At 36.0% G+C, this 144,179-nt stretch overlaps 2 protein-coding genes across 6 annotated transcripts; one reads left to right on the top strand and one right to left on the bottom strand.

Moving 5' to 3' along the window:
* Window positions 1-3,207: 3,207 nt before the first annotated feature.
* On the top strand, window positions 3,208-3,991 carry LOC109105687 (putative nuclease HARBI1). Its single transcript, XM_042723205.1, has 3 exons — window positions 3,208-3,366; window positions 3,434-3,822; window positions 3,942-3,991. The coding sequence occupies exons 1-2, from the start codon at window positions 3,246-3,248 to the stop codon at window positions 3,802-3,804; spliced, it is 492 nt and encodes a 163-aa protein (XP_042579139.1). The 5' UTR covers window positions 3,208-3,245; the 3' UTR covers window positions 3,805-3,822; window positions 3,942-3,991.
* A 47,891-nt stretch (window positions 3,992-51,882) lies between these two features.
* On the bottom strand, window positions 51,883-143,958 carry LOC109084894 (proteoglycan 4-like). 5 transcript variants are annotated; one of them, XM_042723202.1, is made up of 5 exons: window positions 143,534-143,958; window positions 116,331-120,136; window positions 112,998-113,059; window positions 100,371-100,444; window positions 51,883-53,375 (listed from the first exon to the last, which is right to left on the bottom strand). In XM_042723202.1, exons 2-3 carry the CDS (start codon window positions 119,309-119,311, stop codon window positions 113,056-113,058), a joined length of 2,985 nt encoding a protein of 994 aa, XP_042579136.1. In that variant the 5' UTR covers window positions 119,312-120,136; window positions 143,534-143,958; the 3' UTR covers window positions 51,883-53,375; window positions 100,371-100,444; window positions 112,998-113,055. The 5 variants fall into 5 exon arrangements, with proteins under 5 accessions (XP_042579136.1, XP_042579135.1, XP_042579134.1 ...); XM_042723201.1 differs by lacking the exon at window positions 112,998-113,059 and adding an exon at window positions 126,600-126,950 and having other exon boundaries at window positions 51,885-53,375; window positions 100,371-100,441; window positions 116,327-120,136; window positions 143,534-143,957; XM_042723204.1 differs by lacking the exon at window positions 51,883-53,375 and adding an exon at window positions 60,300-60,435.
* Window positions 143,959-144,179: the final 221 nt, after the last annotated feature.

Below are 144,179 nucleotides of genomic sequence, written 5' to 3'. Positions count from 1 at the left end.
CACATGTTTAATGTGGCCCTGGAGTCTCATTTGTCTTTACTTATTTCCTTTACTTCTCGAAATAATTATCCAAGACTCTATGTATTCTAAAAGAATAGTTAATTAAAAAAATTAAACCCTCATGTCTGTACAAAACTGACTTCCTTGCTTATGTAAATCACAAAAGAAGTTCAGCATCAAATGTTGTTTTACATAAAACAACTTCTTGTATATCCAAAGCAACGAATGAAAGAATCACAAGCAGCTACATTTATCTGTAAATGTATCAAATTAACTGCAAAGTTCATTGTAAAGCCAAAGATTAAAAGCAGGTCATATTTTATGCTGATTCTGTATCATTCCACTCTGTATCCTACAAGTTCAAGGCTGGAAATTTCACTTGGCAAGCAAATTTATCCACTTGTATGCTGTAATTCTTTGTGATTAAGATCATCTTATGGGAAAAACAAAAGCAGATCCTTCAGAAAACAAACAATTATCTCAGTGATTTACAGCTAAACAACATAAAGATCCAAGATTTGGGAAAATCCAAAGCTGAATGATCTAATCCACAGCATCGTCTGCCACTTGTGTTGGACAGTTGACCATAGAGTGAGCGAAGCAAACACAAACTCAGTGATTTATACAGATAAGCAACTTTCAAAACGATGTTTGCCTTTGTCCATCCAAAGCCGGTGATGAATTGTCATCACAATGAAAAGCACAAAATATTTTTCTTATGAAGGAACTTATTTAAATATTTGGTTGTCATAGTAACCTCTCAACCGTGGCCTTTTCCTGCACGATGAGGCTGGAATGAGATGCAAGATATGTTTTGTTTGGATGATAGGACTATGTTGTTCCATTCTGAATAATTCACAACAGAAATCCATCAGAAATAATTCTCAAAGATCAGAGAATACAGAGAAGGGCTCGTACTACCTTTCCAAAAACCTAAACTGCATAGCAACATCCTGGCAACTACCCTTAACAATCTAGCATTTTGTCATTGAGTTTTGCATGGTAAATGCCACTCACATGTTGTTCAGGAATATAATAGGCTATATATTTTACCATGTCATATGTTACTTTGAATGCTAGTGCCATTATATGCTATAATGAATACTGTTTTAAACTTGTAATAATACCACATATACATATACATATAGCAATTTATACTAGGCCTACTCACATTTTGGTGTATGTAACATTACTTACAAGTATTGTTACTCTCTCTGTATTTCCTTGAAAAGATTCTGATCCTGAATTAAATGTGATGCGATAAAAATATGCTTATCGCAACATAATACCAGAAAACATGCCTTTCTATTAAGTTGTCATTGCAGACTGCACGCAAAAACAAACAAATAAAGTGTGACTAGCCGTTCAGTTCAAGAACATGACAGCAAAGAGGGTTCCCTTTAGAAAATCTAAAATTTACAGCACAAACACTGTACACTAATGCAATTCACGATCAGATGACTCCTAATATGATCCATTTTTAGGTGAATCAAAAACAGTGGAGTGTAGTCTAATTCAAGAACAAATGACTCTTATGAACCGGTTCTTTTTAGGGAATCAAAAATATACAGCGCAAACACTGTAGCTAAGGCAATGCACGAAATGACTCTTCTGAGCTAGTTCTTCTAAGTGAATCATCAACACAGTCAAAATATACAGCACAGACACTGTAATCCAATTCACCGACAAATGACTCTTATGGGAATTGTAAACATATGGACAACCACAAGTAGTCTGATTCATGTACAAATGGCTCTTAGTTTAATGAATCAGTAAAAAAGACCTGGGGCCTCATTTATAAAGCGTGCGTACGCACAAAACGGGGCTGGAAACGTACGTACGCCAGTTCCCACGCAAAGGTTGTGATCTATAAAAAACAAACTTGACGGGAGAATGTGCGCACCTTTAAGCAAACTTTGAGCCGTGCGTACGCACATTCTGGAGACAAAGGGAACTTGGCGACACCGATGGTGAGGTCGTGAACTGAAGTTAGATTGTAGAAAATAAATGTGAGAACAACGATTATAAGAATGAATGACATTTAATTTTCACTCCATTTCATACGTTATATCCACATTATCATGAAGATTAAATCCAACAGTGTTATTTGTGCCGATTGTTTTAGGCTATATACATCTAGTAAAATCCAAACGTAATTCAAAATGTATTAAAAGTAAAATAAAATAATAATCAGCGCTGCCTTACAGTCACATTGTCCACAACGGGAGCACAGGAGGACATGGCGCGATACATGTGATAGCCTACAGAATAGCATGAAATACCCTTTTATTAGAGAACTGCAGAACACAGTGTAAAAAAGGAAATATTTTCCTTAATGTACATAGCCTATATCATAAAATGTCAAAGTCTGCAAATACAGTCATGAAGCACAATCGCTACTCATCATCGGTCCTAACTATTACGGTGTTCATTACAAAACCGTCAAGAAGCATGTGTTCACTATAACATTTTCGTCTTAAATTTTCGCCCACAAATTAATTAAGTGATTTTGTCAAGGTGTTAACTATCAGTCTATTTGCTAGGAAACATATAAATTCTCCGGTGACCCGGGTATGTAATGCTTCATGATGGCACTCCTGGCACTGTTGGAGGATTACGCTAATGGCAGAATAAGGAAGAGAACGAGTTTTCAGGGACCATGATGATTTCCTGGCCCATGATGATGACTGGCTAATAAGCCGATTTAGATTCCCTAGAGCTGTGCTCTTGGATCTATGTGCTGAATTGGGTCCAGTATTAGAGAGGGCAACACGCCGGAACCATGCCATCCCAGTCCAAATACAAGTCCTCACCACTCTGGGGTTCTTGGCAACCGGCTGTTTCCAGCGGGAATTGGCAGACAGGTAAATTAATAATATAAAAAAACTATAAGTAATCCTCAAATTTGTCTCTAAGACCTTTTTGTATATGAAATAATTCTATTGGAATCTATCATCTCACCCTATAGGTCTGGTATATCACAGCCGTCCCTGAGTGCCATAATATCTGTCGTTTTAAATGGTATACTTAATATGGTTAGTCGATACATCAGGTTCCCCTACACTGTGCGAGAACAGGCCGAAATTAAAACGCAATTTGCAGCAATGTCTGGTTTCCCAAATGTAATCGGCGCAATTGACTGCACTCATGTTGCTATAAGGGCACCATCTGAAAATGAATTTGCTTATGTTAATAGAAAGCAGCATGTGCATTCTATTAATGTGCAAATCATATGTGACTCCAACATGACCCTCACAAACATTGTGGCACGCTGGCCTGGTTCAACACATGATTCCTTTATCTTGACACATAGCAGTGTAGGGAACAGACTAAATGCAGGCGCAGTACGTGATGGCTGGCTTCTTGGTGAGTTTAACAATATTAAAAAGTAGAAACCGTAACAATTGTTTTTTAATATAATTATAACCTGCAGGCGACAGTGGCTACCCCCTGAGACGCTGGCTCCTCACCCCATTTTTAAACCCGCAGAGCGCAGAGGAAACTCATTATAACGAGGTCCACTCTCGTGCCCGCGCAGTTGTGGAGCGTGCCATCGGCATCCTGAAATGCAGATGGCGTGCTCTGGATGCCTCGGGTGGCAGACTTTTATACCATCCAGCAAAAGTGTGCAAGATTGTCAGGGCGTGTGGTGTTTTGCACAATATAGCACTGAGAAACGGTATTCCTCTCCCTCCTGATCTCCCTCTACCCCAGCATTACGACCCCGAGCCACAGCCCCCTGGCCGACAAGAGGGATATCAACGAGGTGCAAGAATCCGTGAGGATGTCATGCGGCGTTTGTAAAGAAAGACAAAACTCAAGGTTCACGTTTTAACTGCATCTTTTAATGATTGTGCAATTTCTTGCATCACTTCTCTCATCTGCCGTAGCTCATCTGCAACCCCGTTGACAGCGTTTATTGTCTCTCGCTGTAACTGCAGGACTGCGTCAGTGAGTACCCGACCACTTTTGGACGTGCCAGACGCAGGAAGGGGCACTGCTTTGAGCCGGACGCTGTGCATCTGCATCTGAGAACCCCTCACCCCTGAACCTCCTGTTCATTTACAGCTTCAGACTCCGGAAGGACTGGAGGACAAACAATTGGCAACATTTATCCATTTATCACCCCACACACTCAAATGTACAGCGTTAATGATTAAAAATCGCTTTAACCTTGCTCCTCTGTGGTTTCAGTCACGTCAGTGTCTCCCTCCTTTTCCGACACAATACCACACACGCTGACCTCCCCAATTATAGCCGCGATTTTGCTGTCCACTGATGTGAGATCAGCTGTACATGGGCCCCCACCAGTTGCAGCCACGCTCTGGCGGTGGGAGGACAGTTTTTCCTCTTTGCCTCCACCTTGAATGAATGAGAATCTTTATTTCACATATTTTGCATACTGTAAGCACATGTAAATAAAACTTTTTGAAAATCAATATTGCTATTTATATAGGTATATAGCCTAATAAAACACAAATGTAATATGTTGGTAAAAAAAAAATTTGTATACCTTCAGGTCGGACCATTTTTTCTTTAATTCTGCAACTGTCCGTTCTGTCCCACTGACACAATTGACGGCAGAAGCAATACTTTGCCACTCGCACTGCTTCTTTTTATTAGTGACCCCACTGCTGTGGCCACCAAATAACACATTTTTCCGAGCCTCCACCTCCCCTACAAGTGTTTCAATCTCAGTATCTGAGAAATTACGTTTTTTTCCTCTTTTCTCACCTGTCGCCATTATTAAAATTAGGCTAACAGAAATGCACGTTTTCACTTTCTTGGATTAATTAATTGGCGGGTCGCATGCCAGTTTTCCAGGTATATATGGGATTCCACTCTCATTTACATGCTGATCAGCAATCATGAGGTGATTTGCATTGACTATTTATGGTTAAAAATGGGCGTGTACAGGGCGGGATATGAGGCTGGTTCACGTACGCACATCTGCGGGTGATCTGTGATTTATAAAGGGAACATTGCTTACAGGTGTGCGTACGCACGGTTTTATAAATCGGAATATTTTTTGGCGTACGCCATTTTTGGCTTTTGGGCGCACGTAAACTTTTAGTAAAGATCCTACGCATAGTTTTATAAATGAGACCCCTGGACACGGAAGTTGTTTCATTAGTTCCAAGTAACTTGAAGAATATGGACTTTATCCAAGGGTAACCATACATGTATTATATATAGGTTACACACACTATATATACAAAACACCCCACATAATATATATTATACATAGCCTACACACCCCTCATTCGATCTAAGACATGTTCCTCCACCATCCCCTATGCAAAAAAAAAAAAAAAAAAAAAAAAAACAGTTCCAGGTTGTTGCAGTGATAGCAGCAGTGTTGTTACTAGAGCTGAAGATCTTTGCCCGGTTCGGGCTTAATTTGTATCATCTTACGCGGGCTCGGGCCGGGCTCGGGTTTGCGCTCCGGTTTGCGAGGTAAACGAGCGGTCATGTGATGTGTTCCGATTAGCGCGAGAAAGATGCGAAAATGGATGCTGAGTAGGTATAACGGAGGCTTGCCTCTGGTTATTACGTTTTGGTTACACCAGCAACTAAAGCAAAGGAACGCGCTGAAGCCATCTACAGTGGATTCAATAATTTTCCTCCACAAAAACATGTCGGATTAGCCAAATTTCTGTGAGTAAAGGTTTTTCAAATGATAACTAAATATTCATTAAGTCTAAAAATGCATAATGTGGACAGAGTATATACGCTAATGTTGGCATTATTCTTTTATTAAATGTCAGCTGATAGTGGCGAAGCAAATCCGGCGGAGCCTTTATCTTAATTTCGTTATTGCCAAATACCCATCTTAATTTAAAAATTTATCTTAATTTAATTTGTTAAAAAAGACTCGTTTTTATTGGTGCGTTGGTCTATTTATAGGCTAAATGAGCCTATGCCTATATTTAGAGTGCTGAGATGTTAAGATGTTACAGAGGACTTATTTTATTTCTTTATTCCAACTTCCAAGTGGTCTAGTCTACGTTAGTTATGAATAAATAATGTCAAAACATGTATTAATGACTCATTCTTGACAAAAGGCAAAAGAGCTGTGTGTGTGCGCACATTTGAATAATGTCGGGCTGTAAACGGGTTCGGGTTTTTAAAAAGCTGTCAATCAAAATGTACTTGTCGGGCTCGGGTCCTGTGGGGCCTAACTTTTAAGGCCCGATTACAGCTCTAGTTGTTACACTAGCATTTTAGGTAACTGAAATAAAGCTGAAATAAAATATATAAATATGAGATTAAACATTAAAAATCTGAAAATTAATTAAGGTTAACTTTAAGTATTAAAATTACTAGACCTAAAAATTAAGGAAAATAAATTGAAGCTAAATAGAAATATAAAAAATACTATTAAAAAAAAAAACTAAACTAAAAACTATAAAAAATAAAAAAATTAATGTCTACTATTATGTTACATAAATAATACTAAAATAAGGCACACATACGCACACACACACACACACACACACACACACACACACACACACACACACACACACACACACAATGTAAATGTTTCAAACGTCCACAGTGGAAATTACATGTTAGGAAAGCAATTATTTTTATCTTAGAAACAGAATTGCAATCCCCTTCCCAAGACTACATTTGCATTTGCAGATTTCCACAAGCTGAGGACATGCCTTCTTGTTCCAGATAAGCAAACACTTTTAACTGTCAAACGTTAATATGTCAGCTCAATCAAAACATGGATATAATTCATTCTTACACTTACAGGTGTATGGCTAGTCAGTCCAGAGCTCCACAGCCAGCATATACTGTATGCTTATCATCGGTGATGGTTTATATTCATACATTCATGTAGTGTCAAGGTAAGTTCATGATTGTGCCATTTTACAAAGACGGCTCAGTTGCGTGACAATGGAAACTGTTTTTAACAATCTGGTTTGTTTTTAAATCTTGTCACATGGGACATCATAATGTCAATCACAATCCCTGTGCAAAATATGGACTACAAGGAGTTATCCATGCATTCATATGCAGCTCATCTGGCCCATGTAGGCCTTGGAAGTCTGAGGCCTGGATGCTGCCATCAGATTCTGCCTCCTGGACATTTCCTACTGACAAGCTCCTACTCATGTTTGTGCTGCACAGAGACTTATGGGAAATGTTATTTTGTTGGACATACATCTCATTTTCTATAAAGCTTTTATCACTGTTCTTGTCAAAATTCACACAATGCAAAGCATCATTCCGATTTGCTGCTCAAAAAAACCTTTATGATTATTATCAATGTTGTTCAAATATGAAGTTGCTGCTGCATCATATTTTTTTAAAAACCGTGAGACATTTTATTCATGATTCTTTGATTTTTTTTTTTAAATAGTAATCTTTTGTAACATTACAAAAGTCTTTACTGTCTCTTTTGATCAGTAAAATGAATGTTTGCAAAAAGTATTATTTAATAAAAAATAAAAGTGTTTGAACATTAGAGTATTAATATAAAATGCACATATATGTAAATGTATATAAATATAAATTATATACATGTATATAATGTATATAAATATAAATACGAAAATATAAACGTTTCATCATTTCTAACAGGTTGAACAGCCTATATTAAGCTGCTGCTGTATTTCACCATGATAAACTGGGGCATTTACCAAAAAGCGGTATCTGCATCTATTAGCTGAATGGTAGTGTTGCTGTTTCTGCCTAACGGTTTAAGGGCCTTCTTTTCTGTGGGGTTAGCGAAAGCTGTTTTTGTACATTCAGCTGAGGTTTTCAAACAGATTTCTTCCACCTCATCATCTGGCGTGCTGTTGTTGTTTCAGTTGCTGTTATTAATTCCACTGCTGGGACACACTGCGGTGTTACGGTAAAGCTCAGTCCCTTAGGTAAGACTTCCTTTGGCTGGATAAATTCCCAGCCTGACAAGTTCTTTACACATTTTTCCCTGATATTCCAGGATTCCCTTTCGTCATCCTTAAGAAATGTTCATCTCTACCTTGGCTGTTTCGCTTCGGTTGACACTGACACAATAATTGTTAATCCCAACAACAGTGAAGCATTTCCTGAGCTTTCAGCATTTGGCTGGTTGGGTTCTGCAGTTCACCTCTGCTGCTAGATACTGTAACTGCACCATTATACAGGCAAAATGTTTACATCTCAAAAATCTCACTGGATTAGTGCAAGTAATGACACAATTAATGTTTGGAATTATATCGACACACTACAGCAAAAGATAGAAATAACTGACTTAAAACCACTTTTTTTAACTGGTGAAAATAGTAGTGTTTTAATAATTTCGGCCACCACTGGCATAAGTTTTGTGTCGGTAACAGATGTTTCTTATGCTCAAAAAATACAGCAAATACAGTAAAACTGTGAAATATTATCAAAATTTAAAATAACTGTTTTCTATTTTAATACAGCTTAAAATATAATTTATTTCTGGTGACACAAACTGAATTTTCAGCATCATTACTCCAGCCTTTAGAGTCACATGATCCTTCAAAATTGTATGAATATGCTCTCCAAGAAAAAAAAAATATATATATTATTATTTTCAATGATGAAAATTTAGTTGTGCTGCATATATATTCTAAATGACTTTAATGTTACTTTTTAATGTTTAGTTTAATGTCTCCTTGATAAATAAAAATATTGAAACTTTTTTTTTGTAATCTTGCTAATCCCAAATAGATTAATAAATGATAAAAATAAACTCCTGAAAATGTGTTTATGAATTATTATCTCTTTTATCGGTTAATAAAGCTGTTAAAGGTGTATGATTTATAAATGCTGAGGCAACAGAAAGGCATTTCCTTTTCCCACATGGATCCAGCTGCTATCCACATGCTCGCTTCCACATATTAAAACCACTTACAGGAATCTTCTCAGTCAGTAGCATCTACTACTCATTACAGAACATTGTGTAAAATTACACTTGTAAATTAACAAGCACTCCAACAGAGGGATCTACATCAACTTCCCCCCAATTATCATTATCATGTGTGCCTCAAAAAATCTCCTACAAAGCACACAATGGAAGGCAGACCTGATTTCCTGTGTCCCGTATTTTTAATTGTTTATTGAACACACCCCAGGGGTTAAATCTGACCCAGCTCAGGCTGTTTGATGTCAAAACAAACAGCAGAATTTGTGCTGCAAAAGTACTTGCACCGCACCTGGGTCGGATAACAGAGGAAGGGTGAGAGACATCTGGAAAAATCATTTTAATGAACAGAGAGCTCCCGCTAATCCAAAACCTGGCAGTTCGCTGCGTTTAAGCGGGTGTTTGTGCGTTTGCATGATGGCGCTTCTACTATTGACCAGTAATCGCACTGCACAAGATGCCTAGTTAATTAAAAACATGTTTGGAAATCTACATTTAGAACTTGACTCATATTTCCCATCTCCTTATTTTCATTAAGTTCCTCCCTGGCACCTTAATTGGTTAATGAGTGATGTCAGACTTTCCTTTTCAGGTTAAGGGTTTTTTTTTTCTTCTTCAATTTCCCATCGAATGCTTCCTTGAACCACATCTTTCTTTTGATGAACATAAATTTCCTACTAATTCACAGCAGACTTAAATGTGCCAGCTAGCTTAGTATTTGTGCCTGAGGCTTCCATTAAAAGGCTTTTTCAAATTAAGGTTCAAAGAGAAAAATGATTTCAACAGTTCAATGTATTTTCTCAATAAACATTTAAAGTGAGTTACTGTTTAAGCTTATGCACATAAACATTGCATGTTTACATTTGCTATAGGAGACTTTCTGTTCTTGAGATACAGATGAAAAATCTTAAATAAAACACAACATGAGCTTGAAAATGTAATGAAAAGATACACTATTGTCTAAATGTTTAGGGTCAGTTTTTCAGAAATTAATACTTTTATTCAGCCGGGATGCATTAAATTGCTCCAAAGTAACAGTGAAGTAATATATAAAGTTACAAAATATTTTCATTTCAAATAAATGTTGTTTTTATGAACTTTCTATTTATTAATGAAACCCTGAAAAAAAAAATGAAGAAGCATTACTGTTCCCACAAAAATATGAAACAGCACAAGTGTTTTCTAAATTGATAAAATGTTTCTTGAGCAGCAAATCATCAATTAGAATGATTTCTGAAGATCATGTGACACTGAAGACTGGAGTAATGATGCTGAAAATTCAGCTTTGATCACAGAAATAAAGAGCAGTTTAAACAATATTCAAATAGAAAACATTTATTTTAAACTGTAATAATATTTCACAATATTTCTTCATTTTTACTGTATTTTTGATCAAATTAATGCAGCCATGGTGAGCAAAAGAGATGTCTTTTAAATCATTAAAAATCTTGAAAATTAAAATTGACTGTGAGGCAATGATAAACATGTAATCAATGATATGAAATACAAGAAACAACATACTGACTTCTAAAGGCTTGTAAATCTTCATTTAGGAACTTGTCTATGAAATATTTATAAATAAGTGTTTTATAGGTGGATGTATGAAATTCTACACTTTTTTCAAGAGACTGGAGACTATAGGAGAACATTTTACAAGAAAATATTTCAGTCATTCTACTTTAAGATTTCATGTTTAATACAAGGTGTTACTTGCTTTTTACTTATAACTGTATGTTGAATTTACTGGCAGTTTACTACTATAGCTATACTATACTAGCAATTGTTTCTACACCATTTCTTTTTTTATTTTTTTTTTATTTTTTTTAGGATTCAGTGGAAATCCTGAAACAACTGGTCATAAAACAAATATATTTAAATGCAGGATACTGGAATAATTAAATATTTCAGAGAGCCAAGTAATAATTTTAGTTACTCCTCAGAGCTTTCTTAAAACAAATTGATTCAAATTGCATTTCCATATACTGCTGAAGTTAAATGGCCTGAACAAATGAGGTCAGGAAATGATGGAAGGTGCATTCAAGAAAATTTGAGATTTGCTCCTTATGGATATTGAATTACGCTACTTGTTTTGATTTACAAAACACTCCCTGGATTCAGTCCTCAAGAAAGTCACGGTGAAGGAGCCCCTCATTTGAAAGCCCCTAAAACTGAGGGAAAGCAGAAAGCATAAAATCATTTCGGCCTGACCAAAACAAACTCTCTGAATCCATGGCCAATAATTCATTAGTCAGTGCAAAGGTCAAAGAACAGTTACAGAAAGTCAAAGCTACTGCGGCCACACATGCGGGTCAAGAGGCAATCGTGAATGAGTGGCTATGTAGTATTGTTAGGTTGTACAGTATGTGCTCATGGCTCTATGAAGATAAATAGAGGCTATTACCACTCGCAGTTATGTCTTTAAACATCCCAGCATGAAGCTGGTAAAGGTTCAGATGTGTAAAGTACCTTAGGGAAAGTGATGACTGCTTCTTCTCGATGTCTTCCATATGGAGTCTTCTGGTAATAATAGGCTTGACATTGTCAGGGTTCGTAAGGCCACGCTGCTGTTGAACTCTGACTACAGTGTAAAAGAACATATTCCAAATGGTTATATGATCCTAATACACACAGAAATCATGGGCTAAAAACATCATTGGTAGTAGGTAGGAACTGTAGGTACTGTAGATAGATAGATAGATAGATAGATAGATAGATAGATAGATAGATAGATAGATAGATAGATAGATAGATAGATAGATAGATAGATAGATAGATAGATAGAAATACTCAGTAAGAAATACTGCTGCTGCACATACAACATATATTAATTAACCCTAAATATAACCTTATATATAACCTACTGTACATGACATTACCCTGTAGCTCATCTATCCAGGTGGAACTGGGGAAGGGGAAGGGTTTCTAAGACACGTTGTAACTGCTACAGGAAGCTCTAGCCAGATATTTGAATAGTGAGCCGCAAACTCATTGGCCATTGATGTGAAAGAAATCAGCTGAGCCATGTGGATAATGATGCAATATTATATCATTATATCAGACTGAGTTAGAACCTATCAACCTGTGCTACCTAGAATTTTGTGATAGAACTTTGTGTGTGCTTATATATATATATAGGCAAAAAAAAAAAATGTAAAGATGGTCACAAACCATGCAAAACAGTTTAGCGAGTTGTACATGATCATGAATCTATTACATTTTATTTAGAAAATGTAAAAAGGTAGTCTGGAGTGTTCTGTTACATTTCCAATAGTTTACAAGACAAGCATTTTCAGACTACACACAATCATTTACATTCACTCGTGACTGAGAATGAGTTTTAAAATCCTTCAGAATAGGCTGTTTGCTTTTAGACCTCCTAATGAAGATTGCTCATGACAAATCTTTATACCAGCGTTCCGGAGAGTGATTAGCATTTCACATTTATCAGCAACAAATGTGACTTCAGCTTCAGTCAGTGCAGCGGGAGATTCATGCTGGTCTGTGTTTAGTCTGCAGGCCGCAGCTCACGTTGGTCCATCTGATGACTAAAGCACGCTGCTGAGTGACGACATTGTGCTGGCAGTGAGGTGAAGTCAGTCGATGGTCTGGAAAGAAATGCAGCTGAAATGAAGTCAGGGATTTCCTGGGAACAACCAAAAGTCTGGAACAAGATGCACTGACAGAATTAGACTTCAGTGGGTGCGTTATTCTCACCGTGTTTCAATCACTACAGAAACATCTGCAAACAAACAATTTAAATGCAATGCGGAGGAGTTCGGAAATGACTAAGGAAAGTCTGCACTTGGTATTTTTTCCTATGTAAAATCATGTTCCAGTTTGTTTTTAAATGGATTAGATTCATTTTTTAAAGAAACACCATTTATTTGACGTGTGTGTGTGTGTGTGTGTGTGTGTGTGTGTGTGTGTGTGTGTGTGTATATATATATATATATATATATATAATAATGTGTGTGTATATATTGAATTGTAGAATTATCTATATAAGATCATATATATAAGATAACATAACTTCTCTGATAATTCTACAATTCTAGTAATTCTGATATGTTATAATATATATATATATATACACACACACACACACACACACACACACACACACACACACACATTCAATTTTCAAGTTACTTTTTTTTTTTTCAAGTGACACGTTCCCTCCACAGTCAAATCACATAGCAATATACTGCAATTAACTTACATTCTGTTTTAATTTAATTAAAGTCATTATGCCAAATACAAATGCTGGCTAAAGAAAATATTTATGACAAGCATCAAGGAAGATTTATGGTTGGATCAGGGGCTTTATGGTTGGATCTATGCTGTGAAAACACATGTTTAGTCTGTCTTTAGTCTGTTTGACAGATTTCACTCACTTCTAAAAAAAAAAAAAATGTGTTAAAATGCAAAGGAAAAAAAAAACACACACATTGCCTGAGAGCACTGGGGGAAAAGTTAATAGCAAAAAGGAGACTGTTTTGTGTTTTGGAGACCTGTGTGAATCCAGTGGGACCCGATTTGATTTGATTCTGTGGGGGGGGATTAATTTCATGAGTCAAGCGATTGGTAGTCCTTAAAGCTGAGCTGGGCAGTCAGGGCATAATATAATGAAACTGCAGGTCGACAGGAAGGTTTGGCTGGTCCATCAGCTACTATAAACCAGCACTAACCTTTGTTAACTAGCCTAAGCCTAGTTTAGTCTTTTGTGTGGATGTTATCTGGGTTTCATTAGGTGACTTGCAGCTCTGTAAATCTCACTAAACAGGATCATTTGCACAATTTTCCTCTTATACAATCACAAAAACATCCTGATGCTTCCAAATCACACCTACTGCAAACACAGAGTTTCCCATTCCCTGCACAAAGACACTTTTATTATGGTTTAATATTCAAAAATCAGTTTTCACTGTCAAAGCGCGATGTTCTTGAAAGCGCAGCAGTGCAGCTCTCACGATACTGTCAGGTGTGCTTGTCTTTTTCCGTCTAGTACTCTATATATCTATCTGACATTATTATTGTACAGCACCCAAATGTGTGAGTTCACTACTGAGGAAACTTCCTGCCAAAAGCAGACATAGGTCTTCAAGAATGCTGGTTGTTTCCACAAACGGACACTTTTATTTATTGCTCAGAAAAGCTGAGGCTATTCAAAAACATACTGTATATATCAAGAAAGCACAATAGTGCTAACGCTGTCACAACATGCATTTGCACAGCAAAAGCATATCAATATAATATATATTATATATATATAATATATATTAATAATTAATTGTTTCAATTATTAATTTAAATTATATTCAATTACACTACATCAACAGTTCATTGTATATATATATATATATATATATATATATATACATATATTCTCTCTATATATATATTAGTGCTATCAAACGATTAATCGCGATTAATCACATCTAAAATAAAAGTTTTGTTTACATAATATATGTGTGCATACTGTGTATATTTATTATGAATATATAAATACACACACATGCATGTATATATTTTGAAAACATTTACATGTATTTACATGCATATACGATATTCAAATAATTTATATTTATAAATATATTTCATATATAAATATAACATATTTCTCTTAGATATATTCATGCATGTGTGTGTATTTATATATACATAATAAATATACACAGTTCACAAACATATTCTATAAACAAAAACTTTTATTTTGAATGTGATTAGTCACGATTAATCGTTTGACAGCACTAATATATATATATATATATATATATATATATATATATATATATATATATGACATTTAAAAATGATAATAAAATTAAATGTTATTTATATTTAAATGAATAATTATTCTAATACAATAGTTACAATACTCAAGAGAAATGCAGCAGAAATGGTTCAAAATGACACAAAGATCTCTAAATATGAGAAAGGTTAATAATGATTCGCAAACACTTATGTTATATAAAACAGATCCATTTGTTGGTTGCTGCTTACAAGATAAAAAAAAAAAAAGTATTTGACAGTGCAAAAGCTAAACAAAACGAGGATTTATGAGGCGTTTGCTCATGTGATGGCAACGCAGCCCAGTACTCCGCGGCACCCAGGAGGCAGAGGCTTTTATCTTCCATGACAAATGCCTGGTCTGCACATGGGTTCATAAAGACCTGACGTCTTTCCGAGCGATGTAACATCCCTCACTCTTCTCCAACCTGAAATTATTATTGCCAGGTGTCTTAAATCCGAGTCAGCTGCTTGTAAAGCGGGCCCTGCAGGTAACAGTATCTCATTACATGATTCCAGACAAGCATGCAGCGCCTCTAGAGATCAGTCCACCTCTTAAACAGCTCACCCCGCCAGCACAGGATCTTTTTCTTTTCCATTCACGTGTGTCTCAGAGCTGCTATTCCATCATGCTGGGACTCAGCCGGACATCCGTGAATTATGGATCAGCATGCATGTGCTGTAGCTGACAAGCCATTTGAAGCACTGCAGCAAGAAATGCCCTTGACCAACACACTCATATTTATCTCCTGTCTTTATCCAGCTTTTTCCTTTTTAATCACATCCAGAGCTGTAAGCATGGACAAGAATTCTGAATTTAAACTTCAAAAGGAAAATGTCTAAATAAAACACCCAAAAGATAAAGGGTGAAGAAATGTCTGCATTTAATTTCATTAAATAAATAATAATTTTACAAAGAAAATGAAGCCTCTATTTAGTACAGTTTGGGCATTTTGACATTCATTTAATGGCAGTTAAGCACATTTACCTCATATTATCATTTTAATATAGTACATTTTTTTATTATTAAAATGAGCATAAAAAAATATACATAAAAAATCCCATTACTATAAAACATTTCTTTTTTAATTGGAATTAGTATAAATTAAATTATAATAAAAAAGATAAAGGGCCTAAATCAATATTAGTAGACCCAGAATTTTGACCTATAAAATTTATTTTTTGGCTATTGCTAAAAATATACTTGTGCTATACTTATGACTGGTTTTGTGCTCCAGGGTCACAAATGTGCTTTACAGTTTAACAAAGACAAATGCAATGGATATTTTCATTAGATTCATCCAAATGTTTCTCCTAAAAGTTGTCTAAAAGCTATCTGTGCAGTTAAAATCTGCAAACTTTTCCATTTCTAGTGGTCCATATGTCTCATTGATTGTGTCCCAAAATCATTGATTGATTTTGTGTCAAAATAATAACAAATGCCCCAAGAAATCTATTCAAGAATATTTTTTCCAATAACCAGAAACTTATCCTAATCTTGAACTTAGCCTAATCCATTTGTCAAAGCTTGCGTGTTGCATAAGAGCAGCTTCAGAATTCTGCTTGGACACAAATAATGATAATATTTAGAAAACAGAAGCACAGGAATCAGTGGTGATTACTCTGCATGAACCTTGGAATAAGCAGGATTTATTCCTGACCTCAAAAAATCCTGCGGTACACCAGTGTTTGGGTAATACATCCGAGAAATGTCTATGATATTTAGTGAGTCCTGTCATGAGCAGTAAGGGATGAACCTGGAGAGAAAAAGAAACACCTGTGATCTATAAGTGGAAAGTGAGCTCTAACATCTGCTATTACGTGATACACTGGCTCTGTTCCAGACTTACTGCACAGCCTACAGTACATAGACAGCATCTGAAGGCACTGATACACTCTTGTAGGCAGCAACATTATGCAGGCTATATAAGATATTTCATTTGGCAGCATCAAATGTATCCTTTATACAGTACATACGTCAATACCATAATGCTTTGCAACAAGCTCAGTGAAAAAAAAAAAGGTCAAATTAATTCACTACAGAATAGTTTCAATAAAATGGTTAATATTTAACTTAGTATTATGTTCCAGGTCAGTTTGATCCAATAAAATTTTTTAAGTAGTTGGAAATACTAGTTAACACATGATGTTTTTTTCAGGTTAAATTTTGTGATTATTTCTCACGTCTCAATTTGTCTCCAAAGTGTCATGGTTACAGGCAGGTGCGCAGACAACAGAAAATTTCGTCAGTTTCTCAACTACCCTCTGACGGTATTTGCATTTATGCATTTGTAGATGCTTTTATTAGAAGATTTGTGATAAAAGTGCAAATTTCTTTTAGTTCATGTATGAAGTTTTTGCTAGGAATCGAATGACACTCTCAAACCAAAAAAAATAAAATAAAATAAATAAAAAAAGAATGTACATTTAAAATTTATTTAAAAAAGAATTAAATACATTAACATTTTATGATTTTTTTAAATAGTTGTTAAACAGTTTAAAAATAATGTAACTTTACAGGTTTACTTTTTTTAATGGATATTTTAAATCATTCATTCATAGTGTAGTTTTTGGTGAATTGTATTAAATCCAATTAGGAACCATTTAATCCAGAATATAATCATAAACAGAATTTGAACATGATACATGAGACAACGTTTTGCCTTGGTAACTAATTTGAAGCACTAAAATTACTAAATGAAAATTAACAAAAATGAAAAATAAACTAAAACTGAAAAAAGTAAAAAAATAAATAAATAAATAAAAAGCTAAATACTAAAACAAATAAAACTAATATAAATGACTTATTCAAATGCCAAATCACATAACAAAATTACTAAAAATGAAACCTGCATTTAAATGAAAACTGAAAATACAAAAATAAAAGCTAATTCAAAATGTTAATACAATAGTAGTACATAAATAAAACAAAAATATCACTGGTCAGGTGTGATGCTTTGTGGGATACAACATGTCCGTGTACTGGTATCTTTGCAAATCACAATGCATACAAAAAAAGTTGCACACTGTACACATACTGCTGTATGTACTATATGTATGATTTTATACTGCACATTTCAACTGATACAAGATTGTATATAGAATGCATACAGAAAATCCAATCTTATTAAGATACTCTGCATGGTGTAGAAATAGAATGAGTTGCACTATTAAGCCTTTGTTAAGGCCTGGTCCCTGGTCTAGGGAAACCTCTCATGCATCACGAATGAAAACTGTGATCTTTTATGGAATCTCCCTGAAATAGAAAGTTAAAGCATGAGGGTCCATCACATCAGTAAGCATTTCATCACATTTGTTATTTGTTGTATTGCATGAACCTGTAGCCTGGATACTCTGTCCAGAGCGCCTGTCTCTCCACTTTCAAAAGCAGGCGTTCTGGCACGGTCAGTCGGAACAATCCGTCCTCTCAGGACGCTTATGATTCTTTCTGCTTTCCATGCAGCAACACCAGCCTTCCAAACGCTGTAAATTATTAAAACATTTGTGGTGCAACAGAGGAAGAAAAGGAACTGACAGCATGTCCGCTCTATACTAGAGTGAAAAAGATCAAGTTAAGTTTACATTTATGAGCATTACATATTACAGAATAAATGGGTAAATCTTGGACAGCATCATATAAAATATGATTTTTTTTTTTACTTAAAGTTACATAAAGACTATTTCAGTCTTTCTGCTTCAAAATTTCACATTTAATTCAATGAGTTACTTGCTGTTTCTTTGTAATTATTTGTGAAATTTACTAGCAATTTTCTGGATGAAAACATTATTGTATTGAATTGTGAAATTTACTAGCAATTTTCTGGATGAAAACATTATTGTATTGTTTTTTATTGTGTATTGTTTTGTTTAATTTGATGTTAAGGTCATTTTGTAATTGTAAGTTAGTTTTTTTTTTTTATTTTAAATTGCAATATACAATGGATGTAAAAATGATTTGGATACTTAATGTCTGAATGCCACTGCTTTAAAAAAAAGTAACTAATTGTTTTATATAGAATTGTTCTGTAGTCTACATAGTATTTCTTGCAATTACATCAGAAGTAACTCTTAAATAAATTACAGAAAGGAGTAATTCCTTACTTTTTCATGTGAAAAGTAATTCAATTACAGTAATTAATTAATTAATTAATTAGAAAAGCATTACACCTACAATTGGTCATTGAATCAGATTACAATTTAACAAAGAATATGGGATCTGTTTTCAAATGCAAGGTTATTTCTTTTCACTAACTTTTCTTTTCTTCATTTTTGTGCAATGTCTTTTGATAATGCAGTGTTTTTGTGATTTTTAGTGCATGGATGTTGTCAGATGTTCTCCTCAAGATCACACAGGTGACCCCCCCCCCCCCCCCCCATTTTATACAGTTTGCTTGACAAGTGTGTCTGTGCTGTTTCTTTGGAATAAATAACACTTGCTTTTATATTTTGTATCAAAGGAATGACATTCTGACATTTTAAATGTGCCTTACCTGTTTCGATTTCCCTATCATTTACTTTAATACAGTGCTACAGATGATGCCCTCAGATGCTGACAAAGACAAACTGAAATGGTGAAGTATAACTCAACATCTGGACTATACCACCCCCACCTGGTTACTGCAGGCATTATGTGAGTCTCTCAGCAGTGCAGACAGAGCAAACAGCAAACCCTGCAAAGGACTGACTTGGTTAAATTACACTCGTTCAGATCATGGCATCACCAAGACATTTTTGCATTATTATTTCCAGTCAATCTACATTATTAATTAAGTGTATTTTTATTATTATTATTATTATTATTATTATTATTATTATTAATAACAATAATAATAATAATAACATCCTAGAGAATGTTGCACTGTAATATTGTTGAGCATAAAGTAATTTATTAATTCTTTTTAAAAAATAAATATAATTTACTATAGAAATTGAGAAATTACTATATATAGTGACCAAAATTATTAGAACACTAGTACTTTCACCAGCTTATATATATATAGATATATATATATATATATATATATATATATATATATATATATATATATAATATATGTATATATATATATATATATGATTATATATATATATATATATATATATATATATATATATATATATATATATATATATATCCTACTAATATGAGGCATCTAACTAGAGTTGCATGCCAGAACTATATATATACCTCGTTCTGGCCTGATGTGTGTGTGTGTGTGTGTGTGTATGTATATATATATACACACAGTTCTGGCATGAAACTCTAGTGCAGTCTGACATCATCATCACATGGCACAGCTAATTGGTTCTCTCCTGTATCAGTAGCCAATGAGCTCACTGCTCAAAATTTAAATATATATGACTAGTGCTTGCTGTAGCAGTTTGCAGCATACTTCAGAAACCCTCCACCTTCCCCAGCTCCACCTGTATAGATCTGCTACGAGGTGATTCATGTATGTTATATTTGTATTTCTTACATGCTCACAGCAGCATGTTGTGGATGTATTGGCAGTAGCAAGTCTTGGAATATGTGTGTGTGTGTTTTTTGTTGTGTTTATGTGTGTGTGTGTGTGTGTGTGTGTGTGTGTGTGTGTGTGTGTGTGTGTGTGTGTGTGTGTGTGTGTCACAAATGTAGGAAAGCAAGACAGAAACGCACATCAAAATTACTAAATCTTTAAAATTAGAATGAAATGATGAAAATATAAAATACAATTTAAAATATGAACAAAAAAAAAAAATTATAGTATATCCACTAATAATACATAGCAGTGCATTCTACGTTTTTATGCAAGCAACATTTAAATCATTAATATATATATAGAAACTTGAAAGTATTTTGACCCAGAAAAATTACACACATAACTTTGCAGCTTACAAATGAAAAACTCTGGATTGAACGAATAACAAAGCGTCAGAAACCCTCAGAGCCATCTGAGTGTATTTCCCAGCTCAGAACATCTGAAATGTGCAACACAGACTGACAGAAGCACAAAACCACGAGGCAGACACTCATTCAATCACGTCCACATCTGTAAATAGAATTTAAATGGAGGCTGCAGTTTTGCCTCCTTGGGGTCTTTTTGCATGCCGAAGGGAAAGTAGCTGATTAAATCTTTATTATTATTATTATTATTTTTTTTTTTGCTTCTCCATTCCACTGTGCTGCTTTTCATATTAAAGCATTCATGCATTAATGTTTTTTATTGGTTTTAGTACAGCAGTGCTACTGCAATGCAACATATTTGCTCAGCAGTCGCCATATAATACACACTACTAGACTAAGTAGTGCAATACATGAGTAACATCCTTGAGAGCTTTAGTTATGTTAAATGTTCAGTATAAAATACAATCAGCCCATATTCAGTGAGAACACTGGTGCAAAACCTAGTGAGCTAGACAGCATTTTAAGGCATGAGAGTCCTATATTGTTTCAGAAATATTTCACAAATAGAAAAAACAACAACATGCATAATTGCAAAACCTCTGTGGAGCCTCTGATCTTAATCAAGCCTGTCTGGGTCTTACAAGCTGTATTTGACAGTCACACATGTAGCGACAAGTAATGAATGAATTGTCTTGATTTGTGGACACACATGTTGTGTTTTCTGTGTGTTTAGCTGGCATACAGTCAGTGTGGATGCTCTCTGTGTGTGCTGTCATAGGGACAGATCAATGATAACTTAGTTAAGGCTAAAAAATGTTTATTGATTTTGTCCTACATCAGCAGTTTGAAGGCACAAAAGTGATAATCACAGCATGAAGCAGTGTGAATTTATTTATAAGTGGCAAATCCACATCCACAGGACCAAACAAACACAGACGGCTGTTTCATGCAAGACAAAAATGTCCATCACATTCTTTAATATATAGTTATGTAACAATTACTTATAGTTATTTTAGAGTTGTTTGATGAAAGTTTGATTAATGAATTGGTAATTTTTTGTATTTTTTTATTTATGTCAATTTATTTTTTATTGATTTTTAATCATAATGCTTTTCCCTCTTATACGCATATGAATCAAGGTAGTGAAAAATTCTGAATTAAACTGCTGGCTTCCTTTCAGTTCATGTTCCTTTGAACTGAATTGGCCACAGCCACAAGAAGTTGAACTGGAATTTAAATTGAAATTCAACACAGGTAATGCATTCAGGAAAATTAAGTGTTCTTCCGTGTAAACTAACATCTCGGTCCATCCTTCTTTTCTGACAAACATTGCTTTTCTACAGTGTATTGAGATACAGTAATAGCCTGTCAAATTTATGTGATTTATTTTAATATATTTGAATTTAATATGCAGTAGTATTCATGAGCTGAAATTAAAACTCAAATTTTCTATTTTAACTTATTTTACGATGTTATTTATTTCTGTGATGTCAAAGCTGAATTGATTATAAATCTAAATCTAAATCTAAATTAAGTAATTGCAGCCTTGATGAGCATAAGATAATTCTTTCAAAAACATTACAATCTATGCAGTTTATATTTTTCTAAATTTAAATTAATTTTAACTCTAACTTCTTCCTCTTAATTCTTCCTAATGCTGCATTCTGCGCTACCTCAATTCAAATTCAGGAATTAAATTGGAAATTAAAATGTTCAGCTCAGTTCAAATGTTTAGTTATAAATAGTGCACAACCCTAAAAAGCTAACTTTTAAGCTAAAATAAATTAATAAAAGCATTAAAGGGTTAGTTCAGCCAAAAATGAAAATTATGTCATTAATGACTCACCCTCATGTCGTTCCAAACCCGTAAGACCTCCGTTCATCTTCGGAACACAGTTTAAGATATTTTAGATTTAGTCCGAGAGCTTTCAGTCCCTCCATTGAGAATGTATGTACGGTATACTGTCCACGTCCAGAAAGGTAATAAAAACATCTTCAAAGTAGTCCCTGTGACATCAGAGGGGTCCGTTAGAATTTATTGAAGCATCAAATATACATTTTTCTCCAAAAATAACAAAAATTATGACTTTATTCAGCAATTTCTTCTCTTCCGGGTCTGTTATGAGCGCGTTCACAACGTACGTTAGCGGCGTCACTGCAGTGTTGTGAACGCGCTCATAACAGACCCGGAAGAGAAGAAATTGCTGAATATAAAGTTATAGTTATAGTTTTTTTTTGTTTAATTGGTGTATATTGTATATTCTTTGTTTTATCTTAATGTGTTTTGTGGATGATGAGGGGGTGTTTTGTGTTTTTTTGTGAATTGGGGTTGGGTTATTAATGACATAATTTTCATTTTTGGGTGAACTAATGCTTTAAGAATATTTGTGCATCTGTATCTGCACTGACTATGAGACAAAGAAACTGAGAGAATGAAGATTCCTGGCAGTACTCACATGGGTGTGTGTGTGTTTGAGATGGACAGAGTTTGCTGAAGTCCTCTGTGATCAGGTATTTCATTAATGAGGACCCAGTCTCACCCTGAGTGCTGCTGGACGGAAGAGAGCCTGAGCGTGTGCAGATTGCTGATAGGACAGTAACTACCACCTCTGTGAGTCACTGTAGACCACAGCTGGACACCTTCCATCTTTCACAACACAACAGAGACACTCAATCACTGCGGCTCAAATGCTGTTCACAATGCAGCACTACAGTACAGCATGAGAGAGAACCAGTATGGTCTTAGAGAAATGCTTCCTAAAGTTTTGAACGGTAGTGTACAGTATATGCTTGAATCATTATCTCTCATAATGTTTTATTCTAATGTTTTTAATATTTTTATTCAAAACAAACAATAAAATTAAACAAAACTGTGGCAAAACTTTATTTTTAAATTAATCTGTGCACATTGCATACAGTACATATCTGCTTTAAAATTTTCCAAACATGATGTGGTCTGAGGGGTCTGATATTTTTTTAGACTTGGATATTCAAAAAATCTGTAGTGCTAGAAGAGCTGCTATTTAGCAGTCCTGACATTTTTTTTTTTTTTTTTTTTTTTTTTTTTTTTGATTTAAAATCAAAGAACAATATTATCATTGCAGTCAGCCATGACTGTGTTAATTAGAACAAGTCTTTAAAATGATCATTTTGACTTGAATCTGGCTTTCAAAGCCACAGCTGTAAACCACTTTTCATCTCTAAAAACCACCCAAACATACCGCTGTTTGAAGCTGCTGGGTGGGAGACATCAGCATTCACAAATCAATCCACATTCAGGGCAGAATGGAGCGAAATGCAGTAAACTAAATAAACGGCTGCCGTGGGTTCAAAAGAAACCTCCATAAAACTGCCATAACACAAACTCTCATGGCTTTTTAAAAAAATGTTATAAAAGACAACAAAATTCAGTTGTTGTATTGAAAATGTTACTAAATTTCATTTAAAATCACAAACATTTCTGTTACATTAAGTCTTTTCTATAACGCAACATAAAGCTATTCGCAATGTACGAATTTCATATCCTTTTGCAAACCAAAATTTTACAATTACAGTCAGTTTGCAACCCGTGCCTTTGCGCCACCTTGCAGTAGTTTCGAGAATAACTTTAACATGCGACTGACTTGCAGTTAATGCCGCGGCCCTGCTGAATTTACTGATGACCTTTCACAGTATTGCCAATGATAAGCAGATTACTAATTCACTGGTGCAAACATGAAAATAGTGTCAGTTTCTACACTAAACAGAATTCATTCAGCATGTGTGTAATGATTATAAGGTGTACATATCAAGGATACTTTACCATGTTTTACACACCTGCAAATATTTTACAAACAACTTTTATTATTTTTATGAAATTCATGTTAGCTTATTATTATTATTATTATTATTATTATTATTATTATTATTATTATTTTAAATGATATTGTACAAACTGAAATAGTACTAAAACACACTTCCTTAAAATACTCATTTTGTGCCTGAAAAATATTGCTTTGATTTTAATAAAATCTATCATTGAAAAGTTATATATATATAAAAAAAAAAAAAAAAAAAAAGCTTAAAAAGCACCTTGTAGCTATTTCTGTGTAGGCCTAAAGGAATCTGACTAGAGTTTCTAAGTAATTTCCCAACACTGAATAGTACTATATGTTATGTCCACATCTCTGAATGTCTTTGATTTGATTGTTACAGTTCCATTAGCATATCCGTCTTGGACCGAGACCTTCGCTTTGGATGCTACGCGCGTTTGGCTTCAGGAGTCAGAATTGTTTCCGCCTGCTTGGCATATTTCTCGTCTTTGCTGAAACATGACTTAATAATGCATTTTGCTGCTTGTGTAAAATAAATCTATAATGTTGTTGTGCTTTCGTAAGAATTGATTATGACATGCTATTCAGATATCTGAAAAGCAGAGGAAAAAACACGAGACGCATACACTTACTAAATAAAAAGCAAGGAAATGCAAGCCTTTACATATTTATCGCTGAATGCGTATTTTTCATGCATTTGTGTGCATTTTCATCTTTCAAACTTATTCAATGACCCTCCATGAAGTGGCACTAGATTAAAGTGAGAATGAGCTATAGGTGCTTGAGATGAATTCACCCGTCAGTGTGAAAACAGTTTAAACAGCCTCCATTCTGCATCACCTGTAATGAAAGTACATCTACAATACTGACATTTTGAGAGCTGATGCATTATGCAAGTTCAGGATGGGGTAGGTTGTTTTAAATAAAAGATTTTAATATTTTTCTTGATGTTATAAGATCACATAGTGTCAGATACATTTACTCATGCCGACTTCAACATTGAAAAAATCGGATAGCAACATCAAAATGTTTTGAGAAGCGTTTGTACAGTAGTTCTAATGTATAGTAGGTTTCAGGCCTCCAAATAGGTCAAGCATCTCAATGCATTTAACTATAATCTTCAGCCATCAAACCATCTAGACTGACTGATGCTCATTTCCAGGCCAATCTCAGGGGTTCAGTTCACTGCCAAGTCTCTAGTAGCAAGTGCTGAACAAACATGATCGATAATTCCGTGACTGTGCCAATAACTTTTTTCTTTTCTTTTTTCCCCCTCTGATGTATCAGGTATGTTTGACAAACTATTAACATAAAATTACCAAGCAGTAGCTAGCTAAAAACATTAAACATCTACATCGCTCTGTTAAAAATTATGATTTTGACCTTAGAGATAAGTCATAAAACAATGTCATGCAAGTACAATATTATCCATCAAATTGAATAAATTTTCATAAATTATATAAAAACACAAATCAATAATACTGTGAACTATTACAACTTAAAATAACTTTTCTATTCGAATATGTTTGAATATGTTTTTTTCTGTGCCCTGAGCTGTATTTTCAGCATCATTACTCCAGTCTTCAGTATCACATGATCCTTCAAAAATCATTCTTGTATGCAGATTTGCTGCTCAAGAAACATTTCTGATTATCAATGTTTGCTGTTTATATACTTTACTAGAAGGAATAATAATCACTTATTTTGATTATCATTTAACCATTAATTACATTCTTTTTGTTTAATTAATATACTTGCTAAAAAAAGACAATAGCATTAAGAAAATAGTTTTTGTGGTATATAAACTTAAACTGCATGAGCCATTTTAATAAAAAGAATGATTATTTTCCAGCAGGGGGCATTAGTCAGACAGGAGCCACTTCACTGACCAATACCTCAAATCCAGCTGTGTGTCCATTATAGTTCAACAACCTCCCCCAAAATGAAAATGTGTGTCATCTATTCTATCAAAAACAACAACAACAACAACTGTGGACTATAAAAAACAGATTTTTTTATAATTTTTTTTTTTTTTTTTTTTTTTTTTACATCAAATCAAAGTCAATCAGATCTGGGCCTGTCAAGTCCCCAAAAAAGGAATATATAGTAAACAGCATATATATTAGCTATAAAGGAAATTGGTATATCACAGCTGGTGCACTATTTTTCACATCCTTTGTTATTTACTGCCACAGCTCTTAAAACTCATTTACATATTGAAATCTGCTGGTGTGTCAATGACATCAAACTCCATTGGATTTCATGTGACTTGTGACCGAAAAAGATGCAAAAGTGTGAATAAGATTTTAAAGCTACAATGAAAAATGAAAACTTAAATCAGAACTGCTCATTCATATATATATATAATTATATATGAATTAATTTATAATTACATATAATTGCAATAATATTTCAAAATATTAATTTTTCTTTTAAAAGCAGCCTTGATGAGCATTTAAATAATATTTGATAATATTAATTTTTTTTTTTTAAAAGTGGAAAATTTAACTTCTGAACACAACTGTGTATGTGTGTGAGTGTGTGTGTGAGAAATGACCAGAGCTTATAAGGTCAAATGTGGAAACTAAAACCCATTTCCCCATGCATGAGCATGTATTCACACACTGAGGGAAAACTTCCCTTCGCAGAGGGCGAGAGAGACAAAGGGAGAATACAAAATGATATTTTGCAAATACTGTCCTGCTGGCAGCCACTTTATCTTTACCGTTGGAATAAATGGAAGTGGATGGGCGATTGACGTACAGCTAGAATGCAGATGAACCTGAGAGAGTGTGCGAGGAGATAGTTGTGATGCATTGAAACTTCCTCGGATTCAATAATTTCCATTCGGTTCCGCAGTGCGAAGAACACAATTCCAGAGGGGGGAGGAGAGCTGGCGCAAGTACAAAGCCAGAGCGGATAGTAGGACAAGAAGTGATCCTGTCAGTCAGAGAGGAAGGAAAGAGACGGTTTCCAAAACTGGATGAGGAGGAGGAGGAAGAATTGGAGAATGAATCTACACTTAAAATGAAATACTGGCGTACTGCATCGTGTGCATAGTTGCACGTGACCTATCTAGGTTGCACGTTTATGGATGCACAATATCAAGTAATCAGTTCTGCAATAAATACAAAAAAGGAGTTATTTTGCATTTTTAAATGTAAAAATGTTGTAACAAATCACACAGTTGTGGTCTTGCACAAACACACACATTGGTGCAGATTATGAATGGAAACACAACACTCCCTCATACACTTAAAGTCTGGTTGGCCAGATTTTAAGGCAGTTTGAAAACTGTCAGTATCTGTGACCAGATTTATTATGGTTAACTAAAACTAAAACCAATAAAATAACTAAAAGTATAAATGCAATAAAAATGAATTAAAACTGTATCGACAAAAACACAATAATAGTGCTAAAACTTTAATTGAAATTAAGATGAAACATCAGTGTTGTTACCATTCAAACTAAAACTAAAGATACTAAAAATAATTTTCACTAACTGACATAAGGCTGGAATAATATATAAGTACTAGTTATATAATTACAAAAAAAATGTAATTCTGAAACGCCTTGGCAACTAGATGTAATACGTTAACTTTAAAGTAATAAAATTACAGAAACCTAAATAAATAACTAAATAAAGCTAAACAGAATTTTTTAAAATGTAACAAAACATAACAAAATTGCTAAAAATCAATTAAAATGAAAAATAGAAACTAAAAACATCCGGTCTGAAACATTAAAACAATAATAGTATATAAATGATACCAAAACATTCTTCAGAAGATCTTCTTTTGTGTTCAACAGAAGCAAGAAGCTCATACAGGTTTGGAACAACTTGAGGGTGAGTAAATATTGACTTCATTTTTGGGTACAAAACAATATTTACAGCTACTCAATTTTTTTCTTTTTTTAGATTGTGATAGTCCATTCTGAACATAGAATACAGAAAAGTAGGATGCTGTGTTTGGTACGAAAGTTTCCATACACCTTGCACAATCTGTAAAATTTTTATTTTACCACCAAAATGAGAGGGATCATGCAAAATACATTTTATTTATTTTTATTTAGTGCTGTCTTACATATAATTGTTGTTGATGTTTATATGTTTATATGTCATATGTTTATATCAAAATATGTTTACATATATATTTGTATATTTTATAATATGTTTATTTTATATAAAAAATGTTTAAATATAGTCTACAAGACAAAATAAAATCTGAATTTATATATATAAAATAATAAATAAATAAAAAATACAATTCAATAGGAAGGAATGAAACATTGCATTAAGAACTGGAGAGTGAAACCTTTTTGAATTAAATTATACTTTGTCTTCTGGGAAACAATCAAGTATCTTCTGTAGCTTCTAAAGGATAGTACTAAATGATTTTTGTTTTTTTTTAAATTGAAACAAATTTGCACATCTTCATCATGTTCAAAAGTTTTCACCCCCAAGCTCTTAATGCATCATGTGTCTTTTTGGAGCATAAGTGAATGTTTGAACCTTTTATAATAGTTGCGTATGAGTCCCTCAGTTGTTATCATTGTGAAAAGATGGATCTTAAAATCATATGGTCACGGCTTCAAATATGCAAAAGATGCTGGAAAACCAAAGAATTTGTGGAAACTGCAGGATTCAGTTAAACTCTTCAAGACACCCGAAAACAACCATAATGACACATTGTATTAAAAATTGAGTGGACCTTTAAAACAGGGTCAATTTAAGAAATTATTAACAGCTAGTATGTTGTCTTGTGGACTATATGTAAACATCTTTTCTGTAAAATATCTTATTCAGGACAGTACTAAATAAAACCTAACATGCAGAGATTCTGTAGAGTGCATGTAAAATTTTGACCACAACCTTACATTGTCCTGCTGAGATAGAATGTGTAGTCCGAACACAAGCCTGCACTGAAGAAGGGAAGGAGTGTTTGTTTGAAGAGACGAGCTGATACCTGCAATGTGAGAGGAAGCTATGCATTTTTTTTTTCGGCTCAGAAAATGAGCGTTTTTCAATCCTCAGCGGCCTTCCTTCTGTGATCGGTTTCTCTCAGCTGCTGGGTCGGTATATATACTTGGCTTCCCTTGCCTTCTCTCCCCTCTTTTGCTCTCTCCTCACGTCAACCGGATACTTTGCAGCTTAATTGAGCCCCAGCAAATGACAAGAAGTCTGAATCGCTGAGAGCTTCGGCGGCCCCACTTGCTGTTTCATCCTTTTGAATAAAACATATTATTCCTATCACTGTCACTGTTCCAAACCTTAGTCTGTGACTGACCTGCCAACTGCTAACCTGGGCGGAAAGTTCCCCTACACCTTCCCCTCTGTCTCTCCCCATCTCTCCTTGCTTTAATCTCTCTCTCTTTCAATCACTCTCTTTCTCTCCAGGCTCCTTTTCATCCAGTACCACAGTGATTCGGTGAAAAAGCACAGCATGTTTTTGAAATTTATGAGACAAGACTAAGAGGAGGAGTACTGACAGATGAAGTCCATCTTCCGGGAACTTCAGCTCTGACCTCCGTCCCCGCGGGACACTACTGCTAAAACTCCAGCTGGGTCATTTATGTTCAGTAGCATTTGATCTCTGGAACTCTTAAAAAATTAATATGTTGTTTAAAGTAAGCATTTCTATAAAATGGGACAACAGAATTAAGAGCTGGTGCTCAAAATGGTTTGGAATAATTGTGATTATTTAATGTTTTTGAAATAAGCCTTTTCTGCTCACCAAGGCTGCAATTATTCAATTAAAAATACAGTAAAAATTGTAAAATATTCTTACAATTTAAAAGCAATTTCAAACAAATATTTCATTTGATGTAAATCTTTTTTTTTTTTATTTGTTGTTTATTTGTTTGTTGAGAAGTTGTTTTTTTATTCTTATTTGCTGCTCAAGAAACATTTTTTTTTTATTATCATCAAAATGATGTTGAAAATTCAGCTTCGCATCACAGATATAAATTACATTTAAAAATATATTACAATAGAAATCCCTGAAACTGTAATGATAGTTTACAGTACAATGTTACTGTTTTACTGTATTTTTAATAAAATAAATGCAGCCCTGGTGAGCAGAAGAGATGTCTTCCAAAAACTTTTTTGTTGTTGTTTTAAAGAACCTTAATTATTCCACACTTTTCACTATCTTTTTTTGCCATTGTGCATTCAAACAATATACACTGTATTGTTTGAATGCACAATGGCAAAAAAAAGATAGATAGATAGATAGATAGATAGATAGATAGATAGATAGATAGATAGATAGATAGATAGATAGATAGATAGATAGATTGATTTTTAAATAAATTTTTAAATCATTTTCAAAGTTTTTAAAGTTTTATTTTCATGATTATTTTTTTTTCTTTAATGTAAAGCACATTGAATTACCATTATGTACGAAATGTGCTTCATAAATAAACTTGCCTTGCCTTATATGATCAATCCAAGAATGAACTGTATTTTTAATAAAATAAATGCAGCCTTGGTGAGCAGAAGAGATGTCTTCCAAAAACTTAGATAGATAGATAGATAGATAGATAGATAGATAGATAGATAGATAGATAGATAGATAGATAGACAAGACAAGATTGTGTTAATATATGGGTAGTTATAAAAATATTAGTATATTGTGAAAAAGTTCATTATTTTCCATAATGTAATGATAAAAATTAAACTTTCATATATTTAGATTCATTGCACACCAACTGAAATATTTCAGTTCTTTTATTGTTTTAATACTGATGATTTTGGCATACAGCTTCATGAAAACCCAAAATTCCTATCTCAAAAATTAGCATATCATGAAAAGGTTCTCTATTAACCTAATCATCTGAATCAACTAATTAACCCTAAACACCTGCAAAAGATTCCTGAGGCTTTTTAAAACTCCCAGCCTGGTTCATTACTCAAAACCGATATAATGTGTAAGACTGCCGACCTGACTGCTGTCCAGAGGCCATCATTGACACCCTCAAGCGAGAGGGTAAGACACAGAAAGAAATTTCTGAACGAATAGGCTGTTCCCAGAGTGCTGTATCAAGGCACCTCAGTGGGAGTCTGTGGGAAGGAAAAGTGTGGCAAAAAATGCTGCACAACGAGAAGAGGTGACCGGACCCTGAGGAAGATTGTGGAGAAGGACCGATTCCAGACCTTGGAGGACCTGCGGAAAGCAGTGGACTGAGTCTGAAGTAGAAACATCCAGAGCCACCGTTGCACAGGCGTGTGCTTTTGAACCAGAAACAGCGGCAGAAGCGCCTGACCTGTGCTACAGAGAAGCAGCACTGGACTGTTGCTCAGTGGTCCAAAGTACTTTTTTTCGGATGAAAGCAAATTTTGCATGTCATTCGGAAATCAAGGTGCCAGAGTCTGGAGGAAGACTGGGGAGAAGGAAATGCCAAAATGCCTGAAGTCCAGTGTCAAGTACCCACAGTCAGTGATGGTCTGGGGTGCCATGTCAGTTGCTGGTGTTGGTCCCCTGTGTTTTATCAAGGGCAGGGTCAATGCAGCTAGCTATCAGGAGATTTTGGAGCACTTCATGCTTCCATCTGCTGAAAAGCTTTATGGAGATGAAGATTTCGTTTTTCAGCACGACCTGGCACCTGCTCACAGTGCCAAAACCACTGGTAAATGGTTTACTGACCATGGTATTACTGTGCTCAATTGGCCTGCCAACTCTCCTGACCTGAACCCATAGAGAATCTGTGGGATATTGTGAAGAGAAATTTGAGAGACGCAAGACCCAACACTCTGGATGAGCTTAGGCTGCTATCGAAGCATCCTGGGCCTCCATAACACCTCAGCAGTGCCACAGGCTGATTGCCTCCATGCCACGCCGCATTGAAGCAGTCATTTCTGCAAAAGGATTCCCGACCAAGTATTGAGTGCATTACTGAACATAATTATTTGAAGCTTGACTTTTTTTGTATTAAAAACACTTTTCTTTTATTGGTCGGATGAAAATATGCTAATTTTTGAGAAGGCCCTGTATATATATATATATATATATATATATATATATATATATATATATATAAGCCTAATATGATCAATCCAGATTGAATGTTTTAGACAAACAAACACACACACATATGCACACACAAAAATGCACACACACTTGTCATCAATTCTAATACTAACTGATGTTTGTACTGTTGATTTCCTCAAGGAGATCTAAAATACCTGGAGAGAGCTAGCTGTTAGCACTCTCGTTCATCTCAATGGCCGTATGTGATTTGAAATCTGACAACTTTGATCATGGGAACTCCAGAGTTCCAGAGAAATCACCATCACGGCCTGGGACAAGGTCACTTTTACAATCCTTCACACTTACTGTCCCTCGGTGGCGGAACAACCTACCACCCATCTGAATAGCAGAATCTCCTTCTGGGAACACTTGACTAACCAGCCTTTTAATAAATAAATAAATACACATATCCTCATATCCACATACCCTCCTTTAGATTTGTATTTATGTAAATTTGGTGTAATCATTCTACTTTAATTGTTGCTTCCCTTGGATGAATTACTTCTGCTTGTATTATACTCATTTGTAAGTCGCTTTGGATAAAACATCTGCTAAATTAATAAATATAAATGTAAATATACCAGCAGGGCCTAAGTAGGTCATGCTATTACAAAAGACACAAGAATGTGATACTGAGAAGAAAAAAGAAGAACAAAAATTAATTAATTCATAAAAACATAAAAATACTAATATTTACAGTTTAATATTGGTTACGATATATTAATACATGCATGTCATATTTATACATGACACTTGTGAATATGACATGTGCATGCAAGTAAACAGCTACCCTGTCCAGAGTGGTTTGTTGTGCATTTGCACTATATTTGTTGCTGTACTGTATTAATAAAATAAATAAATAAATAAAAATGCAAAGCACTATGCAATAAAATCTAATGCAACTGAGCCAAAACCAAAGTGACTTTATCTCAAATTCATTTTAGCACTTCAGTCAAGCACATACATATTCTACAGGGGAATTCACTGTGCAGCGTTTGGGTTTTGTTTACAATGTAGTCAATTGTCACCTGTCACTGATGGTTGACTTCAATCTCAAAAGGCATGAGGATAAAGAAACTGAGAGAAACCCTTATTTTCCTCTGAGGTTAATAGCGCTACATCCCATACAGCTCAAAACTACATAAAACTGGTGGTGTGACTCCAGTCAAGGGTTATTGCAACTGCCAATTTGACAAGGGACTTCAACATTTCTAAAATAAATAATTAAAAAATACATAATAATCTCTCTCTCTCTCTCTTTTTTTTAAATAAACACTAGCCAATGTAGTGTCCTTGTGATGCACATATTGAAATTCCTCCATAGATGTCAATACATTCTAGGTGAAATGTCAATTCAAAAACACAATCACATCACATTTGCGTCACTGTAACTTACAAGAGCATGTGTCTTCATGACTGAAGGATTCCTAATCAAATATTGTCTGTTTCCACAGGTGCACTGAGTAATCACATACTTCTTCTTTTCTTCTTCTTCTTCTTCTTTTGATTGTATGGCTGATTGCATACCAGAAGCTAATAATACATCTAATTTTCTACCTATTAGATTGTGTTTTTTTAACAACTACACCTACCCCAATCCTAAACCTACCCTTTACAATAATGCAAAAATTGTGTGAGAAAAATTACACTATACTGATGTGCGCACACCCAGTGGTTTTTGCTGTATGCCTTCTAGCCTTAACCATTGTGAACCTCGCATGCTTTTTCCTTCACTGGCTCCTATTTGTCTTACTAGACAACTGAAATGACAGCATTAGCTCTCTGCTGCCCCCACCAGCTCTGGAAGAACATTAAAATTAATGTGATAGTACTACTTTTTCTGCCTTGTCCAAATACTCACACTTGCAGTCTTGGCCACTTGAGAGCACATGCACACAACAGGAAGTAAGTGTGCAAGACTGTCCCAAGTCTTAAAAACACCAAAGTACAGTGCCTTTAAAGCATACTAAATCCACACTAACTCCGGAGCACTATTCCAGGCTTAGTGTATCCCATCATGCATCATGTTTTGGAATAAATCGTGAGATTTTTGCCAAGATCCCGTGAGAGGTCACAGAAACCTTTCCAATGTAAGTTAAATATTAATATAATAATTAGATATTATTACATTTAATTTGGGAGAAAAACAAAGTGATGCACGTTTTATTTTGTGCAAAGATGATTAATGGTGATATTTATTTTGTACAACATTTGCAACTGCTTTTCATCACTTAATTAGAAGCACCACAAATTAAATTGTGTCATGTTATAAAGAGACATTTTGTAATGAATAGAGATTTACTCATCTGCCATAATAATACAATATGTCTTTTGAATCTTTATTCAGGTTCTTCTCACAGCAAATATTGATATTTGTGATTAAAGGAATAATTCACACAAAAACAAAAAACTGCTGAAAATTTACTCATCCTCAGGCCATCTGTAGATTAATTTGTTTCTTCATCGGATTAGATTTGGAGAAATGTAGCATCATATCGCTTGCTCACCAATGGATCCTTGGCAGTGAATGGGTGCCGTCAGAATGAGGGTCCAAACTGATGAAAACAATAATCTTGTGATCACAATAATCCTCATCTATAAGAGTGCGATCTCCAGTAATAAATGAATAAATGAATGAATAGACATTTTAAAAATAAATAAATAAAAAGTTTTCATCTGAATCCGAGTGAAATAAGCAAATTGAAACTACTGTTTACAAGTGAAAACAGTAGTAAACAAATATTTTGGTGGATTTTGATGTTAGAGGACAACAGGGGATGCAGTTTTTCACTGGAGGAAGTGTTGGAAGTGTTATTGTGGAATATGTACAGTATTTTTTATTTTGGCCAGAAGCGATTGCTTTAAGTTAAAACACAGTGTTGTTTGTTTGTTTGTTTGTTTTTTCATATTTATTGATGGACTGGAGTCTTGTGGATTACTTGTGGATTATTGTGATGTTTTGAGCTAAAAGTAGAACACTTAGAAAATTATTTGAAATGAAATACATTTTAACTGATAAGACATTGAAAAGGTGTCTACTCCTTCAGCTCGTTTTCACTAAATTTAACTTGATGTACTAAAATAACTAAAACTGAAATAACTTAAAAATAAAAAAAACTAATATAAATGGCAAAAACACACCAATACTTTAACTTTAAATTATATTAAAATAAAAACAGAAAATATAAACACTGATCATAATATAAACATCTGATTCAAAAGATCAATAAAACTATAAGAGTATCCCAATGATTTAAAATAACACGGACACAGTAACACTGTAGTATACTATTCCGAATAGCCTCTGTTCTAATGAGTCTTTTGTTGTTGTTGTTGTTGTTGTTGTTCTGCCTTTTCATTTATTAATGAGATGTGGCCATACATCATGGTGATTAATCTCTGAAGAACGTTCCATCGCTTCAAGTGGAAAGACACGTGTGGGTGTAAAGGCACGTTTCCCGTCTCACCTCAGGAGCACAAACCTCGCTTTCATGTGAGCAGTGAAGACTTGTTCCTGCCTGCGTCCTCACTGGCCTCTTTCATCCTTTTCTTTTGATGCTGCTCTCTTTTTTTTTTTGAGTTGTTAAATGTTTTTCCTTCTGGGTGTAAGTACTGTCTTTGTTGTGCAATTTCTCCTGCGGTTTTTTTTTTTTTTCGTGACTCATTCCATGTAAAGGAGTTGTGCTGATATACCGAGAGCAAATTAAAATTGTGACATGGAAGGGTTCTTGCGTACTTATCATGGTATCTGATGACAGACCCTGAAACTGGGGTAAATTCCGCAGTGATTATAAGGAACATAGCTATAGTCAGTAGATTATACCTTAATCAGGTTAGACATCATGATTAACAACTTGATTAAATTTTTTATTCCTAAAATCTTAATTCGTAATATCCTAATTCGATTAATCGATTGGGGAAGTCATGGCCTAATGGTTAGAGAGTTTGACTCCTAACCCTAAGGTTGTGGGTTCGAGTCTCGGGCCGGCAATACCAGGACTGAGGTGCCCTTGAGCAAGGCACCAAACCCCCAACTGCTCCCCGGGCGCCACAGCATAAATGGCTGTTCACTGCTCCGGGTGTGTGTTCACGGTGTGTGTGTGTTCACTGCTGTATGTGTGCACTTTGGATGGGTTAAATGCAGAGCACGAATTCTGAGTATGGGTCACCATACTTGGGTGTATGTCACGTCACTTTTAAGAACACTGTTTTGAATATTGTCTTTTTTACAGAAATATAGCAAGATCAACAGCTTGACTGTGTTTATCACCTCAATAATAAGATACAATATTGCCAGTATCTTGTCTTTTAATAATAGCTTTCATGAACGAATCAGTTTGTTTCGTTCATAAATGATTCATTGTTGAATGAATCGTTTGAGTAATTGATTCAATGATATGCTCATAGCCCCTTTCATCGTGTTAATGTTTTTGAACAAATTAGTTGTGAATGATTCAATGACTCATTCTTTAAAAAGTCTCTTGTTTCATTCAAAAGGATTTGGTGTTGTTAAATGAATCGTTTGAGTAATCAATTCAGTGATTCACTCATAGCCCCTTTTGTTCCTGAATGGTACAGTATGTGACAAAAAAAGTGTCCGAATTCACAGTACTCATGGAAGTGTCTACAAAAAGTACCTGGATGACCTACTTCTCCCAGCCAGTTTTCAAAGTGCATATGATTCGTAAATGGCAGTAAATTGACGCTAGTAGGTCATGTGATAATGATAACATAGCAAATGTAGTACTGTATGTCCAGATTACCTTCATACTAAACACATTCATGCTATATACAGTAGATACTTATTTAGCAGTCAGAAAGTAATTATTTACTACTTAATTGAGTATGCAATTTCGGACGCAGCCATTGTTGAAACATTCCTGAATGAAACACTGTTTTTAAAGGAATCTGTAATAAATGCCTCGCTAATTTTACAGTAATTTATCATCACCTACTGGATTGACTATGCAACCTGCATAAAGAGTCATAACCGATTTAATGACCAAACACTTTAATGCAAAACATTTTGTCCTAACCAGACCTGGTCGCAACAACTGACGCTGTTAATCAGCTGAGCTCACTGATTATAAATATCGGCCTATTTAGGTCAGTGCTCTAAAACAGCCCCAACCACAGAGAATCTTCAAAATTCTGCTCTAAATAACAGTATACTGAACATCAAATATGTTCTGATTAGCTGTGACATTTTGTTTTAAGTTTTACTCAATGTGAAGTCCTGACAGGAGAGAGTGGATGGGCAAAACGAACAAAGAAAGAGAAAGAATGATGGACCGTCAGAGATAAAACTGTACCTGATAAAGTGGACAGAGTGGAAGAGTTACTGATGACTTCATTCCCAGAGAGAGGGGTAGCCAAGAGAGATTTATTGCCGTTCTCTACATCTCTTCATTTTACATGCTGTCTTTTCTGGATGGGAGTTTAGGTTTTACCGGACTGCCAGCAATGATTCATGTCGCTATTCATCATAAAGAACAGTCAAAATTATGAGTGTGTGGAGTAAGATAGCCAGGTATAGGTATCTCTGTGGGGATGTGTTCAAAAGAGGCATTCTTATGAAGTTAATCAGATGACATATATTGGCTCCAATCGACATACACAAGGCATGTAAACAATCATTAGGATTCCCGAGATGAAGGTCTCTGTTCGTCCTTTCGTCTGAATAGGTGATAATTTGCACCATGCACATTACAAGAGCTGTTTTTATAAAATGGAGAACCGCTCGTCTTCCAGCAAGTGAAGGGTGCCTTTGATCGAGTTTAAAAGAAGAGTTCCCCCAAAAATACAATTCTGTCATTATTTACTCACCCTCAGGTCATTCCAAACATATGCTGCTGTTTTTCAGGGCAACACAAAAAGAAAAATTTGGAAGATTATGAATAATCTTCAGCATTGTATAGTTTTGTATATTTTTCCCCAACTATATTCATTTTATACTTTAATCACTCATCTCTTATAAGTTTAACATACCGAGTCATATTCACTATGGAAGCCAGTTTTTGCCATGGAATTTCAAAAAGTAAGTATGACTTTATATCTCGCAAATCTGCCTTTTTTAGCGATTTTGATTTTTTATCTCACTTTTGGAATCCCTTTTTCTCACAATTCTGAAAAAAAAAAAAAAAAAAAAATCAAAATTATGATACAAACTAAGAATTCTGACTTTCTCGTAGTTTTGAATTTACATCTCACAATTCTGAATTACTGAAGTTTACATCCTACAGTTTTGGTTTTTTTTGTTTATTAAATTATTTTTATATTATTTTATTTCTGCCATGGTATAAAATATATATAATTTTGACTTATTTTTACATTTTACAATTCTCTTTTTTTCCACATAATTCAAATTTTTTTTGTGTGTGTGTTTTTATCTTGCAAATTGCAGTTATATCTAGCAATTCTAAATTCTCTGTTCATATCTCACAGTTCTGTTTATATATCACAATTCAGACTTTTTTCTCAGAATTGTGAGAAAAAAGTCTTCCATACTAACCAAAATCCAGTTTAGCCATTAAATGCTGAAATATTGCAGCACTTTTATTTGTTGCCATTGTTTTCAGCATAAACACACATCTTTTTTTAATGTAATATTTATTTATTTGTTCACAAAATACAGCAATCAGCCAAAAAATAACGTTTGAAATTATTTGTGTACATTTTAGTACATCTTTAGTGAACCATGGTGCCATTCAAGCATACAAATAAACAGTGCTTGCAGTGCTGCAATTCATTTTTGGCAATCTGTTTTTTTAACTTCATCTTTTTATTGTTCTTGTCTCTATTTTTACTCTGCGTGTGTATGTTTTAATGTTGTAGGTACGACTGCAGTGGTTAAGGGGGCTTATAGCCACGGCCTGTTCACCTTGTCAGAACTTATCAGCTTGTTTCTGCTTTGTTATTGCCAGAGGCATGAATTAATTCAACTACAAATGCAGCATGCTTTGTGTGTTCTTCTTCTCTACCCTACTTTCCTCTCTCAATCGCTCATGCACAGAATCCAGCCCGCATTTTTCCTTCTCTTTTGACTTGTCATATCTTTCTTGTTCCTCTTCTATATTTCTGTCTCTGTGTGCGGCAGTGAAGAGTACGCTACCTGAATTTCACACACATAAGCTGGTTTATTGGCATGCGGGAGCGGTAGCTGTGATATTAAAGTGGACTCATGCCCTCTCAGTGGTCTGTTTTTACAAGGCTGGGTTTAAATTGTTATTGTTTCTGCCTTGTGATTTCTTCCATAGCTTAAAATTCAGCAGGAGCTCTAGACGAGTCTAGCCATGAGAAATACCTGAACTGTGCAGATCTCAAGGTTTTCATCTGATTCAGAAAGAGAAAGAACGTTTATGCAAGAGCACCTCAAATCTTAACCTCAAGCCCTTGCCTTATTCCTCTATAATCCAAACCTCAAGTGAACTGTCGCTGAACTCTTAACCTCATACCCTACATCATGACAAACTGATTTTAGCTCACAAATTAGATTTGTGTATCTCAACCTTAATAAGGGCAGTACATACAGACATACTGACGACCAAAATATTAATAAAATAACAATGCTCATTTAATTACCTGATTTGGGTAAAATTTGGGATTTCTTAAAGGCCTTTAGATATGCATACAAAATGTTAATCAAACAATATTTAATGTAAAAGAAAAGGCCATTTTGATTTTGTAACTTTCGTAACTTTTTTGAAGTAACTAACTGAATTTAAGATTTAGGATGAATGGAAGATGTACACCTCATTTTTAATTACAGTCAGGCATCTATCAGCAGCCTTGAATCGTTTCAGTGAAAACAAATGAGAAATTGTTGTATAAAGGTTAATAATTTTGAACATTTGCACAAATTGTCCACTGAGCTATAGCATGCAATGGAACAAGTGAAAAAGATAGAATATTATGAATATGTATGAATATAATATAACATAACACATTCATGCAAATTTTACTGTTATTGATCACTTCATTTTTGCCACAAGTAAATAGTACCAATTTCTCAATGGGAATGAGGAATTTAACTGTGAACAAATAAATGCATATTTTACTGTGATTATTGATCACTTTTTGTCATAAGTGACTAGTTGCAAGTGCAAAATCCACTAAGCAATGGCTTGCAATGGAGCAAATGAAAAAGATAGAATATTATGTATATGTAATATAACATAACACATTCATGCAAATTTTACTGTTATTGATCACTTCATTTTTGCCACAAGTGAATTGCATTAATTTCCCAATGGGAATGATGAATGTTACTGTGAATCTGTGCATCTATAGCATGCAATGCAACAAATGAAATGGATAGAATATTATGAATATATCATATAACAAATGAATGCAAATTTTACAGTAATTACTGTAAAAATATTTTTTTGGTCATAAGTGACTTGGACAAACTTCTTAGTGGGAATGAACAGGGTTGCAACCATGAATACATGCATATGTGCAAGTCCTGAATCCATTAAACTATAGAATAATGCAACAAATGAAAGAGATGGGATATTATAAATATTATTATAAAATAACATTTTACTGTAATTATTGATCACTTTATTTGCGCCATAAGTGAACTGCACAAACACAGTGAGAACGAACAGGGATGTAAGTGTGAATCTGTGCAAAATTTCAAGTGCTGCATGCATTGAGCTATAACATGCATGCAACAAGTGGAAAGGATAGAATATAATGAATATATTGTATAATAAATTAATGCAAATATTACTGCAATTATAGATCACTCTTTGTCATAAATGACTTAATAGTGGGAATCCATGAATCTGTGCAAGTGCTATAGCAGACAATGCATCAAATGAAAAAGACAGCATATTATGAATATATGATATGATACATTCATGCAAATTTTATTGTGATTACTGATTTGTTTATTAAAGATTTTCATATCACATCTGAACCATGTAGAGTATATCACACAAACCTTAGCATTTTGTTTAAAAAGTCATTGAGTTGTCGTTTGGCTCACTTTATTTGGGGGCGGCAAAGGATCATTTGAATTGTGTGGGATGAATTTCAACAGATTGTAGCACATAAATCACAGCAATTCATATTTCTCTTTTACATTTTTCTCATTGTTATGCAGAACATTATGAAATCACCCCCCCCCCCCCCCCATAAAAAAAAAACACCATCTAAAAAAGTCTAGATGCGTAAGCCACAAGTTTCCAAAAAGTCGTAAGGGGAAAAAAGTCCACCTTATGAGCAAATGCGAAATAAAAACCACTGCTTTAATGTTTTAGTCACAACACAATCTTCTTCAGTGCCTATTATTTTGGTATATTATGTTGCCATAAAAAAAATAGCTTTTTAAAGCAACATTTTCTCTGTTCAAACAGAATGCTTGATTGTTTGTAAAGATACGGGGACTAACTCGCCTCTTAGTTTGGCCCCGATTGGGAAGTTTAGCCTCTTTGGTCTCTTTGATCCGTGGAACCATTGGATCCTTGGAGTGTGTTCGGGGACAGTAGCTCTTCCCCAGCTTTGGTTTTGGTACTCTGTGTGATTTCCAGGGAAGCTCAAGGCAATGTTTCTCCTTCCACAGCAGGAAACAGAAGTTGTAGCTGAAACTTGCCTCAGGGGATGGCAGATCATCCAGCAAATCCACTGCTGTATTTTGGTCCTTTCCTCTGGACTTTGTGACGAACTGGTGTCAGACTCTCTGTCTTTCCTTTTGAATGCATATTGTAGAGCACATTTTACATGCCCGCTGAGTTTCTCTTTGTGACTCACACTACAGACGAGATGGCTTTGAACTTATTCGAAATGACTAGTGCTGGATCTGGAACAAGCAAACAGACACTCAAGAGATTTTTATGACAGCAAGGCATCGGGCATGACAGCACGGCAGTTGAATCAACAGTTAGTGCGACTGATTGACAGCGAACGGCAAGAGGTACTGACAACCTGTTTCATATGACTTTACCTTTGGATTTGTCTCTCATAACCAGACTTTTGACTGTTAACGTTCACATTGCATCTTATTATGACCAAGAATACTGACATCACACTCACACTGGATGACAATGGCTTGTCACAGTGTATAAACATTGCTCCTATAGCATTGAATTTCCCTTGTTTGAAAGAAATAAAATGTTTTTTATCACAAATATCATATGTGTGAATTCACTGCTCTAAACTCTATGCGTAATATATTTAACCCTTGTGCTGTGCTGAAAATCCTTTACCTAATTTGGTATATTCCTAGTAAAAAATGCCCAAACTTTAAAAATTGCTCTTAAATCATTATGCCAAATTTTGGATTCAATCTTTTTTCCAGCTTGTTTTCCTTCAGTTATCTGGGGTTTTGTTTCTGGAACTGATTGATAGTGGGCCTCATAAGCTTTTGCAACTCAGTTTTTTAAGTGAACATTGCCAAAATGATCCACAAATAATGGTTTGTTTGTTTTTTTTACTCAAAAACTGAGGTGCATAAGCTTACATCAATGAGGACTTTGATCAATCAGTTCCAAAAAGAAATATAAAACCTGTAACTGAAAGAAAACAAGTTGGTCAAAAGACTGAATCCAATATTTTGTAATAATAAGAAATGTATAATTGTGAAAGAAAGTTGGTTGGTAGAATGACTGAATCCAATATAAACTGTGAAATGCCTACTAATTTAATTATTGTTTGTTTCAAATCATGTACACTGCTGTAAAAATGACAAGTAAGATTTTATTTATTTTCCTAGATTATGCATACAAATTTAACTTCAATTAAACAATGATATGTTTGTAAGAGGTTCATCTGGCCTCACAGAAGTGAGAAAAACCTAAAACATTTCAGTCTATAATATATTTAGCATCATTTAAACAAACAATATATGATGAGTAGAACTGAATGCATGTTGTCTAAATTCTGAGCAAGACCTCATGACATGCATTTAGAGAGCAACCCGGCCACACACACTGACTTGCTACACAAAAACACGGTAATGGTAAAAATCAATGGCAATTTTTGCTCACAAAAGAATAAAGGCAAGCAACACAGCAAGCTTCCAAAAACAACATCAACAAAAAGTGTTAAAACATGAATAAAAAAAATTAAAAATCAATGCAGTGCTGAAAACACCTGCACTGTAAACTTTAGTACAGATCAAGTTAAGCTTGGATACAAAAAAAAAAATATTTTCTGTTATTCTGCTATTCTGAAGCAATGCAAATTTTCACGATCAGTTTACAGCCCTAATAGTTTTCTGTTATTCTTAATGTCATTACCTTTCAGAGTTATTCAGTGAGATTTGCTTTTAAATCATCGCATTGCATTTATATTTTGTATCACATTTCTGCAAATCACCATTACTGAGATACATGAATGTTGCTGGTGTTTCATATTCTCATTTTAATTTTAATGAGCACTCGATGAGACAGAGCGAAGCGTACAGAAGATATCATTATTTCAAGCCTCATGTTAGTAACACTGATTAGCTCTCTATTTTTGATGATGTTTTGTCTATTGGCCCTATTAAATAAGATTTAATACCTTCTAGGGGTTATTAGACTTTTAAATGGATCCTCAAATGCTTGAGTGTGTTTTATAATGAATAATAAGCCATTATATTTTCTCATTGCTATTTATGTTTATGATACACCATTAGTCATATTCTGCACTTTGAAGTTGCACGGTAAAAGCATCACCAAATTGTTCTTTAGTCATTGTGTTAGTTAAAGGCTAAATCAAGGTGGATGACACTATGTTTGTTTGCACATCATAATTTTGTTGATGTTTTGTTTTCTGCATTTGTCATTTATTAGGTTTAAGCAAAAAAAGCAACTGATTCTTGAAAAGTGCAGACTAAACTCAATGTCAGCAGTCTTAGAATTGTACGTCCTTGGAAAAACAACTCATTTTTGTAGCTAAACACATTCACAGAGGATGCCGCAGTGACTTTGTAAAGTGCTGTGTTTACAGAGACTTTGTGTGGGGCTGAAGTTAAGTAGTTCTTTCAGCAAACAGCTTTCTGACATATGACATTTAATTCAGGAGATGTCAAATTCAATATTACACAAATGCGTTAACGAAATCTTGAGCAGGTTGTCAGGGAATTGCTATGCAGATGCTAAGGTTTTCTGGGTCTGTTGCATATTAAAATACCCCACCCTCAAATATCTGTCATATTCTGAATTCTTGATATAACTCTGGCCAATAAATCAGTAAAGCATTCTTAACATAAAATTACAACGTAGACTCATTTAAATACCTTTGAAGTGTAAATGGAGTTAAGTAAATGCCATTAATCTAATTAAAATAGTTTATTTCAATTTAACTATTGACAAGCTAACAAGGAACAATTCTCAAAATGTTCTTTCAAAGTTATGAACAAACCTTAACATTCATATAACCAAATAAAAACGTTTTTAAAACATTAAAAAAAGGACATTTTGTTTGTTCAGAGAATATCAGAAATAACTTTTTTATAACTTAATGTGTACACAAGCAAAGTATTCTAGGAACAAATCGTTGTTAGCTGGATGGCTGGCACACACTAAAATGCAAAAAGTTTTTATATTTAGCAAAAAAAAGAAAAAAAAAGAAACAACAACAAAACTTGTCAGTGTGTTGAATTTAGTATACAGCAATTGTGCAATGGTGTGCACGGGCGCCATTCTTCTACACAAAGGTGCACTGCAAAAATCTACTACATAAAACCTCTTTAAATTCTCACATTGCAGAACATTAAACACTATCAAATATTCTTCTTTTCAAAAACTTCATAAAACATCAAAAAAAAAAAAAAAAAAAAATTACTTTTTGGATCCAGTTTCATTCAAAGCATTCTGTAAACTGTCTGGTGTAAATTAATGCAGCTATGTTAATTATCGTAGTTTGATTGAAAGCAATGAAATTGTCAAAATGTTAGAGAGTCTCATTATCTCATTTTAATTAAACAAGCAGCAGACATAATTTTTTTCAGAGGTGTATAATATGCACTTGAAAATGCCTCCCTGCTAGGTTTCAAATTCGTCTTTAAAATATGCAGGATTCTTGGGCTTTTATGATGCCAGAGATCTGACTCAAGTGAATTTTAATGGAAATGCAAAAAATGGATTCCAGCTTTTATAGCATATTTTTTTAGATGTCTATGCAAAGATCTGACAGCCTGTGACAAAATATCTTAAACCGCCTGCTTTGCTCTTTATTGGTGGCCGGATCATCCATTCTGCTTGATAATCATTCCCTGGCACTGACTAAAAACAATGAGCGGTCTATACAATACTGTATATGTAAAAGACAAACACAAGCCATGATTATTCAACATCATGACACTGATTTCTGTATTTTTAAACAGGATGGATGTTTGAGAGTGTCACAAACCAAATAAAACCAAAGAATGTCAAACAATTAACCAAATACTTACTGTGCTTTGTTGTTCTGCCAAAATTATGTCACTTCCTGGAAGATTATGTCATTAAGAAAATGTTTTTTGTTAGTTAAAGTGATTTAACAAAACCAGCAAGATAAAAAAAAGCTATATTGAGGGAACAGCAAATACAATTTAATTTTTAATTAAAAATATAAATGATATATTTAGTGATAATAATAAAAATTAATAATTAAAATTATTTTAAATATGATTAAATTGTATTAATTAATATAATGTATTTTTATTTTAAAATCACTCATATGTTCAACTGATGATGATAACTCATGTATTCATAAAAATGTGAGTTTATTATTCTTACCCATTAATACATATATGATGGGGATGCTGGCTAAGCTTTTCCCACTGTTCTGAGGTCAGGATTTAAACCAATAACCGCTGGCACATTACTAAAGTTTCACACCCGTTGGCATTAATTATAGATAATAAAGTGTTATCAGATTACAGGTACAGAAAGAGTGAAGGAATCCTGTACTGCATGTATTTGTGTCAAGAGATATACAGCCAGAGGAGGAACTCTGTGAGAGGTTTCAGCTTGATACATGACAGAAGCATTTCCACTCAAAACTCCCAGCGGATCTCCCCAGCATGTAGAGTTCAGTGAAAGTGTCTTCCTCAGCCTCAGGCCGCTACTGAACTGAATTTAGCTGGAGTGGATGAGTGAAGTTGGCTGCGCTCACCTGTGTTCCACCACAGAGCTTCCCTGACAAACACAAGAGCTGCTTTTTGAAGCACAGAACTTCAAATCTTCAAAGGAGAAAAAAAGTTCAAGTGGCAACTTTAAATGCGTCTGTGCCAAGTGTTATGTGCTATTTCCAAACTGAAAGATCAAGTAAACATACCATTAATCCTCATTTAAAGGGTCATATGATGCGATTTCAATTTTTCCTTTCTCTTTGGAGTGTTAAAAGCTCTTGGTGCCTAAAGAAGATCTATGAAGTTGCAAAGATTAAAGTCTCAAATCCAAAGAGATATTCTTTATAAAAGTTAAGAGTCAACTACACCCCCCTAAAACGGCTCGTTCTAACACACCCCACATCTCTACGTCACGATGTGGGAAGATTTGCATAACGCTGCCCAGATGTTCATGCAAAGAAAGAAGGCGTACCTTTTATTCTGGTTGTAGTATTGTTGTTGCCGCCACTGCCATGTCGTATAGACGCTGTGTGTTTCACTGTGAAAGCAAAACTACTTTGTTTGGCCTTCCAAAAGAGGATGATATCCGCTTCGTCATGCCTGGAGCTGATCTGTGCTGGTCGCTGAGGAAATACATCAAATTTGCACTGTGGATCGCCGGATCGGCTTTCACTGTGGATGAAGCGGAGTCCAGCCCGGGGTCGTCACATGTGGTTACTACAAGACCAACGGATGCTCCTTCATAGAATCCGCCGGCCATGCCGTTCTCAAGCCAGCCGTCTCTGCTCATTCAAGCTGGCCGCGGCTCACTCTAGGCCTCTGGCCTCTGCTCACTCAAGGCCGAGGTGTGTGACGTGATTTCGTTGAGAAGGTGAAACTACTAGAAATCATGTTTATATCATGTTTATAATGGGTTTTAATGTTTATATCTCATCGCTCCGGCCGGACAGGGCATTACAATATGTTAAGGGGCGTAACACCCACCGTCACACCCATGAGGTATTCGGCCAATCGCAACACACTGGATAGCTGGCCAATCACAGCACACCTCGCTTTTCAGAACGATGAGTCTTGTGAAAATGAATGTGTTTCAGAAGGCGGGGCATAGAGGAGAAACAATAATGTACAGTATGTGGAAAATAATGTGTTTTTTTAACCTTAAACCGCATAAACACATTTCATTACACAAAATACACAAAATAATGTTCTTTTTAGCAGCATCATATGACCCCTTTAAGAATATATTAATATGGTGCACTTTTTCCGTGGCTCCTTTAAAATGTCATTTTATTACATTTGTTAAGTTTTGAAGTGTACCCATTTCTTTAGATTTTATGAGACAGTATTTGCCTCAATGGGTCTAATGGTAATGCAGATCTGCGCTTCCCAGCTAAAAGGTTTTTGAATGAATGAACCCAAACAGAGTGACATCATCAAACTTTAACTTTAAAGTGCCCCTATTATGGGTAATGAAAGGTTCATATTTTGGTTTTGGGAGTCCCCAGCAACAGATTGACATGCATGCAAGGTCAAAAAACACTTTCATTGTCTTAAAATATGCCTTTATTTTTTTTGCTCAATGACTCCCAAACGTTTCGTTTAACAATTCATTTTTCCAAACTCCTCCTTTGCATGACGCTAAACTGCTGTGATTGGTCTGATGACCCAGTCTGTCGTGATTAGTCTATTGCGTGCAGTGCAGGTCAATAACAGAAAGCCCATCACCATTACTGAGCCCACAGCTCGGTGGTAAACACCCAAACAGCCACGTTATATGTGTTAGCCCAATGTAGAAACATATTGATGAAGCACTGCAGTTTGTACACTAATGTATTGCTCTATTCTTTATCAGAACTACAAGTAATAATAACGACAAACATTCACTGTTCATCTATACAATACTAGACAATTGCGAGTGAACAGATATTGATGTTAGACAGAGACCTACAAGCTGCGCGGAGCGAACACAATATACACAACTAAATATACACAACTACACAACGTATTTTGCAAGCTACAGTAGGCTTCAGAGTACATGACGGCAAGTTAAATAATTACTCCACTTTCGGAATAAAAATATCCTGATAATTTACTCACCCCCACAGGCGCGCTGGAAGCTGTTTCATGCGGGGGGGGGCTGAGGGCTGGGTTGGAAAATATGTGACGTCATTATGTTGTGACTGACGACATGAAATTTCTCTACTAGTCTTCTCCCCTGGCGTGATTGTTACTGTTTTATACACAAAAATTGTACTTGATGTACTTGTACTTTGATGTTTAATAAAAATAAATAAATAAAATAATAATAATAAAAAAAAATCTCTGTACTGTTTAGGCTATGTGTTGTAGCCATTAAAGAAAACATATTTGGTTTCATATTTGTTTAAATATTATAGGCTAATGTAATTTTTTTTTATTTATTTAATCAATGTTTATTATGAAAGTGAGCATGCAGCATGAGAAAGATATGATACATCATGCGCAATAGCCTATGAGACATGGAGTGGGTAAGACATGATTTTGACCACTTTATTGAGTTTTGTTTTGTAGAAAGACTCTGTTTAAAAGATTTTCGTTTTGTATAAATTGTATCTAATTTTGATCAATATTTTATCAACCCATTGTCTGTATTTAATAAACAAGCAAAATATATTAGCAGACAATGTAATAAGGTGCCGGCACATCACTTGTATTGCACGTGAACTGGAGGGCGCAGAAACTCAGCTTGTGCCTCACAGACAGTTTTGAGAAATATAGGCTATCTATTATAGAAAGCTTAAAAATGTCTACTTTTAAACGAAAATATTCAAAACGAAAAGAAATAGGCTACTCTCTGAATATGTAGGCCTAATGGCGAGTCCGCATCGTCTTTGCAGCGACACAGAAAACACCATTTTATTAATAAACAATTAAATGTCTCCTTGCTATTTTTGACAAATTCATAATCATTTTCTTCAGCCGGTTCTTTGTGGCAAAATTATGCATGCGGTCGTGCGCTTGAGAGCGGCTAGTAAACGCCCATTATTCTGATCGGAACAAAGCATGACAAATTCTACATATTAAAAATAATTAATCATTAGTTTATATCTTATACACTATATCTTAATCCCACATTAAACACATTGTTATGTCTTTGTTTATTTTTATTTTTTTCACGTTTTTAAGTACAATATTAGGTTAGTCCACAGCCCCCCACCAGGGGGGGCTGATGCTATGACGGGGGGGGCTGCAGCCCCCGCAGCACCCCCCTTCCCGCGCCATTGCACCCCCATGTTATCCAAGATGTTCATGTCTCCCTTTCTTCAGTCGCAAAGAATTTATCAGTCGCAACTTATATAGCGAAACGATTGGTCATTTTCTTAAAAGAAAAAATTATACACTTTTTGCTCATCTTGTCTAGCTCTGCAATGCACATGCACAACAGTTCAAGACAGGGTATGTCTTAAAACTCCCAACACTTTTCTCCTCCAACTTCAAAATCGTCCTACATCGTTATTTGATTAAATTCTTTTTTTTGTTTTTGTTTTTTTGGAAAGAGTTTTTGACCACCCTTACATGTTCACTTTGTAAACACTAGGTCGGTGCTTCTGCAGCGATTTTGGATGATTTTGAAGTTTTGGATGATTTTGGGAGTTTTTCGACATACCCTGTACCCTAACGGATTTCCCCTCACAGTGCAGAGCAAAGCGTCTTCTCCACAGGAATCCGCCACGGTGTTTGAGGGAGGGAAGGTTCAAGTTTTCCCGGGTTTGTACCGAGCGGCAACCTCGCGCTCTCTCTCGTGAAGCCAATAAGGAAGTGACTAAAACTGTAATTCATCGACTGGCCGCTTGAGGCTGGCTGCAAAAGGGAGTCAATCCCATAGACTCCACATGTTAAAATGCCCAACTTTACAGCAGAAAAAAAACATGTTTACAGCCTGGTGCAAAAAATGATTTTGGTCTATATTGCTAATTTTTCCCTTCATGACAACTGTGAGGGGGGGTGAAATTTTTTTATAACTCACCCGTTTAAATTATATCAAGCCTTAAAGTTCTGCATAATTAAGGGCGTGGTCACTTGAGTGACAGGTGGATTGCCGCTGCTGACACTGGCGTCGCGCTAGGTGGGCGTGGCTTCAGCAACCAGCTCCCGCCTTTTTGCCCATTTTCGATTATCCGGGAGAGTCGCGCGGTGACGCGCTGCCAAGATGGCGACGGCCCGCTCTGCACACTTTGAGCTTCAAAACTGCTATTGAGAAGTCTATGGGTGACGTCACGGATACTACGTCCATATTTTTTTTACAGTCTATGGTTTGTACGCATAACAAGTGGGCGGGCATAAATATGATAAAGTTTCAGACTGACGTCACCTTGAAACAGCTAAAGATTCGTTTTAAAAACTACTTGTTTTCATGAATCGGAGTCGACTCTTTCTTTTGAAAGACAATAACTTTATACACGGTGCACTTTTAGATTTAAAACTTTGCAGGATGTTTTTATTCACTTTGAGCTGTGTTACACACTGCATGAAAGGTAATTTTCAAAAATCCATAATGGGGCACTTTAAATTCATGCTGAATAAAACAACGACAAAAATGAACGTAACTTCAATAAATTCACAATCACATCTTTTTGAAAGCTGTTCATTTACAGGAATTGTCCAAACAAATCAATTCAATAAAATAAACTGGACTTTTCAAAAGCTAGATATAAGAGAGAAAACCATTAGAGATGAACCAGTTCAATAGAATCAACATAACTTTTTAAATATTTTTTTAATTATGTGGGAACATCCAGTTTTCTTGTTGTGATTATAATGTTATTTAAAAGTCACAAAACGTGTTCTACTTACTTAATTTTTACCCAAAATAAATGGTTATTTGAATGTGTTTAATATTCTAAGAATGTTAAAATGCCCAATTGTCTTCTTGTGATTATGTTATTTAAAAGTTACAAAAAAAAACAAACATTTCTTACAGTGTTCTACTAACTTTATTTTCACTGAAAATAACTTTGAATATATATATATATATATATATATATATATATATATATATATATATATATATATATATATATATATATATATATATATATATATATTCTAAGAACATTAAAATGTCTTTTTTTTCCCTTTTGTTGGTGATGTCATTATGATAGTTAACGGTTACAAAAATATTTGAAGAGTTTATTTGAAAAACAGATAATCCATTTTTTTTTTTTTTATATCTTGTTTTTTATTGTTATCATGTGTTTTATTGTGTTAGTTAGCAGTATTTTTTTACCTAATCAATGCAATTTGAAATTAATTGGAATGCACAATAATAAAACATGAAATTTGTTAAAAACTGAGTTATCTGATTTTGCAAATGAACTCTTCATTTCTTAGAACACTGAAATATGTTGTTTTGAGAATGTTGCTCTCAGAATGTTTTTCTTTAATGAGAACGTATATAAACATTAATGGAGTTATAAGAATGCTCCATGAACATTACTTTGAGAGCGTTTTATCCTAACATTTATATAACTTTTAAAAAGCATCATGAGAATGTTCCCTGTTAGCTGGGTTAACAGAAATAGTGATCTCGACTCTCTGAGAGGATCTGTTTACAGGCCCATATATAATAAAATGCATTATTTTGTAGTTATTTGTAAATATAAACTTCGCTAGCTATATATATACAAAGCAAATATGATTTGTGCAATTTTTATTTTATTCCACACCATTAGTACTGTATATTCTGGCAGCCTTGGTGAAAATGTCCCACCTCAGAGTGTTCTGCATTAGTCTGTATGAAAAAGCATCAATCTGTGATTGAATACTCCATGACCAAAAAACAAATAAATAGCACCCGACACAGTTTTTTTGTGTAGTAAAATATTTTATAGAGCTTTTAATGGATTCTGAAATTAAGCATTCAGAAAGAATGAAATGACACACTCCTTAAATTCACTTTCTCCCAATATCTCTGCCTTAAATATCGCCGTGCGCGTATAGTTGTTAGATCAGAAAAGCGTTAAGCATGTGGAATAATTGATTTGTTGAAAGGTTTTCATAGTATAAAAGCTGGTGTTTTGACCCTCATTGCTCCAAAATGATGTATCAGTAATCTTGCTTCCATTTCTTACCTGTAATTCCTCTTTTGTCTCTCTCTTTAATGTGTCCTTAGTGTCCCGTCTCCTGCTGTCACTGTGTATCAATCACTGTCTGCTGTGATCCCTTTTCAGGTAGTAAGCATTGGCTCAAAGGGTACATGAACCAACAAAAAGCCCCTTCTCAGTTTTTGACACACAAATGATCACCATGAACTATAAATCTGGGAAATCAAATCAGAATAAATAGATGCAGTCCTCTCTTTTCCAACGACAAAAAACAAACACTCAAAATGATTGACAGCTTGAGAGCGTTTCTGATTGGTCAACAATCAGAAACACTCAACTTGTAATTCCATAAGAAAACACATACAGATCAATGAAAATAGGGCATAATGACAAAATTTTGATTTGGGGTGAATTATTGACATTTTTGAGTCTGAAGGACATTTTAAATTCTTTCCATGGACTATAAATCTGAAATATGAAAGCGAGCAGCCTTTAAGTCCATTAATCTTGATTTTAAAAAAGACAATAAATAAAGGCTCCTCGTCAAGCGAATGATGTGCCTCTATACAAGTTAAACCAGAGGACCGGAAGAGAAGAGGCTTAGAGTTGGTTGGAAACCGTCTTTGTTGATTAGTGATGTCACGTCCTTCTATCAAAGAGTTCACAGGAACCAGAAGCACTTCCTGCGGCTCTTCTTGACCGTCTGGAGGGCCTGTGGAGAGTCCTGCTGGCGCGGAGGAGGAAAGACCAGCTGAGGAGAGCTCTGCTCCGACTCCTGCTGCTCCGGGACCTTCCACGCTCGCGTCACCTGACCCTCCTGAAGCCGGAAGTCATGCTCCACACTGAAAGAGAGAGATGCTTAGAGCTATTACTGAGGCAAAGAATACATCATACAGTTAAGTTCTTTGATAATGCACTGAATTAAAGCGGATCACAGTCTGATGTTGGCTTTGAATTAGAATGAATGGTCTCGGGTTAAGGGTTTTGAAAAGTTCCTAACCCAAGTTTGTACATTAAGGGCAAGATTTACTAAACAGGGTAAATTAGTGTGAGAGTGCAATCCCATAAAAGCACCAATGGGAGTGGAAAGTTCTCCGGCTGATCTATTGACAATGCACACATTAAAGGAGACAGACACAGCCAGATCATTTTCATAATGACCCATGCAACCTACTGTACCAAGAGCAGCACAAATTAGCATATGGTTTAAGACATGCTTTTTTGGGTGGTAAACACCATACCATTGACTAGCGGAAACCTTAGTAAATCACATTGCATGATTCTCTCCTTCCATAAATTTTGCATCTGAAAGGAAAATTCATACTAATGCATATGCAATAAGGTCTGCCACAAAAATGACTGTGTCCACGCCTTTTAAGATGTAACATTTCACTGCAGGTCTGTAGTAAATCCTGACACTAGTTTTTTAACACCTAGAGAGGGTTTACGCTGACAGAAGCTGTTAGTAAATCTGACCCTAAAACAGCGGTTCCCAATCCTTTTTGCTGAAAGAAACTCTTAGATGTAAAGTACACTGATGTCTTACATGATTTGTAATCTTTAAGACTATACTCACACACACACACAAACAGAGATAGAGAAAGAGAGAGAGAAAGAGAGAGAGAGAGAGAGAGAGATAATATATGATTGTGATTTGAAGGAAACAGTTGGGTCACTCTTTGCAAGAACCAACTAACATTACAATTTACAACGTTGTCCAAAATGTATGTTAAATTCAGAAAACACACTAATAAAGTGCATGTGTGTAAATGCTGCTCTTTACACTGAAATAAGCAGCGCAACATACTTAATTAAATCACACCCTTGAATTTAATGATCACAATTTCATAGATATATCAAGATTTCAGCAATAGTTCAATTCATTGTACAGCCCTGTTTATTATAGTCTTGATGTTTTTTATCAACTACTAACCCCCATTAGGGGAACCATGCATAAAGAGAACATGCATGTCATATTACAGCACAGTTTGACTGATTCTCAGGATAAAAAGTTGGCATTCTGTGAAAATCATTCTCTGGGGATTTCAGAAGTTTGCTTTCATTATATGTAAAAGAGAAGTTTTGAGATTTTTTTAAACTTGCAACATGTGGGTATATGATCACAGAAATGTGTGTGTGTGTGTGTGTGTGTGTGTGTGTGTGTGTGTGTGTGTGTGTGTGTGTGTGTGTGTGTGTGTGTGTGTGTGTGTGTGTGTGTTTGTTTGTGTGTGTGTGTGTGTGTGTGTGTGTGTGTGTGTGTGTGTGTGTGTGTGTGTGTGTGTGTGTGTGTGTGTGTGTGTGTGTGTGTGTGTGTGAACTAGCCTATTCCTTTAAAAATGTAGGGGGAAACCCTCAACAGAAGACATCAAAATAGCTATAGCCTGCGGAAAAATAAAGGCGCATATAAATGCATATAAAGGTTTGGCGTTGACATTTTGTCGGCAGCTCAGAGCTGACAGCTGGGATTGTTGCTGATGATGCACTGGCCCAGATAGCTGGCAAACGCTGATGTGGACATGAAGCAGCTTTCCCAGAGTACAGCCAACAACACGGCCATAACTCTTCATGCTAAATGCGACTAATGAGATCATTGTTCCTCTTATATATATTTATATGCACTCAATTTATTGCAGAGAGAGAGTTACCTTCATCGAGTGCTACCTTAGTTCCCATGTCAATGCACTCACACACTTCGCCTACGATTCTCCCCAGAGAACGCCCATGTCAGACAGACAGGGAACACTATGTGCTTTCCGTAACAATGGCACTTTTAAACCTCTTCAAAAAATCCCTCTTCCACCCTCTTACCTTGCAGTCAGTCTCTCTGCATCGGCTTAAAGACCAAAGGCCTCATGTGGATGTTGTGTTCACACAAAACAGTCGACTATACACATCAGAATTTGACTTCAAAATGTTTGCACACTCTTTTGGTTTAGTGACAAACTAGTAAACTGAAGATAATCACTGAAAAAATTTGTATTGCACTATAAAAACATTTTTTGCAAAAAAAAAAAAAATTCTAAGCTTCAAATTTGATTTTGTGTTACTTGCCATTCCTTGTAATTGTTTGTTACATTTACTAGAATTTTCTGAATTCTCTGAATGAAATTTTCAACACCATTTCTTAGTATGAATTTAAAATAATCACTAGTCAAAAAATGTTAAAAGATTCATATTGCACTTAAAAAGTTTAACCAATATCTTTTCAATTTACATTTTTTTTCAGCATATGAATTTGATAAAACACTAGTAAAAATGCTAAAAAAAAATCATATTGCGCTGTAAAAAAAAACTTGTGAAGTTGTAAATATAGATTATTAAAGTATTTTTAAACAAAATTCAATTTCAGTTATTCTGCTTCAAATTTTTATGTTAATTGTTTTTCTCTATAATTAATTGTACATTTTACCAGCAGTTTCTGAGTGAAAATTGTTTCTATTTATTATTATTATTATTATTATTATTATTATTATTATTATTATTATTATTATTATTATTATTTTCTTCTATTGTGAAAACAACCCTCAAGAATCCTATTGAGAATTTTCTTGCAGGATTCCAATAAAAGATGAATATGACAGCACACACACACACACACACACACACACACACACACACACACACACACACACAAAAACATTATTATTTGGGAATACAGTGTGTCCACATTGTTCAGTGTGTTTTTACTGGGTTATTATAAACTGTTATTAGAACACCGTTTGAGAGCATTGAGTGCAGTCCTTTTGTTCTTCTGAAAGGCCTCCTTGGATGTTTTTGGTCAATGTTTTGGATGTGCACAAGCCATTTTGTTTTGTAGGATTGCAATATAACACAAAACAAAAAGTAAATCTTTTGGAACACATCTTTTATCTTTTAAAATAGGATAAAATGTTCCTTTAGGACATCAAAGAAATTGAATGTAGCAGTATATTGTCAATACAATACAAGCAGAGTTTTGATAAAGATACAGAATATTCTAAATAATATTTTTTTCATTCTTAAAATATTATTATTTGATTGGTTTCAAATTATGATACAAATTCCAGCTGTCCTGTTCACTTTGCATCAGGATTTTATTGGTTAGAGACACTTCAAAAAGCACTAAATTCATCTGTCATTTTCAAAAGGCAATTCTACAGCTACAGTACAGTTGTCGCTGGTTTTACTAATGAAATTGACTGCATGGGTTTGCTTTCATGCACAGAGAGCACTTTCATTTCACCATGTGGATGGAATGAATTTGGTCCTCAATTTTTAAATGAAAGGTGACTTGGGTACCACTCAGAAACGGGATGTTTACAGAAATCTAACAGCAAGAGCAAGAGAACGACAGAAACAAGTTAAGCTGAATATAGTAGAAACTTGATGGTTGTACTATTTGCATTTAGCCATATTTTTATGCATTACAATTCCAAAACCCCAACAATGCTTTCTGCTGTCATTTTAAAGCTTCGTCTTGAGTCTTCAGCACTTATAAACCGAAAACACCAATCAGACTGCTTAAAACTCACTGATTAGTACTTGTTGTGATTACCGATAGATTTTAAGGCTGATTTAAACACCTGTGATTCAGTATTGTATGCATGAGCACAACGGACACGTCTGTGATTGGTTACAATAAAAAATGTAAATGGAAACAGAGGTAGATCTAATCAACACCTAATAATTAATCACAGGAGCTGTAATCATGATTATGCATTTGATGAATTGTACAGCTCTAACTTCAGTGAATTTAAGGAGGTTTATAGGATGTGCAGTTCATCTTTCCTAATTGTGGTGGTGAAATGGTTTATGTTTGTCTGTCATATGCAAATAAATAGCACTTTCTTTTCTATAAATCAGCTAGGTACTTAATTTCATATTGAGAAATTGGGTTATTTAGCTAAATAAATGTGCAAAACATGTCACAGAGAATCCAATTATTTCAGTTCCGTTCACAGTTGTGCAATGAATTGCAGTATCAGTGTTTTATAACAAGGCCCCAGAAAAACCCCAGATGACAGGTACTATAACATTCTCAGAACGTTCTGCTTCTTTTTAAAGTTATAAACACATGTTCTTCCAGTAGCATTGACGGCATGTCATTCATTCGTCTGGTCTTTAATATTGTTCTCAAAATGTTAGCACAAAAATGTTGTTTATACATTATTCATAGAACTTTCATGTCATTTGAATGTCATTTAAAGTTATCTGGTCTTTAATAAGAATGTTCTCAAAATATTTATACATCATTCATGGAATGTTTATTTATTTCTGAAATGTTTTAGATGCTCATCTAACATATTTTAAATGTTTCTACTCGTTTCAGAACATTCAGAGAACGTTTAACTGTTCCCATAATGTTTGCAAAATGATAAAATGGAATGTTCCCTTAATGTTCACTTAACCAAGAAAAAAAAAAAAAAACCTGGACATTTTGAATGTTCAGAGAACATCAGAAATAATGTTTTCAAAACTTAAACATTCTTCCAGTAACGTTATTAGAATGTTGTCCAATGATATCTGGTCTTTAATAATGTTCTCAAAATATTTCTACATCATTCACTGAACTTTTTGTCTTGTTTTAGCTGGAGAGATGTTTGGTGTACATCAAAAAATGACATTTTCATAACTTGATTTTTTTGGTCACATTTTATTTTAAGGCCCAACGCTCACCATTAACAAACCATTAACTACGACTTTAGCCTCAATAAACTCCTAATTTGCTGCTTATTAATAGTTAGTAAGGTAACTGTTAAGTTTAGGTATTGGGTAGGATTAGGAATGCAGAATAAATGCTGCAGCCAATATGTTAAAAGTAGGCATGCTAATAAGAAACTAGTTAATAGTGAGAATCGGTCCATTTTCTGAAGTGTTAATTTGTTAGCTAGAACAGCACAATCTTCAAACTATTGGATACTGATATCAGCACTTTTCATCCATACGCATACAGTATATTCTCCCATTTCTGCACACACTTTTGATATGCATAGAAACAACCCTGCGTCGTTCCACCCACTAGCGCTTCCAGCATTTTCTCCTTCCAGATAAATCATTTCAGAAAAAAAGACCTGCTGAGAAGGAGAGGAGCACTCTGTCCCTCCCAGCTGTCCTAATTACCTCGCTTCTGGTCCTGAGAATGGATGGACTAGTGTCTGAACTCGATATTGCTTCTTCTACCCCTTCCCCTCACTACCGTCTTTCATTCACACCATCTCGCCCGAATTCGACAACGCTCTCGTAAGCGCAGCACCGGGTACAGAGCCTCTATTTTAAGCTTTTTAAGAAGAGTGAGTCTTTTTCAGCTGTGCAAAAAATTACCTGCCTCTGTGTGGGTTGGAGTTGTACCCATGGGGAGGATAGGCCTAATATGGGTGGGTTGAATTTGGTAAAGAAGTATTAACGAGATTTGTCCTAATTTAGAGCATCGAAAGCATCAGTGGGAGAAGCTCAGAGCTCCTCTGGGAATAAAGCATCTCTATAACCTCAATCCATGGAATGGAAGCCTGTAAAGACATTAGCAGTCTTGAAGGGTGTTAAATAACTTCCCTGCATATTTATGAGCTGATGGTGTCATACAGGGTGATTGACATCTAAATTCCCCGGCACAGACATTACAAGTGCATTTAGTATTATGTCACCGTCATGTCAGCCTGTCAAATACAGACTTCATGTGTCAGAATTGACTTGTGTAGTGTACATCAAATGCAGTAAAACGATCGTACATGTCAAAAAGTAACCCAAAGCTAAAAGAAACCATGGGGATGTTCAGAATGGCACAGTTGCACACACTGTAAAAAAAGTGCATTTTTTTATCTTGAGCTATTTGTATTTTGTAAAAAATATTTTGTTGGTATAAATTAATGTGTTTAGGTTGATTCAGTAATGTTATATAATATTTTGACTTGAATGAAAACTGTCAATCTAGATGTTAACCACCATTCAATATGCAGCATGCACACTGTGATTTTCTGCATCCCTGGGATACACAAATGACCTACTAAATTTTTTTTTTTTTAAGATTTAAAGATTTTTAAAGATTTGAAATGTTGATTGTGATTTTAATGCTGTTTATTTATAGAAACAAACAAAAATTAAATATTAACAACACAAAATATTATTAAAAATTATAAATATTTGTTAAATTAAATATCTATAAATTATTATTATTTATACAAACCAGAAAATGTATAATAAATAGATAATTTTTTTATTATATATATAAAATAGGTTTAAAATGACAAATTGCATTAAACAACAATGCAGCAACACTGATATTTTGCAAACAAAACATTTGCATTTCTTGAAATAAAATAAACATGAACTTAATAATAAATAAAACAGAGTAAAATTCCTATATATATATATATTATATATATATATATATATATATATATATATAATATTATATATAAAAGAAAACCTATGCTCTTTTATTTCAGCTATAATTGCCATGACAACATTTCTCATTTTCATTTACTTTAACTTGATGTACTACATGTATTTAATCTACTAATGTACTTATAATTTCAGATTTTTAAAAACAATTATTTAATACAAAAAATAAAACTAAGAATGAATGAAAACATTAATACAATTTGTAAAATCAAAGAAAAATAACTAAATTTAAACTAATTCAAAATATGAATAAAACTCTAATTGTATCTCAATTATATTACAATATAATTGTTCCTACATGCTGTACAGATTGCAACCTATAGTACCACATTCTGAACACGGCCAAAAGTAAAAATGTAAACGGAGAGTTACAAATAAAGATAGGATGAGATTTCTGAGAGGATGAGCAGATAATGAAAGAGTTTCCTGGAGCCGATGGAGTGTGGATGCGATACGGCTGTTCCCGGCGAAGCTTCACAGAATTGGCTGATGTCTGGAAGATGGAATGTGGATCACGGCGTGAGACTAGAAAGGGTGGAGTGAGACTGTCAGACTGTGAGAGACACTGGACATTGTAATTACAGTTTAGGAAGACACCTCTGCGAGGCCAACCAATCGCTGCTGTGTTATTGAGAATAGTGATGCACAATGATTGCGCTTTACATCGCAAAGGTAGATGCATGGTTTGTTTTATTTAGTCGTCTCTAGAGTTTCAGAAGAGATGTCAATAATGTCTCAAACTGTGCTTATATTTTTCAAGGCTGCAAAGTCAGTGATTTCAATATGACCCCATTTCTGAATTATTTTCATCAAATTATTCAAAAATCTAATAAAAAAAACAAACAAATATGAGTTGCTATCAACATTTCTACTATCCACATAGCTTTATACTCTAAATGTCAACAACAGTCTCATATTCTTCTAAAACTAAAAAGTAAAATATATAAAATAATTGTCATTATATTTCTCTAAGATTTATGTATCTATCATAAATAAATAATATTTCACCATTTGCTCTATACTCTTAGTAAATGTAAAAAAAAAAAAATTCGTCTATAAATAAAATAATTGCCATTATATTCTTCTAAAACTATTTTTTTAAAATACAAATCAATAAATGTATATTATTTAAATTTTATTTAATCTAATGTATTATTTAAATTATAAATACTATTTGAGCTGCTATCCACATTCACTTTATAATTCTATAAATTCAGTAAATGTTAATAATTGTCTAATTTTCTTTTAAAAATAAAATAAAAATTATTTGATCTGTGATTTGTGTGTATATATTCAAATAGAAAACAGTTACTTGAAATTGTAACAATATTTGCACATTATTACTGTTTTTACTATATTTCTGATCCAATAAAATAAATGCAGCCTTGTTGAGCAGAAGAGGCTTCTTTCAAAGGCACGACAAAATCCTAATGATTCCACACTTGAAAAGTTAAGCAATTTGTACAGGACATTAATTGAAAATATGAACTGCATGCATTTCTTAGATGACATATCATTTGTAAATACAAGCATGCACTGCACAGTTTATACAATGGACAAAACTGGCATTGCATTATGAACATTTGGATTTGCATTTTGTTTCTTGGCATGAATGCACTGTTTACATGTGTGAGTACCGCGACAACGTCTGATTAGCGGTAATCTCTCATGCTAATCTGTAAACTGTGTATGTGAACGCTCACATTTAGTGGTAGATTTACGATTGTATTTACAACACAGCCTGAACTGAGGACAAGTGCCTGGTGGACAAGATTTACACCGTTTTCTGCTGATACTGCGACTCGCTCGGCCTTGTTTGATCAGCCTGTGCAACCCGACCGATTTCAGCCACGCTAAAGCAATGCAAGCAATGCCTCCTGTTTAACTCTCAACCCTCTTTTGCTGGAGTCATGTCCGTTTTGCATCGTTGGCCAGTTATCTGGCCTTCAGAGCTGATTTGTAAACTCTGCGATCACGCTGGAGAGCTGTTTATCGGGACAAACTTTGCTGCTTTGAAATGGAAATCTGCAAATCTTTTCACGTCACTCTTATCTGATCGAAAGAAGTATTCATTTGCACTTGAAAGGGCTTTTTGATTTCAAGGTTGTAAACAGTGTAAGTGAGTATGTGTGTATGTGGGGACAGAGGTGTGTGTCCCCTGGCTGAGTAAAGGCATGAAAATGCCAAGTGCACCCATGGGGACGCCCCTGCCCACACTAAATACAAGCCCTTAGAAGAACAACCTTTCTTTCAGATGCATCTTTATGTATTCCTTTCTGTAACTTACAGTACAGAACTACCAGATTTACTAACATCTGGTGCAAAAAACTACCAATGTGAGCAGTGACTGATTACATGTAATCTGGATTACGTAATCAGATTCCAAAAATTAAGTACTTTTGTCTGCCCAGATCTTTAACTGCGTTGTTGTGGAAAATTAGTGGCTCCAACACTGTACAACAGCACTCTGGAATACACGTGTGCGTTTCTCCTCAGATCATGCATGCTGATGGCCAAAAGGATCGTTCCTGTGCTTTAACAACACTTTGATCACCGTCCATATCTTACGAGCATTTATATGATCTCTTATATGCGAGAGGCTTTGTGCTGAGAGCCGTGAAACTCTGAGGTTTAATGAGATATGTATGAAATATGGGAGTACATGTCATCCCTGCTTGGGTAATGGTTTATACAGTAGTGTTATTGCTCACCTTCATGTTTTTATAATGACTGAGGCTCTAAGTGCTCTGAGACTATGAGCCCTGGAGAATATTTGGGATGGAAAATCCAGTGTGTGGAAAGCAAGCAAAGATTCTGGCTGAGTGGAGATGGGAGAAAGTGTACAACAATCAAAATCAACATTATATCACAAGCAACTTACAAATATGTCTCTTTAGTGATTCTGTTCATATTTGTGAATGTATAGCTGTCAGAGGTTTTCATGTTTGTTAATGTTTTGTTTTTTTAGTTTTTTTGTTCATATTTGTGAATGTATAGCTGTCAGAGGTTATTTCATTCTGAATCTTTCCCTTACAGACTGGCTCACAGGCGACATAAAGCGTCAGTGTTGGGCATCTGCACGCAGCTGTCACAGGCCTGCACTTCATTTCTCTCTCATCCAAAAACTCTCTGTTCCACTGGAATCAGAATAAAGCTGCTGAAAACACCAGTTGCTGACAAAAAGATGCTGCTTGGTTGTCAGTCGAGCAAGATTTGAACCTCTCGCACTAGAAATGTTCCTCTGAGCCTCATGCTGAAGACTGAAGTGATAGTGAAGTGACGGTAAAGACTTGCATTGATTCAAAAGATTTCTATTTTGATTAAATGCTGTTCTTTTGAACTTTTTATTCATCAAAGAATCCTGAATTTTTTTTTTTTTTTTTAATTATCAACTAAATGCAGCCTTGGTGAGCATAAGAGACGTTTAAAAATCTATACATATATAACACATCAAAACTGTGACATTGTTCTGTGAATATTTGATCCCTCCAGGATTCTCTAGACATGCAAGGATCTGATCTCAAAAGGAGTCTCTTTCCCTCTTTGATAGCACTGAAATATTTCTGCACGTCACTGCTGAGCACAAACTCTTTTTACAATTATACTTACCAGCGTGTGCAGGTTTGCTGTGGTGTAAGCAAAACATTAGAAGTTCCAGTTGAAATGTCAGCACTCAAGAGTTTATATGGAAACACTGAACAGGAAGGCGAGATCGGGGCTGTAGTTGACAGCCCTGGGGTTTCATCTGGCAATTAGCAGTGAATTTATTTGAAACAGATACAGAAACACAATAATAGTCAGAAATACATCTGATTAAAAGTTACAAAACACACTCAATAAGTATAAGTCCTGATTATTTTACAAATATAAAATGTCAGTTTTGATTAAAAATGCCAAAAACGCCTAGTATACTTGTCAGTAAACTAGTAAGCACCAAGTAGACTTGGAAGTTAGTGCCTCAAACAAAACCTGAAAAGAAATTTAAAATGTCTTAGTAACTTTTAGACTTGGAAGTTAGTGCCTCAAACAAAACTAGCTTTTAAAACAGTTTATATTTCATTAAGATGCTATTTATCATTAATATTTTTAAATTTAAAGATAACTCTTTATTTTTTCCATTTTAAAGTTTATTTACTTTTGTAGTTTTTGTATCCTGTCTATTAATATAGCTATTGAGATATAGATTTTTATTAATATTTAACATTTATTGTAAAAAAAAAAATATCTATCCAATTATATTCAATTTGTAAAGTTATCTATATATATTTGTATATATTTATGTCTATATATAGATATATTGTATACACACTATATATATATAGTAGTGCTGTCAAATTAGCATCCGCATATCAGACAGTGGCAGCTCTTAAAAATAGCAGCCAAAGCGCTGTGATGTCTGTTAATCAAAAAACAACAGAAAAATTAATCTATATTCAATTTAGAACTTAGTTGGAATTGATTGATTTTTATATGCATTTAGGTTTATTTAACTGGAGTAACCCTGCTTTTAAACATGACTTAATCACCTTAAACGTAACTCCCAGAAAACTAATTTTGAAATTTTACGAGCACATTCCAGTTTTGTTGGCAAAATTCATCAGAGAATCAGTGGCAGTCCATGCTTGTGCCATATACATATACCATTACTATATTGATATATATCTAGCTTCTTACATGAAATGACCCTTCCATCAACCCTGTTTCACCTGCAGATCATATACATGCATATATATCAATCAAAGCATGTCAATATATAGATATCCCCCATCAAACTAAGCCCACACTGATGAAACGCACACTGCATCACTTGTGTTCACAGTGGCCAAGCATAACTATAGGATAGCAGCATCAAATATCACCTGACACCCCAGCTGCACGCACACTACCTGAACATTACAAAAAACAACTGTGCTTTTCTGTAATCTATGAGTCAGGAAATGAGACACTTAGTTCCAATTGAGTTGAACCTCTTTTGTTTGTAAATTTATGGTTTATTAGACCTGGACACAGTTTATGTAAATATGGCTTTTCCAATAAAATCACACAGGATTTTCCCCGGGCTGAAAGTAATGAAGTCTCAGCACTTGTGTTATACTGGTCATCTTGTTACTAGGAGCTGATTGAATTGTAGAGGTACTCGGCTAAAAGCGACCGCAGCGTTTTACTGTCGGTGCATGTTTATGCATGTTTAAGCACTCTGAAATAAATCTAAATTGGTTGAACGAGAAGCTAAAAGGGTCAGACCGGGTGTGCGGATGATGGAAAAGAAGCAAAACAACACAGAAGGTCTCTTTTTTGCACAAATGAGTATAATTTTGAATAATAAAATTCTCACCCTAAAGGCTGATAAAATTACTTTTCCAAGCAAAGAAATCATCTCCTAATGGCCTTCAATTAGATGAGTGAATTTGCAAAGATATGAATCATATATCATCCCAAAATACAATTATATTTTGTAAAAGAAAATAAAGAATTTTTTATACGGATTTTGCATTACGAGATTATATTCATAATTTATCACATTTAAACTCCTCTACACAATTCTTAGTAGAGAACTAACTTTTTTCCACATTACAATAATGAGAATTAGAGGGGCAATGTGCTTAAAGTATATTTCACGCAAAAAAAAAGATTTTCTGTAAAAGTACTCACCCTCAGGCCATGCAAAATATAGATAAGTTTGTTTCTTCATCACATATTATAGGAGCAATGTAGCATTGCATCACTTGCTCAGCAATGGATGCTCTGCAATGAATGGGTGCCGTCAGAATGAAAGTCTAAACAGCTGATAAAAACATCACAATAATCCACAAGTAATCCACACTACTGCAGTCCATCAGTTAACATCTTGTGAAGCTAAAAGGTGTGTTTGTAAGAAACAAATCTATTATTATTAAGGCAATTTAAATTGAAAAAAGTCCAAAATCAATAAAAACACATGCCCTGTTGTTCTCTCACATTAGAATACACCAACATAATTGTTTAGGACTTTTTTGTTCTGTTTTGGTTTGAAAACGGTGCTTGATCTGTGCATATTTCTCTCCTGATTCAGACGAGATGACTTTTTTCATGGGAGAAACCAATATTATGGACAGAGGACTGTCGAAAGCAATGGATTAAAGTTAAAATGCTAAAAATGTAAAAATTGCATTGTACGTGCAGCTTTTGGCTTCTCAAGTTGTTAACTGCTGGACTGGAGTGGTGTTGATAACTTGTGGATTATTGTGATGTTTTTATCAGCTGTTTGGAATCTCATTCTGATGGCACCCATTCACTGCAGAGCATCCACTGGTGAGCAAGTGATTGAATGCTAAATTTTCTCTATAATCTGTTTCCTTCCATGAAGAAACAAACTCATCTTCATCTTGGATGGCCTTTGGGTGAGTAAACTCAAATCATTTTATTGTTATATAACCTTTAATAATATATTTTGGAGTGAAATACGACCCGACATTTCTTCGTGAGATGCATCATAACATAATGAACTGATATTCTCTTGCTTTGTTTTCTCAAACCAGCTCATTAAGAAAAGCAAACACTGCGGATATTGTATGTTGAACATCATCAAGATTACATGCATATATACTATATCTGTTAGCACCATTTTTAACCTCTACACACACATATCTTCATAATAATGTTTTTTCAGTGATCACAAACAGGACGTGCACACAGGAGCAGCTGAGCAGTCCAACATCTTGCTTGTTCTGTTGGATTTTTTAATTTGTAACTGAGTAGTGATGACTTTGTATGTGTGCTCACGATTCATCAGCACGAGGAAAATGTTCAGTGCTTGGTTAGCTTGTATATTTGGTTGCCACAAACCTCAATGATGCAGTATAACTCTCACCTGACTTATACTGTACTACATATTCCACTTTATATTTGATTCTCAATTAATTTTGCTACATGATGGATATCAAATGGCAACTACAACCCTATCAGAACAGCAATAACATATAAAGAGACATATAAATAAAAGTTGACTTACATTATTTAGCAGATATATTTTACAGAAAAAACCTGAACTGATATAGATGGAAGAAGGCAAAGACAGAACAAGAGAGAGATTTCATTGGTTATACTGTAAAGGACGGAGGTTGTGTTTTATGAGGAGGTCTCTCAGCATTCACTGTCCTATTAGCCAATAAACGCACAAGAAATAAATCCCCCGGGTCAAATCCTTCATTCTCCTCATACATTTTCCTCCCTTCAATCTCAGTACCTCAATTAAATGGTCAATAGGTCACAAAATGACCCCAATTAACCAGAATGAGTTTCCATATAGTGTTGGAAATGGACTCCATATATGATTTTGTGAAAAAAAAAAATAGGCTGTGGATACATGAGTGCAGTGATATTGTAGTATTATTCACATACTTATTTATATACAGTATATATTTTTACATTTTTAAACTACATTTATACAAATATTATTATTTATTAATATTTTGCATAAGCTTTTATTTTACATTTTTCCTTTTCATTTTAGTTTACGTTTTAAACATTTTGTTATGTGCTTTTATCATTTCTGTTATTATTCTCTTATTTCTGTTATCTTTGTTTTATTTAAATTTTTAGTTTTGGTAATTTTAGTCAACTTAAAACTTTTATTATTTGTTTTATTATTGATAATGTTTTTTGAGTTATCATCTAATATTTACATTTTATTTTAACTTTATTTTAATGAATGCAATGTACTTTTAATAGTTTTAATTATTTTATTTTAACTTTATTTTAATGAATGCAATGTACTTTTAATAGTTTTAATTGGGGTCAGTGTGGGTGTGTGAGTCTGTGTGGTGTGTTTATTTGTTTGATACCTTTTAGATGCTTAATTTTATAAACTTATTTAAATTATATATATATATATATATATATATATATATATATATATATATATATATATATATATATATTTATATTTTTTTTTTTTTTTTTTTTTTTTTTTACTTATTAACATTTTGAATTTACGTCTTTTTTATATTTTCAGTTGTAATTTTAATTTTCATTTGTTTTAACAGTTTTGACATTTCAGGGTTTTTTTAATGTTTCTATTTAGCTTTCATTTAGTTTTTATTTCAGCTTTTAGGGTTTGGTATTTTTATTACTGCAACATAAATGTATTTTATTTAAACTTTTCTAATTTTCACTCACATTGTTCATCTAATTTTTAGATTTTATTTAAGCCAAAAATTAACAACTTATTTTTTTATATTTTTATTTTTTAGTTAAAACACCCCCAGACATACCAGAATGAGTTCCCATATAGTGTTGGAAGTAATTTTGTTGTGTGTTTTTGTAATTAATTAATTAATTTAATATTTCTATTTAGCTTTCATTTTTGTCTAATACTTGCACTTTATTTAAATTAACAAAAAATTATTTTAGTTTTATTTTGAATTTTAGTTAACAATAACACGCTACATGAGCACATGCAGTAACTTCTGCGTCCCAGCTACAGTACGATGAATTCAACATTAGTCTGTGCCATGATAAGATCACCCTGTTGTGCTGACGACTTTGATCCCAGGCTAAATCAAGCCAATCTGTAACATCAGAGAGAAGCTTATATACACACAAACACACACACGCAAACACACACACACTCACATTTGTCCTGCCCTGCTCTCTGTACTTTATGGTCCAAAACAACTCTCTCCTCAGACGAACGATCCGCCCTCAAGCGTGAGGAACAGTGGGCCCACCATGTGTTCATGGGAAGCCATGGAGACTCAGCCGTACATCTGGGCGTTCTCTGTTTCTTACACTGCAATGTTTTCACACGGACACACACACACGCAGCAGGTGTGGAAGGCTGAGATAGAGGATATATCCGGTGAAGTGGAAGAACAGGGCAGACACATTCACCAGCCGTGTGAAAGATAAGAGGAAATAGAATTACGCTTCAACAACAGCCTTTACATTAATTGGCATCCCTTTCTTTGAATCTCGTGCATGTGCTGCTGTTTGTTTATTTGTTTGTATTTGTGTCGGCTTGTGCAGCGGTGCATCCTGACAGCTTAGCTTTTGCATGTTGATGAAACTCACGTGTGTGAGCGTGTGTGTGTGTATCAAGCCAGTGGACATTGGGGAGTTATTGAGTGATTGCCGCTGGAGCAGAAGAGGCCAGCTGATGGATTTCTTCTAAAAGAAACTTCCAGAAAGAGCTGATCGGTGGCCTGCGTGCTCACACAGAGACTGATGCAAAACACAAACACACATTGCAGGGTGGTTAACCTTTTAGAAATTAACTGAGAATGTATTTCGAACTCGAATTAAATTCCTTAATTTGATTTGAGGTACAGTAGCAAACATGACATAGAATTGCAGTGTAGAAATAAAATGAATTTGAATCCAAAGAATATAAAATATTCATATTTTTTTAAGTAGAAAAGATAAACTTAACACAAACTTTTGTTTTGAAAACTCTTGAGGTTTTAAAGTTTATAGGTTGATAACTAGCTAATTCAAAATATTAATAAATACTATATACAGACAGACAGACAGATAGATAGATAAAAAGATGGATGCATACCAGAAAATCTAATAAAATGTAAAATAAATTAAAGCTAAATATAAATATTATTTGGATAATATTGGTCATTAAATGCAAGATATTTAAAGTGTACCTAAAGCATACTTGCAATAGTTCTCTTTTAGTACAATCAAGTATGCTTTAGTATATCTTTAGCTGGACTTCAGCACTACTTCTGCACAATTAAAGTGCATTAATGACCAAATTAGTTATACTTTAAGTATACCAGTTTAGTATACTAAAAATATAACTGCAGGGTATTTTTGTTAAGTACATAAATATGTAAAGGTATTTGTAGTATACTTAGCCTGAAATAAATGTATTTTGAATACATTTTAGTATATTTATTTTAAACTAAGGTAAAATTAAAATGAATATTGAAAATATAAAAATTATTAATTTAAAATATTAATAAATACTATAATAGGACAGACAGATAGACAGATATACTAGCATTAACTAGCCAGAGGTTCACAGTTTGTCTAGTTAATGTGACGTTTAACCCCTGCTGACACATGCTGTAACTACACAATCTGGAAAAAAGCATGTTTCTCCACTGATGGCCATTTAATTGCAGTATTGAGAAAAATGTGCAGGGAGATGTATTGTGAAAATGTTCCTGATCTTTATAAATAGGGTTTCCTGTTCAGCACAGAATCATATTTCTAAGATTTATTTCACATTTATGCTTCGAGCAGACACTTCCTACCCGAAGCAACTAGCAAGAAAGTGTGCGTATTATGTAAGTAGCAATTACTAGGATAGGTAGCTGAGAGTAGAACTCAAGTTAAGCTGAGGTTAAGCCCTCAAGAGCTGAGAAAACACCTCACAGATAATAACGATATGGCAAAAAGAACAAGATTACTTCAGTATAACGACAGGCTTGATTATTATTGAGAGATTATTTTTCTGAACGTACGGCTGCACAAAAGTAGTGTCCTGAGGTTATAATGACTCACAAAATGACTCATGCTGTCTTCAGGTCTTTCTCTCTTTCTCTATCTCACTCTCTCTCTCTCTCTCTCTCTCCCTCTCTATCATATGCACACACACACGCACACACAGGCACAAAAGATGATTTTATGGCCTTGGGCTCGGTGTTAGTAGGTTTCGGTAGAGGGATTAATTGAAGCTTTACTGCAGTGTGTGTGTGTGTATGTGTGAGAGACTTTATCAGGGTGGTTGGGATTTGGTACTGCTGACACCTGTATTGATCAGCCAGTGTAATCAGGATCAAAGTGTGATATGCCCATAATCCCCTCATAGAGACACACACACACACACACACACACACACATGCTCTCTGTATACTGATGCAACCCAGTAGGCCCTGCTGCAAAACTAGACTGCTACATCAAATGCATGCACCGTCACAACTTATATATAATGGGAGGAATCTAGATTTGCCCAGCATCTTGCACACGTAAGCATGCACAGCAGCAACAAAACAATATTTAAATCCCATTAGCTGTCTACAGTGCAAGCATGTATCCAACATTGTTTGTTATACTTGGAATGATTTAGTTTTGTTGCTTTACGTTGTTTGGGTTTAAAGTAGAGCATGCAACAAAACTAATTTGCTCCCATTATAGTAACAAAGTGAGACTTTTATTGTAATAAAGTAGATGTCCTGTATTTGTCATGTCAAAACTATATTGCAACCATCATTATCAACAAAGCAGTGCAAGTGTGCGCCATCACAACTTCATGGTATATTAAGGGATAAACCTTTATTTTGCAAGCTGCGTTGTGCGCATGCAAACATGCACAGCAAAAAATTAATAAATAAATAAATTTAAATCCTACAAGCATGCAACTTTGTTGTTTATAATGAAAGTGATTTAGCTTTGTTGCATGCAACAAATCTAGTTTTCTCACATTATAGCCACAAAGTGAGACTTTATTGTTTATTATGGGAAGAATCTACTCTAGTTTTGGCACATTGTGGTCTTGTATATAAAGTAGATATTGCAACTTGTCCTGAATTGAGGTACAAAAGCCTTTATTATTACAAAACTACATTACAACCATTATATGTCTATACTGCAAGCATGCAACATTGTTTATTAGGAGTTATTTACCTTTGTTGGATTTTGTTTGTCATTGAAGTTCAGTTCAGTTTCTTTAAATTTGCCAAAACCCATTTTAGCCACAAAGTAAGATTTTATTGTTTATTATGGGAAGTATCTACTGTTGTTTTGGCACACTGCAATCTTACAGGCTTAAAATAGATGTTGTAACTTGTCCTGAATTGTGGTACAAAAGCATTTGTCATTGCAAAACTACATTGCAACCATTATAATCAACAAAACAGTACATTGCATGCATGTACCATCAGACCTTTGTAGTATGTAATGGAAGAAATCTAGATTGGCATGCTGTGTTGTTTGCATGCAAGCATGCAAAGCAACAAAACAATATTTAAATTTACTTAGCTGTTTACAATGCAGGCATCCAATCAATTTTGTTGGTTATGATGGGAATGATTTAGCTATGATGCACTACGTTGTTTGGGTTTAAAGTAGACTGGGTGTTATAAATCAAATGATATTAGTTACAAAAAAAGCATGCCACAAAACAAAACTGCAGCCAAAACTCTCTGCAAGCATGCACATTTGTTGTTTGTAATGACAGTGATTTAGCTTTGTTGCATTTGTCGGTCATGCAATTAAAGCAAGTATGCATGCAAAAAAGCTTGTTTGTTTCTATTATAATCTCAAAGCAAGACTTGGGAAGAATCTACTGTACTGTAGTTTCAAAACATTATCTTGTGGCCAATATAGTTGTGACAAATTAAGATTGCAACCATTATAATCACCAACACTACAGTCCAATGCAAGTATACATCAGCTTCATTGTTTGTAAAATCAGTGATCTAGTTTTATCACATTGCATCACTTAAAGTAGATTTTAAAGCTCAGTAGTTGCCCTGTACTGTGGCTTGCAACCACCCGACACAACAAAATCAGATCATTCCCATTATAGTCAACAAAGATGTGCTACACTGCAAGTGCATTATATAACAACATCAGTTTATTACGGTAGTGAGGCGTTGCTCATGTTCAAAGTAGACAGAGTTTATTTGCAAGAAGTGAGCATGCGACAAATCTTGATTGCTTTCATTATGCAAACACTGCAACACGGCACAAATTATATCACCCTTTACAACTTCATTGACTGTACTAATGGATGAAAAATAAACTTGTTTTCCCATTGAATTAGGTTATTTTTCCCCCACTGAATTAGGTTTCCCACTGAATTAGGTTTACCCCCCCCCCCACACTTTCATATCTGTAATCATTGCCATTTTGCTACTCAAATAATTGCATCTTGTTTTAAACTGTTTAGCTATAGACAAAAATAGAGCCGCATAAAAAAAAAAATAAAAAAAAACCTTTAAACTTTCTCTACCCATATTTAACAAACATGAACCAGCAGATTTCAGACGCATTTGTTTGATTGCATCATCCAATCAGACAAATTATGCATATGATTTTTAGGTGCAAGCATAACTATCACTACGTGTAGTGATTAGCCACAGCGGATGCAGAGGAAGTCAAGTGAGTGACAGACGGAGATGAGAAGTGAAACAGATTCTCACTGGCCTGACGATGCCCTCCAATAAAAAATGTGTATGTTGCTAAATTGTGCAGTAAGGAAGAACAGTCGTGGTTTTATGACTGTGCTTTATACCTCGGCTAAGCACTCAGATTGCTTGGCTACTATACACTCTCAGCAATCTGTAGGCCGTCTATTTGTCGTTACCCTACTTGAAATAAGGAAAAGAAAGAGAGAGAAGGCGTAAATGTGATAATGCATGGCATATAGTGCAAATAATGGTAAATATAATTCATATCTTAATTTATCATTATGTTTAAGTGTTGTACAATTTCCAGTACCATTGCTAATGTAAACATTAAATCTAGTCCATTGTTTAATAGTCACAATGATGTAACTACCGTTATCTTTTTATTCTTGGGTGTTATAGCTTGGATGACCTGAATTACAAACACGAGTGTGTGCTGAGATAAAGCTGGATCACTCCCATGACAAAAAACTAAGTTGTCTACACTGCAGAAATGCAGTGTCATAATTTTGTTGTTTGTAAAGGGAGTGATTTGGCTTAAAAGGAGCATAAAATATCCGGTTCACTGAATATCTTAGAGAAATTATTAAAGTAAAATAGGTTGAGGACACTATTTTAATGTTGACTTATATTATTGTTTTACCCCACTTATGTTTAATGCATTTGGCAGACGTTTTATCCAAAGTGACTTGCATTGCACTCCCGGTCAGAAATTTGGAATACTTTTCTTAATGTTTTGAAAAGAAGTCTCTTCTGCTCACCAAGGCTTAATTTATTTGTTCAAAAATACTGTAAATATTATTATCATTTAAAATCATTTGAATATATTTAATGCAAATTAGTCCCGGGATGCAAAGCAAAACTTTTAGCAAATTTCAGTGTCACATAATTCTTTAGAAATCATTCCAATATGTTGATTTGCTGCTTAAATACCAATAAAGGTTCTTTTTATATTAGTTGTCTGCTGCTTCATATTTTTGTGGAAACTGTGATGCATTTGTTTTCAGGATTCTTTAATAAACAGAAGGTTTAAAAGAACAGCATGTATTTGCAATAGAATCTTTTGATACATTATAAATGTCTTTAATGTCACTTTTGATTAATTTAATGCATGCAGGCTTGCTTGCTGAACAAAGTATTAATATCTTCTCTTTTTTTTCCCCAAAATGAATTATAATCAAGTTTCTTGAGCATCAAATTAGCATATAAGAATGATTTCTGAAGAAGAATTATGACACTGAAATTTGCTGAAAATTCAGCTTCGCATCACAGAAGTAAATGATATTTGAATATATTAAAATAGAAAACAGTTACTTTAAATTGTGATAACATTTCAATCTTTTACCATTCTTGCTGCATTTTTGATCAAATAAATGCAGTCCTGGTGAGCAGAAGAAACTGCTTTCAAAAACATTATAAAAATTTTATTATTCCAAATTTTTGACCGATAGTGTACATTTGTTCAGCTGCATTCCCTTGGAATCAAACCCATGACCTTGGTGTTTCTAGCACTGAGCTACAAGACTGACAGAGCATGTTAGCAATGCCAAGGTCAGGGGTTTAATTACCAGAGAACACAGAAATGGATAAAACATGTACATTAAAAGCACTTTCATCTGACAAATGCATAAAAAAAAACACTTATGGTCTTACCAGCAGCTTTTCAAATCTCCAATCTGAAATTGTTTTACAGGACTGTGTTCTCTCTCTTTATCTTTCCCTGTGTGTTTGTCCTTGCGCACCAGGGTCGGAGTAACCGGGGAATAAAGCAACGCAGGAGCAGATTTTGCTCGTGCATCTGTCCTGCTCAGCAAAGCTCTTTAATATGCCACCGGTGTATCAGTCGTCACCTTAAGCTGTGAGGTGGAAACACACACAGAAGCGACATCAGTTCACCAAATTTAAGCCTGGCTGGCCTTCACCTTCACGCACACATACACACACAAACATCTCATTAGAGCCGTCACCTGGAACAGCGGAATAGCTGCACACCTACACACCTATTATCTCTTCCGATCATATTTCGATATCACCGCCATCAGCACCAGATGGGTGTTGGATGCTGATTAAATCTGTTTTGGATGAGGATAGTATTGTTTGATATCGAAATAATGATGTCATATTAGCTGCAACGCATGATCGAACGAGGGCGTCAAATTCGGAACGAGTTAATGATGCGGGGAAGCTCGAAAGGGAGAATCATTCGAAGGTGATGCTTGCATGCTACCTGGAATAATAATTCAGCTCTTGTACGCAACGCAGAGCCAAAGGTCATAGTTATGAATTGGGCATCTTTTCTCCGGGGAAACACTTTTTAAAAATATCAGCTTGACAGCATTGTGCGCTAGTGACAGTTTCTGCATCTTTTCTTCTCTGAGGGTCAAGGAGAAACGCGTTTGGAAACATGCGAGGCTTTCGACTTCAATCACTCGGACAAAAATCCCCAAGCTGCTCAGCCAAAGGAAATCATTAAAAATGAACAATAACACGTCGAAGCCCCCAGAGTGATTACCATCATTACGAATCCGCCTTCGGATGAACTGTGGCTAACCTGTCGAGAACAAACAGTCCTTATCGATGATTAAGTCATTTCTGAAACACAAACACAAAAACAGAGCCAAATTGGAGCAGAGGCGATAAACACTTATTTGTGTCGGTTTTTCAGAAGTTAAAATACTTTCTCCTGTCCTAGTGTAGTGTGACAATGATAGGCCATTTGTATGCTGATTATTAATAATTGACTAGTACTGTGAGTATGAACAATGGCAGATCCTGCAAAGAAAAAGAAACTCCAGGGTAAATATCAGATGGCTTTAAAAAGAACAGCAAGTGGAGCAGTGTTATTTCTAAATCTAAAACTAAATGAATGAATGAATGAATAAATAAAAAAAAAATACATATTCTTGTCAACTGAACTACATGTTAACTGAAATAAAATAAAATATAAAAAAGTAAATTTATTTTATTTCAGCTGGTTATCAAAGCAACATTTCTCATTTTCACTTAGTTTCATTTAGTTTTTAGTTTTAATAAAAACTAAAACAAATTAACATGAAATGTACAATACTGTAGAGACACTGAAATACACTGACAAAATTTTAGTGTAGGCAAAATTAACAAATGGCAATCAATGGCCTTAGCTATATCATATATTTTGTATTAGATTTTTTTATTATTATTATTATTATTATTATTATTATTATTATTATTATTTATCTAAATGTATTTTCTGCTTTAATGTTTTATATATATATATATATATATATATATATATATATATATATATATATATATATATATATATATATATATATATATATATATATATATATATATATATATATACAGTTTTTGTTAAATTTGAATTCACTTTTTACATCTGGCAATTGTATTTATGCTTCAAAATTCATAAGGGTTGTGGTCATCTGTGAAGATCATCTTGATGAACAAAATATGTAAGAATCATAAGCTTTTGTTGGTCACAGAGCTTATTTTAAATTTTTATAATGGAAAATTCTATCATAATTTTTTTCATTTATTTATTACTATTTTTTTATTTTTTTTTATATAGGGAACCAGGATGATGCGAACGTCCGGGTTGGCCTACAAAAATACATAATCACTGCAGCACACCATTGGTCCAGTATAAGAACAGGATTTTAGACCAATTTAATGTGGGCAGGACAAAAGTCTGACTAATAAGTTTTTCTAGTACAAACAAAGCTACAAAACATTAATAAAAAGTGATGTTCTCCTCATGAATGATTATCTAGATACTATGGTATTGACAATAATACCCATATTTCTAATTTACAGACTAGAACTAAATTATAAATATGAAAAGATACCTGCCGGGTAGGAGCAGTGGGGTGTAAAAAAATAAATAAATAATGAAAACAAAAAACAATTGTTCAGTCCATGCAGCAATCAAACCGAGTGTGAAAAGAATGCTAAAAAATGAATACCGTCGATATTAGACTTTTTCACAACCAAATCTCCAAGTTCTGATTTATTTTAGATAAACAATCAAAATTAGATGTCATAAGCATAGTGAATGAAGCTCTCTGTCTAGTGACAGAACAAAAGCAACAGTGGAGAGGAAGCACAAGAGAGCCGTGAGGTGACAGACTCACTATTTATAGCCTTGGCTCTTCTGTCATCACAATCTAGAGTGAATCCACTGAATGGATATTTTATTACACATAAGAAAGCTGAAATTTAAATATCACAAACCCTGTCCAGTAATTCAAATGCTGTCTTTGGGTCAAGTCAGAATGATTGTATTTATGAGATGAATTCACATGACAGAATGTCATAATTGCCACTGGGATTTTCTTTTAGCTCAGTTGGGGACGTGTCAATTAAAGAATCATGGCAGAGGCTAATTGATATGGACCCTAGTTAGGGGAAATGCATATTTAATTTGATGCAATTGAAAACAAAGCAGTGAGGAACAGACATACAGCCTGTTTAATATACGCTAGAGTTTATCGTTTATCTTTGTTTTGATTCATTTAAATTCAATATCTGCAGTGACTGAGGTTTATTCGTCATAATTAAAGGAACAGTTCACCCAAAAATTAAAAATTGCTGAAAATGTTCTCACTCTCAGGCCATTCAAGATGTAGATGTGCTTATTTGTTCATCGAAACAGTTTTGAAGAAATGTAGCTTTGCATCATTTGCTCACCATTGGATCCTCTGCAGTGAATGGGTGCCGTCAGAATGAAAGTCCAAAGAGCTGATAAAAACAACAGTAGTCCACAAAAAATCCACAGCACTCCAGTCCATCAATTAACATCTTGTGAAGTGAAAAGTTGCATGTTTGTGAGAAACTAATCCATCATTAAGGTGCTTTAACTTTAAACCATCGCTTCTGGCCAAAATACGAGTCCATAATCCATAATAATGCTTCCTTGGAAGAAAAATCCATCTCCTGTTGTCCTTTCACATCAAAATCCACCCACATATTTGTTTAGAACTTTTTTCGCACATTTCTCTCCTGATTTAGACGAGACAACTTTTTCAATGGAGAAAGCAATATTATGGACTCATATTTTAGCTTAATGATGGATTTGTTTCTTACAAACACACACCTTTTCACTTTTTAAAGATGTTAATTGATGGACTGGAGTGGTGTGGATTATCATGATGTTTTTATCAGCTGTTTGGACTCTCATTCTGACAGCACCCATTCACTGCAGAGCATCCATTGGTGAGGAATGAAGGCTACATTTCTCCAAATCTGTTCCCATGAAGAAACAAACTCATCTACATCTCGGATGGCCTGATTGTGTGTACATTTTCATTTTTGGGTGAACTACTTAAGGAAACAAATTAATTATAATAAGTGATGACTTTACAGAGATGTCAACTCGTTCTTTTTGTGACATTGATTCCTTTGCAACCTATAATCTACAGAAGTGGTGTGAGGTGATTTAGTCCAGAAAGACTGAGCAATCTCTGTTTATTTCTCTCTCCCATTCTCCGAATTGAGCCATCAATCCGAGTGTGTTTACCTCACCTCAAACTAATTGTCTTTAAGTGTCCTTTTTTTCTCTTTTGGCCCTGGCAGAAGCGATCGATCTCTAGAGGGATTGACTACCGTTTCTCTGGCTCTTCCTCATCCACACCCAGTCAGACTCCTCTTCAGTCATATTCTCCTTCATGGCATTTCATTCCACTCCTACTCTGCTGTTACCCCAAGAAAACCACCTGAAACCTGAGAGCAGATCGCTGCCACAGAATAAAAAAAGCATTGTGGCTCGGCCTGTGAACCAAAGCAGCTGCTTTTGGTCTCTCCGCTGAGGAATTACAGCCAATAAAACTCAAGCTCAGATGCAAAGAGCGCTGAATGAATTACAGCTGCTTCCGTATGGAATGCTGTGGAATGCCTACAGGAAAAAGCTTGTGAAATGTTATGTAATTTACTTTCAGATTTTATTGGGTTGCAAGCTGAGGGATATTTCACCTCGTGGCACATATGAAGCCATTACTCCAGGAGTCCTGGGGGTGGAATATTGCGAAACGGCAAAGATGTGCAGTTTATTCTGCCTTATACTAAAATGAAAGGCTGTTCTCCCCAAACACAAGCTTTAAAAAAAATGAATCACACCAGTTTAAAAGCTGAAGTGTTCTTACTATACCATCTACATACTCAGACTTGTTTTTACCTGTGTTCATCACAAATCACGTAGACATATTTATTATCATTATTATTAGTATTAAGGTAACACTTTATTTTAAGGTGTCCTTGTTACACATTACATACTATTATAATAACAATAAGTTATGCATAATTACATGCAATTAACCCTAAACCAAATCCTAACCCTAACCATAGTAAGTACATGTAGTTAATTAATATTACTCAGTACTTAAGTGTATAATACACTGTAATAAGGACACCTTAAAATAAAGTGTAACCTTGATATTAGTGAATTTGCTGTTATTACCAAGTGCATTGAGTAAATAAGTAGTAAGTATAAGAGTAAGATAAGAGTAAGTAATAATAATTGATGTCCAATCAAAGGTCAAGCCAATATTAAACGTATAGCATTTTTCACAATATGCTGCAATACAAAAAAGCTTATCCAATCAGAATATAGTGTCAGATGTGTAATATTAGTTTGCATTGTTTTGAGCCATTTGTTTTTAATTAAAGTGTTACATAATACACTGATTCAAGACTAATTATTTGTTATGAAAGCTCTTATCTTTTGTTTTCAAGTTCCAAATATACAGAGAAAGCAATCACTTTTAATTTTCATGTTTAAAGCCTTTGCCACACACTTATTACAAACATAAATAATCTTCTATACATTAAACACAACCATCTTAATTATAGCTGAGCATCAACAACAACTACAAAAACAACCTAATTAATTACTTTTATATATGTGGTCAATCAAGATTAAGTTCACCTAACTTTAAAACAAACTATATATAGTATTTATGTATTATAGAAACACATTTACACACTGAATCGTCAAATGAGTGTAGGATCAAGATAAAGAAAGAATATTTTAAATAACATTTGTTTAATTGCATCTTTGCAACTTAAAGAAATTAGAGAAAAAACACAACATAGCCTCAGGAATTAAAAAGCAGCATTAACTGTACATTAGTTGAAGAAATTAATGCATTAGTATTCTCAGCCCTAATCATTATGTATACTGTTACTGTGATATAAACACATCTGTCTGAAATCTGAGACTCCACTTTGGGCCGGGTTTTACAAGTGCCATACAATTCCATCAAGATGTACATTAAAGTTTCATCACCGACAGCACATCCACTCAAAGGCCATTATGGGTTCAGTAGTGATGTGTGCGAGCGATATCAAAACCTACACCATTGGCGCAGGCTCAAAAGAGATACTGAATGAGAGAATGGGCTTGCTGACTCAATGCTTTGTAGGAATGATTAGTGATTCTCTCTGCTTCAGCGCGCAGAAAAAGCTTTGCCAGTCTTTTTTAGAAGCTTTTCCCTCTCTTTATTGGCCTCTCGCCTCGCAGACACCCAAAAGTTGCAAAAAAAAAAAAAAAAAAAAAAAAAAAAAATGTTATCGACACGGTTGCAGCTCTCGCGTTTCAATATACCTTGGCTTTTGTGGGACCACAAGCAAAGCCAGAGATCCAAGCAACGTCAGTCAAACCTGAGAAAAGGTGTTTTGAGTCCAAAAGCTCTTTGAGGAACATCAAAGGGGATTCATTACATAAACATTTACTCTAATAATAGAGTGTAAGCGATGAAGACGTGGGAGATGGATGTTAGTGAGATTGCCTGATGAACGTCACACAGAGGATGGAAATGACGCCTGATCAATCTTTGCTTCAGCTCGGCTCCTAATTGCAGTGGCAGCTCGCAGCTAATTCCCCATGTCCCGCAGGCAGACGATAACTCCGCATGACTCGCACAATTTGTCTTTCTAAAGCCGAGGATGATGGAACGGCACTTTGAGAGAGCTAATGTGGACGTGTGCAGTGGGAACAGTCATGTTTGTGAGTTTGCATCATACGGCTGTAATTTGGTGATTTTGAGATTATCGGATTATTTCCACATTTGCCAATAAATGTGTCCACTTAGCCAATCAACAGACGTGCAAACTTGCCCTTCAAAATCTACTGACAACCTTCATGATGGATCATTTCTGTTTTTAAATGTTTCAAATAAATTTGTAATAAATTAGTTTAATTATTTAAAAAAAACTATATATATATATATATATATACATATATATATATATATATATATATATACATACATACATACTGTATACACACATATATATATATATATATATATATATATATATATATATATATATATATATATATATATATATATATATATATATATACACACACATACATACTGTATACATATACATACATACATACATACTGTATACATATAGATGTGTGTGTGTATATATATATATATATATATATATATATATATATATATATATATATATATATATATATATATACTTTTTTTTTTTTTCGCCGTAAAAGCTATTTTATTTAGTTACTGGACTATTATCAGCATGACATGTATCAAAGTTTATTTTAATACAGAAAAATGCAATGCAAATGTTGCTTGATTGACCTTTACTGTCCCTTTCAACTGCCATTCCCTGATCCATATGCTTATTGTTACAGTACGCATTGATCACTATGCTTTCATAAAATCATCTTGGAGGTCAGCAACCAGTCATCTTCATAACAAACCAGGTAATGTCATATAATACAAGACCTGAAGGAAAGCACGCAGGAAGATGAATTTGTTTGCAGTTCAATGGACATGATCAGTGACATTTCAAGTTCAATGACATTTAACATCACACCCGTTGCAAAATATTGACATTTCCTAGAAAGTTTAGAGGCTACCCATGATACTAAGGAGATGATGCTCCCAAATATATGAAGTAATCATATATTAAAGCGATTTTAAAAGTTTCCAGAAACCAGCAGAGGCCAAGGAGTGGTATAATATTCATATCATTTCTCAAAACAACATCTTAGAAAGCAAAACAAAACTATAGTTCCCATTCTTATCAATGAATCTGTCATGTACAGCATCATTCGAATGCTGACCGGTTCTGAAAGACTATTCATCAGCACCGTTTCGATGGAATCAGTGCTTGTTTATATAAAGTGCAATACAACTACACTGACGGGGGAAAAATATATATTGGCTTAGAAAGTATTTTCACTTAGAAATTTCAAAAACAGCATACAAGTATCAATGAGTTGATCAAGAAAATCTGAAGTAGAAAGACTGCAAAAGTATTTTTATTTAAAATGTTCTCCATTAAGATTTAATTATGAATTTAAACAAATAATAATTACAGCGATAATACTATAACACTTGTTTTTACTTCCCAAAATTATACTTTAAACAGAATTTTACTGTAGACTTACATGAAATGTAAGGCTGATCTATTAATACAGTAAGGAAACTTTATTAACAGGTTTTTGCTGTAGTATGTTTTAGTCTCCTACAGTTAAAATTTGCAAATAAAAAAAAAGAATAATTGAAAAAGCTAATGAAAACTATTTTTCCCACCACTCGATTTTCCAAAACATTGTCCAGAATAATGAAGAATATCAATAACAAAGTCTGACAGACATGCAGAAATGATTGCTGTGGACCGATGATCAGCTTATGTTCAAATACATAATAGAAATAAATTGATCAATAAATTCAGTTCTTCACCCATTTTAATTTTGAGCTTTTCACAGCAAATATTGATGTAAGTTGCTATTACTGTAATAAATTTATTAGCATATAACATTTTAAAAGACTGACAGCCCTATTAAATAATCTGTTTCAGAATAAAATCGCCACATACCATTGCATTACAATATTTCAGTCACACTGATCAAACAAACCATTTCATATTTGGATTAAACTGCATTCCTCGTTCACTCTCTGACTGTAAACTGGCTGTACTACTTTGTAAGTACCTTAGCTATGATCCCCCCCATCCCCCCCCCCCCCGGACCTAGATTTATTTATGCTAAAATGCAGATATCTTCCACTCTGTAGGTGAGAAGTTATTTTTAAAGTAATGTTGATAAAAGAGGTCCATAGAGCACAGCTCGCATTCCAGACTGCTGTGTGTTGAGCACTCGGTACATTTAAAGTGATTTCAGAGTTGGCCCGACGCCTTTTATCAATTGATTGATTGGACCCTGAAGGTGCATCGTTTGTTGCATTTGCTCTCAGTCAGTTCTGAATTGAGCGATTCAATAGCTAATCAAATATAAGGCTCGAGGCAGTAATCGTGAACTCTGTTAAAACACACACACGCTCACATTAGTATAGGTTGTCTATTAGCCAAGCGTAATAACATCTCTCTGCTGAGTAATTAAAAGTGCTGAGCAAAAAGAGCAAGAAGAAAATTCATATGGGATCAACCCTTTGAGCGGCTAAACTATGTGTGTGTGTGTGTGTGTGTGTGTGTGTGTGTGTGTGTGTGTGTGTTGGTTGTGTATAAATATCTCCGGCTTCCTCTCTCACTTTCTAGCGTCTTCCCCCACAGTCCCTTTACCATCTGAGCTACAGTCTGATGCTGCTTTCCTCGAGGTGACGGTGAACATGCAAAGAACCTTTCCTATTTCTCTCATCCCTTTCACTAGTGTTTTCCTCCGCTGGTCTGAAGAGGGAGGATGGATTACGGGACGAGTCGCACACACAGTTCAGTGACCTTTGCTTTGTCCCCTCCGTCCACACACACACGTACATCTTTCAGAGTGTAGGTAGAAAGGGTCAGGCAAAGCAATCAGATTCATTCGCCTCTGGTTAGGAAATCAAAGTGGTGAGAAGATGAGCAAGTCCACAAAGCCTTGAGATGCACAGACAGATACATGCAGAGCTGTACAATTCACTGTAGTGATGTTTGATTTCAGTAGTTCTATTAGTCATCATCAAAAAAAAAGAAAAAAAAAGATAAGAAAAACAGACTGTATACACTTATTACTTACCCAATAAAAAATGACATTTAATACTGATTTAAGCTGAAATCATCGTCACAGAAAAGAAAGAGCATATACTGTGATAGACTGTTCCAAATTAACACAAAAACATCAAACTATACTTGTGGTTACTGTACACTTCTGGTTATACTGCTGGCAAAACTGGCTCACATTTCTTTTCTTTTTTTTCAGTGCCACAAGAGCAAGAGAAATAGCATTAGCTGCCAAAAAAAAGAAGAAAAGTCACAAATTTCAGTGCTTTTAAAACGTTTTCAGCACTTTTTAAAGTTTGTTTCAAAAGGTTTATGTGTGAAGTAATTTATAAAATGAGTTTGTATTTTCCTAAAAAAAAAAAAACTGCATAATGTATTGTTCTTTACTCACCAAAATGACCAAATGAAAAAAACGCATCAAATACACACATTTCTATCATGTACTCTAGTTTTCTGCTAATATAGGTTGCTGAATCCCTCCAAAAAAATCTTAAGAATGTACAAGAATATACAAGAATCTGCCCACAAATAAACATAACTCATTACGGTCTGTAGGACTGGAGATTTAGGAATCTCTTGAGTTTTAAAATGGGTTTTAAAACATTGCATTTTTTTTTTTTTTTTATAATTGTTTAATGATTTAAATCTTTTTAAATTATTTATTAGTTTTTGAAAAATGTTTTACTGTTTAAATTATTGAATTGTTTGAATTATTTTTTTAATTCATTCATTTTTAATTCAGTCTTTACAATCTTATGCGGGCATCAAAAGTTTTAACAAATTAAATTCATAAAAGTAAGTTTTTTCCCAAGTAATTTAATTTAATTTAATAAGATAATTATATTTAATAATTATATAATATAAAAATAACTATATTTTTATTTAACACTCACTTTATAGTTAGATTTAATGGGTCACACTATGTGTAGTGTGAGGACAAAAACCAAATCTCCAGGTGATCTCTTGAAAACCAGATTAAAAAATGTATGTGTACCCCTGACAGTGACACTTTTAAGTATAACCTAAGAGCCCAAATGCCATCGTACCAGCATTCCACGAAGAACATCTGCAGATGAAGTTTAGATGCAGTGCTCCAGAACTCCCTATCCTTCAGACTGTGGCACAATGCCACAAATCCTGCTGCAACCGCTGCAGAGTTTCTCTCTCTACAGGGGAATTCTAATTGTACACTTTTGGAGAAGTAAGAGGCTTCTGGCATTAGAGTTTGAATGCTTCTCTAGTGTTCTTACATTCCCATCTCAGATTCACCTTTCATAAAGTACTCAAATATTCCCTCTTTCTCTCTCGCTTACACACACACACACACACACACACACACACACACACACACACACACACACACACACACTCCTGCTGTCCAGCCTGCTGAAATACCGTTGCTATGTCAAACAGAAGACAAAATTAAAATGTTCTTATAAGCCATACAGACGTTAATCAAGGCTAGATGGCATATTTAATATGATAAAAACTAAAACAAGGCTATTAGGGAATGAATTAGAGTTTGTTTAATATGTCATAAAGACTTGTGTCAACTCATGCTTTATGCCATTATCTGTCAAGTGAACAAATACTCAGATTAACTTTTCACAGCACTGATTTCATGCACATCATATTAAATACAAGCTCTGCTCCAAAATTCTGCCTAACTAAATCACATTTTGAAGCATCACAGACACAAAGTCTTATAAGAAACCTTCTTTTGGCTAAATTCAAAGGCAGCATATACAGTATAATTCATATAGAATGCGATCATAGAGAAATATTAAGTATAAATATACATAGATTTCAATAAATATTGGAAAGTATTTGAATATAACATCATTTACTTAGCAACATGTTAACATAAAACTCTATTGGAATCAAATTTTTGTAGTTTTTATATAAAAATTATTTTTATTTTATGTTTTTCATTTTAATTGTACTAGTATTTTTGTCACTTTTAATTGCTTTTATTTTTTAATGACTATGTAGCTTTTATTAATTTCTATTTCAATTTTAGTTTAAGTTATTTTAGTACATCAAACAAAAATAAAATAAGAAATTTTATATTTTTGTATTTTTTTTAGCTAAAGTTGATTGTATTTCAAAGTATTTCACAGTTTTAGTTAACTACAATAAAATTTACTAGCAACTTCAGAGTGAAACGGTTTTAAAGTGAATCCTATATCCACAATTTTTTAAATACTACTACTACTAACAATGATAATGATATTAATAAATGTATTATTGCACTACCTGTGTTGAATTACTGTGAATTGCATTTTAATAAATTCTGGTTTAACTTCTTGTAGGTTGTAATCAGTTCAAGTCAAATTTTTCAACCCAGCTGTAGTGCATTCCAAATAATTCACATACGAGGTTTCATTTCAGTTAAAATGCCATCCAAGAAGATAAACCACAGGCAGCTTACTAGGTTTTGTAACAGAGCTGCCATATCTTGCTCAAATTCCCCTCACTACGGTAGTTGTGTCTATCTTTCTCTTTGGCTTTTGCCTTCCATTCCCTGCTTTACATGTAATAAACACTCACTGCCGTGCACGGCCCACCGCTTCTCCTCACGAGGCATTTTCTCCCCTTCACCTTCATTATCACTTGTTTAAAACTTTTACTAGGTATTGAATATTTGATGCAGATTAATATTTCACTGCAGGAGTGCCGTCAGGAGAGCGAATAAGCGAACGAGCTGAGAGCAGAGCAGACATTTACCATTCTCCGCCATGGCTTCCTCTTCCTCTCAGACGTGGCATGAGCATATCTTTGCCCCGTGGCAACAAGCATCACATATAGACCACTTAGTCACACATGGAGAAAGACGGAGAGAGAGACTTTTACATCATTACAGGGATTTTGTTAATGGACCATAGACCAGAATACATATGCAAGTACGCAAAAGCTGATGCTGATACTTGACTGACACATTATAAACGTGTGGTCCTGTACATACGTAACATTCACTCATGAGTTCTGCCGCAGTCATTTCAGAACTCCAATATAGGCTATACATATAACATTTCATATATTTAATACAAAATAATCATGCACTGTAAATATGATAATGTTAAATATGAATAGAAATGATAAAATTATTTTTAAATAATATTTAGCATTAATTTCTTTAAAAAAAATCTTCTTCATGTATGTAAAGCTCCAAAGCATGTGTCTGCATATATGCACAATACAATGTTCTTTCATATCATTTGATAAACTAATCCCAAGATCACCACAAAATGCATACTAAAAAATCCTGTTTTCCGCAAACACTAATAATAAAACATAAATGAACAGAGCTGAATACAGTGCATTCTACAATATATACGTACTGTAGATATAACATACTATAAAGCCTAATTTAAATACAGTAGAAATTAAGTGTGTTTGCCAAGAAAAGAAAGACAATGAGTTAATCTAAATGCTCACAGTGCAATTCCAGTGCAGTTAGTGCCTATAGTTGAAATTGGTTTGCAAGCTGTTAGTAAATAAGAAATGCAAAGTTGAACGGTCAAACTGTTGGAAAAGAGGCTTCATTCATTTAACCCTTGTCATTTAAAGGCCTTCAGAAGATATTGATATAGCCGTGAGAATGAGATAACCCATATATCTGAATGTGTTTCGAATGTACAAGCCACAAGTCAATCTGTAAACAGCATCATTCGGTGTCCGTTTAAGTGACTCTACCCTTTCGGGAGCTACTCTAGATAAATGACACATTTCCGATTCAGCACGTGAAGCACCGTGGATGAGGCTGAGAAGGAAAGTCGTGTCTGACCATGAGCGAAGCTGGGCTGAAATGAGGCAGTCTGTCACCAGGTACCTCATACAAATCTCTCTCCCTGAGGCTTTGGACAATGAGAGGCAGGAGCAGGTTTCATTCTGTGCTCCGTCCCCTCTGGAATCTGATTAGCCTGCTGTATATGGACTCCAGGGGCCCGGAGCGCTCATATAGACTCCTAAATGGAAGAGTCTATAAGTTTTTTTTTCCGCCTGTCACTCCACAATTGCATTTATTGTAGTAATGCAGCAGCCTACCATACATTTGAACCTGTTTATTAATATGTGGCAAGAGCACCATAAATATTAAATAAATAAAGTCTATGTATATCTGTGGGGAAGTGCATTTCTAATGGAGAAATGGGCCAGAGTTTTAGGAAATCATCATAATTCATGAAGGAAAAAAAGATTTTCACAGGGTTTATGAAGCCCAGTCTCATTAAATGCGTATAAATAGTACACCAAATAAAAACAGAATATTGTGGTAGTGATATGCAAAAAATTACTTTGGCGCAGTTTTTGTGTGCATATGATACAAAGTTGTTGGCATGCATATGATACGCAGTTTTTGAGTGCATACTGTATGATACAAATTTGTTGCCGTGCATATGATCGTGCACATATGATACGCATCTACTCCACAACCCTAATCCTACCCATTGCGTATCATATGTATGCCAAAGTAAATTTTTGCGTATAAACAGTACGACAAATTGAAACAAACTTGTGCTATTGATACACACTTTCATGAATTCGGTAGTCGATAGCAATGCCAGTGCATTTTCACGATCAGTTGTGCAATTTTGATACAATAGAAATGATGCAACTGAATGTAATCCATTTAAAAATCCAATCTAAAAAGTATTAATTATGATAGAATTTCTTACAAATCAGTATAGTATAGTATAAGATAGGATAAAATAATAATATTTAAGTATTTTAAATGCATAGAATAACAAAATTGAACTCAAAATACCTATTGTACTTTTAAAATAAGTTTTTACAAGTAATGGTTCTAGCAAACTGTATGATATATTTAATATAACATAAAATATTAAAACTAATGAAAGGGAGAAAAAAACTGAAATAAGCAAGTGAAAAAGTAATATCATATTCAGATAAAGTTAATATACTGTAGCTGTGAAGTTTTATAAGTAACTGTTAAGTAAACTAATAAATATTATATATTTGATGTAATATAATAAATATTATTAAAACTAATTAACATAATGACAAAATTAATATATATAATATATATATATATATATATATATATATATATATATATATATATATATTAGTTTTAATAATATATTCATTAGTGTTAATAATATTTAGTATATAATATTAAATATATACATTTAATAGTATCCTTGAGCATACTTGTAAAACTTCACAGCTGTATATCTAAACAACAATAATCAACTGAATTTTATATCTGATTTTTTTGTCTCATCTAATAAAAGTCTAAAAATAGCAGCAAATGTATTGTGTTATTATGAAGGGTTTTTCTGCATTGATTTTTCACAGCTGTTTCATCCATATTTTGAATTACGCACTGCATTGCGTTTTAGGGCTGAGGGAAATGTATATAACTTAAAGCACTGTTTCTATTTTTCTACATTTACTTAAGACAAACTATGTTCACACAAATGCCTATACAAGATGGGTGTTTTCGCATCATGTCTAGAGGCAAGCAAAAACTGATTTAATACAGCAGTAAAGCTAGTATCATTACATCTTAAGCTATAGCAGTCTATTAATCTGACAAACTGAGACAATGAGAAAACCTGTGAACATCTCTACCAGTTATCTTCACTCCTTCATCATAACCTTTCCACAGATTAAACCTTCCAAAAACCTAAAACGTGACTAGCATCAGGAGACCCAAAAATCACAATGTGCAAAGCCTTTATCCTGTACTAAATCATCTTCCTTTATCTTCTTGCTCAGTTCATGGAGGATGCAACATGAAAAGACATTATTATGATTTAATAACAGGAAGTTGGTGTTTTCCCCTCACACTCACACAAGCAGCTCGGCTCTTGTCCACTTCTCACATTTTCTCTGTAATACTCTCTATTGAGTCTCTCACACCATCAGTTGCACTGAAGACTCAGTGCAAGATAAACATGGTCCAGACAGTTCTAGGGTCAGCAGATAACTGGGCTTAGCCTATGATCTCCAGGTACTTATAGGATGCACTTCTGATGTAATATTGGAATATGATGCAGTTTAAAAAAATATATATTGCATGCATTAGGAATCATTTTCCCTGCTAAAAACAACATATTAAACCAGGCTAAGGTTGTTACTCTGTCACTCAACTTGGCTAAAAACTGGAATGTTGTGATGGTTTTAACTGGGTTTTGGTCACACTGCAGCTGAACGACCAGCTGAACCATGTTAACAACAGTTTGGATGTGTTAGTTAGAAGATCAGCTAAACCAACTTATACCATTTAAAAATCAGCTAACTTTTTTTTTTTTTTTTTAGGGTTATGAAATTGTTTTTTCAGTTTTACTGGAGCTAAAACTAAAATGAATTGTACAAAAGACAGAGTCTCGAATGTGCCAAAAGGTCAAAAGTCATGCTTTCAATCAACATAAAGTATGTAGCTTAAAATGCCATGAGAAAACGTTCTATAACATTATAAATGTTCTTCTTAAAGTCATTTGCTCACCCATATTGTCTACTTTCTGTATGATGATTTGCATCACAGAAATAGTCAATATGATTGTGCACTATATTTTTAAAACCTTTGAGTCATTTGAAAGCATTAATAATGGTTAATGGTTAATAATGAAATTTGCAACAATATTCACAAAAAACGCAACATGAGTTAAATACTGTAGATTTTTTCATAGTCTTTTAATGGTCCCTTTCGAAAGTTTGAAATGAGCTCGCGGGCTCCCGTTTCCTCGCGTGCGATTTTGTTTTCATCTCGCGGAGGTGATTTACCACGCGCGCAAGCATCAGTTGTACGCTCGGTTTGAGGCCACAGATGTTACAAAGCTGTCATTAAGTTGAAGTTCTCACACAGTCCTCGCTCAAGCCGCTCACTCGCTCTGTTTGGCTTCATTACAGTGTGCTCCTTAGCACTGGGAGCTCCCTCTGCTGTCCATAAGGTGCCTCTGCGCACCAGCCATTTCAAACCCAGCCTATTTGGGCCACGCCTCCTAATTTGCATACACTCCTCAATCCTCAATCCTCAAATGCCCAATCCTCAATCTTCAAATGCCCAATCCTCAATCCTAAATGGCTAAATGATTAAATGCCCAATCCTAAATACCAAATTCACAATCCTAAATCCCCAAATGCCCAATCCTAAATCCTAAATGGCTAAATGAACAAATGCCCAACCCTAAATAGAAAATGCCCAATCCTAAATACCAAATGCCCAACCCTAAATAGAAAATGCCCAATCCTAAATACAAAATGCCCAATCCTAAATACAAAATGCCCTATCCTAAATACCAAATGCCCAATCCTAAATACCAGATAAATTTTTGACTTGGACTTTAAGTTTCAAATTTAGATTTTTAGTTTTGGTTTAAGACTTTTAGTTTTAGACTTTTAGTTTATAATCTGACCAAATAATTCCTCCATATATTTGTAGCAATAGCCAAAAAAAAAAAAAAAAAAAAACTTATATGGGTCACATTTATCGATTTTTCATTTATGCTAAAAATCATATATTAAGTTAAGATCATGATATTTTGTAAATTTCCTACAGTAAATATATCAAAACATAATTTTTGATTAGTAATATGCATTGCTAAGAATTCATCTGGACAACTTCAAAGGCGATTTTCTCAGTATTTTGATTTTTTTTGCACCCTCAGATTCCAGATTCCAGTTTTATCTCTTGTCCGATCCTAATAAATCATACATCAGAGGAAAGCTTATTTATTCAGCTTTCAGATGATATATAAATCTCAATTTAAAAAAATTGACACTTAAGACTGGTTTTGTGGTCCAGGGTCACATTTGATAAATTTCTAGGGTATCTAAACATGATTAAAAAAAAATGATAAAACAATCAGGTTCAAGTATCAAATATGATCATCAGACTTTTGGGGAACTTATTTAAACTCTCTCTTTATGGGGAATTTATTCATCTCTCAATCATCACTGTTTTGCTTTATGTTTTAAAACTACAGCGTTTCGGATCATAAATCTAAGCAATTAAATATCATCTTACTAAGACAGTATTATTGAGAGATATAGAGTGACAACTGATATTTTATGTAAGTAGTCTGCTACTGTATACTGTTATGATCTCATTGATTTACATTACAAGCTCTCTGAATTTTTTTGGCAGCACCAAATCAGCACCTAATTGTGTATTTTTGCTCAGTTTAGGCTTCTGACTGAAATGTTGGTGATTTATATGATTTATGTATGAATTATAATAGTTGACAAAAAACATATTTCTTTTATATATAGGTTCAATAAACTGTTCTATTTCAAAATATTACTATTATTTCATATGTCAGGCCTAAGCCCCTGAATTCCACTCACAGAGCCGCTCATGCCCAAGTCTTCCGCCGTGGTAAGCCGAGGCGACCCACACATGACAGGAAACCCCAACACTAGCACACAACATTAATATTTAGATCATCCTCTGTAATCTCTCTAAATTCATCCTTTCCATCTCTCGTTTTCTTCCTCCATACCTGCGTCTCTCAGTCAGTGGCTCTTGAAGCACAGGTTCGCTTTCATTTCCCCCCACAGATGGATTCGCACTCAGACTTGGACGTGTTCCTTTTTTGTCTCTCTCTTTCTTCCTGGGATCTCAGCAGGGACCTGGCAACTCTCTACCTCTCCGTCTCACTCTCAGCTCATCTGTTTCTGTGCTTTTGAGCTCACAGACGTGGATCCCCATCCTCAATGCTAGGCTGCCAGCACTCATCATACTGAACAATCTCCTGTCCTGTTAACTGATTCTAGTACAGACGGCCTTAAAAGTCCAGCATATGTGCATCTGGTGCTGTCTATAGGATGATACAATACTTGCAGGAAACAAAAATGACAAACGACATCTCCTATATATATAAAAAAATGTGTCTCCTCATCTGGTTTTGCTTCAGGGGCCAGGTTAGATTAGAATTAAGACAGTAGCAAAACTGCTTATACGCTGTAATATAAACTAAAATGCACATAAAACATATTGCATTTAATTGCATTTGTGCTCAAAAACATAATGCATTAGCGTTTTAATAATTATTACGAATTAAAAATAATTAAGCTCTCTACTAGAGCTTCATACAAAATCTCTCAGACTGTGCCCAGATTTGCCAAGAAACTAAACTGTGCATTCAAAAGATCTCAGCATGAACTTGAACATTTCTTATCAAATTCATCCATGACCAAATAATCTGGGGCTCTATACGCCACATTCATTTTGTAGCTATTCTTTATCGTTTGTAATTTTTTGTATTTTATTTTTCTTGCAAGGAATTTTAAGAGAAACATCAGAGACAAAGCTGATACTTCAAATCAACATAAATGAGTAAAGTCTCCTCAAATAAGCCCAGATATAAGCTCTGTAAAGTGTACAGTAACTGCTTTTATCTTGTTAAGGTCAACATGAAATTAAAATTGTTCCACTTTACATTCTTAAAACATGATCCAGATTTTATTGTGCTCCATCATTTTTCAAACAGCCTTTTCCAACTGCCTGGCTTCATTCTCACACCCATATTTCACAATCAAATCAATTACTAATTTTACAAGTTCTTCCCAAGTGTGCCGCACTAGTCCTCAAAAGTGAAGCCATCGTTTTTCGATCACCCCCGGGTGGCTGGTCCCAGTATAGGTCATAAACCCCACCCTCTCCATGTAATCTAATGGGATGTGGGACAAACTAAATAATTTAATTTAACTTTAAATATTTTGTTTTCAAACATGGTTTATGTCATTTTATGTTGATTTTATCACGCTAATGTAAGTTAGGTTGTTCATTTTTAAAATAAGTTTGGTTTTAGTTATAAAAATGGGATGTGATGGGAGTGTGAAGAACCTTTCCATTCCACAAAATGTTCTAAGAAAAAAAGGTTCTTCTAAGAACATATCATTGAAAGGTACTTTGGGGAACCAAAGAATGGTTCTTTAAGGCATCACTGCAAAACCCCTTTTTGGATCCTTTATTTTTAAGAGCATACAAAAGGTAAATGGGTTGCGAATATTGACTTTTAGTGAGCATTATTGTCTTCTTTGTCACTCTGCCCCCTTCCTTATTCAAACAAACCACATACGCCCATATATGTGTGCTTGCAAATGTGTTTGTGATTCTCCAGGTCTCCTCTGGGAGTGTTATTCACACCTTCATTCTGGGCTGGAGCAGATGAAAATGTGTGGTGACGTGGGCCACTGTTATTGATTTCAGGACCTTGTGCAGTAGGGGAGGTTACGTAAGCCCTGGCAATTATACCTTGGGCTCATGGGGAGAAGGAAACTTCCTGCATGTCCACCTGGATCTTCCTCAGCGCTCTGAACACTGATTCACACGCCTGGAGGTTTCAGCCACCCAGCTGATCAGGTCTGCCTGCTAGATCTGTTTGATTGCGACACACACCACCACAGATTTCATCCAGTTGTTTTTCTTCCAAAAGAAATCAGCTGTACAAGCTCTACTAACTTTATATATTGCATTGGCAAACTAACATTGCTTTCCAGACACTCATTTAGATTTAGTCTCACATAGCCAGACTCTTGACCGTCTGATCCACATTGTAGCACATTCTGGCCAAGAATCATTCATTTTAAGACTGTCTGACTGTTATGTACAATGACTTGTTTAGGTGCAGGTAAATCAGATACAGGCCTAAAAGCGCAGTCAAATAATATAAAGACACACTCAAGGACACTTGGCTTGTTTACTTGCTACTGTCTCAAACAAAACTGTTGAATTTCTTTCAAAGACGCGATGACACAAACCTCACAGACTTTGCCAAATGCAGCTATTTTTTCCTTGGAAGCCCTCATAGTAGCAGACTGGGAACTTGTAAACATGATATTGTTTCCAAGTGAACTGAGACAGATTCACAGAAATTGTGTAAAGCGTATAGTTCTCAAGTGGTTTGAGTTTAGTACCTATACCTGTTTTGATGCTCTTGGAAGAAAACACACATTTTTAGGAAACTTTTTTTTTTTTTTTTGCCATATTTTTTTCTTGCTTATAACATATGACAATTAAAAATTATATTATATTAATAAAATAATTAATATAGATGTAATATATATACACTACAGTTACAAAGTATGGGGTCAGTTTTTATAATAATGATAATTTATTCAGCAAGGATGCATTTAAATGATCAAAAGTAACAGTAATGACATTCAAAATGTCACAAAGAGAATTTTTTTTTTTTTTTTTTTTTCAAAAAAAAAAAAAAATCGTGACAATGCTGGTTTGCACAAAAATACTAAGCAGCACAATTGTTTTTTAATACTGGTAATTATATTTGTTTCTTGAGCACCAAAATAGCATATTAGACAGTCTATATATGAGCATTATAACATGAGTAGCAGTGCAATATGGCTGTTTATCAGCACAGCTGTGTTTTGTCCACATACACACACACACACACAGACACACACACACACACACACACACACACACACACACACAGTATACGAACACACCAGTTTAGAACCAGCTGATTTTTACTTAATTTTTGCCATTTTTGCAAACTTATGCATCGTTCTGTGAAGTGTCTTGTTGCCTGAGACCAATAGTATCATCATAGACAAGTTTAAAAGACCACATTTTATTCATGTTAATGTATTATTCACCAGAATTTAAAAACTAATAGTTGAGCTCATATTTAACAGTCAACTCACTATGTAGCACAGACAGTTGCATATTTCCCTAAACGCCTTCCCACAAACTACTGCTGTCACGGTGTCTGTTCTGTGTCTCCCTGGGTGGCCACTAGAGGTCTCACTTCCCCTTATCGTCACCCCACTTTAGAACTGCATTTCCCTTAGTCTTGTCTGTTTCATCACTGCTCATTGCACTCAGCTGTCCGTGGTTATCAATCATTGCACTCAGCCAATTCCCCGTTAGCATTGTCATTTCCCTGTGTATAAATACCCCGGTTGTTCTGTCATTGTCACGGAGTCCTTGTTGAATGTCACCCCTGGTTTGTCGTGGTTCTCGGATGTTGGTTATGTTTCTTGTTTCTGGACTGCTTACCTGGATTGTGACCTTTGCCTGGCTGACCATGAGATTTGGATTATCCTAATAAAACATACTGCAATTGGATCTACCTGTTTGTGTGCGTGTCGTGACAGAAGGACTCCGTCATGCCTAGATCCAGCGGGTATGGGATTTCGAATCGGTTCCCCAGCCACCATGGAGGAACGGAGGGGGAGATTCCGGAACTTAACCGCCCTTCGTCAAAGGGGGAGTGAGGTGGGTGGCCTGGCGCAATTGTTTTGGACCATGGCGGTCGGGATGGGTTATAATGATGCAGCACTGAAGGACTTTTTTAACAACTGTCTGGATGACCCTTTACCTCAATGGGAGATGAAGGGGCTGGAGATCCTAGACTTTTGGGGATTTACCCATTACCTGTGCCATCGTGCTCAATGGGATACTTCGACCACACCTGTGTCTCCAGAGAAGAGGGCCGCCAGCCCAGCGCCACAGCACAAGATGGACGCCAACACAGCGCCACAGCACAAGATGGCCGCCAGCCCGGCGCCACAGCACAAGATGGCCGCCAGTTCAGCACCACAGCACAAGATGGCCACCAGCCCAGCGCCACAGCACAAGATGGCCGCCAGCCCAGCACCACAGCACGAGATGACCACCAGCCCAGCACCACTGCACAGGAGGGTCGAATCTACACCTGTGTTGGCAGACAAGATGGTTGACTCAACGCCTGAGTCTTCCGTCAAGGAGCCACCGGCATGTCATCATAGAGGCCGCAGGAGGAGGAGACAGGCGTCAGCCGTTCCTCAAAGCCCGGAGGACGTTCCCGAGCAGGCCGCTGCCGTCCAGGAGGACGTTCCCGAGCAGGCCGCTGCCGTCCAGGAGGACGTTCCCGAGCAGGCCGCTGCCGTCCAGGAGGACGTTCCCGAGCAGGCCGCTGCCGTCCAGGAGGACGTTCCCGAGCAGGCCGCTGCCGTCCAGGAGGACGTTCCCCGAGCAGGCCGCGGTCGTCCAGGTGGAGGTGTCCAAGGTTCCCGAGGCGGTGCCCGATGCCGAGGCCATTCCCGAGGCGGTGCCCGATGCCGAGCCCGAGGCGGTTCCTGAGGCAATGCCCGAGGCCGAGAAGGTGGCCGAGACAGAAGCGGTTCCCGATGCTATGCACGAGGCCGAGGCAGTGCCAGAGGCGGTGCCCGATGCCGATGCGGTGCCAGAGGCGGTGCCCGATGCCGAGGCGGTGCCCGATGCCGAGGCGGTGCCCGATGCCAGGGCGGTGCCCGAGGCGGTCCCCGATGCCAGGGCGGTGCCCGAGGCGGTGCCCGATGCCGAGGCGGTGCCCGATGCCGAGGCGGTGCCCGATGCCGAGGCGGTGCCCGATGCGGTTCCCGAGGCGGTTCCCGATGCCGAGGCGGTGCCCGATGCCGAGGTGGTTCCCGATGCAATGTCCGATGCCGAGGCGGTGCCCGATGCCGATGCGGTGGCTGAGGCGGTTCCCGAAGCAATGTCCGATGCCGAGGCGGTGCCCGAGGCGGGTGCCCGATGCCGAGGCCGTTCCCGATGCCGAGGCGGTGCCCGAGGCGGTGCCCGATGCCGAGGCCGTTCCCGATGCCGAGGCCGTTCCCGATGCCGAGGCGGTGCCCGATGCCCAGGGCGGTGCCCGAGGCGGTCCCCGATGCCCGGGCGGTGCCCGATGCCGAGGCGGTGCCCGATGCCGAGGCGGTGCCCGAGGCGGTTCCCGATGCAATGTCCGATGCCGAGGCGGTGCCCGATGCCGAGGCGGTGCCCGATGCGGTGGCCGAGGCGGTTCCCGATGCAATGTCCGATGCCGAGGCGGTGCCCGAGGCGGTGCCCGTTGCCGAGGCGGTGCCCGTTGCCGAGGCGGTGCCCGATGCCGAGGCCGTTCCCGATGCCGAGGCGGTGCCCGAGGCGGTGCCCGATGCCGAGGCCGTTCCCGAGGCGGTGCCCGAGGCGGTCCCCGATGCCAGGGCGGTGCCCGATGCCGAGGCGGTGCCCGATGCCGAGGCGGTGCCCGATGCAATGTCCGATGCCGAGGCGGTGCCCGATGCCGAGGCGGTGCCCCCGATGCGGTGGCCGAGGCGGTTCCCGATGCAATGTCCGATGCCGAGGCGGTGCCCGATGCCGAGGCGGTCCCCGATGCCGAGGCGGTGCCCGAGGCGGTTCCCGATGCAATGTCCGATGCCGAGGCGGTGCCCGATGCCGAGGCGGTGCCCCGCATCGGCCGAGTGGTTCCCGATGCAATGTCCGATGCCGAGGCGGTGCCCGATGCCGAGGCGGTGCCCGAGGCGGTGCCCGATGCCGAGGCGGTGCCCGAGGCGGTGCCCGTTGCCGAGGCGGTGCCCGATGCCGAGGCCGTTCCCGAGGCGGTTCCCGATGCAATGTCCGATGCCGAGGCGGTGCCCGATGCCGAGGCGGTTCCCGATGCAATGTCCGATGCCGAGGCGGTGCCCGAGGCCGAGGCGGTGCCCGATGCCGAGGCGGTGCCCGAGGCGATCCCCGATGCCGAGGCGGTTCCCGATGCGGTGCCCCCGATGCCGAGGCGGTGCCCGATGCCGAGGCGGGCCCGAGGCGGTCCCCGATGCTATGTCCCGATGCCGAGGCGGTGCCCGATGCCGAGGCGGTGCCCGATGCGGTGGCCGAGGCGGTTCCCGATGCAATGTCCAATGCCGTTCCTGAGGCCGTTCCTGAGGCGGTGCCCGATGCCGAGGTCGTTCCCGAGGCGGGGTCCTTGTCCAATGCCGTTCCTGAGGCCGTTCCTGAGACCGTTCCCGAGGCGGTGCCCGATGCCGAGGTCGTTCCCGAGGCGGTGTCCTTGTCCGATGTCGGGCCCGAGGCCGTTCCCGAGGCGGAGCCCGAGGTCGTGCCCGAGGCCGTTCCCGAGGCGGTGTCCTTGTCCAATGCCGTTCCTGAGGCCGTTCCTGAGACCGTTCCCGAGGCGGTGCCCGATGCCGAGGCCGTTTCCCGAGGCGGTGTCCTTGTCCGATGCCGTTCCTGAGGCCATTCCCGAGGCGGTGTCCTTGTCCGATGCCGTTCCTGAGGCCATTCCCGAGGCGGTGCCCGATGCCGAGGCCGTTCCCGAGGCGGGGTCCTTGTCCAATGCCGTTCCTGAGGCCATTCCTGAGGCCGTTCCTGAGACCGTTCCCGAGGCGGTGCCCGATGCCGAGGTCGTTCCCGAGGCGGTGTCCTTGTCCGATGCCGTTTCCTGAGGCCATTCCCGAGGCGGTGCCCGATGCTCTGTTCCGGAGGCCGATGCGGGGCCCGAGATGGTTCCGGAGGCGATACCCGTGTCCAAGGCCGTTCCCGAGGCGGTGCCCTTGTCTGAGGCCGTTCCCGATGCCGTTCCCAATGCCGTGACCTGGCCATCGCCACAGCCTGCTCCTTACTGGCTCCCCGATTGGCAGGTTCCGTTCGGGCCACTCAAATGGCGAATTCCTCCCTGGCCGTCTGCACAACGAGAATGGACTGATCCACCGTGGCCACCTGAACTGCCTTGGCCCCTCGTGGTCCCCTGAACTTTCGGGTCCACCGTGGCCACCTGAACTGCCTGGTCCCTCGTGGTCCCCTGAACTTTCGGGTCCACCATGGCCCCCTGATCTGACCGAGCCACCTGGGCTACCAGGGGAGCCATCACTGCCGGTCCCCAGTTCCCCTACACGGGCCTGGCCCGCCATCCCTCCCCCTGTTCTGCCTCCACCAGTCCACCTCCCTCCTGGTCTCTTTGTTTTTGTGGTTATTTTGTTCTGAGGAGCATCTGGTAGCTGCTCCTTAGAGGGGGGGGTAGTGTCACGGTGTCTGTTCTGTGTCTCCCTGGGTGGCCACTAGAGGTCTCACTTCCCCTTATCGTCACCCCACTTTAGAACTGCATTTCCCTTAGTCTTGTCTGTTTCATCACTGCTCATTGCACTCAGCTGTCCGTGGTTATCTATCATTGCACTCAACCAATTCCCCGTTAGCATTGTCATTTCCCTGTGTATAAATACCCCGGTTGTTCTGTCATTGTCACGGAGTCCTTGTTGAATGTCACCCTGGTTTGTCGTGGTTCTCGGATGTTGGTTATGTTTCTTGTTTCTGGACTGCTTACCTGGATTGTGACCTTTGCCTGGCTGACCATGAGATTTGGATTATCCTAATAAAACATACTGCAATTGGATCTACCTGTTTGTGTGCGTGTCGTGACAACTGCACACTAAGACCTAAATGGACAATTTATTTAAACTCCATTCTATAGTATGACTTCCACTGAGTTTGTTTGTGCAAATACTTTATGTAATTGTGCATTTTTGCACATTTACTGCATTTTGTTTGCCTTGTACCTTACATGTGCAATGACAATAAAGTTGAATCTAATCTAATCTAATCTAATAAACACATGGGAAATAAAGGTGTCTTACCTGTATATGATACAGGCGCAGTCTCTGCATGTGCCACAGTTCTCAATGTCCTGTCCCGTTCGGTACGAGTGCTTCTGAAACACACAAGAATACAATAAGCAGGTTTTTTTTTTTTTTAACTTTGAGCATGTCGCTATAAAAGAAAGCCTAACGACTTTCATGATATTGCTGACAGACAACACAGATTTTTTATTGCACAAACCTAGTATGTAAAGTATGTTTGATTCAAACACAGTTAAAGCAGCTCATGTTCATGGTGTCTTTGATGAATGACCCTTCTGAGTGTCTGACAGTTATGTAAGAGTGAGTCACAGCTAACAGGACTATCCTATCATTCTGCTTCTGCTTAATTAAAACACTGTCGTTAGTGTGTGTTTATATATTGCGAATGTGAGACAGAAGGCATATTCTGAGAATGCCAAGTTTGCATTATACATGTATTGAATTTACAAGCAGGTAGTACAGCTATCTTCAATAAGTCAACATGGATTAGTTTTCTCTGCACATGAAGCCCCTTTAAGAGCTTTTTTTTTACCATTTATTACAGCAGTGCATATGATTACAGACACCAGGTGCCTCTAAGTAAAAGCGTGTGGCAGGAAGACTATATGCACGCATGTATAGGTGTCACATACACTGCCTGAGTCTCACATAGGATAACAATGCTAGCCTGATTTAGCAGCTCGACACAAAAGGGACTAATTACACATCACAGATTTCCGGAATCTTCCTCAGCTTCTGGAATTAAAGAGCTGATGGTAATCCTGAGGCTCTCGAGCAGCGCTTAAATAATCCACAGATGGGAATCAATCATAGATGCTTTATGTGAAGATCTTTCATCTATTTTTTTAACCAACATGCTTTATATTTAGAATAGCCTGCACTATACATAAAAACATTCATCTGTGACGTACATGCATCGATCCATTCATCCCTGTTATAGCACTATTTTCTGTAGTAATTATTAATATTACTTTTATTTTTATGTTTTAATTGTTGCAACAAATTTATTCTTTGGGATAAACCGTGTGAGACGCATCATCTCGTTTTCACAGGGGTCCCATTTGTAATTTCATTTTACATTTATCAGAATAAATTTTTTTAATACATTGTTATTTTAGATTTTTGCAAATTTTGTACTTCAGCTTAAAATTTAATAAAATTAGTTGCCAGTGCAGCATTTCTACTCTGTATATAAGTTTTTAAGCATGTGTTTTTCAAACTAAATTTTAGCTTTATTTCTATTTTTTCTATTTATATCTAATAACAGTATCTGTATTATTTTAGTATTACTTAAAAACTCGTATTTATTAATAATGACTTAGCTTTTATTTTTATATTTTTGGTTTTTATATTTACATTTCATTGTAAGGTTTAGGGAATTTTAGATAGGGTATCTATCTATCTATCTATCTATCTATCTATCTATCTATCTAACTATCTATCTATCTATCTATCTATTTGCATCCACTGTGTAATAACTGCAAAAGTGACAGCTTTAACATTAAAGTAAAATGTTTTTAAAGGTCATCAGCCTTGCTCTCTCCTTATTCTTCTCACGAGCAAACAATTTATTATTGACTGACTATGCTTCAGTGCATCTAAAAGACACACACACACACACACACACACACACAATCAAGGCAACATTCTCATAAAAACCTGTTTAAAGTCTCACTTTAATTTGTTCATTGGGGGACAGCCTAGTCATTTGTCATCAACACAACACAGCTCCTGTGTGTGTGTGTGTGTGTGTGTGTGTGTGTGTGTGTGTGTGTGTGTGTGTGTGTGTGTGTGTACATTACTATTGTCATAAAGTGAGAGTATAGCCAAAATAAAAGAGGAATGTGGAGAAATAATCAATAACTCTTATGATGTAATTCCCCAGAAGCTGTGACCTTTGAACTGAAAATACCAAGCAAAAGAACTTAACTATTTGACATAAAATATAGTCACTTTATCCTAAATAAATATATAAATAAACCAACAAAAAAAGCCAATCAATCATAATTGGTGGTGCTTTTGCACATTAAGATTAGAACAAGCATTATAATTTAGTGTCAGGTCTCATCCATCATGAGAAATCGTTTGTTATGACCTGAAAGAAATTAAATTGATACTGAGAAAAGACAGGGGGAAAAAAATATATGCTTGGCCTCTTAGAGCTTCTGGACATTTGAAGGTGCATTGACCAAAAAGTCTTTTACTTATTCATTTAAAATGTTTTGTCATTTTAATAAATGAATTATGGCATCTGGTCAATTGTGTTTCCCTACTTTAGTGACATTCTGGAAAACTAATAGGGATTGAAAGTGAAGGAGATAAACAATCTTTTTGTAACAGACATTAAGGAAAGTTCAAATTCTACTGCTGTTTTTAAAGAGAGCTGCTTTAACTTCTAAAAAATTAAACACAACTTGATGCATTTAGATTTTTATGTCCTCTCAACTACTGTTAATTTTATAGGACATGAAATAATATATAAATTCAACTGTGCTTCCTAAATGCTTATAAAGGTGTATTCAAAACAAATTCTTACACAAACATCTGGGATATAGTTTCTGAAGGTTGCACATAGACACATATACTTTACAGTTGACACACAAATCACAAGAATGGTGACAAATCAACAAATATAAAAAGATGAGCTTTTAACATCCCCTCAATAAATAAAGAAATAATAACAATAGTGAGCAAACAGAGAAATTTAAACCAAAGTCAGCAAACAATACAACTACTATGTGCTTTATAAGTACAAATAAACAGCCAACATTCTAGTAATATGCATGTTAGTAAGCAACTTGTTAATAGTGAACAGTGTTCCCTAATTTAAAGTTACTGCATTCTGTTGTTCTAAAATGGGTTTTTCAAGTAATTCACTCAAGAGGTCCATAAATTGGAAAGTTGCTTTTACACAGTGCTGTAGCATCACAATGGCAACTTGTGCACTATCACAAGTGTCAATTTTTGCAATATAAATCACTTTTCGTACAGTTTCCTTCCAGTTTAAAACATTACTCGATTAAAAAATGAGGTGACAACAGCCAAACGAGGCAGGAGATTGATTAATGACACACTTCACAAGAACATCTGACAATTACCCCAAGTGTTCTTAGATCCGTTCTCAGAGATGACCTTTCAGTGTTAATTACTCTGAGAGAGATTTGAGTGTAAGGTCTTTTCCTGGTTAACTGAATACAGCTGTTTGAGATACATAGAGTAGATGTTCACGTCTTCACGATGCTGGTTTACTTACTGGTGCTCAGTTGATTCATACAGTTTTTACTCAAATCTGAGATGAATGAGCAGTTATTACATTACAACAACAACTTTAAGTCAAAAAACAATCAAACTTGACACTACACTGTATAAAATGGCTTCTGGTCTTAATGTGAATGATTCATCAATTTATAATATCTATCTAACAGGATTATTTTAGCATTGGCTTGAATTTTAATATGTTCAGTTTTAAGTTCCATCCTACACTTTCTCTTGTTGAATTCTCATTTCATAAGAATGGAACAAAGATGTTAGCATTTTTGAAATAAAATAACAGACAAAGCACATTCAAAAGAGCTTCAGCATAAGCAAGCAAACATTTAATGACTACAGAGTGAAGTGACGTGCTTTAAAAGAGACTTTAGACACAAACTAAAAACCAACAAGAGAATAAAATTAAGTGAGAAGCCATTTACACATCATAATCACATAATGCAGGGCTCCACTCCATGTGCTAAAGATTCCTGAATGCATTTTTATAAAAAAAGACTAATCATCTTTGATGGGGCACTGATCACAGCAATTGTAATGACACAAAATTATGCCATTATCCTCTTTCTGTTGTTTTCTGCTACTATATTGTTTTCATTGTGAGGAAGTAGCAGAATGCAATTTCACATATCTTGTGTTTCCAGTGGTTAAACATCATTGATTTACCCAAACAAGGATCTTTTCTTTGAACAGTGATTTTGGTTTGCATCTGAAATATTCATAACTTTAATGCATAATGATTTATTTCTACATCAAGCCGATTCAGAACATTTGTCTTTACAAGCACAAACAAATTTTTACTTTTTTCATGCATGTTAATTTGTACAAGCTAGTCTGAGTCATTTCTAAAGCCGTACGTGCTTCAAGCGTTTTCAACTAAGAACAAAACCATGCACCGCAAAGTTTGCCTAAAATGAAGCAATTAAGTCTTTGTGGAAAACACTTGGTTGGCAGTTTCAGTGCTGTTTGAAATGCAACAGTGAATCTCTCCTGGGCAACCTCGCGGAGTAAAACAAGCTTTCCGGCACACTTTGAAGCTGACGAAGTTTATAAATACGGGCATCTACGAAGAAAGATGCCGATCCAAGCAGTTTATAAGTGTAGGATGAAGGCAATCTTGTTGCCCATCTCATTTATACACATGCTTCTAAAAACAGAGGCTCATGGATAACATGACAGTGAAAGTTTATGGGCAACCCGCGAGGCAGGACGCTTTAGAAATGGACACGTCTGAGAGTTTTGGCAAGCGTATTTTTCTCTGCTCAACCGAGCCCCGGAGGAGGCATGCTGTCAGGTTTGAGAAACATGCAGTCAACAAGCTGACTGTTGAGTGTGATGGACAGCAATGTAATGCCACCGGTGTCATGCATCGAAACTCTGAAAAACCTGGTGCTGCACTTGCTTTAGCCAAATAACATATACATTTGTTTTAGGGACACTGGGAACGGCATTGAAAATCACATACTATACAGGTCCTCACTGCTTTCTATAACAATGTAAATTCTACTGCATGCTGTTTTTACAGTATTCTATAAGAGTACTGGGTATAAAATGGGATTTTGGGCTTATTAATGACACAAAATGGAAGTTAAGAGATGAATGCACTGCATTGTGGGAGCCAAATGTATAGGACTCCTCAACATTTCATAATTAATCATAATTAATGCATTTTGCAGCATCAACAACTGAACTGAATAAACACTGAACTTATTTGACTGTTATTGAACTGAATTGAATAAACACTGAACTTATTTGAGCTAAATAATGACACTAATAGTGTCAATGAATAATGATAGAATCTCATATTTGATTAAGTTTCCATGATTGATTCAGTTTTTTCCCTCTTTTTACTGTGAAGCAGCTTTGAAACAATTTGTATTGTATCAAGTAGTATAAAAATAAAGGTAAATAAAGACTTCTTTTTTTTAAAGAAACTGTTTTACAAAGTACATCATCCTGTTAACATGCATACAGAAATTGTGCATACCATGCATACACTATAAAAAAATTATTTCAGCCTTTCTGCTGTACTTCATAATGTCATGTTTAATTCAATGTCATTTGCCATTTCTTTGTAATTATTTGTTTCATTTTCTAGCAGTCAGAAGTGTTTCAAAGTAAACCCTTCACCAAATTATTTTCAGCGCACTGTATAACTAGATTTGTAAAATGAAGAAGAAAATGTTGTTGCTAGTTGGATACTTACCAGCCCAAGAAAAAAGAGCCCATATTCAAGTCTCCATAATATTCTCACCTCTTTACCCATTTTATCATCTGCCAGGCAAAATCGGTTAGAAAAGTAATAGCACCTGTCATCAACAAGATGCATGAATGTAGTCACAGCTAAAGGATGTTGTTAGGTATGATGTACAGCAGAGTCTGCAAACCTTTTAGCTGTGACTACATTCAAAACACTGCGTGGCCTCAAGAGCCTTACTGCTTTTCTAAACCCAACGCAGGTTCATTGGAAAGACGAGCCTCTATCTACCCACATTTCTTGCAAAACTTCAAAAATATACATCCAATTCACTGCAGTTTCCAGCTGAAATAAACACTAGTTGTAGTGAAACACCAACAACTTTTATTCCTTTTCATACAAATGATGATAATAAGGGCACAATATTGATTAATAAACACTTGCACTGTTGTTTGCGTCCATAGCCAGCTCCATATTTATTTGTTTTCTGATATAGTAAACTTGCAGGTTAGCTCACCCGGTACAGCAGTCGAGTACAAGTCCAAACAAACACAAGTCACAACGCACAATTAAAGAGCTCAAAGACTTGTAGAAGCAAGCTAAAATAACACATTTTCTTCATCAAATTGGCCTCATATTTAGAGTCAGCAGCCCATGTGACAAGCATGCTAATGTAGAGTCCTAATCTTGTCCTTACTCACTGACTTTGGTCAATCCCTCACTAGCTCTTTCAGTCTTGTTTGTGAGCGTGAAGTTTGGCCTCATATTTAGAGTCTCCCCCCCTCCCCCTGGAAGAGGTCTTGTTTGTGAGCGTGAAGTGAATGAGTAGCACTCTGAAATAAACAGATAAGGTTCAGTATCAGTCCATCACCTCACAGCAACAATCAGCTCAAACTCTGCACTTTTATTCTGTCCGCCACGTCAACCTGTTTATTATGTATAGTTTGAATTACTTTAACATCAATCTGAACACGATAAAAGCTAAGCTGTGAAATCACTGCTGAAAAGCATATGGTGTATTTTGTGTGCTGGGCAAATATTAAAACCTAGATTCAAACTGTAAAGGAATATTTCAAACTAAAAAGAATTTAAGGTCTCAGAAAGAATGTGACATACCACAAATCTGAGAAAAAAAAAAAAAAAAAAAAATTGACACGTGCTTCAGTTTGTAAAAACAAACAAATAAAACAGAAATGCAAAATATTACTAATTAAGGATGTATTTGAATTGAATATAAAATTTCCATCTCATATATTTTAACTAACTGAATATTGATTGTTCCACAGCAAACCTTATTTTTATTTTATTTTTTTGTAATTGATTTTATTTTATTTAAATTGATGCAAATAGTTAAAAAATAAACTATGCCATGATTTTTGTGGAGTGCAGAAATCACACCTGTTTCTTACCCGTTTCATTATGACAGATATGCATTACATTAAGTTTTTGTTAGTTTATGTTAAAAATTTGTAATCTAAATAGATGACAATTTTATATGCAAATCATATTCATAAATCTTAAATTGATGCCTAAACATTTTTTAAAGAGTGCACAACAGTAAGTGTGCAATTTTTAATGCATCTTAGTTTGATTTTACAAATTATACTGTGGCAATCGACAACATAAAATACACTAGAAGTAAAACACAAAACAAAGGCCAAACAAAAAACAAAACAAAATTGCATCCTCTCATCTCAAGGACACAGAAAAAAAAATCAGCTTGATTTAGCATCAAATATTTTCAGCCAGACTAATGAATCGTCTCTTTGGAAGCCAAGAGACTCTCTAGCTAGTGTATCACAGTTAATTCTGTAAAGATTTTTAGTTATTCGCCATTTATCAGGTGTGTTTTATTGAAAGCAGTGTACAGCACACTAATTGCAGGGACCGTCCCCTTGGAACTAAGCATATTGCTGTAGGGCACAATGGTTATTGACCGCAGACCATAATCTCTGTGTAATCAAGCGACTGTTAATGTACTTTACTCTGGGTTTTGGCGACCAAAAGCAGTGTAATGAAATCCTTTGACAATGCACTTCACAACAACTAACGAAACAAAATGGAAATGGATGGAACTTTCTTGGTTGTAGTTGTTGAGGAAGAAATGAGCACTAAACGGATGCCTTCGGGGCATGTGTGATTAATTACGGTGTCTTTACTGCCACAGCGGGAGCATCAGTGTGTGTTTGTTTGCCCCCTAAACCACACTAACTGTTGGATAAACATATGTCTCTAGAGTGATTTTGTTTGGACATTTAACCTTGCATTAAACATTTCTGAAAGCGCTGCTAGGTGCCACTGGCGACTGTAAACAAATGATGGATTTTTTTTGCTATGCTTTATAGAGAAAAGACAAATTGCTAAAAAAAAAAAAAAAAAAAAAAAAAAAGATAGCTATTTACAGCACTTTAAAATCAGCTCAAATTGTGCTCGTCTAACCAAAGATATCACACTGTAAGTGAATAAATCTTTGGTTAGACAAATTCAGTTTGTATTGACATTCACAGAAAGCCTGCCTGAGTGTTTTTTTTAATGGGTTTTGTGTGCTTTTGGGGACAGAAAAGCTGGAAAATGTTCCCAGAAGTTGAAAAAAAGGGAGAAAGAAAAGGGAAATGATTCAAAGAAAAATTGCATTTAGGCTGCATTACCATATAAAACAATATCTGCTAACACATATGCATCACCAGTATCACTACTGCAGCGACTGAAGCAAACCTCTTTAGATGTGTCTGTATTCACTGCTCTTTCTTTCTCTTTCATATGTCTAACACCCTGTCTGACTTGTTTCTGACTTAAAGGAGTCACTTTCCAGATAAATAACCTCAGTGTTGTAAAGTGGATGTGGAGGTGCAGGGTAATTGACTTCATACTCCTTGGCTCCTCTTATGTAAACCTGCAGTCACGCCACACGACAACCACAAGATAAACACCATTTAGGGAGTGCAAACAGGGCCTGGTGGCAATGAATCAAGCCTGAATCTATTCATCCGAACTATGGATCAATAGAGCAAACCATTTCACTAAACAGATTCAAGGGTTCTGCTGTTATCACAGAGAAATGCAGTTTATATAATATCAGTTTACAGCCAGACTGTGGCCACTAGACGAATCTCGATACTTGAGATTTTATTTTGCTGTTTGATGCATTTCTCAATATGTATACATTTGCTTTGAAATGGCTTGAAATGGATTTTTTTTTTTTTCATCATTTCATTGTAAGCTGGTTGAGCAGTCATTAAAATACACATCCGTGCAAGCATGGAGAGAGAAAGAGCGAGAGCCTCCTAATGTGCAGGTGTGAGTTTGGCATGTTAACTTGCTAAGATCTAGACTCCAGCACACTGAGTCATGTTTAGCAGGTGGGAGGGAGAGTGTCAAACACAGGGCTGTTTATCGCTCTCAAACACACACACTCACAGAGAGAGCTATTGGAACGCACAAAAGATTTTCAAGGAGAAAACAAACAAAATTAAGTGCTACAAATGTACATCACGAATGTAAAATTCATCCCACTACTTTCGGAACATGATCAGGTCTAATCTCAGTCAAATACAATGGAGGTCAAAAGTCTGAGACCGCAAGTGAAAATGCATTCATTTTGCATTCAAATTCAATGCAGACTTGTCGATTACAAATAATTTTAGTAGCATAACCATGTAAATGAATGAAATTGATATGCATAACTGACATAATCTATGACGATCATGTTCTTTAGTATGATTTGATATTTTCCAAAAACATCTTATGCTTCAATAAAACATTTGACTGTCTGTACAAGGGAGATAAAGTTTTCTTAAATTAAAATACTTTTCTTGCTCTCACTGTGTGTGTGTGTGTGTGTGTGTGTGTGTGTGTGTGTGTGTGTGTGTGTGTGTGTGTGTGTGTGTGTGTGTGAGTGTGTGTATATGTTATAATGTAAAATCATCTCAATTTTGTTAAAATTTTCTAAAACTTTCTGTTCAGGAATATAAAAAAGAAACAAAATAAACACAAAAAAAGAACATTAAACTCATATGTGCAGTTTTATGTGGCCAACTTAAAAAAAAAACATACTATGCACTCTTAAAAATAAAGGTTCTTCAAAAGGTTCTTCACAGCAGTGCCATAGAAGAACCATTTTTGGTTCCACAAAGAACCATTCAGTCAAAGGCTCTTTAAAGAACCATCTATTTCTTACCTTTTTATAATCTGAAGAACCTTCTTTCACCACTAAGAAGCTTTTGTGAAACAGAAAGGTTCTTTATGGAACCATTTAGACAAAAAGGTTCTTGTATGGCATCACGAAGCACCTTTATTTTTAAGAGTGTAGATAAAAGAGAAAGAAAGAAAGAAAGAAAGAAAGAAAGAAAGAAAGAGAGAGGGGAATGATGGATAGTGATGTATAGAAGGATGGAAGGGGAGGGGGGGTGATGAAGAACGATAGTTAGAAAGAAAGACTAAAACTTTCTATTCAGGAATATCCCAAATCGATGTGGTCTCAGACACGTTCTACTCCAATGTATGTCCACTGAAAAAAACAACGCTGACCACATTTCCAGATGGGCGAATCGTGTTACCCAAACAACATTATCCGTTAAACCTAACATTTGTGCTCGATTACATCTGACAGCAGCGCAGTCTGATTATCCAATCTGTTGAGTTGACTGCTCCAGAGCTCCGATGGCTTTTCTAAGACCATTCTCCGAGCTTAGAGGTATCAGGAGCCCAGCTGATCCACGGCCTTGTTTGTGTTCTCTGGGCTCTGACGTGGATCGAATGAGCCACACACCAGCCTCCTCACCCACCACCATCTGTGTTGATGTAAAATAACCATGGATCCTCTGATCCCGGATCAGTTTCCTCCTCTTGATTCCAAAGGGACTGGGGTTGAGGAAACTGGTCCTGGACGAGGCCTTATGGTCAACGCCTACTCCAATTAGCCTCCACAAATGTAAAAGCCCCAAATGTGTGGGAGGTAAAAACAAGAAAAAAAAAACGCTCTGTAAAAAACATTCAACGATGGTCAAGTGAATCGTACATATTTTATGACTTTGCAACTGCATGACTCCTCTTTCCGATGACTAATTTAAAGGTACAATTCATGGAAAATGTGGTACTGTTAAACATGACATTAAACTAGAAAGACTATTCATGGCAAAGAGGACTAAACCTTTCAAACCTGACACACAAAAGTCATCATCTTAATGCATTTTGTAGCTCATATACTGTAGTATTATATAGAGTAAAAGCACCTTAATTTTTTATCATAGGATTCTGATACATTGTAATGTAAATCAATGACATCATCTTTAACAGTATAGCAGATTACTAATATACAATGCATATAAATATCAGTTGTCACTCCCAAAATGTAGTAAAATAATATAAATGCTTAGTTTTATGATCGAAGCTTTGTAGTTTCTGAACGTATGTATAATCTCTCAAACATAAATACAATTATGTTTGAGAGATGAACGAATAAGCATTCCTCAAAAGCCTGATGAAAAACATATTTGATACATTTGAACATGATTTTTCTAAAAAAAAAAAAAAAAAAAAAAAAAAATCTAATCAAATGTGTGGATAATCAAGTAAAGCTTAGTTGTTTCCTTGAAATATTACTAACAGTATAAAAGTTTTTACATTTACTTTATAAATCTCAGTTAACGTGGACATTTATAAATTATACTAAAATGCCTTTTTCTTGCGACAATAGTACAAACTATCAATCAGATGACAGAAGGCATATAGTAGATAATGTACAGCATATTTTCAGCAATGTTTTGATCATGCTGATAATTATTGAAATTTGCAAACAATAGGCTTTATAGAGTTAAGGGTCTAAAACTGAGCTGTGTTTGGTCATAGAATATTGCTTTTCATTCTACCTTTTCTAAGACCATTCTCCATGTTATTACACTAAAAGGAGCCACAAACAAAGCAGCGAGCAATACTCCTCAGCAATTATGAGCTAATTTCGCACACCAGTGTTTGAACATTCTCAAAGGAAAAAGAAAGTGGTAGTTCTCAGGCCTTCATCAGCTACAACAAACAACCTTGTGTGCATTATAGGCCATATGAAGCAAACTGCCTCAAATGATCCTCACTTAAAATCATTACTTTCTAAGGCTTTTCCCACTACGATAAATGCTGGATTTATGTTCTTTTGAAACTCTTTTGAGGTTGAGTTGAGTCAGGTTTCATGCTTTTTATTCTGAAGGGGGTTAGCTCTGCTTTTAACCTGGGTTTATGAAGTCCTGCTTCACTGAAAATACTCATGCTATTTAATTAAGTTCCTGTTTTTAATAAAGACTTTCTGTCATCAGAAGTCATATAAAAAGCATTATGCATTGAAAAGAAATTAAAGATGAAAATATGGCACATTGCAATTGGTGTATCACTTTTCATGCTAAACAAAGACAAAGTCATGCAGGTTAGGAACAACACGTATGTGAGGAAACTAAGCATTGTAGTGTTGTGTGTGTGCTTTAGTGGGGAGTGAGTCTGTTTATGCATGCTTTGCAAATGTCGGTAAGTTTAATCGTGACAGTTTTGATCTCTGTCTGTTTTTGTGTGTGTGTGTGTGTGTGTGCGTGTGTTTTGCATGGTCATTCAAGAAAAAACAGAGATTCCCTCTGCTGTACACAGAGCTGTTTTATCTCCTGAGCACTGTCCCACTTCCGCATTCTGTAAATACCCTCGTAAAAGCAAGAAAATGGCCTAATGTAGGCCATAGTGTCTTCTGGAAACCTTCTCTTAAGCGAGTCATGTATGAACCAGGGCAGAGTCCGCTGACTGACTTCAGCTCTGCTCTTCTAGTTCTCAGTTCTCATAATCACTGTCATACATTTACTGACCTGAGGAACCATTTCATAAGTTCAATTGCTTGCATGCTAGAAATTCAGACACCATTTACTTTCTAAGCTTCATGCTACAGAGAGAAGTTAAAAATTCCATTTGAAAACAAGAAAAAAAAAGTTTCTGTTCTGTAATCTGCTTGGATTTGGAAGTTTATATATCTGGTCAAAGTTTCAGATGCATGCTTAAAGTCAACATGAACTTTTATTTACAACCTGTTTGCTTCCATAATATAGGGCTTTCAACAAAACAAAAACAAATGTATAACGAGACTTGATTTTATGCATTAGGAATCGATCATATTGTGAAATGGCAATACATACCAGAATGGAGTCATGCAGATGGAGGGAAGGGGATGAAAAATAAGAGAGCTTGGTGACATCAGCTGAAAAGGAAAGTTGTTTCAAAGGCAGAGTAAGTTAACAAAGTTACTGCATTTTTAAACATTTTTAGTTTGTATTACTGTGTACAAGTTAATCACTTACAATAAGAAAATAATTGTGCATTAAGAAAATAAAAGAAAGTGTATTTTTATTTCAAGCCGACTTTTTCACAAGCATGAATCGTTCCTGGATCAATGCCCTTTGTTGCTTGTGTTAAAAAAAAAATTCTTAACCAATCATAGCCCTCTGATTGTATGGTTAGTGTAGGGTTTAGATTATGAATGATTGAAAAGAATATCATTCAATGAATGTTGATTCAGGATTATGTCCAAAAAAAAAAAAGTGCAAACAAACCACAAAACAAACTGGGTGCTTTAGCCTGGATGAACTGCTCCATCAAGACATTTAATAGCATCAGAATAATTCCAGTCAAACTACTATGCAGTGACTTCTGGGCTGTCAGTAGCTTCTGCAGTAGCCTGCAATCCAACTTAGCAATTACAGTAGCAAATGTCAATGATTTGAAATAAAATGCATTTTAGATCATATTTGAAAAAGAATGGAAAAAATTACATGTTTCTGCCTGACGGCATGTCATTTCACTTCAGTTAGCTCTGGAAACAAAAAACAGCCGATAAAAGATTTGTAATATGAAAAAAAAAAAAAAAAAAAAAAAAAAAAAAACGAGAAATTCTACACACAAAACAACAACAAAAATCACCCTATGCATTTTCCACATACAGTATGAAAATAAATAGCTTATAAAACAGCAGCTTATATAAGAAACAAATACAGAACAAAGATGTGCCAAAAAGAACACAGAGCCATTATCTGAGATCTGAGTGCACAGTTGGTCCATCATTAGTATGCCACAGACATGAATTTTTAAAAGATTTAAGCCTATTGCTTTTTATCTTGGAAATTGAATTTTTGCTGTAGATGAATGAAATTGGTGGCGCTTTCCTTTCAGAAACTATTCCCATCAGCGAGTAACCCTACCTCATTACAGACACATGATATCAAAAATTCTTAATCATCAAGCTTTTATGATGATCATTATGCCATCATACCATAATGGCGTTCATTTCTTATTCAAGAAATAAAAATACATTTTTAGTTGTGTTTAAGCAGTGTCTGACAGGGCACAGCAGAGCTGAACATTTTTTCATAGTTCATGGCCCGTGAACAGCTGATGGCTGATAATGAGGCTAAGGATTTTGTTTTGATTAATTTTGAAATAACGTGACAGAGTCACACATGCATACTAAACATATCACCAATTATGCTCTTAAAATGATGTTGTAGATGATGAAAGCCTTGGCACACACAGAAGTGTATTTTTATGGCTTGTTTGGTTTAGTTAACTCAAATTAATTAATGCAACAAACACAATAAATTAAAATTTGTAAAATGCCAATTTACTTGATCCATTTGTGTTAGGACTGCATTGATATGTTTTTTGTAAACTTAAAGGCACAAAATGTAAGTTTTTGCCACTAGAGGGCGCATATTCAACAGAAACAAAGAAACAAAGTCGTAGTTTGATGACGCCATGACTGAGTGTGGAATCATGGGAGTCGTCGTCTTGACAGCCGATGCAATCTGACGGGACTCGGGCAGAAATCATGTTCATGGTTAGGCTGATGATTTATTAACATCGTAGTATGAAGCAGGGTGAGGCTGAAAGCCGTTGAAGTGAAACGAGGCTGCTGAACGAGCGTGACACATGGCTCAAAAGCAGCGGAGCTTTTATTATGCCACAGTCGACCGCTTCCACTCCTTCCGGTCGTGCATATGTGGGGTAAAGCAGCGCTGTTTTATCATACTAGATATTTTTGAAAGTTCTGTTAAAATGCTACAGTCTGTGGTCATCACCTGTTTAATAAAATGCATGACATAATAAAGTGTCTTTGGTGTTTCAATGTTTTCTACAAAACAAAACCAGAAATCAAAGGTGTATGACGTCATTGGCAGGCGTCACAATGACTCTATGGACACGGCCCATGTCACTAGTAAAAATTGCTTATTTCTCTGGACTTAAACATTCTTCGAAACATTTGGGATAATGTAAGTACACAAGTCAGCAAAATATATAACACTGTTCTAGTAGTTTTTGGATATTTAAATAAAAAAATAATCTCATATATTGTGCCTTTAAGTACAGAAATTCATGTTGAAAAACTTGAAAAAAAACTATGTAATAGTATTATGTAGCAATATAATGTAGCATCAGACAGCGAAATAAATAGTGTTTGCCATATTCTGTTTTAGACCCTATAGTGAAAAATAAATATACTATACAAGTAGTACTGCAAATAAAATTTAATTCTAACTTTTACATCAGTATGTCTTGAGTGGTATGTCAGTAAATATATTAATGGATTTGAACTATATTTGGTATGAAATAAATGTATTTTAAATATAGTTCTTTTTTACAGCTTCTACAGTTTTATTTGTATTTTTGTTGTTCAAATTTAAATTAATCTAAGGCCACAACCTAGTATGAGAGCCTGTTCTAGTACACCCCCAAAACAAAATCCAAGACCTTGAAAGAGCATAATAGGACCCCTTTAATGAAAATGAGAAGGACTGAGCAGGATTTGAACTCCAATCATCTGCAGTCATGCACCACTGTGCAACATATCAGACCACATAAATTTAAGTTTGTACGAGAGGACTAGAATAAAAATAATAAAAAGTCAAATCTTGAAAATGCTTAAATTATTTGTTGACAGACAATGCTTTCTTAATTTAAATTCATTGAATGTTTTTATTTTTTGAATAAAAAGTAATAAATTTCTGATGTCTCTCAAAGCTGCTTCGCTCAGAATATGGCAAACACTTTGAATCATTGAATGTGTCTTCTCACATCCTACTTGAGATTTTTCAAAGTAAAATGTGTTGGCACATTCTCTAGTCTACAGAAATCTGAAAAGTATCTCAGCAAGAAGACACGCTCTGAGTCCTTTCTCATAAAAACAATCATATCCCTCAGTGATGAACTTGATGAGTGGACAGATGGGAGGGCGGTTTAGAAAGCATCACAGCTATCACTGCTGGAACATGTTAATGACAATCAACATAGGATTATAGGCAAAAGCAGAGGGTTGGAACAATTTCCTGCTGTTTATGTCTCACTCTTTTCCTCTGTACCAACCACAAAAAAGAAGAGAATCACCGCTGTTACCCATTTGAGTTTACCAACAAAATATGCTTTGAAATTCACAGTTTCTCTTCTTACCACGTTATTCTTTGACTCACTGGCTTACTCACCCGTCTCGCTCTGCCTCCTTCTTCTCCAGATCCTGAATGACATCCAGTAAAACCTTGATGGTGTTCTGGCTGGTCTCCAAAACCCCTTCCAGGCTGTGCAGCTGAGACTGCAGAGCCCCAATGTCGTACAGAGGGCCGTTTGGGCCAAACAGTTTCTCTTTTGCCTTTGCCAGGTCCAGCTTACACTTAGCCCCAGACATAAGCCCCCCCAGTAGCTCCTGCACCTGCCGCAGAGTGTCTGTTTGGCCCTCCGCTGGTCCAAGGGGGGCCTGGGGGTTTGTCCCCCCAGCAGGAGGCAAGTGGTTTGCACTGGCCTGGGATTCTGGGCCGAGGATCGCCCGTTGGCCGCTTAAACAGGTGGGCCTCACAGTAGCTCTTGCCTTAGTTTTGGGAGGGATAGGAGGTGGGGTTTCACCCACCTGATGATGAGTTCCTGCTTCAGCATTTGGCTTCACTACCCCAGTTTTCACTCTGTCCTTTTCGGCATTGTTGCTTTCAGCTTTGGGGATAGGAGGCTTACAGTGCTGTCCAGGAGTAGAGGAGCCCTCTTTCCGGGGGGTGTACGGAGGAGGAGGAGGTGGTGGGGGAGGAAGCATGAACTCTCTCCTGTCTCGTCTGTCCTGAGTGCAGCAGAAGGCCTGAGGAGGGGAGGGGCTCGCCCCAGAATTAGAGTACAGCAGAGTAGTCTGTGGAGGGCAGGCGTAAGGAGGTAAAGAATGCCTGAAATTAGCAGGGGGAAGCACAGTTTCCTGGGGTTTACTAGCGTACATCATTGCCTCGCGTGGACATATAACAGGTGACATGTTTTGTGGAAATGATTTGGAGTGTGATACTGTTTGAGTAGGTGTCTTAAAGTGTTGCATGATTTGAGATGGATTACTGCAAGACATTGCATTTTGCATACTAGCGTTGCAGTGTGGCAATGCTTGGACAGAAAGTTTACCTGGCGCAGGTTGTGTGGAAGGGCTACAAATCAGAACCGGCATGGAAGGAGTCACATGGGTTGCCACATTCTGTTGATCCAAAATGCAATGTACAGCAGTTTGTGCAACAGGAATGGCATGTGCCGCAACTGCAACTAGGCCCTTAAAGTGTGAAGCAGGGTGTGGAGTAGTGGCACAGGACAGCTCCGGAGAAAATGACATCAAATTGTGAGGGAGGGTTTGTGTAGGAATCTTATGAGATGCCATATGCTGAGTGGGAGAGCCAAAGGTTGCTGGTTTGTCTTTGACACAGTATGGTATAGACTGCACTGGAATTTTACAAGATGATGAAGGCTGAACAGGTGCTGGGGTGTGTGTGGCTGATATAGGAGTCTGTACAGGAAGGGCAGGGGTCCTACCCAATGGCTCATTCCGTTTAGGACTCATACATCTTGGCACAGACTGAATTGGAGTTACAGGTTGTGTTGGAGATATCACAGAGTACACAGGTTGATTTGAAGTGTTACTATATGCCATGGGTTCAGTTGGAGTCTTCTGGCATGGCTGTGTGGAGCTGAACACAGAGGCAACTGCATGTGCTCCTTGAGAACAGGACGCTGCCTTGGAGCCAGCTGTGCTGGAGCAAGGAATAGTTTCCTCCAACGTCTGGAAACAAGGCGTGGACTGAGCAGGAGTTGTGGGATCTGTATATGAATCTGGAATGCATTGGGGCTCGGGTACTGAGGGAGTCTTACAATTTGCCATATTCTGAATACCAGGTGTGCAACAATGCCCTGTAGACTCAATAGGAGACATGCATGATTGCCCATGTGTTGAGGGTGTGGTTACAGTGGATATGACTTGTGCTGTGGTAGTGCACAAAGGCTCTGGTACAGTGGGGGTCAAATTTATGTTCTCCGCAGCAGCCTGCGGTGGGCAACAATGTGATGTTTCTTTGGGACATGTGATTGATGGAGGTGGTGCCGTGTGAGATGTACAAGATGCAGGGTCTACCTCAGAGGTTGTGTTATCTGGGACAGTTTGGATTTTTGAATCACTGCTTGATTCAGTCTGTGTGGAAGAGACACTACATGGCGTATTATGAACTGTGTTGGGTGTGGGGGAACGCTGCGGAGGCACGATATCTGAAGTTCTGTGTGCCACAACTTTGGATGGAAGCTTCTTGAGTTGGTTAGACAGTTGGTGACTTCTGTGCACAGTTTTAGTTGGAGAAGTACAAGGAGGCTCAGGTTTCCCAGGATCACTTGCTGCTCTGTTTAAAGATTTCCTCCTACCTCTCCTTCTAGACTGTTTTTGTGGCACAGCAGAACATGGCTGGAGTTGTGTTGATGTACCCGCAGAGGCAGTTTGATTGTCCTCAGTTTTCTGGCACCTTGATTGCTCAGCAGGGGTACAATGTTGGACAGAGCTCTTCTGTGATCTACAAGGTGGAACATAGACCTGTGCAGTCAGCTCATCGGAGGAGTCTCCGTAATCCCCGGCTCCACCCAGGCTGTGACTGCGAGTCTGCATGGCAGAGAGCGAGGGAGGCTTCTGCAAACTGGGTGAGGTTTGGATGGCTGTGCTCCTGCATGGCTGAGTTGGCAGCGGCAGTGTGAGCGAACATGGATGTGTTGGGACCCAGCAGCGTCTGGTAGGCCCAGGGGTAAGTGGGTGCGGTGGCGCTCTCTTCAAAAATGCTGTCACTGCTCCAATTGTCTTTTCCATGTCCCCACGGACTGCTCCCACCAGCGAGGGCCCATTTGTCAACTCTTTCTGCCAGATTGGAACCTCTGTTGGGCTCTTACTTCTCGCCTTCGCATTTTTATCCTTAGACTCATCATCATCCTCCAAATCTTTAAAGCGTACCTGCTGTGTGCGATTTCGTCTCCGTTTAAGTCTGCTTTCAATATCTGGAGAGTTCCGGTTGAGGAGCACTGAGCGCACAGTCACTGTGGTGGGTGTTTTGTCTGGGTTGCCATTGCTGTGGCTGTGAACAGTTGGCAAATGGTTGGGCTCTTTGCTCACCATGTTATCCAAGAGTAGATTATGGACCATAGATATTAATAAAAAATTGACTGTTTTTTTTTTTTTTTTGGTCTAATTTCACAAGTCAAATATGAATGAACAATTAATTAGATAAAAAAATCAGTTATAGCACACAGTATATTTGGCAAACTCTGAACATGACAAATGCTGCAGTAACAAAAATAAAAAAAAATAAAATAGACCAGCCGATGGCAGCAGAGCATGTGACTGGTCCTTTCCTCAGGTCACATGACTGAGGGTTTCTGTGTAAGTCTTTGTGGTAATGTTGTCAGAGTAGGTTCTGGATTTGGCACGAAGAGTCTTTATATGCAAGTGTTTTTTTATGCAAAAGAGGGACTGGGTGTATCCTGAGCTTCAGCCCCATTAGTCCCAAGGGGCACTTAAACGCTCAGTGAGCAATGACCTTGGTGATACTCTCTTTGTGTAAGTCCTGAAGAACATGAAACTTTGGCAGGGTAAGCTTGCGAGTATGTCCCAGAAGTCTGCATCATGGTTTCATAGCCAAGAGCAAAATCTCACGTCACATAACTCTCACTATGTACGTCTGCAGCAGTTGTAACCATGCTTGTCCTAAAAATATCAAGGCAAATAAAATATTAATGGGATACAGTTTTCAGGCTGACCAGTGAGAGGATGTCCCGACACCTTTAATGCCCTACTTTCCAACTCAAAGCTTGTATGCACAGTCCTCTCTGGTGTAGCATATCTTGACAGTCCAGGACTAGGCAATGCATCTCTTCAAGCTGACTTTTATCTCTCACATTCGTCCTTGAGTTTCTTTACTTGAGACGTTCACCTCATCATTTTCTTGAGACAGGACCAGAACTGGAACATCTGAGCAAAGTGGAAACAGAAATAAAAAGAAAGTAGGTTCAGTAATGTCCCAAAAAAATTTTTTATTTTATTTCTGAATCATGTTTTACTTTGACAAACACATACACAAAAGTTGGTTTTAACATAAAACCATACCTGAGAACATACATAAGTACCTAAATAGGATTCCTCAAGTATAAAACTGTCTCAAGCTACTATTTCATGAGTTCTCCCCAAAAATCAAGCCTTTGATTTCCTTCCATTTCCTAGTGAGGCAGTCTACGAAATAAAAATAGTTTAGGGTCAGATATATGACAGAGATAGACACTGAGAGTACTTTTAGCTTGTCTGTAGCTTTGGGGCTGGTGTTCAACTCAGCAGTGTCTCAGAAGGGGCAGGCTAAGAGATATTCAGGGGTAGAGACTGACAACGCTAATTAACTTGGCTTGTCTTTAAGCAACCCCCCTGGCACATGGAGGCACAAGCATGACGGCTGATCGCCACAGGGAATTCTGAACACACTCTATCACACTGTCACTCTTACCAGGCACTGCATTGTGTCTGTGATCCGACAATCACAGTCCGCTGAGTCATGAGAGGATGTTAAATGTCTGTGTACGTGTCTTGTGGTACAAGACTTTGCTCAGTGAGACTTTCCTATCAGATGGGGAATCGGTCAGACTAAATCATAACACAGAGCATCTTACTCAACAAAGCTACATGTCACAGCTCTATATATGATATCTTGAATGTAGCAAAAGAATATTAGTTTCACATGCTAATTAGCCTATGGCCATGTTTGGAAAGTTCATCTGAATCGAGCGGAGCGTTAGTTCAGTCAGACCACGTAGGCATAGTGCTACAACCAGCTGATGTGGTCAGCTGTCAAATCGCTCCAATCACTACCATTCTCCTATTAGACATGGGACATATACAGTATACGTGGCATTACTGTTCGGTGAGTATGTTCAACCGCTCGCAACCCTCCCTCCCTCCCCATTATAAGCATGAGCATATTACTGTGCACCTTCTGGTTGTCATCTTCTTTTGTTTCAGATCACTAAGGCTTTCAAGTTCCGGCTGGCATGGACCTCACTGCTGAGAGTCACTTATCCTCATAACCAAGCTACAGTATAGACAACCCACTGCCACATCTACACGATTAGCACTGTTCACTTTTAAAGATATTACTAACTGTCTTAATTGTCTATGTATTTCCAAGCTGATGGTTCCAGGGGGTTAATGTTAAAGCTCTTGTATGTTCAATTAATTTTGGAGCAAGAACCCCCATAAGGAACCATACCACCAAAGATAAATTGTGTTTCAATAAACTCAAGTAACTTGCCAAAGTGGTCCTGTCTGAACTGTCAACATATGTATTTGCATACCCCTGCACACCATGTTCACACAGACAATGTGTCATCAACACGTTGCATTACGCTATTGCAGGTAGAGCGAGAATGGAAGGCATTATTATTGTAAAATTATGTGCTATGTACTGTAATATTTTCTCACCAATGAATGAGACATGAGGTAATCTGACAGCATTGCATTTAACCCTCTCATCATGACACTGGTTAGCCTCTGGTCTGCCAGTGCACGTTCATGTGTTTTGGAGGAGGTGGGGCTTTGTGATCTGCAGGGAGGGTGGGATCTTATGATGTCAAAACTAGCTTTAAATCACGTACCCTACCTTTAAGTCACTATAATTAAGAGTAGGCTATGTCTTTAATCTACTGCATAAATATTAAACCGATTTAAACAATTTTTAAATATGGATATCATATTATAGTTTTCTTCACTTACATCTTGTTCATTTTCTTGTCATTGTGTAAACAATAAAGATAAGAAAAAAATTAAAAATGTACATACCTAAATTTGAGTAAAGTATAGATCTAAAAGGCTATGAAATGTATGGCAGAACATGACTCATATTCCACTTTTTTTAAACTACTGTTGTCACATGACCTCATAAACATTGCATGTGATTTGCATTAGTTGGCATCTTGTTAATAAGAGTTTTAATTTGTCATGTTTACTTATCAGTTCAAATCAAATAATGTGTCAAGAAAGATGATGTTAAAAACTGATATTGCTTTGGGTTCCGTCTTTACACTGAAATGAAGGTTAAATTGAACATAATGTATTTTGGGATAAAGTGCTCTGCTGAATACTAGATATTTTGGCAAAAGCAGCTGGTCATTCAAGCATGTATGCATACAGAACATGCATATAGCCTACCGTGCATGCAAACTACTTACTACAGAGCAATAGCGGTTTTTGGCACGGGCGAACCGGGCATTTTTTCATGATACATGGGGGGCGGCATGAGCAGCTAAAAAAAAAAATCCTCTGCACCACCACCGCGAAGTGGTTTTCTCTTCTATTATCTATCGTTTCAATGTGTGGGGAATTGGCAAATTGGCACCCCTGCTTGCTGAGAAGGTGTCGTGCACAGAAGCTGTGTGAGAAGGGGAAAGGGGAGCGGAGCGGGGCACGGAGCGGGACATGGCGCGGCGCGGGGGACAGTTCACCTCTGGGTCTCTCCCAAATGGAACGGACAAGGGGGGGTAATGGGGGATCCACTTTATAGAGCAATACTCTAATAGAATTAGTGGACTAAAGTCAGTCACACCTCGACTTTCTTCCAAATAACGCACATTTCATTCATAATATTATAAATACAGGCCTATAATTCCTGCACATTCATTCCGATCTTACAAGTCCCTCATATTTACTTTCAGATACCGCTAACAGGCCCTTGAACACAGAGGTTCAGGCAAAGGCACATGCTACCACCTCACACCTCTAGTTTTATGTAGATAATCAAGCCCTCATTGATTGCCTCTCACTCAGCTAAACTACGAGTTCCTCTTGAAATCTCTCACTGCAGCTCTTCACGTTCAACCACCGCTGGAGCCCCAGACAAAAGGCCAGACGTGCTCCATTATTAACCTGTTATCTCCACATAACCCAAAGATCAATCTAGGTTGATACAGCTTAGCAATTGTAAAGTAATATAGCTCGGTAATTGTGGCTTGTACAAAACAGACAGAAAAGAATAAAAGAACAGTAGTTGCAATGTCAAATTAGGTGAATGCATTAATTTTGTTAAATTTAAATGTGTAATTAATCTTAAAACTAATCTCTGCAACCCTAATTAAAAAAAAGTTTGACAGTCTAAAAGAGAAGAAATAAATCTGTAAATAAATCATGAGATAATTTTCCCATGAGACAGAGCTAACTCAAGCACCTACAAAATGTACAGTATTTAGTACAATTAATTAGAATAAATCTTATGCTGAGATGCAAATGCTTGATCAATGCCCTGTCAACACTTTGCATTAATCCTGCAATCCTGAACTTCAAATCTTCAAAATGTCCTAAAAACAAAGTGGGCGATTGCACCTCCACAAATATGACTCTAAACCAGATCTAACTTGCTTAGCATGATTCTCCTCAAACTGGTGCTCCACCATGATAGTAGTTCCTCTGAAAGAGAAAAGTGATGACAATTTTTTTTTTATGTGAATACCTACTCTAGCACCCCTTGAAGAGAATGCAACACATTTTGAAATGCAATGATGCATAAAATCGTATGGTTTGGGCTTTAGGCTTTCTACTTATTACAACAATAAACCAAAACAGGCTGTGGATTCTTGTTTTTATGCACAGTGGCTCCCTATAGCATTATTTATTTCCTAAAACAACAGCACTGACAACACACAAAAAAAGAACATAATGTTCAATAAATAGTTGATTTTATTGATATGAACAACTGGACTAAACAATTATCCCTCAAAGTAATATAGTCCACAACTGTCAGTTGTTTATGGTTGTATTAAAAAAAAAAAAAGTGTAGTACAAAATTCTAAGTACTATTTGTTTTTACATTTTCTCTTTTCAAAATTTTGTTCTGTTTTTCTCCTTTTATTAGTTTTTGTTTCAAAGAAATGTCTATATAGTTCTTAATTTTTATTGCCGTATTAATGATAAATATTTTATGTATATTTTTAATTAGTTTTTATTATTATATTTTCCACTTTCATTTTAATTAAACAACTATACTTAGTTATCATTCATACTTTGATCTGACATTTTATTAGTCTTTTTATGTCTATGTATTCCATATTAATTTTTATTTCAGTTTTAGTTTATTTTTGAATGCAAATCATACAAAAACAATTTAAAACAATGTTTTATAAAAGTCAAAAGCAAAACAAGTCTTCTGTCTCGACTGAACTCTGCAAAAGAGGTGTTACCATTTTTAGCCGCTGCCTTCTGTTGTATGTAGTTCTGCAAATGATGAAATGTTATGTTCAGTTCAGTGCCAGTGGCGGATTCGTGGCCCCTGTAGAAGTTCAAATGCTCCCATGTGTGATTCATCCTGGCGCAGATGCCGGATTGAGAAATGTTCTTTTGCATGTTGAGTTAATAATACTTTCTGTTATACATTTAGTTTAGTCGCATTACAATACAGTAAGCTTTACATTTCCATCAAAACCATTTAATAGTTGTTCACTGCAAGCGCAAAAAATAAGGCAGTGTTTCATGTGGGTGTATTAGTATTTATAATGTGCTAACTCTGTGTAAATTATTTATGAATACATCTGAATATGTATTCGCAGCCTTTACTCACATGCTTTGCGGCAGCTTTGCTGAGCCGCACACCTGGAGACATTAATCGCTGCCAGCTTTGGCCACACGCAAGGTCAATTAAGGACAAAATTACAACTAGGCTCAGGCACTTGGAATTCCCAATTTAGGCCAGCAGAATTCCTTCAGAGATGAGAAATGAGAAAGACTGTGGGAGATTACAGTAACGCTGAAACTCTGGCTGTGATAAAGCGACTGAAATGAAGAGCAGAATGGATTACTTTCTGTCCCTTTGCTCTCCTGGAACTGCCCTCAATTATCCTGCATGTCTGGAAGTTGTTCCCCTGAAGAGAAGCCAATTATTTAATGAAGCCCTAAATTGAATGAATCATTTGCATAACTGGAACATTTAATTAGGAAACACTTGGTTGTTTTAGCCTGTTTTGAGAGGAAGTGTGGGATTCTGAATTAAAATTCAGAGGGCAGGTGTTATCACAGGACGGCGGTCAATTGGGAACGTAAAGTTTGCAGTAGATCAAAGTTCATTCGGAAAGCACAAAAAGAGGAAAAATCAGAACAACGTCACTTTTGAGATTTTATTAAAGACGATCTGCAAGCGTCTGTCTAAAAGCTCTACTCTACTAGTTTTCCCTGAGGATGCCACTTAAATTCATGTTTCACAGACGTACAGTACCTTGTAATGATTTGTTTTCATATGACAACTTTTGGGATCCTCTGAGAAAACTAATCCTGTCCGGATAGAAATGATGTTGGCATTAGTTTTAGTTCTTTTCACAATGCCTCTTCTCATATATTTTGACCTTCATTGAATACTCAGAGCTAAATTTATTGTTGCACTGCATTATGCCTTTTTATTATGGATTTAGACCTTTTTTTGATTTTTTTGGGCAGAATAATAGGTAAAGGTCAGTCAGTTAATATTATTTTTTTTAATGCAACTGATACTTTTATTTAGCAAGGATGCATTAAAATGATCAAAAGTGACTGTGAAGACATTTAAAATGATTTTTATTTCAAATAAATGCTGTTGAATTAACTTTGTTTATCAAATCCTGCTAAAGCATCATGGTTTTCACAAAACGTATAAGGCAGCACTACTGCTTTCAACATTGAGAATACACAGAAATGTTTCTTAAGCAGCAAATCAATATATTTGAATGATTTCTGAAGGATCATGTGACACTGAAGACTGGAGTAATGATGCTGAAAAATCAGCTTTGCATCACAGGAATAAATGGCATTTTATTACAATAGAAAACTGTTATTTGAAATTGTAATAATATTTCACAATATTACTGTTTAGCAAATTTTTCAACACATGAATGCATTCTTGGATAAGAAAAAGTCAAACTTTTGAATGGCAGTGCAATGACTCATGACCTAATATTTCTATATGACATCCCATAATATCTAAATCCTGGCAATATACGCTCTCATCTTAATTCTAACTACAAAGATCCCAATTCCCACCCAATCAGTACATGAAATGACATCCTGTGTTAATAACTGTAATCCAAACGTCATTTAGAAAACCAATCCCGTCCAAATTGCTGTTCTGTCACAAACCGTCAGATCTAAATGGGTACATTTCGAGTGAAATTTCGAATGCGATGCCAGCCCTAAGTAAGTAAGAGTTGAGACAGCATATGTCGCTGTCTCTCTACGTAAAGCCAAACGCTCTCGGACAGCTTTATTAAGAAAGAAGTGAGACAGTGGAGCGATCTTGACACGGCTGTCTCAGAACAGCTCGCCAAATCTAGCCATGTCTCGGGAAATAGTAAGCTACACTGCACATTTATTTCGGGAAAGGACACCTGGGGGTTCTGTCTTCTTAATTTAGGGACTCTTCATTTATATATTTATTTACCTGCTTTTTTCCACAGGAAACATCTTTTTCATGGCAACACCCCCGTCGGTCACGGAGAAAGCTTGATTATTAGGATTAGTGATGATTACTGTGATGCTCGACAGGGGTTTGGGAGGAGGAGAGCTCAGCCTTCGGGCACTTGTGTTCCTCTACCACAACCTCCTCCTCATCCTCATCTTCATCCTGTGGCGCATCACGGCATTGATGTGATTGGCCGTGACATGCCGAGGCCTCTGGATGTGATGGGAATCAACAGAGCACCCGCGACGGAGTAGGAAACACTGCCGTTCAGAAGGGCCTCCGCTATCAAACGTCTCAGCATACGGCGTCAACAAAGCAAGGCTGTTTTCTCTGAGGAGGGCATCCACAAATAAAACAATCAGTATGAAAATGAAACAAATATATCACAATAATAGATGAAATAATGTCTAAATCACTAATTTTTCTAAACTAATGCTGTCCAACAGCAACACCGGTGGAGCTTTCCTTCAGCTTCTTCAAAGAGAATAAAAACGTAAAAAACTTTTAAACTGTTAAGCGAACTTTCAAAACAATATTAAAAAAAGACTCATTAAAAATGTCACCTTTAGCTGTGCTTTAGTGTGTAATACAGTAACATTTTCTATATAATGTAACATTATAATAATGGTAAGGTAAATGGTGTTCCATAGGCATTTAACCTGGAAACCATGTAAACATTGAATGCAAACATAACATGAATTTACGTCTGAAAAAAAAAAAAAAAAAATAACATGAATTTACGTCTGAAAAAAAAAAAAAAAATCATGCAAAGAAGGTGCTCTGCTCCACCACACACCCCTGCAACAAAGCGGTGTTCTTTTAAATGAACAACGTTGTCAACTCATTGAACCCACCTACACTGCATGGGCATAATGCAAACTCTCTAAAGCACCTTGTCTCTAAAGTACTAATGAAAAAATAACTTTTTCATCAGCGTTTATGATATATGATGCACCTGTGCATCTTGTTCCCTTATTAGCGTCATAAGCACTGATGCTCGGGCTCCCTTATGTACTTATTCTGCTGTGCTGATAATTCCACATTATTAGGTGAGGGAGAACATGAGCCACCATCTGCTGGGGTTTGGAGCTGAGCATCAGATCATAACCTCACAGAAAGAGCTGCTGTCTCAGGAAGCATCCTTGAGGTCTTGTAAAGATTTGACTGTTTGTTTTTGTAGCGTCTGATCGCCTTCTATCCGGTCTCTTGTGGAAAAAGACTGTGCCACTGCATTCGGTTGCCTTTTCAATTCAGTTTCAATTCCATGTGTTTCGGTGGCATGATAACACTGTGCATTAATTTTGTAAGTATTTGCTGAAAGCCGTGAACAATGATTAAAGGATAAAATGGAAGACAAAAGTAACAGAGAACCTCTCCACATCATTAACAAATGGTAAAGTTAAGCGCTTTAAAAGTGTAAAGGTTTTGAAATCAGCTAACCCAAAATATGAGCCTTAGTAAGCGGTAAGTGAAATAGGGGAAAATAACAATAATAAAAACTATGGGAGCAAGTAATATTTAAAATTTCACTAAATTTCCACATCACAACCATAGAGCAAAAAAAAAAAAAAAAAAAAAAACATTTACAAAATTATTGTAAAATAAAAATAAAATACAATTATTATTAATTATTTGCTAATTAAATGTTGCTTGCAAACTGCATATTTTGTCAGAATAAGTAATATTAAAAATGTCTTCACAAAAAGAGTGAAAAACCTGTTATATAAAATAAATAATTAAATAAATACAAAATTGAATTAAATAATAATATAGAATAAAACAGTATTATTATTATTATTATTATTATTATTATTAACAATTAAATATTTGCCAATTTAAAAAAAAATACTGCTTGCAAACTAAATATATTTATTTTATCTTATAAGTAATATTAAAAATGTCCACAAAATTTATGCAATGTGAAGAGCAAATTTGCTAATTTTGTTAGAATACAGCTTACTGATTTATTAAATGATTTAATTAATTAATACTGATAAAACAAAATAACAGATGATAACAGCATTTTAGTAATCAATGAATTTACCAAAAAGGAATAAACATTAATTAAACAGCAGCAGTTATGAAGGATAAAATAAAGATAAAAAAGTAAGAAATGAAGGTTATTTTGACGATAGAAAAACAGGGGCAAACAAGATCTCTCCTTTTCTGTCTTTTATCTCCATCATTTTTTTATGTTGCTTTGAACAAGTAATATTAAAAATTTCATCACCAACTTTCTGCCCCACAAGCGTAGAGCAAACAACAAATTACATAAAATAAAGAAAATAATATAAAATTCAAGTAAATAATAAAATACAATTATTATTATTATTATTATTTATAATTAAATATTTGCAAATTAAATGCTGCTTGCAAATTGCAAAATGCAGCTACTTTGGAATAATAAAACATTTTATAGCAATAAAACAGAATAAAAGATAACAGTGCAGCGTTTACATGGTAGCAACTAATAAATTAGTTACCAAAAAATAATACATTAACATTAACTAAGCGGCAAAATTTATGAAGGCTAAACTAGAGATGAAAATAAGAACTGAAGGTCATTTAGTGAGAAAAAAAAAAAAAAAAAAAAAAAAAAACGGGGGCAGATCAGATCACTCACTGTCTCCTTTTCTGTATTTCATCTGCATAATTGATGTTGCTTTCCATCACAGATTTCATCCTTTTGTACAATCTCACTCTCTTTCCTCCAGCACTCCTTATGCTTTTCTTTCTACTCACATATTCCTCCCATCTCTCCTTCTCTCTCTCTTTCTCTCTCTCTCACTCAGTCAGTGTGGACAGAGATTTACAGTGACAGTTTAATGAATCCAGCATTTCTTAATGCTCAGTGTGTCCTAGTGGCAGGAACGCTGACCCCCCTCAACCCCGCTGAGAGTCTTCCACGTGCATATCACGCTTCATACGCAACTGGGCTGGGTAGCATCTAAATGAATCATAACTCAGACATATCACTGTTATTAAAGACTTCATAAGCATCCCCTGATCTCCTTGAGCCAGTAATGCTCAATAATCGTGTAGCCTCTCACATTAAGCTGCAGCTAAATTTCCTTCCTTAGAAAAACAGTCCCCAAAAAATATTAAGTTTTTCCTCACATGGCAGACTAAATTTTGCAAGGTGCAGAGCAGAGGAAATGTCGACAGCATCTAAAAACATGAAAATATTGACGTGTTTACAGCTTAAGAAACAAATCCTTATGAAATCGTATTATATTACTTTATCCATATATTAAGTATATTTCTACAGTTATATTTTACTATATAAAATACACAAACAAAATGAAAAATATTAAATTTTTTATGGCTTTAAAAACAAAGCTTATATTTATATTATTGATGTATTTTAATATATTTCTACAGATTTCACTATATAAAATTCAAGAAAAATACAAACAAATAGTATATGCGCGTGCACACACACACAAAATGAAAAACTATTCACATATTTATAGCTTTAGAAACAAATTTTACTATTATATTTATATTATGAATATATTTCTACAGATTTTACTACATAAAATACACAAAAAATATATAAAAATCATGCAGCATATACACACACACTAAATAAACGATATGGACAAACTGACAGCATCTTAAGCATGCAAAAATGTATGTATTCATGGCTTTAGAAACAAATATTTACTAAATCTTTTAACATTTCTACATTTACATTTTACTATATAAAATACAGTAAAGAATGTAAATACCATACTGTTTTTATATATATATATATATGTATATATATATATATATATATATAAAACACAATTATTTTACATAAAATAATATAAAAATATATAATAGTACGGCATTGAACCCCTTTATTTAATCTCATTGCTTAAATATAAAAAAGAAATCAAAAATAATTAATTATTGTATGAACATAAACATATTTTAAACGTTTTAGAAGCTTTCAAAACATTAGTAATGAATATAAGAAAATGCATGTGCACTACAATAACACTTTATATAGCCTACTAATGTATACGCTTAATAATGAGATCATATTGAGTGATCAGAAGATTCGATTTCTCATGACAAATGAATACGTTTTACGTACAAGTCACCATTTCCACAATGTGAGCATAACTATACAAAAACTGAATCGCTCTCATTACAATCAATGAAGCTGTCTACAATACTGTACATTATGGCACAGATATTGCGTTGTGTAAACAGTACAGCAAATATCTCTACCGGCCAGCTCTAATCTATACTATATTTCTATAGGATGAGTGAAAAGAGCCAAAAAGCTGTCCGGAGAGAAGAAGTTTGAGTCCTCATTGAGGTTGGCATTGATGCATCCACACCGGTGTTCACAAAGACAGGAGTGCATTTCACTTTCAATAGATGCTATTCACCAAACACCTCTAATATTCAGCATTAAAATGCTCAGTTAATACTGCATTACAGTCACTCATTCATGGAGAATGCTTTGAATTGCGTCTGCGAAGGGAGGGCGCATGCTGCAGATAGAATTGTTATGTAAAAGTGTGTCAGATTGGATTGGTGAAGCATGGCTAACTTTATTGGACAAGACTGTGCGAGCAGAGAGACGGGGAGAAAGGTAGACACGGCGAGATATATTTAGAGAGACACCGAAGTGAAGCGAGACAGGAGAGAAAGAGAAAGACAGCAGGGGGAAAGAACGAGAAACACCCCAGAGTTTAGTGAAGTGGCAAATCATGTGCATTAGTAAGACTCGGCTTTTGTTGTTATTGCTAGTATATTTCTAAACTACATCAGGGACCAAAACAGAGTGTTTCTGCACTCTTAAAATTAAAAGACTTCAAAAACTTGGGTTGGAACTAAACTCTGCACAGATGCTATAAGAGAAACTTTTTTAAAAATACGATGCTATAGGCACACTCATATCCCATTTTAGCATAGACTTTAGGTTGGGAATACCTGTTTGTTTGACCAATCCATACATAAATTTAATATATGTACATATTACATTTCCATATATGAAATATATTGTTATATGAAGCAAAACATAAATTAAACCTATTAGAAACTGGAACAATTTCATATAATAACACTTAATCTAGCTCATACAAATGTATATGTTTACTTATTTTTAACACTTTTTTTTAGACATATATGTCTTGTACATGTATACCTCATCAATAAATGTTGATATCAATAAATAAATGTTGATATCATCAATAAATGTTGATAAGTAAATATGAAAGATAGATGTGTATTTAAAAAGTTACAAAACATATAAACATACAGATATTTTTGTATATTTGTTGTTTTAATAAAGCTGCATAATAATAATAATGTGTGTTGCTGACATGCATGGTTGCTACATGTAATGCCATATGAAAACTGTTTGAAAGCTGTCGTTTTGTGTGTGTGTGTGTGTGTGTGTGTGTGTGTGTGTGTGTGTGTGTGTGTGTATGTGAATAATTGAATAATTTTGGCTACACTACTGGCACAGAAATGACAAATTCACCTTCAGCTATAAACTGGTGCTACAATGATCCCAAAAGGGCTCCATATTTCTTCAGTTAATTGCTGAAATCTAGCATTCAAATGAACATTGCACAAGTGCAAATTGACATCATAGTCACTTATTAGAAACTCAAAAAAAAAAATTGAAATTTAAATTAAAAAGGCAGACTAATCAGACACTACAGAAAACTGATCCAACTTGCACATTATCTAAAGACTTTCATCTTAGTGGAAAGGTTATAATATGCTAATATATAAATATAATGTTGTTACAGAAATAAATATAATGTTTGGAGTTGGTAAGATTTTTTTTTTATGTTTTTGTAAGAATTCCCTACTGTTTTCCAAGCCTTCATTCATTTGATAAAAATACAGTCAAAACTAGTAATATTGTGAAATATTATTAGAATTTGAAATAAATGTTTTCTATGTGAATATATTTTAAAATATAATTTATTCCTGTGATGCAAAGCTAAATTTTTAGCATCATAACTCCAGTCTTTAGTGTCACATGATCCTTTAGAAATCATTGTGTTTTATATAGAATTTTTTTGATATAGGAATAGTTTGTACTATCATAACTGCCACTATTGATCAATTTATTGCATCCTTGCTAAATAAAAGTATTAATTTATAAAAAAAAAAATCTAAATAAAGTAAAAAATAATAATAATAATCTTTTTGACCCCAATCTTTTGAACAAAAGCCAGTAAACAATATTTTTTTAAAGTTTGTATATCTTCTTATGCAGCTTATACATCCTTTGATCCCCCTTCATTGTAAATGCATTGAAAAACAGCACTATTTCTTTTCTATCAGATCACAAAAAAAAAAAACAAGATAATCTCAGGACAAATTCAAACTTAAAACACTACATAGACAATGATAAATAGTTCTTTGCAATGATTTTGCAGTCACAAGAGTCACCTTACATCCACAAACCGTCAGCTAATGAGACACGATTCAGCAATCTCTCTGATTAATTGAAAAAGCAATCAGTGTTACATTTTTAAACCGGCGCTCAAGGCAAACGTCTTGGCCAGTGTATTGTGTCTCCTTTATTGCCTAAGAAAGCAATATCAGAGTCAAATGTGCTGATTCAAATGGCAGACACTAGGCCTGAACCAAATCTTCAATTCAGATTTGTTTTGAGAAGAACAAAACCTCTCCTGAGAGCTGCCAAAGATGATGTACAATGTGCTAAAACTTTTACAGCCACTGAGATGGCTCTTATGACAATGAGATCTTATTATCTATATGCTAAATAATTCTGCAGAGAAACCACCTCTGCCAGCTTTAACTCTACAGCACAAAGAAACTCTTAGCAACACCTACTCACACTCATGTGTGAGAGCTAATTTGCATAACAAAGGCCGTGGAAATGGGGAACGCTAGAAACGGAGAAATAAGAAACAAACGCCCCTCATAATGACTAGGGAGGTTGTGTTTAATGCTGAAAGGATGCTGGAAGCGCTAATCAAACTTTTTTGTTTGTTTACCTGATTATTTAGATTTTCGGTGGCACTAAAAGACGTCAACATGAATTGAATGTGTCCATCACAAACGAGAAAAATAGGATTTGGTCACCCGGTGTCACGTTTCAAAGAACCTCATTACTAAAGTATTTTTGGAAGCTTCTCTTTTCATTTCATTAAGATCGCTAGTCTTGCCAGCGTGAGCAGCAGATGTCATCAGTGCGACCCAGCGGAGGAGATGATGGGAAATGTCTTAAAGAAATGCTGTGGGTTCAGTGCAACCTAAGGTGTACTGACAGTATCCATGCATCTATGTTTACAGTAACAGATTTACATTTGAAGTCTATGATGCAAAGCATTACGGAGGGTTTTAAGATCCTGCAAAATAGCTTAATGAATGATTTCTTTCCTGTGTTGACATTCACTGACATTTCTTTTTAAAGAACTGTATATTTTTATTTAGCAAGGAATCAAAATTGACAGTAAATAGCTACATTTATAATGTTACAAAAAAAATAAATTTCAAATAAATGCTGTTCTTTTGAACTTTCCATCCATTAAAGAAAATGCATCACAGTTTCCACAAAAAAAAAAAAAATTGAAACAGTTTTCAACATTGATAATAATAAGAAATGTCTTGTGAGGAAATCAGAATGTTAGAATGATTTCTGAAGGATCATGTGAAACTGAAGATTGGAGTAATGATGCTGAAAATTCAGGTTTGATCACAGGAATAAATTACATTTTATGACATATTCAGATAGAAAACAGTACTTTTAAATTGTAATAACATTTCACTTTTTTATTATATTTTTCAATTTAAAAAGTTGTTTTGAATTGTAATTACATTTTAATTTTTTTTTATATTTTTCAATTTAAAAACTTTTGAACAATACAGTACATAAAGTACTCTGTACAAAACGTGTAATATGAGCCGTGGATGAAATTCTAGTTATGAATATCCATTATTATTTCTAAAAATTTAGTATGCTCCGTATAAACAGTATTTTGCCCTTCTTTTTTTGTGTGTGTGTTCCTGATGCAATCAGCACAAAACAGCCACCATAATCTATTCTACTTCTAAAATGGAATATATTTCTGAGTGAAACATGATATTTAATGAGAAAAAAACACCATAGATATTAAGAGGGACAAATTCCCATACTTTCGATGGCAGGCTTAAAACTTTTAACTTTAAGGCTGGAATACACTTCATAACTTACAACGCTAGGCATCATTCACTTACCGACTTTTCTAAATGGTCAGAGAGGAAAATCTGGCCATCACACACAAAACGACTGAGCAACACACACTACCAGACTTTCAAGTGAAGTGGCTACTGTAAATCAGGGTATGTATTCCAGCCTTTAATCTCCATGAAATCTTAAACCTTTGGTTATAACCTCTGTTTTGGAGCCATTTGAAGAATGTCATTTCAGAGTTGGAGGAAGTTACTACAAGAACCATCACAATGAATCATGCACAATAGGGACGTGTACTGAACGTGTAAGGAAGTAAAAAAGGTCCATTATGATTTCAAGTGGACTTTAAGTTCTATCAAACCTGGAATATTCCCTTTCATAAAATTTCCCATCTGCAGAAGTAATCAGTGTCAGCCAAGGTCCTGTTTATGTGCACAGGTTTGATGGTGGCACCGCACACATATTTTGTGTGTTTATGTGCTACAGGAATGATAGAGGGAGAAGGAGGAAGCGTGAACCAGCCAAACTAACACTCATTTATATCACCTACCTCTCAGAAAACACCTACACAGCACAGAAAAACTATAGAGAGAAAACAAATTATTAAAGACCTGACAGGCGGCTCCGAGTGAGACTTGGATAGTTTGCGGTAGCAGTGTCATTTTGTGATAATGCTTATTGAGCTTAAGTTGAAAAAACAACAGGGAAAGCCACATGTCGAACACCGAACATACAAAACACAACAAAACTAAACAGAAGCAGTCTGTATAGCCTTGTATCGTGTAAAGGCTTGTTCACAAAAAGAACAATAACTATAAAGATAAATATAATAATTATATAAGCAACCACAGCAACATACGATATCATTCTGTTTATTATAAGCACACGCTGCTGTTTCGTCATCTGCCAACCTAAATATTCAAGCTCTTTAAAGTCGAAATGGATTGACTGGCTGTCAATATTTTTAATCATTCATCCGCTGGAAAAAAAATTCTGAAACGATATTGATTTTCTGTGCCGTAACTGTAACCCACAATGGTTTTTACAATGATTTTTTTTTTTTTTTTTTTTTTTTAAAATCTTTGGAATGAACAGGCCTTTAATACTGAACTACTTAAATTCATGAAAATAGATGGGTGCACATAGACTGACAACTGAGTGCAATTTTTGCTACTGAACAGCCTCTTACTTGTTTACAGACAGTGTTATTTTAGCATCGAGATACTATTTTATTTACTATTTTTTAGTTTATATATATTTTTCCTGTTCATTTACATTTTTATTTAATTAAAAAAATCTTAATTATTTTTGTTGTTTTAAAATATCTCTATATAGTTTCTATTCATTTTTATTTCAGTTTAATTTTAGTTATATAAGTACATCAAATTAAAAAAAACTAAATGAAAACTAGCTGAAATAAAATAAGTTTAAGCCTTTTATATTATATTTTTACGTTAAGATATATTTTTATTAATATTTTAATTAATAAAATTACACATAATTATTATATTTTGTTTTCATTTTAATTTTACAATTTTAGTAATTTTGTTGTGCTTGTCATTTATTATGTCTACATATTTGTTTTATTAATTTTTATTTCAGTTGTTTTTTTTTGTTGTTTTTTTTGTTATATAGTAAATCAATTGAGATAAATGAAAATGATAAATGTTACTTTTCTAACTATCTGAAATAAAATAATATTAAAATAATTTCAGTTAAAGTAATTTCAAGTAATGAAAATGTATTTTTATGGTTTTAATTTTACTGTTAACTATAATAACCCTCACAGACACTGCTGATTTATAGTCACTAAGGATCAGTTCTATCTGTAGCGGGAGTTCAGCTTTTTCATCATAACCGGTGACTTCAACCACACAAACTTAAAGACAGTTCTGCCAAAGTTCTACCAACATTTGTATTTTGAAACAAGGGGAAACAACACACTGGACTTTGTTTACACAACAGAGAAGAACGCGAACAAGGCTGAACCCCGCCCCCACTTCGGGTACTTGGATCACATCTCTGCAATGCTAATCCCAGCATATAATCCATTTCTGAAACTCGCCAAACCGGTCCAAAAACTCATCACAAATTGGCCAGATGATGCTATCTCAACATTACAGGAGTGCTTTCAGTGCACAGACTGGAACATGTTTAAAGACGCGGCCACCTACAGCAACCACACAGACTTGCAGGAGTACACTGAAACTGTAAGTGCTTATATTAAAAAGTGCATTGATCATCACCAAGACCATCACCACACGTGCCAACCAGAAGCTGTGGATGACATCAGAGGTTCGTGGGCTGCTAAAGACCAGAGATGAAGCATTCAGATCAGGATATAAAGCAGCCCTCAAAACAGCTAGAGCCAATCTGTCCTGTGGCATCAAGAATGCGAAACAGTCATATGCTCAAAAAATCAAGACAGCAGAGACAAGCCTTTCAGACCATCACTGACTACAAGCCCCCGCCACAGGCCTGTGATGATGACACATCCCTCCCAGATGCACTCAACCACTTTTATTCATGATTTAAAATGCAGAATGACACACCTGCACAAAAATTGCCCACAACTCCCAACTCCAGGCACCTCGCTGAGCCAGGCAGTTGTCCCCACATGTCCCAAATCCACAACAATCATACCGGTACCAAAGAAATCACCTGTGTCCTGTCTAAATGACTACCGTCCCATAACACTGACTCCAATTATAATGAAGTGCTTTGAGAGGTTAGTCATGCACAACATCAAAACTCGTCTCCCCAATACGCTCCAGTTTGCATACCGTCCAAACTGATCTAATGACGATGCAATTTCCGCCACCCTCCACCTGGCTCTTACCCATCTAGAATAAAGACTCATATGTTAGAATGCTGTTCATCGACTTCAGCTCAGCATTCAACACAATAATCCCACAACAGCTCATAAATAACCTAAACCTGCTGGGCCTTAACAATTCCCTCCTGGACTTTTTATCTGGAAGACTTCAGTCAGTCCGTGTCAGCCGCAACACCTCCAGCACTACCACACTGAGCACAGGTGCCCCGCAAGGCTCTGTGCTCAGCCCACTACTCTTCATGCTGCTGACCCACAACTGCACTGCCACGTTCAGCTCCAACCACATCATCAAGTTCACTGAAAACACAACGGTGGTAGGTCTCATCAACTACAGCGATGAAACACACTACAGAGAGGAAGTGGCACATCTTGTTGAATGATGTGGCACTAACAACCTGTCCCTCAATATGGGGAAGACAAAGGAGGTTGTGATGGACTTCAGGAGAAACTCCGTTGACCACCCCCCACTGACTATCTACAGCTCGACTGTGGAGAGTGAGCAGCGCTAAATTCCTGGGGGTGCACATCACAGAGGATCTCACCTGGACCACCAACACACTGTCACTGTCCAAGAAGGCACAACAGCACCTACACTTTCTCCACTGGCTGAACAGGGCAAGTTTCCCTCCACCCATCCTCACCACATTCTACAGGGAAACCATTGAGAGCATACAGGAGAATCATTGAGACCCCCACCCCCCAAACAATTGTGCAATTCGAAGTGTGCTATTCACAGGTGAATGGGCCTGTACAACCCACCTATAGTAACACACTCTCCTCTATGCGCACTAGACACTTTCCACACACACTGCTGTGTGTACATAATCCCACAAAGCACTCAGTAATATATGTATGTTTACATGCTCATGCACTACAAATCATCGTGCACTGTTCCCCAGCCAGCTGCTTGACTTACGATGTTTCTCTTTGCACATGCACAGTATTTATGTGAAGCATTCGTATAGTTTGTATTTTTTTAGTTTATGTATAGGTAACCATTTATATATAGTATATTTATAGTCGTAATCTGTAAATAGGTTAGTTGTGTAAAGGTTTATACTGTTTTACTTCATTGTTGTATGTCTGTATTTATTTAGCACTGTGGTGCTGTGAGGCACAACATTTCGTTGCACGGTATGCCCCCACATGTAGAGAAATGCAATAAAGCTCAACTTGACTTGACTTGAGAAAGCCGAGTTTATGCACCACAACATGATTGATAAACTAATAAATCCCACCGAAATGGCATTACTGTAGCCAAATTCCCTAAATGACAATTTAAAGCAATAATGGTTATGAGGAAATGCACAAGCTACTTCTTCAGCAGTCTTCTCACCCAGTGCAGTTCATCTGTTGTGTATTAATGTGCTATGTCATCGCATGCTAACAAATGCATGAAGTTACATAATCCATAAACACTGCCTGGTTGAATCAGGATTTGGCCCATTTTTCATGAAGGTAAACTACTGATGCATGATATGGTCTCGCTGACTGTTTGTCGTGGGGATCTCAAGGGTTTATTCACACGTTATTCAGAGGAAGCTGTAAATTCTATAGTGCTGTTGTCAAACTGGAATGGAGATGGAGAACACATTAACTTAACTAGCTTAACCAGCAAGGTTAGCACACTGTACCAGCTGTATATCAGCTGTATATTAAATAATCATTGCAGAATCTCCAAAAAAATTTAGTGTAAAAAAGAAAACCAGATATAAAATCTTAAATTAGATAATTTTTTCCTTTTAGTGCTGCCCTTGGGAAGCTGATCTAAATTACAGATATTAAAAAATATTACATGAGACAAAAATTTTAATTTGCACAAATCATCCTGTTTAAATACAAACACACACCCTTTGTTCTTAATACTGCCTCTCTGAGCCTCAGCGGTTGCTTGTGTTAGTTGTGAATGAGTCCCTCTGATGTCTGGAGCGACAAAGCTGGATCTCACCATAATTGAGCCGCTATGGCTGAGAATTCGAATGTGAAGAGCATGCTGGGAAACCAACAAAATTACAGGACTTGTGCACAATCATCACAAAAGAACAAACAGTCACTGATGCTCAAGGAGAAAACACACAATATTAACAAACAACGGTGTGTGAGGATTATTTTTTTAAAATAAAACTGACCAGCATCTGGTCTCAAAGCCTGAAAAGTGCTTTCATTATATGCACATCAAACACATACACACACACACACACACACACACACACATAAAAACAGCCAATTCACAAGCTCTCAATCACAAGCATCATGAAAGCATCTTCTGAATGTCTCTCTAACATCTGCCCGGAAACATCTCAGTGCTGTACTGCATCCGGAGCAGAGGCTCCAGATGAAAACCAGCACATGAGATCCTCTTGACGTGCATGTGTTAACAGGAACAGATCTGTCACTCAGCAGGATTGCAGTAGCATTATAGATTGAGGATGAAAATATCATGAATGAATAATTAAAAATGCATTGGTTGGCTAAGTGATCAGGCCTATGTCACAACAACAGTGCTATCAATTAGAAATGAAGCGATGAGAAGCACTGGTTAACAAGTCCAGATGGACATTTAAAATGCACATTTCACTGTGACTAAGCCTGGAACAAATAAACGCTGCCTCATCGACAAATCGTCACATTTAATTGAAAGGAAGGTGGTCAAATCTTTTAACAGATCCTTTAACTTAAAACTTACAATGAGTTGCTACCTTTAACCATTTTTTAACTTTTAAAAAATGGGATGAATTTCATATAACTTATGAAAACTTATGAAAGATTTTGATGTTATGACATATTACGTGATAAATAAGTCAAGGTAACGTAAGCTTTTATACAGTTTTATTACAATAATTGTAATAAATAAAGTGGAAATAAAAATATTTAATGTATGAAAATAATTAAAAATCAAAAATGACAAATCCCCAAATATTAAGTTTCAAATCTTCAGCTAAAATATAATTAAATATTTTAGATTTTGAATGAGCATAAACAAATATTTACAATTATTCAGTGTTTTTGTTTTCCAGTAAAATATTGAAGTGTCCTTCAAACAAGATGTATTTTCTTTAAAAGGCAAAACTGCATAAGGTATTAAGGCTTCTAGCCTAACAATATAAATCTATTTTAGATTTATATGTTGCTTGCAAATAAATTACTTCTATAAAATTTCTATATTCAGTGTTTTTGTTTTGCAGTAAAAACACATTTAAATGTCCTTTAAAAGAACTGTTTTTACTTTAAAATGCAAAATTGCATAAGATATTAAGACTTGTAATCTAATAAAATGTAGTGAGGTTTATGCTTAAAGGAAACTATTTGCAAATTATAAAAGAAAAAAAAACTATTTTAAAACAAGACTTATCTTACAATATGCTGCTTAAAAAAAATCTAAATATGTTTATATGTTTGTCCTGCAAAACAAGATAAAAGGTTTTTGGATGTGAAGGTGTAGTTACGCCATCTACCAGCAGGTGTTAAGAGGACCGTGTTAACCAGTCAAACCCTGACCATTTGGTTCAACGTCTGTTTACGTATCTTTAATGTTTTGATTTGTGGGATTAGATGAACATACTCTTCCCAAATTCTTCATTTGGCAGGTCTTAAAACGCGCTGGTTTCCGCCCACTGGGCCGCTAACGACCTGCGTCCAGCACGCGCTGAGCCCAGCTGGCTAATTGCTGGGAATCTCGTGTAAAAAGGACTATAATCAACTCTAAACTATCAACTCCATATCCCATTCATACGAGGACCCTATAGAGAAAATCCACTGTTTTGGCTGAGTCTACAAGCGTGGAAGCGATGAAACACAGCGAAAGAGAGAGAAAGAGATAATTGGGGTGGAAGGTTTGAGGAGGATAAGGAAGGTTAAGTGTCTGATTGGAAGCCAAAAGTGCATCTGGAGCACTGATGTGATGTGATCTCCAGGAGAAAGCAACTTCACGACGAGATGCGAATGAATGCGGAGCGGGAGTGACACAGCGGACCGAAAGTGAATGAGTGACACAAACAGCATCTGACGGCACATGCATTACACCGGCTTCATGGTTAATGCAGAACCTAGTTTGTGAATCTCAATGCTGTTTACAGATTCTCCGCAGTAGGATTTAGAAGCACACATGCGTAACGTGAAGATTAAACATCTACATGAACGGTCCAAAATTACAGTCAGCATGAAATCAGCATTAACCCCATTTACTTCCAGGTCTCGTTGTGCACGATTCACTGGTGCATGTTAATGTGAATAAATTCATGTTCGTCTTTGTAATGTTTCATCAAAATATAAGAGCATTCCTATTTTCTGAATTGTCTTTCCATTTTGGATGACATCATAAAAATTTGACCCTTGCACTCCAACCAGCTGACTCCATTGGGGTATGCCACACCCACTTTCCAGTCAATTCCCAATGGATAAAATCAAGTCAGGTGAACTTTTTCATGACCCATGGTTTAAAACCGCATTGGGGTTAGGGTTAGTGTTAGGGTTAGGGTTAACCCTAACCGCATACTTTGACCTTTGCTTGTTTTTTAATTTTGAAAATCTATGAATTGCAACATAATAATGAGTGATTCAAATAGGTAAAAACACTAAGCATAATGCATGATTAACATTGCAAAAAGCAACATATCTAACCCTATTTTCGTATATTCCTGACAAAAGCAACTCTCATCGGTTTCACCAAGAGACTCGCTAATGAATGATGCTGTGAGTGAAACAATGACTTGTGGGAAAAACGCTGAACAATTTGAAACAATTAGGCTTTTCTGCTTACATAGGCTGCAATTCTTTAATCAAAAATACAGTAATACTGGAAATATTGTGAAATAATTTTACCATTTAAACTAAGACTTTTCTATTTCAACATGTTGTAAAATTAAATTTATTCCTGCGATGCAAAGCAGAATTTTCAGGATCATTACTCCCGTCTTCAGTGTCACATGATCCTTCAGAAATCATTCTAATATGCTAATTTGCTCAAGAAACATTTATTATTATCAATGTTTATATTGTTTTGAAAACATCTGTACTGCTTCATATTTTGGGGGAAAACGTAGTTCAAGACTCTTTGATTAATAGAAGGTTAAAAAAAACAGCATTTATTTGAAATGGAACATTTTTGTAACCATTTAAATTTTTAACCATTTAATACATCCTTTCTAAATAAGAATATTAATTAAAAAAATTATAAAAATCCCAAACTTTTGAATGGCACATAGAGCAAAATACTGTTTCAAGGCCAGTAAACAATATTTACGGACAGGTAATTGCCTCAATTTGCCTGCCACTGTCTTAAGAAGACCACTCTGCACATCTGACAGGTCTGGTGCTAGACTTTTACATTTAAAGTCAACACATCTGTGTACCCAAACCAACTACCTCAATCGACCAGCTCCCCACAACACAAGGTTGTGAATCTGCAATGACCTCTACAGTTCTCAGCGTTGCACTTTCATTCTGTTATTCATGACACACACACACACTGACTCACACTGTCCTTTGAATTCAGGGTGAAGTGCTTTGTACCTGGCAAATTTAGTACAACTGAACACCAGGTTATCTCAAAGCAGCCTGAATTTTCTCATCTGACCCAACAGAACGATCTGAAAAACTGCATGTGCTTTCATGATTATTATAGTTTGTGTCAGCATGAATGCAGTGAAGCACTGATATGTTTGACTGTGTGTGTGTGTGTGTGTGTGTGTGGAGGCAGAAGAACTGACTGTGCTGTTTTGTCTTCCCATTCGTGCGATCTCATCATTTTAGTAGAGCACAGCTGCTCAGATCCAGCCGGATCATCTCTTAACGCTTGCGTTTTGACTTTTGCACATGTGGACAACCCAAACATAAACCTCCTCCCCTTTTGGAAACTAAATCTGACCAATCCATGCAAGGAAACTGTCCTTTATACAACAAGCGAAAGTTACTCACCAGAAACTTCCCATTCGATCCAAGCACGAGTGCATGAGACGTTCAAAACTGTCCTTTTCAGAAGTGCTGGAAACTAAAAAGAGATCTTGTCATCTTCAGGAAGCTTCGGAGATGCTCAGGTTTCTCAGTCCCATCCTGCTGATTCTGTACCATCTTCTTTCCTCCGTCTCGCTGTCCTCTTTTCCATGCCAGAGTCTCTTCTCAATGTCTCGGTCGTGATCAGTGCTGCACCGAGCGTCGTGTGCGGATCCCATCTGTCCCTCTCTCGACCTCCGCTCGAGAACGCCAACTCTGGTGTCTGAGCTCAGAGCCAGTGCTTGTGTGTGTGTGTGTCCGTGTCTATGTGTGGGAGAGGGAAGCAGCCAATGGGAAAGAGAGGGAGTGATGGGAGTAAAGCACAAGCGCAGACCTATCGGCAGCGAATAAACAGAAGGGTTAGACTCCTCTGTATGCATGCCTCTCTCCATCCACTGTTTTGGCTTAAAGGAATAGCTCATTATTTACTCACCCTCATGTTATCCAAACCTAAACCAGAATACATTTTAAAAATATACACACATCACTCTTTTTCATACAATAACAGATCATTTATAACACTCCAAAGGGGACAAAAAGCACTATAGAAGAGACATGTATGCTATTTCTA

Source organism: Cyprinus carpio, chromosome B5 (genome assembly GCF_018340385.1).
Source record: "Cyprinus carpio isolate SPL01 chromosome B5, ASM1834038v1, whole genome shotgun sequence".
Lineage (NCBI taxonomy): Eukaryota > Metazoa > Chordata > Actinopteri > Cypriniformes > Cyprinidae > Cyprinus > Cyprinus carpio.
The sequence above is the reverse complement of the archived record's forward strand: the minus strand, read 5'-3'. Positions and strand labels throughout refer to the sequence as shown.

Coding starts and splice junctions, on each gene's coding strand:
- LOC109084894 (XM_042723202.1), bottom strand. CDS start 119,311: ATGGTCCATAATCTACTCTTGGATAACATGGTGAGCAAAGAGCCCAAC.
- LOC109105687 (XM_042723205.1), top strand. CDS start 3,246: ATGACCCTCACAAACATTGTGGCACGCTGGCCTGGTTCAACACATGAT. Junction 3,367..3,433: donor ACGTGATGGCTGGCTTCTTG/GTGAGTTTAACA, acceptor TATAACCTGCAG/GCGACAGTGGCTACCCCCTG.